This window comes from Oncorhynchus nerka, linkage group LG12 (genome assembly GCF_034236695.1).
Source record: "Oncorhynchus nerka isolate Pitt River linkage group LG12, Oner_Uvic_2.0, whole genome shotgun sequence".
In the NCBI taxonomy this organism is placed as follows: domain Eukaryota; kingdom Metazoa; phylum Chordata; class Actinopteri; order Salmoniformes; family Salmonidae; genus Oncorhynchus; species Oncorhynchus nerka.
In genome coordinates this window covers 3,259,329-3,403,507 of record NC_088407.1, presented here as the reverse complement: position 1 = coordinate 3,403,507, position 144,179 = coordinate 3,259,329, and the positions used below count along the sequence as shown (strand labels likewise).

General features: G+C 34.9%; 1 protein-coding gene and 2 long non-coding RNA genes across 5 annotated transcripts in view; 2 read left to right on the top strand and 1 right to left on the bottom strand.

Moving 5' to 3' along the window:
• The window catches only part of LOC135574206 (low affinity immunoglobulin gamma Fc region receptor III-A-like), a 196,301-nt gene extending 134,624 nt beyond the window's left edge, over positions 1 to 61,677 (top strand). The window contains exon 7 of one of the 3 annotated variants that reach the window (XM_065025130.1): positions 61,111 to 61,677. The gene's annotated coding sequence lies outside the window, so the exon portion shown is untranslated. Of the gene's footprint in view, positions 1 to 60,691 lie in introns of all 3 variants that reach the window. The other 2 variants (XM_065025131.1, XM_065025129.1) reach the window with 2 other exon arrangements.
• A 9,814-nt stretch (positions 61,678 to 71,491) lies between these two features.
• LOC135574221 (uncharacterized) lies at positions 71,492 to 141,818 on the bottom strand. Its single transcript, XR_010465245.1, has 7 exons — positions 141,798 to 141,818; positions 141,372 to 141,392; positions 92,210 to 92,230; positions 91,340 to 91,360; positions 72,784 to 72,804; positions 72,584 to 72,658; positions 71,492 to 72,478 (listed from the first exon to the last, which is right to left on the bottom strand). It is a non-coding gene; the product is annotated as an uncharacterized LOC135574221 (long non-coding RNA).
• Positions 78,713 to 89,249, top strand: LOC135574220 (uncharacterized). The gene is made up of 2 exons (XR_010465244.1): positions 78,713 to 86,881; positions 88,405 to 89,249. It is a non-coding gene; the product is annotated as an uncharacterized LOC135574220 (long non-coding RNA).
• Positions 141,819 to 144,179: the final 2,361 nt, after the last annotated feature.

Genomic DNA, 144,179 nt, shown 5'->3' with positions numbered 1-144,179 from the left:
AGGTACTGTAGTACTGTATAACACTATAACACTACAGGTACTGTAATACTGTATAACACTATAACACCACAGGTACTGTAATACTGTATAACACCACAGGTACTGTAATACTGTATAACACCATAGGTACTGTAATACTGTATAACACCACAGGTACTGTAGTACTGTATAACACTATAACACTACAGGTACTGTAATACTGTATAACACTATAACACCACAGGTACTGTAATACTGTATAACACCACAGGTACTGTAATACTGTATAACACCATAGGTACTGTAATACTGTATAACACCACAGGTACTGTAATACTGTATAACACTAACACCACAGGTACTGTAATACTGTAGAACACTATAAACCACAGGTACTGTAATACTGTATAACACTAACACCACAGGTACTATAATACAGTATAACACCACAGGTACTGTAATACTGTATAACACTAAAACTACAGGTACTGTAATACTGTATAACACTATAACACCACAGGTACTGTAATACTGTATAACACTATAACACCACAGGTACTGTAATACTGTATAACACCACAGGTACTGTAATACTGTATAACACCACAGGTACTGTAATACTGTATAACACTAACACCACAGGTACTGTAATACTGTATAACACTATAACACCACGGGTACTGTAATACTGTATAAGACTATAACACCACAGGTACTGTAATACTGTATAACACCACAGGTACTGTAATACTGTATAACACTATAACACCACAGGTACTGTAATACTGTATAACACTAACACTACAGGTACTGTAATACTGTATAACACTATAACACCACAGGTACTGTAATACTGTATAACACGATAACACCACAGGTACTGTAATACTGTATAATACTATAACACCACAGATACTGTAAAATTGTATAACACCACAGGTACAGTAGTACTGTATAACACCATAACACCACAGGTACTGTAATACTGTAAAACACTATAACAGGTACTGTAATACTGTATAACACTATAACACCACAGGTAATGTAATACTGTATAACACTATAACACCACAGGTACTGTAGTACTGTATAACACCATAACACCACAGGTACTGTAATACTGTATAACACTATACCACCACAGGTACTGTAATACTCTATAACACTATAACACCACGGGTACTGTAATACTGTATAACACTATAACACACCAGGTACTAATACTGTACACTATAACAGGTACTGTAATACTGTATAACACTATAACACCACAGGTACTGTAATACTGTATAACACCACAGGTATTGTAATACTGTATAACACTATAACACCACAGGTACTGTAATACTGTATAACACCACAGGTACTGTAATACTGTATAACACCACAGGTACTGTAATACTGTATAACACTATAACACCACAGGTACTGTAATACTGTATAACACTAACACCACAGGTACTATAATACAGTATAAAACCACAGGTACTGTAATACTGTATAACACTAACACTACAGGTACTGTAATACTGTATAACACTATAACACCACAGGTACTGTAATACTGTATAACACTATAACACCACAGGTACTGTAATACTGTATAACACCACAGGTACTATAATACTGTATAACACCACAGGTACTGTAATACTGTATAACACCACAGGTACTATAATACAGTATAACACCACAGGTACTGTAATACTGTATAACACTAACACTACAGGTACTGTAATACTGTATAACACTATAACACCACAGGCACTGTAATACTGTATAACACGATAACACCACAGGCACTGTAATACTGTATAATACTATAACACCTCATGTACTGTAATACTGTATAACACTATAACACACCAGGTACTGGTAAAGCACTATAACAGGTACTGTAATACTGTATAACACTATAACACCACAGGTACTGTAATACTGTATAACACTATAATACTGTATAACACACAGGTACTGTAATACTGTATAACACCACAGGTACTAACATAACACACAGGTACTGTAATACTGTATAACACCACAGGTACTGTAATACCACAGGTACTGTAATACTGTATAACACTAACACCACACACCACAGGTACTGTAATACTGTATAACACTAACACTACAGGTACTGTAATACTGTATAACACTATAACACCACAGGTACTGTAATACTGTATAACACTATAACACCACAGGTACTGTAATACTGTATAACACCACAGGTACTATAATACTGTATAACACCACAGGTACTGTAATACTGTATAACACTATACTATAATACAGTATAACACCACAGGTACTGTAATACTGTATAACACTAACACTACAGGTACTGTAATACTGTATAACACTATAACACCAGTCACTGTAATACTGTATAACACTATAACACCACAGGTACTGTAATACTGTATAACACTATAACACCACAGGTACTGTAATACTGTATAACACTATAACACACCAGGTACTGTAATACTGTAAAACACTATAACAGGTACTGTAATACTGTATAACACTATAACACCACAGGTACTGTAATACTGTATAACACTATAACACCACAGGTACTGTAATACTGTATAACACTATACCACCACAGGTACTGTAATACTGTATAACACTATAACACCACTGGTACTGTAATACTGTATAACACTAACACTACAGGTACTGTAATACTGTATAACACTATAACACCACAGGTACTGTAATACTGTATAACACGATAACACCACAGGTACTGTAATACTGTATAACACACCACAGATACTAACACCACAGGTATTGTAATACTGTATAACACTTTAAAACACAGGTACTGTAATACTGTATAATACTAACACTACAGGTACTGTAATACTGTATAACACTATAACACCACAGGTACTGTAATACTGTATAACACTATAACACCACAGGTACTGTAATACTGTATAATACTATAACACCACAGATACTGTAATAATGTATAACACCACAGGTACAGTAGTACTAACACTAATAAAAACACCAACAGGTACTGTAATACTGTATAACACTATAACACCACAGGTAATGTAATACTGTATAACACTATAACACCACAGGTACTGTAGTACTGTATAACACCATAACACCACAGGTACTGTAATACTGTATAACACTATACCACCACAGGTACTGTAATACTGTATAACACTATAACACCACAGGTACTGTAATACTGTATAACACTGTAACACCACAGGTACTGGTACTGTAAATACTGTTTAACACTATAACACACCAGGTACTGTAATACTGTAAAACACTAGAACAGGTACTGTAATACTGTATAACACTATAACACCACGGGTACTGTAATACTGTATAACACTATAACACACCAGGTACTGTAATACTGTAAAGCACTATAACAGGTACTGTAATACTGTATAACACTATAACACCACAGGTACTGTAATACTGTATAACACCACAGGTACTGTAATACTGTATAACACTATAACACCACAGGTACTGTAATACTGTATAACACCACAGGTACTGTAATACTGTATAACACTAACACCACAGGTACTATAATACAGTATAAAACCACAGGTACTGTAATACTGTATAACACTAACACTACAGGTACTGTAATACTGTATAACACTATAACACCACAGGTACTGTAATACTGTATAACACTATAACACCACAGGTACTGTAATACTGTATAACACCACAGGTACTATAATACATAACACCACAGGTACTGTAATACTGTATAACACTAACACCACAGGTATAAATACAGTATAACACCACAGGTACTGTAATACTGTATAACACTAACACTACAGGTACTGTAATACTGTATAACACTATAACACCACAGGCACTGTAATACTGTATAACACTATAACACCACAGGCACTGTAATACTGTATAATACTATAACACCACAGGTACTGTAATACTGTATAACACTATAACACACCAGGTACTGTAATACTGGGTACTGTAATACTGTATAACACTATAACACCACAGGTACTGTAATACTGTATAACACTATAACACACCAGGTACAGGCACTATAACAGGTACTGTAATACTGTATAACACTATAACACCACAGGTACTGTAATACTGTATAACACCACAGGTACTGTAATACTGTATAACACTATAACACCACAGGTACACAGGTACTGTAATACTGTATAACACTATAACACCACAGGTACTGTAATACTGTATAACACTAACACCACAGGTACTATAATACACCACAGGTACTGTAATACTGTATAACACTAACACTACAGGTACTGTAATACTGTATAACACTATAACACCACAGGTACTGTAATACTGTATAACACTATAACACCACAGGTACTGTAATACTGTATAACACCACAGGTACTATAATACTGTATAACACCACATGTACTGTAATACTGTATAACACTAACACCACAGGTACTATAATACAGTATAACACCACAGGTACTGTAATACTGTATAACACTAACACTACAGGTACTGTAATACTGTATAAAACTATAACACCACAGGCACTGTAATACTGTATAACACTATAACACCACAGGCACTGTAATACTGTATAACACTATAACACCACAGGTACTGTAATACTGTATAACACTATAACACACCAGGTACTGTACAAAACACTATAACAGGTACTGTAATACTGTATAACACTATAACACCACAGGTACTGTAATACTGTATAACACCACAGGTATTGTAATACTGTATAACACTATAACACCACAGGTACTGTAATACTGTATAACACCACAGGTACTGTAATACTGTATAACACCACAGGTACTGTAATACTGTATAACACCACAGGTACTGTAATACTGTATAACACTATAACACCACAGGTACTGTAATACTGTATAACACTAACACCACAGGTACTATAATACAGTATAAAACCACAGGTACTGTAATACTGTATAACACTAACACTACAGGTACTGTAATACTGTATAACACTATAACACCACAGGTACTGTAATACTGTATAACACTATAACACCACAGGTACTGTAATACTGTATAACACCACAGGTACTATAATACTGTATAACACCACAGGTACTGTAATACTGTATAACACTAACACCACAGGTACTATAATACAGTATAACACCACAGGTACTGTAATACTGTATAACACTAACACTACAGGTACTGTAATACTGTATAACACTATAACACCACAGGCACTGTAATACTGTATAACACGATAACACCACAGGTACTGTAATACTGTATAATACTATAACACCTCATGTACTGTAATACTGTATAACACTATAACACACCAGGTACTGTAATACTGTAAAACACTATAACAGGTACTGTAATACTGTATAACACTATAACACCATAGGTAATTTAGTACTGTATAACACTATAACACCACAGGTACTGTAATACTGTATAACACTATACCACCACAGGTACTGTAATACTGTATAACACTATAACACCACAGGTACTGTAATACTGTATAACACTAACACTACAGGTACTGTAATACTGTATAACACTATAACACCACAGGTACTGTAATACTGTATAACACGATAACGCCACAGGTACTGTAATACTGTATAATACTATAACACCACAGATACTGTAATACTGTATAACACCACAGGTATTGTAATACTGTATAACTCTATAAAACACCAGGTACTGTAATACTGTATAACACTAACACTACAGGTACTGTAATACTGTATAACACTATAACACCACAGGTACTGTAATACTGTATAACACGATAACACCACAGGTACTGTAATACTGTATAATACTATAACACCACAGATACTGTAATAATGTATAACACCACAGGTACAGTAGTACTGTATAACACCATAACACCACAGGTACTGTAATACTGTAAAACACTATAACAGGTACTGTAATACTGTATAACACTATAACACCACAGGTAATGTAATACTGTATAACACTATAACACCACAGGTACTGTAGTACTGTATAACACCATAACACCACAGGTACTGTAATACTGTATAACACTATACCGCCACAGGTACTGTAATACTGTATAACACTATACCACCACAGGTACTGTAATACTGTATAACACCACAGGTATTGTAATACTGTACACTATAACACCACAGGTACTTTAATACTGTATAACACCACAGGTACTGTAATACTATAACACTATAACACCACAGGTACTGTAATACTGTATAACACCACAGGTACTGTAATACTGTATAACACTATAACACCAGGTACTGTAATACTGTATAACACTAACACCACAGGTACTAAATACAGTATAAAACCACAGGTACTGTAATACTGTATAACACTAACACTACAGGTACTGTAATACTGTATAACACTATAACACCACAGGTACTGTAATACTGTATAACACTATAACACCACAGGTAATGTAATACTGTATAACACTATAACACCACAGGTACTGTAGTACTGTATAACACCATAACACCACAGGTACTGTAATACTGTATAACACTATACCGCCACAGGTACTGTAATACTGTATAACACTATACCACCACAGGTACTGTAATACTGTATAACACTGTAACACCACAGGTACTGTAATACTGTATAACACTATAACACACCAGGTACTGTAATACTGTATAACACCACAGGTACTATAATACTGTATAACACCACATGTACTGTAATACTGTATAACACTAACACCACAGGTACTATAATACAGTATAACACCACAGGTACTGTAATACTGTATAACACTAACACTACAGGTACTGTAATACTGTATAAACTATAACACCACAGGCACTGTAATACTGTATCACACTATAACACCACAGGCACTGTAATACTGTATAACACTATAACACCTCAGGTACTGTAATACTGTATAACACTATAACACACCAGGTACTGTAATACTGTAAAACACTATAACAGGTACTGTAATACTGTATAACACTATAACACCACGGGTACTGTAATACTGTATAACACTATAACACACCAGGTACTGTAATACTGTAAAGCACTATAACAGGTACTGTAATACTGTATAACACTATAACACCACAGGTACTGTAATACTGTATAACACCACAGGTATTGTAATACTGTATAACACTATAACACCACAGGTACTGTAATACTGTATAACACCACAGGTATAATACATAACACTATAACACCACAGGTACTGTAATACTGTATAACACCACAGGTACTGTAATACTGTATAACACTATAACACCACAGGTACTGTAATACTGTATAAAACCACAGGTACTGTAATACTGTATAACACTAACACTACAGGTACTGTAATACTGTATAACACTATAACACCACAGGTACTGTAATACTGTATAACACTATAACACCACAGGTACTGTAATACTGTATAACACCACAGGTACTATAATACTGTATAACACCACAGGTACTGTAATACTGTATAACACTAACACCACAGGTACTATAATACAGTATAACACCACAGGTACTGTAATACTGTATAATACTATAACACCACAGATACTGTAATAATGTATAACACCACAGGTACAGTAGTACTGTATAACACCATAACACCACAGGTACTGTAATACTGTAAAACACTATAACAGGTACTGTAATACTGTATAACACTATAACACCACAGGTAATGTAATACTGTATAACACTATAACACCACAGGTACTGTAGTACTGTATAACACCATAACACCACAGGTACTGTAATACTGTATAACACTATACCGCCACAGGTACTGTAATACTGTATAACACTATACCACCACAGGTACTGTAATACTGTATAACACCACAGGTATTGTAATACTGTATAACACTATAACACCACAGGTACTTTAATACTGTATAACACCACAGGTACTGTAATACTGTATAACACTATAACACCACAGGTACTGTAATACTGTATAACACCACAGGTACTGTAATACTGTATAACACTATAACACCACAGGTACTGTAATACTGTATAACACTAACACCACAGGTACTATAATACAGTATAAAACCACAGGTACTGTAATACTGTATAACACTAACACTACAGGTACTGTAATACTGTATAACACTATAACACCACAGGTACTGTAATACTGTATAACACTATAACACCACAGGTAATGTAATACTGTATAACACTATAACACCACAGGTACTGTAGTACTGTATAACACCATAACACCACAGGTACTGTAATACTGTATAACACTATACCGCCACAGGTACTGTAATACTGTATAACACTATACCACCACAGGTACTGTAATACTGTATAACACTGTAACACCACAGGTACTAGTACTGTATAACACCACAGGTACTGTAATACTGTATAACACTATAACACACCAGGTACTGTAATACTGTATAACACCACAGGTACTATAATACTATAACACCACATGTACTGTAATACTGTATAACACTAACACCACAGGTACTATAATACAGTATAACACCACAGGTACTGTAATACTGTATAACACTAACACTACAGGTACTGTAATACTGTATAAAACTATAACACCACAGGCACTGTAATACTGTATAACACTATAACACCACAGGCACTGTAATACTGTATAATACTATAACACCACAGGTACTGTAATACTGTATAACACTATAACACACCAGGTACTGTAATACTGTAAAACACTATAACAGGTACTGTAATACTGTATAACACTATAACACCACAGGTACTGTAATACTGTATAACACTATAACACACCAGGTACTGTAATACTGTAAAGCACTATAACAGGTACTGTAATACTGTATAACACTATAACACCACAGGTACTGTAATACTGTATAACACCACAGGTATTGTAATACTGTATAACACTATAACACCACAGGTACTGTAATACTGTATAACACCACAGGTACTGTAATACTGTATAACACTATAACACCACAGGTACTGTAATACTGTATAACACCACAGGTACTGTAATACTGTATAACACTATAACACCACAGGTACTGTAATACTGTATAAAACCACAGGTACTGTAATACTGTATAACACTAACACTACAGGTACTGTAATACTGTATAACACTATAACACCACAGGTACTGTAATACTGTATAACACTATAACACCACAGGTACTGTAATACTGTATAACACCACAGGTACTATAATACTGTATAACACCACAGGTACTGTAATACTGTATAACACCATAACACCACAGGTACTGTAATACTGTATAACACTATACCGCCACAGGTACTGTAATACTGTATAACACTATACCACCACAGGTACTGTAATACTGTATAACACTGTAACACCACAGGTACTGTAGTACTGTATAACACCACAGGTACTGTAATACTGTATAACACTATAACACACCAGGTACTGTAATACTGTAAAACACTAGAACAGGTACTGTAATAATGTATAACACTATAACACCACGGTACTGTAATACTGTATAACACTATAACAAACCAGGTACTGTAATACTGTAAACACTATAACAGGTACTGTAATACTGTATAACACTATAACACCACAGGTACTGTAATACTGTATAACACCACAGGTATTGTAATACTGTATAACACTATAACACCACAGGTACTTTAATACTGTATAACACCACAGGTACTGTAATACTGTATAACACTATAACACCACAGGTACTGTAATACTGTATAACACCACAGGTACTGTAATACTGTATAACACTATAACACCACAGGTACTGTAATACTGTATAACACTAACACCACAGGTATAATACAGTATAAAACCACAGGTACTGTAATATTGTATAACACTAACACTACAGGTACTGTAATACTGTATAACACTATAACACCACAGGTACTGTAATACTGTATAACACTATAACACCACAGGTACTGTAATACTGTATAACACCACAGGTACTATAATACTGTATAACACCACAGGTACTGTAATACTGTATAACACTAACACCACAGGTACTATAATACAGTATAACACCACAGGTACTGTAATACTGTATAACACTAAACACCACAGGCACTGTAATACTGTATAACACTATAACACCACAGGCACTGTAATACTGTATAATACTATAACACCTCATGTACTGTAATACTGTATAACACTATAACACACCAGGTACTGTAATACTGTAAAACACTATAACAGGTACTGTAATACTGTATAACACTATAACACCACAGGTACTGTAATACTGTATAACACTATAACACACCAGGTACTGTAATACTGTAAAGCACTATAACAGGTACTGTAATACTGTATAACACTATAACACCACAGGTACTGTAATACTGTATAACACCACAGGTATTGTAATACTGTATAACACTATAACACCACAGGTACTGTAATACTGTATAACACCACAGGTACTGTAATACTGTATAACACTATAACACCACAGGTACTGTAATACTGTACAACACCACAGGTACTGTAATACTGTATAACACTATAACACCACAGGTACTGTAATACTGTATAACACTAACACCACAGGTACTATAATACAGTATAAAACCACAGGTACTGTAATACTGTATAACACTAACACTACAGGTACTGTAATACTGTATAACACTATAACACCACAGGTACTGTAATACTGTATAACACTATAACACCACAGGTACTGTAATACTGTATAACACCACAGGTACTATAATACTGTATAACACCACAGGTACTGTAATACTGTATAAAACTAACACCACAGGTACTATAATACAGTATAACACCACAGGTACTGTAATACTGTATAACACTAACACTACAGGTACTGTAATACTGTATAAAACTATAACACCACAGGCACTGTAATACTGTATAACACGATAACACCACAGGCACTGTAATACTGTATAATACTATAACACCTCATGTACTGTAATACTGTATAACACTATAACACACCAGGTACTGTAATACTGTAAAACACTATAACAGGTACTGTAATACTGTATAACACTATAACACCACGGGTACTGTAATACTGTATAACACTATAACACACCAGGTACTGTAATAATGTAAAGCACTATAACAGGTACTGTAATACTGTATAACACTATAACACCACAGGTACTGTAATACTGTATAACACCACAGGTATTGTAATACTGTATAACACTATAACACCACAGGTACTGTAATACTGTATAACACCACAGGTACTGTAATACTGTATAACACTATAACACCACAGGTACTGTAATACTGTATAACACCACAGGTACTGTAATACTGTATAACACTATAACACCACGGGTACTGTAATACTGTATAACACTATAACACACCAGGTACTGTAATACTGTAAAGCACTATAACAGGTACTGTAATACTGTATAACACTATAACACCACAGGTACTGTAATACTGTATAACACCACAGGTATTGTAATACTGTATAACACTATAACACCACAGGTACTATAATACAGTATAAAACCACAGGTACTGTAATACTGTATAACACTAACACTACAGGTACTGTAATACTGTATAACACTATAACACCACAGGTACTGTAATACTGTATAACACTATAACACCACAGGTACTGTAATACTGTATAACACCACAGGTACTATAATACTGTATAACACCACAGGTACTGTAATACTGTATAACACTAACACCACAGGTACTATAATACAGTATAACACCACAGGTATTGTAATACTGTATAACACTATAACACCACAGGTACTTTAATACTGTATAACACCACAGGTACTGTAATACTGTATAACACTATAACACCACAGGTACTGTAATACTGTATAACACCACAGGTACTGTAATACTGTATAACACTATAACACCACAGGTACTGTAATACTGTATAACACTAACACCACAGGTACTATAATACAGTATAAAACCACAGGTACTGTAATACTGTATAACACTAACACTACAGGTACTGTAATACTGTATAACACTATAACACCACAGGTACTGTAATACTGTATAACACTATAACACCACAGGTAATGTAATACTGTATAACACTATAACACCACAGGTACTGTAGTACTGTATAACACCATAACACCACAGGTACTGTAATACTGTATAACACTATACCGCCACAGGTACTGTAATACTGTATAACACTATACCACCACAGGTACTGTAATACTGTATAACACTGTAACACCACAGGTACTGTAGTACTGTATAACACCACAGGTACTGTAATACTGTATAACACTATAACACACCAGGTACTGTAATACTGTATAACACCACAGGTACTATAATACTGTATAACACCACATGTACTGTAATACTGTATAACACTAACACCACAGGTACTATAATACAGTATAACACCACAGGTACTGTAATACTGTATAACACTAACACTACAGGTACTGTAATACTGTATAAAACTATAACACCACAGGCACTGTAATACTGTATAACACGATAACACCACAGGCACTGTAATACTGTATAATACTATAACACCTCATGTACTGTAATACTGTATAACACTATAACACACCAGGTACTGTAATACTGTAAAACACTATAACAGGTACTGTAATACTGTATAACACTATAACACCACGGGTACTGTAATACTGTATAACACTATAACACACCAGGTACTGTAATACTGTAAAGCACTATAACAGGTACTGTAATACTGTATAACACTATAACACCACAGGTACTGTAATACTGTATAACACCACAGGTATTGTAATACTGTATAACACTATAACACCACAGGTACTGTAATACTGTATAACACCACAGGTACTGTAATACTGTATAACACTATAACACCACAGGTACTGTAATACTGTATAACACCACAGGTACTGTAATACTGTATAACACTATAACACCACAGGTACTGTAATACTGTATAAAACCACAGGTACTGTAATACTGTATAACACTAACACTACAGGTACTGTAATACTGTATAACACTATAACACCACAGGTACTGTAATACTGTATAACACTATAACACCACAGGTACTGTAATACTGTATAACACCACAGGTACTATAATACTGTATAACACCACAGGTACTGTAATACTGTATAACACCATAACACCACAGGTACTGTAATACTGTATAACACTATACCGCCACAGGTACTGTAATACTGTATAACACTATACCACCACAGGTACTGTAATACTGTATAACACTGTAACACCACAGGTACTGTAGTACTGTATAACACCACAGGTACTGTAATACTGTATAACACTATAACACACCAGGTACTGTAATACTGTAAAACACTAGAACAGGTACTGTAATAATGTATAACACTATAACACCACGGGTACTGTAATACTGTATAACACTATAACAAACCAGGTACTGTAATACTGTAAAGCACTATAACAGGTACTGTAATACTGTATAACACTATAACACCACAGGTACTGTAATACTGTATAACACCACAGGTATTGTAATACTGTATAACACTATAACACCACAGGTACTTTAATACTGTATAACACCACAGGTACTGTAATACTGTATAACACTATAACACCACAGGTACTGTAATACTGTATAACACCACAGGTACTGTAATACTGTATAACACTATAACACCACAGGTACTGTAATACTGTATAACACTAACACCACAGGTACTATAATACAGTATAAAACCACAGGTACTGTAATATTGTATAACACTAACACTACAGGTACTGTAATACTGTATAACACTATAACACCACAGGTACTGTAATACTGTATAACACTATAACACCACAGGTACTGTAATACTGTATAACACCACAGGTACTATAATACTGTATAACACCACAGGTACTGTAATACTGTATAACACTAACACCACAGGTACTATAATACAGTATAACACCACAGGTACTGTAATACTGTATAACACTAACACCACAGGCACTGTAATACTGTATAACACGATAACACCACAGGCACTGTAATACTGTATAATACTATAACACCTCATGTACTGTAATACTGTATAACACTATAACACACCAGGTACTGTAATACTGTAAAACACTATAACAGGTACTGTAATACTGTATAACACTATAACACCACGGGTACTGTAATACTGTATAACACTATAACACACCAGGTACTGTAATACTGTAAAGCACTATAACAGGTACTGTAATACTGTATAACACTATAACACCACAGGTACTGTAATACTGTATAACACCACAGGTATTGTAATACTGTATAACACTATAACACCACAGGTACTGTAATACTGTATAACACCACAGGTACTGTAATACTGTATAACACTATAACACCACAGGTACTGTAATACTGTACAACACCACAGGTACTGTAATACTGTATAACACTATAACACCACAGGTACTGTAATACTGTATAACACTAACACCACAGGTACTATAATACAGTATAAAACCACAGGTACTGTAATACTGTATAACACTAACACTACAGGTACTGTAATACTGTATAACACTATAACACCACAGGTACTGTAATACTGTATAACACTATAACACCACAGGTACTGTAATACTGTATAACACCACAGGTACTATAATACTGTATAACACCACAGGTACTGTAATACTGTATAAAACTAACACCACAGGTACTATAATACAGTATAACACCACAGGTACTGTAATACTGTATAACACTAACACTACAGGTACTGTAATACTGTATAAAACTATAACACCACAGGCACTGTAATACTGTATAACACGATAACACCACAGGCACTGTAATACTGTATAATACTATAACACCTCATGTACTGTAATACTGTATAACACTATAACACACCAGGTACTGTAATACTGTAAAACACTATAACAGGTACTGTAATACTGTATAACACTATAACACCACGGGTACTGTAATACTGTATAACACTATAACACACCAGGTACTGTAATAATGTAAAGCACTATAACAGGTACTGTAATACTGTATAACACTATAACACCACAGGTACTGTAATACTGTATAACACCACAGGTATTGTAATACTGTATAACACTATAACACCACAGGTACTGTAATACTGTATAACACCACAGGTACTGTAATACTGTATAACACTATAACACCACAGGTACTGTAATACTGTATAACACCACAGGTACTGTAATACTGTATAACACTATAACACCACGGGTACTGTAATACTGTATAACACTATAACACACCAGGTACTGTAATACTGTAAAGCACTATAACAGGTACTGTAATACTGTATAACACTATAACACCACAGGTACTGTAATACTGTATAACACCACAGGTATTGTAATACTGTATAACACTATAACACCACAGGTACTATAATACAGTATAAAACCACAGGTACTGTAATACTGTATAACACTAACACTACAGGTACTGTAATACTGTATAACACTATAACACCACAGGTACTGTAATACTGTATAACACTATAACACCACAGGTACTGTAATACTGTATAACACCACAGGTACTATAATACTGTATAACACCACAGGTACTGTAATACTGTATAACACTAACACCACAGGTACTATAATACAGTATAACACCACAGGTACTGTAATACTGTATAACACTAACACTACAGGTACTGTAATACTGTATAACACTATAACACCACAGGCACTGTAATACTGTATAACACGATGACACCACAGGCACTGTAATACTGTATAATACTATAACACCTCATGTACTGTAATACTGTATAACACTATAACAGGTACTGTAATACTGTATAACACTATAACACCACGGGTACTGTAATACTGTATAACACTATAACACCACGGGTACTGTAATACTGTATAACACTATAACACACCAGGTACTGTAATACTGTAAAGCACTATAACAGGTACTGTAATACTGTATAACACTATAACACCACATGTACTGTAATACTGTATAACACCACAGGTATTGTAATACTGTATAACACTATAACACCACAGGTACTGTAATACTGTATAACACCACAGGTACTGTAATACTGTATAACACTATAACACCACAGGTACTGTAATACTGTATAACACCACAGGTACTGTAATACTGTATAACACTATAACACCACGGGTACTGTAATACTGTATAACACTATAACACACCAGGTACTGTAATACTGTAAAGCACTATAACAGGTACTGTAATACTGTATAACACTATAACACCACAGGTACTGTAATACTGTATAACACCACAGGTATTGTAATACTGTATAACACTATAACACCACAGGTACTATAATACAGTATAAAACCACAGGTACTGTAATACTGTATAACACTAACACTACAGGTACTGTAATACTGTATAACACTATAACACCACAGGTACTGTAATACTGTATAACACTATAACACCACAGGTACTGTAATACTGTATAACACCACAGGTACTATAATACTGTATAACACCACAGGTACTGTAATACTGTATAACACTAACACCACAGGTACTATAATACAGTATAACACCACAGGTACTGTAATACTGTATAACACTAACACTACAGGTACTGTAATACTGTATAACACTATAACACCACAGGGACTGTAATACTGTATAACACGATAACACCACAGGTACTGTAATACTGTATAATACTATAACACCTCATGTACTGTAATACTGAATAACACTATAACACACCAGGTACTGTAATACTGTAAAACACTATAACAGGTACTGTAATACTGTATAACACTATAACACCACAGGTAATGTAGTACTGTATAACACTATAACACCACAGGTACTGTAATACTGTATAACACTATACCACCACAGGTACTGTAATACTGTATAACACTATACCACCACAGGTACTGTAATACTGTATAACACTGTAACACCACAGGTACTGTAGTACTGTATAACACCACAGGTACTGTAATACTGTATAACACTATAACACCACAGGTACTGTACTACTGTATAACACTAACACTACAGGTACTGTAATACTGTATAACACTATAACACACCAGGTACTGTAATACTGTAAAACACTATAACAGGTACTGTATAACACTATAACACCACAGGTACTGTAATGCTGTATAACACCACAGATACTGTAATACTGTATAACACCACAGGTACTGTAATACTGTATAACACTATAACACCACAGGTACTGTAATACTGTATAACACCACAGGTACTGTAATACTGTATAACACTATAACACCACAGGTACTGTAATACTGTACAACACCACAGGTACTGTAATACTGTATAACACTATAACACCACAGGTACTGTAATACTGTATAACACTAACACCACAGGTACTATAATACAGTATAAAACCACAGGTACTGTAATACTGTATAACACTAACACTACAGGTACTGTAATACTGTATAACACTATAACACCACAGGTACTGTAATACTGTATAACACTATAACACCACAGGTACTGTAATACTGTATAACACCACAGGTACTATAATACTGTATAACACCACAGGTACTGTAATACTGTATAACACTAACACCACAGGTACTATAATACAGTATAACACCACAGGTACTGTAATACTGTATAACACTAACACTACAGGTACTGTAATACTGTATAAAACTATAACACCACAGGCACTGTAATACTGTATAACACGATAACACCACAGGCACTGTAATACTGTATAATACTATAACACCTCATGTACTGTAATACTGTATAACACTATAACACACCAGGTACTGTAATACTGTATAACACTATAACACCACGGGTACTGTAATACTGTATAACACTATAACACACCAGGTACTGTAATACTGTAAAGCACTATAACAGGTACTGTAATACTGTATAACACTATAACACCACAGGTACTGTAATACTGTATAACACCACAGGTATTGTAATACTGTATAACACTATAACACCACAGGTACTGTAATACTGTATAACACCACAGGTACTGTAATACTGTATAACACTATAACACCACAGGTACTGTAATACTGTATAACACCACAGGTACTGTAATACTGTATAACACTATAACACCACGGGTACTGTAATACTGTATAACACTATAACACACCAGGTACTGTAATACTGTAAAGCACTATAACAGGTACTGTAATACTGTATAACACTATAACACCACAGGTACTGTAATACTGTATAACACCACAGGTATTGTAATACTGTATAACACTATAACACCACAGGTACTATAATACAGTATAAAACCACAGGTACTGTAATACTGTATAACACTAACACTACAGGTACTGTAATACTGTATAACACTATAACACCACAGGTACTGTAATACTGTATAACACTATAACACCACAGGTACTGTAATACTGTATAACACCACAGGTACTATAATACTGTATAACACCACAGGTACTGTAATACTGTATAACACTAACACCACAGGTACTATAATACAGTATAACACCACAGGTACTGTAATACTGTATAACACTAACACTACAGGTACTGTAATACTGTATAACACTATAACACCACAGGCACTGTAATACTGTATAACACGATAACACCACAGGCACTGTAATACTGTATAATACTATAACACCTCATGTACTGTAATACTGTATAACACTATAACACACCAGGTACTGTAATACTGTAAAACACTATAACAGGTACTGTAATACTGTATAACACTATAACACCACGGGTACTGTAATACTGTATAACACTATAACACACCAGGTACTGTAATACTGTAAAGCACTATAACAGGTACTGTAATACTGTATAACACTATAACACCACAGGTACTGTAATACTGTATAACACCACAGGTATTGTAATACTGTATAACACTATAACACCACAGGTACTGTAATACTGTATAACACCACAGGTACTGTAATACTGTATAACACTATAACACCACAGGTACTGTAATACTGTATAACACCACAGGTACTGTAATACTGTATAACACTAACACTACAGGTACTGTAATACTGTATAACACTATAACACCACAGGTATTGTAATACTGTATAACACTATAACACCACAGGTACTGTAATACTGTATAACACCACAGGTACTATAATACTGTATAACACCACAGGTACTGTAATACTGTATAACACTAACACCACAGGTACTATAATACAGTATAACACCACAGGTACTGTAATACTGTATAACACTAACACTACAGGTACTGTAATACTGTATAACACTATAACACCACAGGCACTGTAATACTGTATAACACGATAACACCACAGGTACTGTAATACTGTATAATACTATAACACCTCATGTACTGTAATACTGAATAACACTATAACACACCAGGTACTGTAATACTGTAAAACACTATAACAGGTACTGTAATACTGTATAACACTATAACACCACAGGTAATGTAGTACTGTATAACACTATAACACCACAGGTACTGTAATACTGTATAACACTATACCACCACAGGTACTGTAATACTGTATAACACTATACCACCACAGGTACTGTAATACTGTATAACACTGTAACACCACAGGTACTGTAGTACTGTATAACACCACAGGTACTGTAATACTGTATAACACTATAACACCACAGGTACTGTAATACTGTATAACACTAACACTACAGGTACTGTAATACTGTATAACACTATAACACACCAGGTACTGTAATACTGTAAAACACTATAACAGGTACTGTATAACACTATAACACCACAGGTACTGTAATGCTGTATAACACCACATATACTGTAATACTGTATAACACCACAGGTGCTGTAATACTGTATAACACTATAACACCACAGGTACTGTAATACTGTATAACACCACAGGCACTGTAATACTGTATAACACTATAACACCACAGGTACTGTAATACTGTATAACACCACAGGTACTGTAATACTGTATAACACCACAGGTACTGTAATACTGTATAACACTATAACACCACAGGTACTGTAATACTGTATAACACCACAGGCACTGTAATACTGTATAACACTAACACCACAGGTACTGTAATACTGTATAACACTATAACACCACAGGTACTGTAATACTGTATAACACCACAGGTACTGTAATACTGTATAACACTATAACACCACAGGTACTGTAATACTGTATAACACTAACACCACAGGTACTATAATACAGTATAAAACCACAGGTACTGTAATACTGTATAACACTATAACACCACAGGTACTGTAATACTGTATAACACTATAACACCACAGGTACTGTAATACTGTATAACACCACAGGTACTATAATACTGTATAACACCACAGGTACTGTAATACTGTATAACACTAACACCACAGGTACTATAATACAGTATAACACCACAGGTACTGTAATACTGTATAACACTAACACCACAGGCACTGTAATACTGTATAACACGATAACACCACAGGTACTGTAATACTGTATAATACTATAACACCTCATGTACTGTAATACTGTATAACACTATAACACACCAGGTACTGTAATACTGTAAAACACTATAACAGGTACTGTAATACTGTATAACACTATAACACCACAGGTAATGTAGTACTGTATAACACTATAACACCACAGGTACTGTAATACTGTATAACACTATACCACCACAGGTACTGTAATACTGTATAACACTATACCACCACAGGTACTGTAATACTGTATAACACTGTAACACCACAGGTACTGTAGTACTGTATAACACCACAGGTACTGTAATACTGTATAACACTATAACACCACAGGTACTGTACTACTGTATAACACTAACACTACAGGTACTGTAATACCGTATAACACTATAACACACCAGGTACTGTAATACTGTAAAACACTATAACAGGTACTGTATAACACTATAACACCACAGGTACTGTAATACTGTATAACACCACAGATACTGTAATACTGTATAACACCACAGGTACTGTAATACTGTATAACACTATAACACCACAGGTACTGTAATACTGTATAACACTATAACACCACAGGTACTGTAATACTGTATAACACCACAGGTACTGTAATACTGTATAACACCACAGGTACTGTAATACTGTATAACACTATAACACCACAGGTACTGTAATACTGTATAACACCACAGGCACTGTAATACTGTATAACACTAACACCACAGGTACTGTAATACTGTATAACACTATAACACCACAGGTACTGTAATACTGTTTAACACTATCACACCACAGGTACTGTAATACTGTATAACACCACAGGTACTGTAATACTATATAACACCACAGGTACTGTAATACTGAATAACACTAACACCACAGGTACTGTAATACTGTATAACACCACAGGTACTGTAATACTGTATAACACTAACACCACAGGTACTGTAATACTGTATAACACTATAACACCACAGGTACTGTAATACTGTATAACACTATAACACCACAGGTACTGTAATACTGTATAACACCACAGGTACTGTAATACTGTATAACACTATAACACCACAGGTACTGTAATACTGTATAACACGATAACACCACAGGTACTGTAATACTGTATAATACTATAACACCACAGATACTGTAATACTGTATAACACCACAGGTACTGTAATATTGTATAACTCTATAAAACACCAGGTACTGTAATACTGTAAAACACTATAACAGGTACTGTAATACTGTATAACACTATAACACCACAGGTAATGTAATACTGTATAACACTATAACACCACATGTACTGTAGTACTGTATAACACTATAACACCACAGGTACTGTAATACTGTATAACACTATACCACCACATGTACTGTAATACTGTATAACACTATACCACCACAGGTACTGTAATACTGTATAACACTGTAACACCACAGGTACTGTAGTACTGTATAACACCACAGGTACTGTAATACTGTATAACACTATAACACACCAGGTACTGTAATACTGTAAAACACTATAACAGGTACTGTAATACTGTATAACACTATAACACCACGGGTACTGTAATACTGTATAACACTATAACACACCAGGTACTGTAATACTGTAAAACACTATAACAGGTACTGTAATACTGTATAACACTATAACACCACAGGTACTGTAATACTGTATAACACCACAGATACTGTAATACTGTATAACACCACAGGTACTGTAATACTGTATAACACTATAACACCACAGGTACTGTAATACTGTATAACACCACAGGTACTGTAATACTGTATAACACCACAGGTACTGTAATACTGTATAACACTAACACCACAGGTACTGTAATACTGTATAACACTATAACACCACAGGTACTGTAATACTGTATAACACCACAGGTACTGTAATACTGTATAACCACACAGGTACTGTAATACTGTATAACACTATAACACGACAGGTACTGTAATACTGTATAACACCACAGGTACTGTAATACTGTATAACACTATAACACCACAGGTACTGTAATACTGTATAACACCACAGGCACTGTAATACTGTATAACACTAACACCACAGGTACTGTAATACTGTATAACACCACAGGTACTGTAATACTGTATAACACCACAGGTACAATAATACAGTATAACACTAACACCACAGGTACTGTAATACTGTATAACACTATAACACCACAGGTACTGTAATACTGTATAACACCACAGGTACTGTAATACTGTATAATACTATAACACCACAGGTACTGTAATACTGTATAACACTAACACCACAGGTACTGTAATACTGTATAACACTAACACCACAGGTACTTTAATACTGTATAACACCACAGGTACTGTAATACTGTATAACACCAACACTACAGGTACTGTAATACTGTATAACACCACAGGTACTGTAATACTGTATAACACCAACACTACAGGTACTGTAATACTGTATAACACTATACCACCACAGGTACCGTAATACTGTATAACACCAACACTACAGGTACTGTAATACTGTATAACACTATAACACCACAGGTACTGTAATACTGTATAACACGATAACACCACAGGTACTGTAATACTGTATAATACTATAACACCACAGATACTGTAATACTGTATAACACCACAGGTACTGGAATCCTGTATAACACCACAGGTACTGTAATACTGTATAACACTAACACCACAGGTACTGTAATACTGTATAACACTATAACACCACAGGTACTGTAATACTGTATAACACTATAACACCACAGGTACTGTAATACTGTATAACACCACAGGTACTGCAATACTGTATAACACTATAACATCACAAGTACTGTAATACCGTATAACACTAACACCACAGGTACTATAATACAGTATAACACCACATGTACTGTAATACTGTATAACACCAACACTACAGGTACTGTAAAATTGTATAACACTATAACACCACAGGTACTGTAATACTGTATAACACGATAACACCACATGTACTGTAATACTGTATAATACTATAACACCACAGATACTGTAATACTGTATAACACCACAGGTACTGTAATACTGTATAACACTATAAAACTCCAGGTAGTGTAATACTGTATAACACTATAACACCACAGGTAATGTAATAGTGTATAACACTTTAACACCACAGGTACTGTAGTACTGTATAACACTATAACACCACAGGTACTGTAGTACTGTATAACACCACAGGTACTGTAATACTGTATAACACTATAACACACCAGGTACTGTAATACTGTAAAACACTATAACAGGTACTGTAATACTGTATAACACTATAACACCACGGGTACTGTAATACTGTATAACACTATAACACACCAGGTACTGTAATACTGTAAAACACTATGACAGGTACTGTAATACTGTATAACACTATAACACCACAGGTACTGTAATACTGTATAACACCACAGATACTGTAATACTGTATAACACTACAGGTACTTTAATACTGTATAACACTATAACACCACAGGTACTGTAATACTGTATAACACCACAGGTACTGTAATACTGTATAACACCACAGGTACTGTAATACTGTATAACACTAACACCACAGGTACTGTAATACTGTATAACACTATAACACCACAGGTACTGTAATACTGTATAACACCACAGATACTGTAATACTGTATAATACTATAACACCACAGGTACTGTAATACTGTATAACACTAACACCACAGGTACTGTAATACTGTATAACACTAACACCACAGGTACTTTAATACTGTATAACACCACAGGTACTGTAATACTGTATAACACCAACACTACAGGTACTGTAATACTGTATAACACTATAACACCACAGGTACTGTAATACTGTATAACACCACAGGTACTGTAATACTGTATAACACCAACACTACAGGTACTGTAATACTGTATAACACTATACCACCACAGGTACCGTAATACTGTATAACACCAACACTACAGGTACTGTAATACTGTATAACACTATAACACCACAGGTACTGTAATACTGTATAACACGATAACACCACAGGTACTGTAATACTGTATAATACTATAACACCACAGGTACTGTAATACTGTATAACACTAACACCACAGGTACTGTAATACTGTATAACACTATAACACCACAGGTACTGTAATACTGTATAACACTATAACACCACAGGTACTGTAATACGGTATAACACCACAGGTACTGCAATACTGTATAACACTATAACATCACAATTACTGTAATACCGTATAACACTAACACCACAGGTACTATAATACAGTATAACACCACATGTACTGTAATACTGTATAACACCAACACTACAGGTACTGTAAAATTGTATAACACTATAACACCACAGGTACTGTAATACTGTATAACACGATAACACCACATGTACTGTAATACTGTATAATACTATAACACCACAGATACTGTAATACTGTATAACACCACAGGTACTGTAATACTGTATAACACTATAAAACTCCAGGTAGTGTAATACTGTAAAACACTATAACAGGTACTGTAATACTGTATAACACTATAACACCACAGGTAATGTAATAGTGTATAACACTTTAACACCACAGGTACTGTAGTACTGTATAACACTATAACACCACAGGTACTGTAGTACTGTATAACACCACAGGTACTGTAATACTGTATAACACTATAACACACCAGGTACTGTAATACTGTAAAACACTATAACAGGTACTGTAATACTGTATAACACTATAACACCACGGGTACTGTAATACTGTATAACACTATAACACACCAGGTACTGTAATACTGTAAAACACTATAACAGGTACTGTAATACTGTATAACACTATAACACCACAGGTACTGTAATACTGTATAACACATTTACATTTACATTTAAGTCATTTAGCAGACGCTCTTATCCAGAGCGACTTACAAATTGGTGCATTCACCTTATGACCTCCAGTGGAACAGTAGTGCATCTAAATCTTTTCAGGGGAGGGGGTGAGAGGGATTACTTTATCCTATCCTAGGTATTCCTTAAAGAGGTGGGGTTTCAGGTGTCTCCGGAAGGTGGTGATTGACTGCTGTCCTGGCGTATGAGGGAGTTTGTTCCACCACCAGAGCAGCGAACAGTTTTGACTGGGCTGAGCGGAACTGTACTTCCTCAGTGGTAGGGAGGCAGGCCAGAGGTGGATGAACGCAGTGCCCTTGTTTGGGTGTAGGGCCTGATCAGAGCCTGGAGGTACTGAGGTGCCGTTCCCCTCACAGCTCCGTAGGCAAGCACCATGGTCTTGTAGCGGATGCGAAACTGGAAGCCAGTGGAGGGAGCAGGTGACGTGTTGGGAAGGTAACACCAGACGGGCTGTTCTGGATGAGTTGTAGGGGTTTAATGGCACAGGCAGGGAGCCCAGCCAACAGCGAGTTGCAGTAATCCAGACGGGAGATGACAAGTGCCTGGATTAGGACCTGCGCCGCTTCCTGTGTGAGGCAGGGTCGTACTCTGCGGATGTTGTAGAGCATGAACCTACAGGAACGGGCCACCGCCTTGATGTTAGTTGAGAACGACAGGGTGTTGTCCAGGATCACGCCAAGGTTCTTAGCGCTCTGGGAGGAGGACACAATGGAGTTGTCAACCGTGATGGCGAGATCATGGAACGGGCAGTCCTTCCCCGGGAGGAAGAGCAGCTCCGTCTTGCCGAGGTTAATACTGTATAACACTATAACACCACAGGTACTGTAATACTGTATAACACCACAGGTACTGTAATACTGTATAACACCACAGGTACTGTAATACTGTATAATACTATAACACCACAGGTACTGTAATACTGTATAACACTAACACCACAGGTACTGTAATACTGTATAACACTAACACCACAGGTACTTTAATACTGTATAACACCACAGGTACTGTAATACTGTATAACACCAACACTACAGGTACTGTAATACTGTATAACACTATAACACCACAGGTACTGTAATACTGTATAACACGATAACACCACAGGTACTGTAATACTGTATAATACTATAACACCACAGATACTGTAATACTGTATAACACCACAGGTACTGTAATCCTGTATAACACCACAGGTACTGTAATACTGTATAACACTAACACCACAGGTACTGTAATACTGTATAACACTATAACACCACAGGTACTGTAATACTGTATAACACTATAACACCACAGGTACTGTAATACTGTATAACACCACAGGTACTGTAATACTGTATAACACTATAACACCACAGGTACTGTAATACTGTATAACACCACAGGCACTGTAATACTGTATAACACTAACACCACAGGTACTGTAATACTGTATAACACTATAACACCACAGGTACTGTAATACTGTTTAACACTATCACACCACAGGTACTGTAATACTGTATAACACCACAGGTACTGTAATACTATATAACACCACAGGTACTGTAATACTGAATAACACTAACACCACAGGTACTGTAATACTGTATAACACCACAGGTACTGTAATACTGTATAACACTAACACCACAGGTACTGTAATACTGTATAACACTATAACACCACAGGTACTGTAATACTGTATAACACTATAACACCACAGGTACTGTAATACTGTATAACACCACAGGTACTGTAATACTGTATAACACTATAACACCACAGGTACTCTAATACTGTATAACACGATAACACCACAGGTACTGTAATACTGTATAATACTATAACACCACAGATACTGTAATACTGTATAACACCACAGGTACTGTAATATTGTATAACTCTATAAAACACCAGGTACTGTAATACTGTATAACACCACAGGTACTGTAATACTGTATAACACTATAACACCACAGGTACTCTAATACTGTATAACACGATAACACCACAGGTACTGTAATACTGTATAACACCACAGGTACTGTAATACTGTATAACACTATAACACCACAGGTACTCTAATACTGTATAACACGATAACACCACAGGTACTGTAATACTGTATAATACTATAACACCACAGATACTGTAATACTGTATAACACCACAGGTACTGTAATATTGTATAACTCTATAAAACACCAGGTACTGTAATACTGTAAAACACTATAACAGGTACTGTAATACTGTATAACACTATAACACCACGGGTACTGTAATACTGTATAACACTATAACACACCAGGTACTGTAGTACTGTATAACACTATAACACCACAGGTACTGTAATACTGTATAACACTATACCACCACAGGTACTGTAATACTGTATAACACTATACCACCACAGGTACTGTAATACTGTATAACACTGTAACACCACAGGTACTGTAGTACTGTATAACACCACAGGTACTGTAATACTGTATAACACTATAACACACCAGGTACTGTAATACTGTAAAACACTATAACAGGTACTGTAATACTGTATAACACTATAACACCACGGGTACTGTAATACTGTATAACACTATAACACACCAGGTACTGTAATACTGTAAAACACTATAGCAGGTACTGTAATACTGTATAACACTATAACACCACAGGTACTGTAATACTGTATAACACCACAGATACTGTAATACTGTATAACACCACAGGTACTGTAATACTGTATAACACTATAACACCACAGGTACTGTAATACTGTATAACACCACAGGTACTGTAATACTGTATAACACCACAGGTACTGTAATACTGTATAACACTAACACCACAGGTACTGTAATACTGTATAACACTATAACACCACAGGTACTGTAATACTGTATAACACCACAGGTACTGTAATACTGTATAACCACACAGGTACTGTAATACTGTATAACACTATAACACCACAGGTACTGTAATACTGTATAACACCACAGGTACTGTAATACTGTATAACACTATAACACCACAGGTACTGTACTACTGTATAACACCACAGGCACTGTAATACTGTATAACACTAACACCACAGGTACTGTAATACTGTATAACACCACAGGTACTGTAATACTGTATAACACCACAGGTACAATAATACAGTATAACACTAACACCACAGGTACTGTAATACTGTATAACACTATAACACCACAGGTACTGTAATACTGTATAACACCACAGGTACTGTAATACTGTATAATACTATAACACCACAGGTACTGTAATACTGTATAACACTAACACCACAGGTACTGTAATACTGTATAACACTAACACCACAGGTACTTTAATACTGTATAACACCACAGGTACTGTAATACTGTATAACACCAACACTACAGGTACTGTAATACTGTATAACACTATACCACCACAGGTACTGTAATACTGTATAACACCAACACTACAGGTACTGTAATACTGTATAACACTATAACACCACAGGTACTGTAATACTGTATAACACCACAGGTACAGTAATACTGTATAACACCAACACTACAGGTACTGTAATACTGTATAACACTATACCACCACAGGTACCGTAATACTGTATAACACCAACACTACAGGTACTGTAATACTGTATAACACTATAACACCACAGGTACTGTAATACTGTATAACACGATAACACCACAGGTACTGTAATACTGTATAATACTATAACACCACAGATACTGTAATACTGTATAACACCACAGGTACTGTAATCCTGTATAACACCACAGGTACTGTAATACTGTATAACACCAACACTACAGGTACTGTAATACTGTATAACACCACAGGTACTGTAATACTGTATAACACCAACACTACAGGTACTGTAATACTGTATAACACTATACCACCACAGGTACCGTAATACTGTATAACACCAACACTACAGGTACTGTAATACTGTATAACACTATAACACCACAGGTACTGTAATACTGTATAACACGATAACACCACAGGTACTGTAATACTGTATAATACTATAACACCACAGATACTGTAATACTGTATAACACCACAGGTACTGTAATCCTGTATAACACCACAGGTACTGTAATACTGTATAACACTAACACCACAGGTACTGTAATACTGTATAACACTATAACACCACAGGTACTGTAATACTGTATAACACTATAACACCACAGGTACTGTAGTACTGTATAACACCACAGGTACTGTAATACTGTATAACACTATAACACACCAGGTACTGTAATACTGTATAACACTATAACACCACGGGTACTGTAATACTGTATAACAATATAACACACCAGGTACTGTAATACTGTAAAACACTATAACAGGTACTGTAATACTGTATAACACTATAACACCACAGGTACTGTAATACTGTATAACACCACAGATACTGTAATACTGTATAACACCACAGGTACTGTAATACTGTATAACACTATAACACCACAGGTACTGTAATACTGTATAACACCACAGGTACTGTAATACTGTATAACACCACAGGTACTGTAATACTGTATAATACTATAACACCACAGGTACTGTAATACTGTATAACACTAACACCACAGGTACTGTAATACTGTATAACACTAACACCACAGGTACTGTAATACTGTATAACACCACAGGTACTGTAATACTGTATAACACCAACACTACAGGTACTGTAATACTGTATAACACTATAACACCACAGGTACTGTAATACTGTATAACACCACAGGTACTGTAATACTGTATAACACCAACACTACAGGTACTGTAATACTGTATAACACTATACCACCACAGGTACCGTAATACTGTATAACACCAACACTACAGGTACTGTAATACTGTATAACACTATAACACCACAGGTACTGTAATACTGTATAACACTAACACCACAGGTACTGTAATACTGTATAACACTATAAAACCACAGGTACTTTAATACTGTATAACACCACAGGTACTGCAATACTGTATAACACCAACACTACAGGTACTGTAATACTGTATAACACTATAACACCACATGTACTGTAATACTGTATAACACCACAGGTACAGTAATACTGTATAACACCAACACTACAGGTACTGTAATACTGTATAACACTATACCACCACAGGTACCGTAATACTGTATAACACCAACACTACAGGTACTGTAATACTGTATAACACGATAACACCACAGGTACTGTAATACTGTATAATACTATAACACCACAGATACTGTAATACTGTATAACACCACAGGTACTGTAATCCTGTATAACACCACAGGTACTGTAATACTGTATAACACTAACACCACAGGTACTGTAATACTGTATAACACCACAGGTACTGTAATACTGTATAATACTATAACACCACAGGTACTGTAATACTGTATAACACTAACACCACAGGTACTGTAATACTGTATAACACTAACACCACAGGTACTTTAATACTGTATAACACCACAGGTACTGTAATATTGTATAACACCAACACTACAGGTACTGTAATACTGTATAACACCACAGGTACTGTAATACTGTATAACACCAACACTACAGGTACTGTAATACTGTATAACACTATACACCACAGGTACCGTAATACTGTATAACACCAACACTACAGGTACTGTAATACTGTATAACACTATAACACCACAGGTACTGTAATACTGTATAACACGATAACACCACAGGTACTGTAATACTGTATAATACTATAACACCACAGGTACTTTAATACTGTATAACACCACAGGTAATGTAATATTGTATAACACCAACACTACAGGTACTGTAATACTGTATAACACCACAGGTACTGTAATACTGTATAACACCAACACTACAGGTACTGTAATACTGTATAACACTATACCACCACAGGTACCGTAATACTGTATAACACCAACACTACAGGTACTGTAATACTGTATAACACTATAACACCACAGGTACTGTAATACTGTATAACACGATAACACCACAGGTACTGTAATACTGTATAATACTATAACACCACAGATACTGTAATACTGTATAACACCACAGGTACTGTAATCCTGTATAACACCACAGGTACTGTAATACTGTATAACACTAACACCACAGGTACTGTAATACTGTATAACACTATAACACCACAGGTACTGTAATACTGTATAACACTATAACACCACAGGTACTGTAATACTGTATAACACCACAGGTACTGCAATACTGTATAACACTATAACATCACAAGTACTGTAATACCGTATAACACTAACACCACAGGTACTATAATACAGTATAACACCACATGTACTGTAATACTGTATAACACCAACACTACAGGTACTGTAAAATTGTATAACACTATAACACCACAGGTACTGTAATACTGTATAACACGATAACACCACAGTAATACTGTATAATACTATAACACCACAGATACTGTAATACTGTATAACACCACAGGTACTGTAATACTGTATAACACTATAAAACTCCAGGTAGTGTAATACTGTAAAACACTATAACAGGTACTGTAATACTGTATAACACTATAACACCACAGGTAATGTAATAGTGTATAAAACTTTAACACCACAGGTACTGTAGTACTGTATAACACTATAACACCACAGGTACTGTAGTACTGTATAACACCACAGGTACTGTAATACTGTATAACACTATAACACACCAGGTACTGTAATACTGTAAAACACTATAACAGGTACTGTAATACTGTATAACACTATAACACCACGGGTACTGTAATACTGTATAACACTATAACACACCAGGTACTGTAATACTGTAAAACACTATAACAGGTACTGTAATACTGTATAACACTATAACACCACAGGTACTGTAATACTGTATAACACCACAGATACTGTAATACTGTATAACACCACACAATACTGTATAACACTATAACACCACAGGTACTGTAATACTGTATAACACCACAGGTACTGTAATACTGTATAACACCACAGGTACTGTAATACTGTATAATACTATAACACCACAGGTACTGTAATACTGTATAACACTAACACCACAGGTACTGTAATACTGTATAACACTAACACCTCAGGTACTTTAATACTGTATAACACCACAGGTACTGTAATACTGTATAACACCACAGGTACTGTAATACTGTATAACACCAACACTACAGGTACTGTAATACTGTATAACACTATACCACCACAGGTACCGTAATACTGTATAACACCAACACTACAGGTACTGTAATACTGTATAACACTATAACACCACAGGTACTGTAATACTGTATAACACGATAACACCACAGGTACTGTAATACTGTATAATACTATAACACCACAGATACTGTAATACTGTATAACACCACAGGTACTGTAATCCTGTATAACACCACAGGTACTGTAATACTGTATAACACTAACACCACAGGTACTGTAATACTGTATAACACTATAACACCACAGGTACTGTAATACTGTATAACACTATAACACCACAGGTACTGTAGTACTGTATAACACCACAGGTACTGTAATACTGTATAACACTATAACACACCAGGTACTGTAATACTGGGTACTGTAATACTGTATAACACTATAACACCACGGGTACTGTAATACTGTATAACACTATAACACACCAGGTACTGTAATACTGTAAAACACTATAACAGGTACTGTAATACTGTATAACACTATAACACCACAGGTACTGTAATACTGTATAACACCACAGATAATGTAATACTGTATAACACCACAGGTACTGTAATACTGTATAACACTATAACACCACAGGTACTGTAATACTGTATAACACCACAGGTACTGTAATACTGTATAACACCACAGGTACTGTAATACTGTATAATACTATAACACCACAGGTACTGTAATACTGTATAACACTAACACCACAGGTACTGTAATACTGTATAACACTAACACCACAGGTACTGTAATACTGTATAACACCACAGGTACTGTAATACTGTATAACACCAACACTACAGGTACTGTAATACTGTATAACACTATAACACCACAGGTACTGTAATACTGTATAACACCACAGGTACTGTAATACTGTATAACACCAACACTACAGGTACTGTAATACTGTATAACACTATACCACCACAGGTACCGTAATACTGTATAACACCAACACTACAGGTACTGTAATACTGTATAACACTATAACACCACAGGTACTGTAATACTGTATAACACTATAACACCACAGGTACTGTAATACTGTATAACACTATAAAACCACAGGTACTTTAATACTGTATAACACCACAGGTACTGTAATACTGTATAACACCAACACTACAGGTACTGTAATACTGTATAACACTATAACACCACATGTACTGTAATACTGTATAACACCACAGGTACAGTAATACTGTATAACACCAACACTACAGGTACTGTAATACTGTATAACACTATACCACCACAGGTACCGTAATACTGTATAACACCAACACTACAGGTACTGTAATACTGTATAACACTATAACACCACAGGTACTGTAATACTGTATAACACGATAACACCACAGGTACTGTAATACTGTATAATACTATAACACCACAGATACTGTAATACTGTATAACACCACAGGTACTGTAATCCTGTATAACACCACAGGTACTGTAATACTGTATAACACTAACACCACAGGTACTGTAATACTGTATAACACCACAGGTACTGTAATACTGTATAATACTATAACACCACAGGTACTGTAATACTGTATAACACTAACACCACAGGTACTGTAATACTGTATAACACTAACACCACAGGTACTTTAATACTGTATAACACCACAGGTACTGTAATATTGTATAACACCAACACTACAGGTACTGTAATACTGTATAACACCACAGGTACTGTAATACTGTATAACACCAACACTACAGGTACTGTAATACTGTATAACACTATACCACCACAGGTACCGTAATACTGTATAACACCAACACTACAGGTACTGTAATACTGTATAACACTATAACACCACAGGTACTGTAATACTGTATAACACGATAACACCACAGGTACTGTAATACTGTATAATACTATAACACCACAGATACTGTAATACTGTATAACACCACAGGTACTGTAATCCTGTATAACACCACAGGTACTGTAATACTGTATAACACTAACACCACAGGTACTGTAATACTGTATAACACTATAACACCACAGGTACTGTAATACTGTATAACACTATAACACCACAGGTACTGTAATACTGTATAACACCACAGGTACTGCAATACTGTATAACACTATAACATCACAAGTACTGTAATACCGTATAACACTAACACCACAGGTACTATAATACAGTATAACACCACATGTACTGTAATACTGTATAACACCAACACTACAGGTACTGTAAAATTGTATAACACTATAACACCACAGGTACTGTAGTACTGTATAACACCACAGGTACTGTAATACTGTATAACACTATAACACACCAGGTACTGTAATACTGTAAAACACTATAACAGGTACTGTAATACTGTATAACACTATAACACCACGGGTACTGTAATACTGTATAACACTATAACACACCAGGTACTGTAATACTGTAAAACACTATAACAGGTACTGTAATACTGTATAACACTATAACACCACAGGTACTGTAATACTGTATAACACCACAGATACTGTAATACTGTATAACACCACAGGTACTGTAATACTGTATAACACTATAACACCACAGGTACTGTAATACTGTATAACACCACAGGTACTGTAATACTGTATAACACCACAGGTACTGTAATACTGTATAATACTATAACACCACAGGTACTGTAATACTGTATAACACTAACACCACAGGTACTGTAATACTGTATAACACTAACACCACAGGTACTTTAATACTGTATAACACCACAGGTACTGTAATACTGTATAACACTACAGGTACTGTAATACTGTATAACACCAACACTACAGGTACTGTAATACTGTATAACACTATACCACCACAGGTACCGTAATACTGTATAACACCAACACTACAGGTACTGTAATACTGTATAACACTATAACACCACAGGTACTGTAATACTGTATAACACGATAACACCACAGGTACTGTAATACTGTATAATACTATAACACCACAGATACTGTAATACTGTATAACACCACAGGTACTGTAATCCTGTATAACACCACAGGTACTGTAATACTGTATAACACTAACACCACAGGTACTGTAATACTGTATAACACTATAACACCACAGGTACTGTAATACTGTATAACACTATAACACCACAGGTACTGTAGTACTGTATAACACCACAGGTACTGTAATACTGTATAACACTATAACACACCAGGTACTGTAATACTGTAAAACACTTTAACAGGTACTGTAATACTGTATAACACTATAACACCACGGGTACTGTAATACTGTATAACACTATAACACACCAGGTACTGTAATACTGTAAAACACTATAACAGGTACTGTAATACTGTATAACACTATAACACCACAGGTACTGTAATACTGTATAACACCACAGATACTGTAATACTGTATAACACCACAGGTACTGTAATACTGTATAACACTATAACACCACAGGTACTGTAATACTGTATAACACCACAGGTACTGTAATACTGTATAACACCACAGGTACTGTAATACTGTATAATACTATAACACCACAGGTACTGTAATACTGTATAACACTAACACCACAGGTACTGTAATACTGTATAACACTAACACCACAGGTACTTTAATACTGTATAACACCACAGGTACTGTAATACTGTATAACACCAACACTACAGGTACTGTAATACTGTATAACACTATAACACCACAGGTACTGTAATACTGTATAACACCACAGGTACTGTAATACTGTATAACACCAACACTACAGGTACTGTAATACTGTATAACACTATACCACCACAGGTACCGTAATACTGTATAACACCAACACTACAGGTACTGTAATACTGTATAACACTATAACACCACAGGTACTGTAATACTGTATAACACTATAACACCACAGGTACTGTAATACTGTATAACACTATAAAACCACAGGTACTTTAATACTGTATAACACCACAGGTACTGTAATACTGTATAACACCAACACTACAGGTACTGTAATACTGTATAACAGTATAACACCACATGTACTGTAATACTGTATAACACCACAGGTACAGTAATACTGTATAACACCAACACTACAGGTACTGTAATACTGTATAACACTATACCACCACAGGTACCGTAATACTGTATAACACCAACACTACAGGTACTGTAATACTGTATAACACTATAACACCACAGGTACTGTAATACTGTATAACACGATAACACCACAGGTACTGTAATACTGTATAATACTATAACACCACAGATACTGTAATACTGTATAACACCACAGGTACTGTAATCCTGTATAACACCACAGGTACTGTAATACTGTATAACACTAACACCACAGGTACTGTAATACTGTATAACACCACAGGTACTGTAATACTGTATAACACTATAACACCACAGGTACTGTAATACTGTATAACACTAACACCACAGGTACTGTAATACTGTATAACACTAACACCACAGGTACTTTAATACTGTATAACACCACAGGTACTGTAATACTGTATAACACCAACACTACAGGTACTGTAATACTGTATAACACCACAGGTACTGTAATACTGTATAACACCAACACTACAGGTACTGTAATACTGTATAACACTATACCACCACAGGTACCGTAATACTGTATAACACCAACACTACAGGTACTGTAATACTGTATAACACTATAACACCACAGGTACTGTAATACTGTATAACACGATAACACCACAGGTACTGTAATACTGTATAATACTATAACACCACAGATACTGTAATACTGTATAACACCACAGGTACTGTAATCCTGTATAACACCACAGGTACTGTAATACTGTATAACACTAACACCACAGGTACTGTAATACTGTATAACACTATAACACCACAGGTACTGTAATACTGTATAACACTATAACACCACAGGTACTGTAATACTGTTAACACCACAGGTACTGTAATACTGTATAACACCACAGGTACTGCAATACTGTATAACACTATAACATCACAAGTACTGTAATACCGTATAACACTAACACCACAGGTACTGTAATACTGTATAACACCACAGGTACTGTAATACTGTATAACACTAACACCACAGGTACTGTAATACTGTATAACACTATAACACCACAGGTACTGTAATATTGTATAACACTATAACACCACAGGTACTGTAATACTGTATAACACCACAGGTACTGCAATACTGTATAACACTATAAAATCACAAGTACTGTAATACCGTATAACACTAACACCACAGGTACTATAATACAGTATAACACCACATGTACTGTAATACTGTATAACACCAACACTACAGGTACTGTAAAATTGTATAACACTATAACACCACAGGTACTGTAATACTGTATAACACGATAACACCACATGTACTGTAATACTGTATAATACTATAACACCACAGATACTGTAATACTGTATAACACCACAGGTACTGTAATACTGTATAACACTATAAAACTCCAGGTAGTGTAATACTGTAAAACACTATAACAGGTACTGTAATACTGTATAACACTATAACACCACAGGTAATGTAATAGTGTATAACACTTTAACACCACAGGTACTGTAGTACTGTATAACACTATAACACCACAGGTACTGTAGTACTGTATAACACCACAGGTACTGTAATACTGTATAACACTATAACACACCAGGTACTGTAATACTGTAAAACACTATAACAGGTACTATAATACTGTATAACACTATAACACCACGGGTACTGTAATACTGTATAACACTATAACACACCAGGTACTGTAATACTGTATAACACCACAGGTACTGTAATACTGTATAACACCACAGGTACTGTAATACTGTATAACACTATAACACCACAGGTACTGTAATACTGTATAACACCACAGGCACTGTAATACTGTATAACACTAACACCACAGGTACTGTAATACTGTATAACACTATAACACCACAGGTACTGTAATACTGTTTAACACTATCACACCACAGGTACTGTAATACTGTATAACACCACAGGTACTGTAATACTATATAACACCACAGGTACTGTAATACTGAATAACACTAACACCACAGGTACTGTAATACTGTATAACACCACAGGTACTGTAATACTGTATAACACTAACACCACAGGTACTGTAATACTGTATAACACTATAACACCACAGGTACTGTAATACTGTATAACACTATAACACCACAGGTACTGTAATACTGTATAACACCACAGGTACTGTAATACTGTATAACACTATAACACCACAGGTACTGTAATACTGTATAACACGATAACACCACAGGTACTGTAATACTGTATAATACTATAACACCACAGATAATGTAATACTGTATAACACCACAGGTACTTTAATATTGTATAACTCTATAAAACACCAGGTACTGTAATACTGTAAAACACTATAACAGGTACTGTAATACTGTATAACACTATAACACCACAGGTAATGTAATACTGTATAACACCACAGGTACTGTAATACTGTATAACACTAACACCACAGGTACTGTAATACTGTATAACACTATAACACCACAGGTACTGTAGTACTGTATAACACTATAACACCACAGGTACTGTAATACTGTATAACACTATACCACCACAGGTACTGTAATACTGTATAACACTATACCACCACAGGTACTGTAATACTGTATAACACTGTAACACCACAGGTACTATAATAACACCACAGGTACTGTAATACTGTATAACACTATAACACACCAGGTACTGTAATACTGTAAAACACTATAACAGGTACTGTAATACTGTATAACAGTATAACACCACAGGTACTGTAATACTGTATAACACTATAACACCACAGGTACTGTAATACTGTATAACACCACAGGTACTGTAATACTGTATAACACCACAGGTACTGTAATACTGTATAACACTAACACCACAGGTACTGTAATACTGTATAACACTATAACACCACAGGTACTGTAATACTGTATAACACCACAGGTACTGTAATACTGTACACCACAGGTACTGTAATACTGTATAACACTATAACACCACAGGTACTGTAATACTGTATAACACCACAGGTACTGTAATACTGTATAACACTATAACACCACAGGTACTGTAATACTGTATAACACTAACACCACAGGTACTGTAATACACAGGTACCACAGGTACTGTAATACTGTATAACACCACACCACAGGTAATACTGTATAACACTAACACCACAGGTACTGTAATACTGTATAACACTATAACACCACAGGTACTGTAATACTGTATAACACTATAACACCACAGGTACTGTAATACTGTATAACACTATAACACCACAGGTACTGTAATACTGTATAACACTAACACCACAGGTACTTTAATACTGTATAACTGTAAATACTGTATAACACCAACACTACAGGTACTGTAATACTGTATAACACCACAGGTACTGTAATACTGTATAACACCAACACTACAGGTACTGTAATACTGTATAACACTATAACACCACAGGTACTGTAATACTGTATAACACCAACACTACAGGTACTGTAATACTGTATAACACTATAACACCACAGGTACTGTAATACTGTATAACACGATAACACCACAGGTACTGTAATACTGTATAATACTATAACACCACAGATACTGTAATACTGTATAACACCACAGGTACTGTAATCCTGTATAACACCACAGGTACTGTAATACTGTATAACACTAACACCACAGGTACTGTAATACTGTATAACACTATAACACCACAGGTACTGTAATACTGTATAACACTATAACACCACAGGTACTGTAATACTGTATAACACCACAGGTACTGCAATACTGTATAACACTATAACATCACAAGTACTGTAATACCGTATAACACTAACACCACAGGTACTATAATACAGTATAACACCACATGTACTGTAATACTGTATAACACCAACACTACAGGTACTGTAAAATTGTATAACACTATAACACCACAGGTACTGTAATACTGTATAACACCACAGGTACTGTAATACTGTATAACACTATAAAACTCCAGGTAGTGTAATACTGTATAACACTATAACACCACAGGTAATGTAATACTGTATAACACTATAACACCACAGGTACTGTAGTACTGTATAACACTATAACACCACAGGTACTGTAGTACTGTATAACACCACAGGTACTGTAATACTGTATAACACTATAACACACCAGGTACTGTAATACTGTAAAACACTATAACAGGTACTGTAATACTGTATAACACTATAACACCACAGGTACTGTAATACTGTATAACACTATAACACACCAGGTACTGTAATACTGTAAAACACTACAGGTACTGTAATACTGTATAACACTATAACACCACAGGTACTGTAATACTGTATAACACCACAGATACTGTAATACTGTATAACACCACAGGTACTGTAATACTGTATAACACTATAACACCACAGGTACTGTAATACTGTATAACACTATAATACTGTATAACACCAGGTACTGTAATACTGTATAACACTATAACACCACAGGTACTGTAATACTGTATAACACTATAACACCACAGGTACTGTAATACTGTAAACACCACAGGTGTAATAACACTATAACACCACAGGTACTGTAATACTGTATAACACTAACACCACAGGTACTGTAATACTGTATAACACTAACACCACAGGTACTTTAATACTGTATAACACCACAGGTACTGTAATACTGTATAACACCAACACTACAGGTACTGTAATACTGTATAACACTATAACACCACAGGTACTGTATAACACCACAGGTACTGTAATACTGTATAACACCAACACTACAGGTACTGTAATACTGTATAACACTATACCACCACAGGTACCGTAATACTGTATAACACCAACACTACAGGTACTGTAATACTGTATAACACTATAACACCACAGGTACTGTAATACTGTATAACACGATAACACCACAGGTACTGTAATACTGTATAATACTATAACACCACAGATACTGTAATACTGTATAACACCACAGGTACTGTAATACTGTATAACACCACAGGTACTGTAATACTGTATAACACTAACACCACAGGTACTGTAATACTGTATAACACTATAACACCACAGGTACTGTAATACTGTATAACACTATAACACCACAGGTACTGTAATACTGTATAACACCACAGGTACTGCAATACTGTATAACACTATAACATCACAAGTACTGTAATACCGTATAACACTAACACCACAGGTACTATAATACAGTATAACACCACATGTACTGTAATACTGTATAACACCAACACTACAGGTACTGTAAAATTGTATAACACTATAACACCACAGGTACTGTAATACTGTATAACACGATAACACCACATGTACTGTAATACTGTATAATACTATAACACCACAGATACTGTAATACTGTATAACACCACAGGTACTGTAATACTGTATAACACTATAAAACTCCAGGTAGTGTAATACTGTAAAACACTATAACAGGTACTGTAATACTGTATAACACTATAACACCACAGGTAATGTAATAGTGTATAACACTTTAACACCACAGGTACTGTAGTACTGTATAACACTATAACACCACAGGTACTGTAGTACTGTATAACACCACAGGTACTGTAATACTGTATAACACTATAACACACCAGGTACTGTAATACTGTAAAACACTATAACAGGTACTGTAATACTGTATAACACTATAACACCACGGGTACTGTAATACTGTACACTATAACACACCAGGTACAGGTACTGTAATACTGTATAACACTATAACACCACAGGTACTGTAATACTGTATAACACCACAGGTACTGTAATACTGTATAACACCACAGGTACTGTAATACTGTAAAACACTATAACAGGTACTGTAATACTGTATAACACTATAACACCACAGGTACTGTAATACTGTATAACACCACAGGTACTGTAATACTGTATAACACTATAACACCACAGGTACTGTAATACTGTATAACACCACAGGTACTGTAATACTGTATAACACACAGGTACTGTAATACTGTATAACACTATAACACTGTAATACTGTATAACACTATAACACAGGTACTGTAATACTGTATAACACTATAACACACAGGTACTGTAATACCACACAGGTACTGTAATACTGTATAACACTATAACACCACAGGTACTGTAATACTGTATAACACCACAGGTACTGTAATACTGTATAACACTATAACACCACAGGTACTGTAATACTGTATAACACCACAGGTACTGTAATACTATAACACCACACACAGGTACTGTAATACTGTATAACACTATAACACCACCAATACAGGTACTGTAATACTGTATAACACTAACACTACAGGTACTGTAATACTGTATAACACTATAACACCACAGGTACTGTAATACTGTATAACACCAACACTACAGGTACTGTAATACTGTATAACACTATAACACCACAGGTACTGTAATACTGTATAACACCACCACAGGTACTGTAATACTGTATAACACTATAACACCACAGGTACTTTAATACTGTATAACACCACAGGTACTGTAATACTGTATAACACCACAGGTACTGTAATACTGTATAACACTAACACCACAGGTACTGTAATACTGTATAACACTATAACACCACAGGTACTGTAATACTGTATAACACTATAACACCACAGGTACTGTAATACTGTATAACACTATAACACAGGTACTGTAATACTGTATAACACTATAACACCACAGGTACTGTAATACTGTATAACACTATAACACCACAGGTACTGTAATACTGTATATAACACTAACACCACAGGTACTGTAATACTGTATAACACTATAACACCACAGGTACTGTAATACTGTATAACACTATACACCACAGGTACTGTAATACTGTATAACACACAGGTACTGTAATACTGTATAACACTATAACACCACAGGTACTGTAATACTGTATAACACTAACACCACAGGTACTGTAATACTGTATAACACTATAACACCACAGGTACTGTAATACTGTATAACACTATAACACCACAGGTACTGTAATACTGTATAACACCACAGGTACTGTAATACTGTATAACACTATAACACCACAGGTACTGTAATACTGTATAACACTAAACCACAGGTACTGTAATACTGTATAATACTATAACACCACAGATACTAATACTGTATAACACCACAGGTACTGTAATACTGTATAACACTATAAAACACAGGTACTGTAATACTGTAAAACACTATAACAGGTACTGTAATATAACACTATAACACCACAGGTACTGTAATACTGTATAACACTATAACACCACAGGTACTGTAGTACTGTATAACACTATAACACCACAGGTACTGTAATACTGTATAACACTATACACCACAGGTACTGTAATACTGTATAACACTAACACCACAGGTACTGTAATACTGTATAACACTGTAACACCACAGGTACTGTAATACTGTATAACACTATAACACACCAGGTACTGTAATACTGTAAAACACTATAACAGGTACTGTAATACTGTATAACACTATAACACCACAGGTACTGTAATACTGTATAACACTATAACACCAGGTACTGTAATACTGTATAACACTATAACACCACAGGTACTGTAATACTGTATAACACTATAACACCACAGGTACTGTAATACTGTATAATAACACCAACACTGTATAACACCACAGGTACTGTAATACTGTATAACACTATAACACCACAGGTACTGTATAACACCACAGGTACTGTAATACTGTATAACACCACAGGTACTGTAATACTGTATAACACTATAACACCACAGGTACTGTATAACACTATAACACCACAGGTACTGTAATACTGTATAACACCACAGGCACTGTAATACTGTATAACACTAACACCACAGGTACTGTAATACTGTATAACACCACAGGTACTGTACAGGTACTGTAATACTGTATAACACTATAACACCACAGGTACTGTAATACTGTATAACACTATAACACCACAGGTACTGTAATACTGTATAACACCACAGGTACTGTAATACTGTATAACACTATAACACCACAGGTACTGTAATACTGTATAACACTACACCACAGGTACTGTAATACTGTATAACACTAACACCACAGGTACTGTAATACTGTATAACACTAACACCACAGGTACTGTAATACTGTATAACACCACAGGTATAATACCACAGGTACAGTACTGTAATACTGTATAACACTATAACACCACACAATACTGTATAACACCACAGGTACTGTAATACTGTATAACACTATAACACCACAGGTACTGTAATACTGTATAACACCCACAGGTACTGTAATACTGTATAACACTATAACACCACAGGTACTGTAATATAACTGTACTGTAATACACTAACACTATAACACCAGGTACTGTAATACTGTATAACACTATAACACCACAGGTACTGTAATACTGTATAACACTATAACACCACAGGTACTGTAATACTGTATAACACCACAGGTACTGCAATACTGTATAACACTATAACATCACAGGTACTGTAATACTGTATAACACTAACACCACAGGTACTATAATACAGTATAACACCACATGTACTGTAATACTGTATAACACCAACACTACAGGTACTGTAAAATTGTATAACACTATAACACCACAGGTACTGTAATACTGTATAACACCACCACAGGTACTGTAATACTGTATAATACTATAACACCACAGATACTGTAATACTGTATAACACCACAGGTACTGTAATACTGTATAACACTATAAAACATCACACAATACTGTAAAACACTATAACAGGTACTGTAATACTGTATAACACTATAACACCACAGGTAATGTAATAGTGTATAACACTTTAACACCACAGGTACTGTAGTACTGTATAACACTATAACACCACAGGTACTGTAGTACTGTATAACACCACAGGTACTGTAATACTGTATAACACTATAACACACCAGGTACTGTAATACTGTAAAACACTATAACAGGTACTGTAATACTGTATAACACTATAACACCACGGGTAACACACTACACACCAGGTACTGTAATACTGTAAAACACTATAACAGGTACTGTAATACTGTATAACACTATAACACCACAGGTACTGTAATACTGTATAACACCACAGATACTGTAATACTGTATAACACCACAGGTACTGTAATACTGTATAACACTATAACACCACAGGTACTGTAATACTGTATAACACCACAGGTACTGTAATACATAACACCACAGGTACTGTAATACTGTATAACACTAACACCACAGGTACTGTAATACTGTATAACACTAACACCACAGGTATAACACCACAGGTACTGTAATACTATAACACCACAGTATAACACTATAACACCACAGGTACTGTAATACTGTATAACACCACAGGTACTAATACTGTATAACACCACACTACAGGTACTGTAATACTGTATAACACTATAACACCACAGGTACTGTAATACTGTATAACACCACAGGTACTGTAATACTGTATAACACCACACTACAGGTACTGTAATACTGTATAACACTATACACCACAGGTACTGTAATACTGTATAACACTATAACACCACAGGTACTGTAATACTGTATAACACTATAACACCACAGGTACTGTAATACTGTATAACACTATAACACCACAGGTACTGTAATACTGTATAACACTATAACACCACAGGTACTGTAATACTGTATAACACCACAGGTATAACACCACAGGTACTGTAATACTGTATAACACTAACACCACAGGTACTGTAATACTGTATAACACCACAGGTACTGCATAACACTATAACACACAGGTACTGTAATACTGTATAACACACACCACAGGTACTATAATACAGTATAACACCACATGTACTGTAATACTGTATAACACCAACACTACAGGTACTGTAAAACTGTATAACACTATAACACCACAGGTACTGTAATACTGTATAACACGTATAACACCACAGGTACTGTAATACTGTATAATAATAACACCACAGATACTGTAATACTGTATAACACCACAGGTACTGTAATACTGTATAACACTATAACACCACAGGTAGGTACTGTAAAACACTATAACAGGTAATACTGTATAACACTATAACACCACAGGTACTGTAATAGTGTATAACACTATAACACCACAGGTACTGTAGTACTGTATAACACTATAACACCACAGGTACTGTAGTACTGTATAACACCACAGGTACTGTAATACTGTATAACACTATAACACCACAGGTACTGTAATACTGTATAACACTATAACACCACAGTACTGTAATACTGTATAACACTATAACACACACAGGTACTGTAATACTGTAAAACACTATAACACTGTATACTGTATAACACTATAACACCACAGGTACTGTAATACTGTATAACACCACAGATATGTAATACTGTATAACACCAGGTACTACTGTAATACTGTATAACACTATAACACCACAGGTACTGTAATACTGTATAACACTATAACACCACAGGTACTGTAATACTGTATAACACTATAACACCACAGGTACTGTAATACTGTATAACACTAACACCACAGGTACTGTAATACTGTATAACACCACAGGTACTGTAATACTGTATAACACCAAACACTACAGGTACTGTAATACTGTATAACACTATAACACCACAGGTACTGTAATACTGTATAACACCACAGGTACTGTAATACTGTATAACACCACACTACAGGTACTGTAATACTGTATAACACTATACCACCACAGGTAAATACTGTATAACACCAACACTACAGGTACTGTAATACTGTATAACACTATAACACCACAGGTACTGTAATACTGTATAACACTAACACACAGGTACTGTAATACTGTATAACACTATAACACCACAGGTACTGTAATACTGTATAACACTACTGTAATACATAACACTACAGGTACTGTAATACTGTATAACACTATAACACCACAGGTACTGTAATACTGTATAACACCACAGGTATACACACACTACAGGTACTGTAATACTGTATAACACTATACACCACAGGTACTGTAATACTGTATAATAACACTATAACACCACAGGTACTGTAATACTGTATAACACTATAACACCACAGGTACTGTAATACTGTATAACACTATAACACCACAGATACTGTAATACTGTATAACACCACAGGTACACTATAACACCACAGGTACTGTAATACTGTATAACACTGTAATACTGCATAAAACACCACAGGTACTGTAATACTGTATAACACTATAACACCACAGGTACTGTAATACTGTATAACACTATAACACCACAGGTACTGTAATACTGTATAACACTATAACACCACAGGTACTGTATAACACCACAGGTACTGTAATACTGTATAAGGTACTGTAATACTATAACACCACAGGTACTGTAATACTGTATAACACCAACACCACAGGTACTGTAACATAACACTATAACACCACAGGTACACCAACACTGGTACTGTAATACTGTATAACACTATAACACCACAGGTACTGTAATACTGTATAACACATAACACCACAGGTACTGTAATACTGTATAACACTATAACACCACAGGTACTGTAATACTGTATAACACCACACATGTACTGTAATACTGTATAACACTATAATACTGTATAACACTAACACCACAGGTACTGTAATACTGTATAACACTATAACACCACAGGTACTGTAATACTGTATAACACTATAACACCACAGGTACTGTAATACTGTATAACACTACACCACATGTATAATACTGTAGGTACTGTAATACTGTATAACACCACAGGTACTGTAATACTGTATAACACCAACACTAAATAACACTATAACACCACAGGTACAATACAGGTACTGTAATACTGTATAACACTATAACACCACAGGTACTGTAATACTGTATAACACTATAACACCACAGGTACTGTAATACTGTATAACACTATAACACCACAGGTACTGTAATATAACACTATAACACCACAGGTACTGTAATACTGTATAACACCAACACTACAGGTACTGTAATACTGTATAACACTATAACACCACAGGTACTGTAATACTGTATAACACAGGTACAGTAATACACACACAGGTACTGTAATACTGTATAACACTATACCACCACAGGTACTGTAATACTGTATAACACCAACACTACAGGTACTGTAATACTGTATAACACTATAACACCACAGGTACTGTAATACTGTATAACACTATAACACCACAGGTACTGTAATACTGTATAATACTATAACACCACAGATACTGTAATACTGTATAACACCACAGGTACTGTAATCCTGTATAACACCACAGGTACTGTAATACTGTATAACACTATAACACCACAGGTACTGTAATACTGTATAACACTATATAACACCACAGGTACTGTAATACTGTAGGTACTGTAATACTAACACTAACACCACAGGTACTGTAATACTGTATAACACCACAGGTACTGTAATACTGTATAACACCAACACCACAGGTACTGTAATACTGTATAACACCACAGGTACTGTATAACACTATAACACCAACACTACAGGTACTGTAATACTGTATAACACTATAACACCACAGGTACTGTAATACTGTATAACACCAACACTACAGGTACTGTAATACTGTATAACACTATAACACCACAGGTACTGTAATACTGTATAACACTATAACACCACAGGTACTGTAATACTGTATAACACTATAACACCACAGGTACTGTAATACTGTATAACACTAATAACACCACAGGTACTGTAATACTGTATAACACTAACACCACAGGTACTGTAATACTGTATAACACTATAACACCACAGGTACTGTAATACTGTATAACACTATAACACCACAGGTACTGTATAACACTGTACACCACAGGTACTGTAATACTGTATAACACTAAACACTATACACCAGGTACTGTACACTAACAGGTACTGTAATACTGTATAACACTATAACACCACAGGTACTGTAATACTGTATAACACTATAACACCACAGGTACTGTAATACTGTATAACACTATAACACCACAGGTACTGTAATACTGTATAACACTAACACCACAGGTACTGTAATACTGTATAACACCAGGTAATACTGTATAACACTATAACACCACAGGTACTGTAATACTGTATAACACTATAACACCACAGGTACTGTAATACTGTATAACACTATAACACCACAGGTACTGTATAACACCACAGGTACTGTATATACTATAACACCACAGGTACTGTATAACACTATAACACCACAGGTACTGTAATACTGTATAACACCACACAGGTACTGTAATAACACTATAACACCACAGGTACTGTAATACTGTATAACACTATAACACCACAGGTACTAATACTGTATAACACCAACACCACAGGTACTGTAATACTGTATAACACTATAACACCACAGGTACTGTAATACTGTATAACACTATAACACCACAGGTACTGTAATACTGTATAACACTATACCACAGGTACTGTAGGTACTGGTACTGTACTGTATAACACTATAACACCACAGGTACTGTAATACTGTATAACACTATACACCACAGGTACTGTAATACTGTATAACACTATAACACCACAGGTACTGTACTGTATAACACTATAACACCACAGGTATAACACCACAGGTACTGTAATACTGTATAACACTATAACACCACAGGTACTGTAATACTGTATAACACTATAACACCACAGGTACTGTAATACTGTATAACACTATAACACCACAGGTACTGTAATACTGTATAACACCAACACTACAGGTACTGTAATACTGTATAACACTATAACACCACAGGTACTGTAATACTGTATAACACTATAACACCACAGGTACTGTAATACTGTATAACAACACCACAGATATAACACCACAGGTACTGTAATACTGTATAACACCACAGGTACTGTAATACTGTATAACACTATAACAATACTGTATAACACTATAACAGGTACTGTAATACTGTATAACACTATAACACCACAGGTACTGTAATACTGTATAACACTATAACACCACAGGTACTGTAATACTGTATAACACTATAACACCACAGGTACTGTAATACTGTATAACACTATAACACCACAGGTATAACACCACAGGTACTGTAATACTGTATAACACTATAACACAGGTACTGTAATACTGTATAACACTATAACACCACAGGTACTGTAATACTGTATAACACTATAACACCACAGGTACTGTAATACTGTACACTATAACACCACAGGTACTGTAATACTGTATAACACTAACACTACAGGTACTGTATAACACCACAGGTACACCACAGATGTAATACTGTATAAAAGGTACTGTAATACTGTATATACTGTATAACACTAACACTACAGGTACTGTAATACTGTATAACACTATAACACCACAGGTACTGTAATACTGTATAACACCACAGGTACTGTGATACTGTATAACACTATAACACCACAGGTACTGTAATACCGTATAACACTAACACCACAAGTACTATAATACAATATAACACCACAGGTACTGTAATACTGTATAACACTAACACTACAGGTACTGTAATACTGTATAACACGATAACACCACAGGTACTGTAATACTGTATAATACTATAACACCACAGATACTGTAATACTGTATAACACCACAGGTACTGTAATACTGTATAACACTAACACCACAGGTACTGTAATACTGTATAACACTATAACACCACAGGTACTGTAATACTGTATAACACTATACCACCACAGGTACTGTAATACTGTATAACACTGTAACACCACAGGTACTGTAATACTGTAAAACACTATAACAGGTACTGTAATACTGTATAACACTATAACACCACAGGTACTGTAATATTGTATAGCACTATAACAGGTACTGTAATACTGTATAACACTGTAACACCACAGGTACTGTAATACTGTAAAACACTATAACAGGTACTGTAATACTGTATAACACCATAACACACCAGGTACTGTAATACTGTATAACACTATAACACCACAGTCGCTGTAATACTGTATAAAACTATAACACCACAGGTACTGTAATACTGTATAACACGATAACACCACAGCCACTGTAATACTGTATAACACTATAACACCACAGGTACTGTAATACTGTATAACACTATAACACTACAGGTACTGTAATACTGTATAACACTATAACACCACAGGTACTGTAATACTGTATAACACCAACACTACAGGTACTGTAATACTGTATAACACTATAACACCACAGGTACTGTAATACTGTATAACACCACAGGTACTGTAATACTGTATAACACCAACACTACAGGTACTGTAATACTGTATAACACTATACCACCACAGGTACCGTAATACTGTATAACACCAACACTACAGGTACTGTAATACTGTATAACACTATAACACCACAGGTACTGTAATACTGTATAACACGATAACACCACAGGTACTGTAATACTGTATAATACTATAACACCACAGATACTGTAATACTGTATAACACCACAGGTACTGTAATCCTGTATAACACCACAGGTACTGTAATACTGTATAACACTAACACCACAGGTACTGTAATACTGTATAACACTATAACACCACAGGTACTGTAATACTGTATAACACTATAACACCACAGGTACTGTAATACTGTATAACACCACAGGTACTGCAATACTGTATAACACTATAACACCACAAGTACTGTAATACCGTATAACACTAACACCACAGGTACTATAATACAGTATAACACCACATGTACTGTAATACTGTATAACACCAACACTACAGGTACTGTAAAATTGTATAACACTATAACACCACAGGTACTGTAATACTGTATAACACGATAACACCACATGTACTGTAATACTGTATAATACTATAACACCACAGATACTGTAATACTGTATAACACCACAGGTACTGTAATACTGTATAACACTATAAAACTCCAGGTAGTGTAATACTGTAAAACACTATAACAGGTACTGTAATACTGTATAACACTATAACACCACAGGTAATGTAATAGTGTATAACACTTTAACACCACAGGTACTGTAGTACTGTATAACACTATAACACCACAGGTACTGTAATACTGTATAACACTATACCACCACAGGTACTGTAATACTGTATAACACTGTAACACCACAGGTACTGTAATACTGTAAAACACTATAACAGGTACTGTAATACTGTATAACACTATAACACCACAGGTACTGTAATACTGTATAACACTATAACACCACAGGTACTGTAGTACTGTATAACACTAAAACACCACAGGTACTATAATACTGTCTAACACTATAACACCACAGGTACTGTAGTACTGTATAACACTATAACACCACAGGTACTGTAATACTGTATAACACCATAACACACCAGGTACTGTAATACTGTATAACACTATAACACCACAGGTACTGTAATACTGTATAAAAATATAACACCACATGTACTGTAATACTGTATAACACCACAGGTACTGTAATACTGTATAACACTAACACTACAGGTACTGTAATACTGTATAACACTATAACACCACAGGTACTGTAATACTGTATAACACCACAGGTACTGTGATACTGTATAACACTATAACACCACAGGTACTGTAATACCGTATAACACTAACACCACAAGTACTATAATACAATATAACACCACAGGTACTGTAATACTGTATAACACTAACACTACAGGTACTGTAATACTGTATAACACTATAACACCACAGGTACTGTAATACTGTATAACACGATAACACCACAGGTACTGTAATACTGTATAATACTATAACACCACAGATACTGTAATACTGTATAACACCACAGGTACTGTAATACTGTATAACACTACCACCACAGGTACTGTAATACTGTATAACACTATAACACCACAGGTACTGTAATACTGTATAACACTATACCACCACAGGTACTGTAATACTGTATAACACTGTAACACCACAGGTACTGTAATACTGTAAAACACTATAACAGGTACTGTAATACTGTATAACACTATAACACCACAGGTACTGTAATATTGTATAGCACTATAACAAGTACTGTAATACTGTATAACACTGTAACACCACAGGTACTGTAATACTGTAAAACACTATAACAGGTACTGTAATACTGTATAACACCATAACACACCAGGTACTGTAATACTGTATAACACTATAACACCACAGTTGCTGTAATACTGTATAAAACTATAACACCACAGGTACTGTAATACTGTATAACACTAACACCACAGGTACTGTAATACTGTATAACACTATAACACCACAGGCACTGTAATACTGTATAACACTATAACACCACAGGTACTGTAATACTGTATAACACTATAACACCACAGGTACTGTAATACTGTATAACACCAACACTACAGGTACTGTAATACTGTATAACACTATAACACCACAGGTACTGTAATACTGTATAACACCACAGGTACTGTAATACTGTATAACACCAACACTACAGGTACTGTAATACTGTATAACACTATACCACCACAGGTACCGTAATACTGTATAACACCAACACTACAGGTACTGTAATACTGTATAACACTATAACACCACAGGTACTGTAATACTGTATAACACGATAACACCACAGGTACTGTAATACTGTATAATACTATAACACCACAGATACTGTAATATTGTATAACACCACAGGTACTGTAATACTGTATAACACTAACACCACAGGTACTGTAATACTGTATAACACTATAACACCACAGGTACTGTAATACTGTATAACACTAACACAACAGGTACTGTAATACTGTATAACACTATAACACCACAGGTACTGTAATACTGTATAACACTATAACACCACAGGTACTGTAATACTGTATAACACCACAGGTACTGCAATACTGTATAACACTATAACACCACAAGTACTGTAATACCGTATAACACTAACACCACAGGTACTATAATACAGTATAACACCACATGTACTGTAATACTGTATAACACCAACACTACAGGTACTGTAAAATTGTATAACACTATAACACCACAGGTACTGTAATACTGTATAACACGATAACACCACATGTACTGTAATACTGTATAATACTATAACACCACAGATACTGTAATACTGTATAACACCACAGGTACTGTAATACTGTATAACACTATAAAACTCCAGGTAGTGTAATACTGTAAAACACTATAACAGGTACTGTAATACTGTATAACACTATAACACCACAGGTAATGTAATAGTGTATAACACTTTAACACCACAGGTACTGTAGTACTGTATAACACTATAACACCACAGGTACTGTAATACTGTATAACACTATACCACCACAGGTACTGTAATACTGTAAAACACTATAACAGGTACTGTAATACTGTATAACACTATAACACCACAGGTACTGTAATACTGTATAACACTATAACACCACAGGTACTGTAGTACTGTATAACACTAAAACACCACAGGTACTATAATACTGTCTAACACTATAACACCACAGGTACTGTAGTACTGTATAACACTATAACACCACAGGTACTGTAATACTGTATAACACCATAACACACCAGGTACTGTAATACTGCATAACACTATAACACCACAGGTACTGTAATACTGTATAAAAATATAACACCACATGTACTGTAATACTGTATAACACCACAGGTACTGTAATACTGTATAACACTAACACTACAGGTACTGTAATACTGTATAACACTATAACACCACAGGTACTGTAATACTGTATAACACCACAGGTACTGTGATACTGTATAACACTATAACACCACAGGTACTGTAATACCGTATAACACTAACACCACAAGTACTATAATACAATATAACACCACAGGTACTGTAATACTGTATAACACTAACACTACAGGTACTGTAATACTGTATAACACTATAACACCACAGGTACTGTAATACTGTATAACACGATAACACCACAGGTACTGTAATACTGTATAATACTATAACACCACAGATACTGTAATACTGTATAACACCACAGGTACTGTAATACTGTATAACACTTACACCACAGGTACTGTAATACTGTAAAACACTATAACAGGTACTGTAATACTGTATAACACTATAACACCACAGGTACTGTAATATTGTATAGCACTATAACAGGTACTGTAATACTGTATAACACTGTAACACCACAGGTACTGTAATACTGTAAAACACTATAACAGGTACTGTAATACTGTATAACACTATAACACCACAGGTACTGTAATATTGTATAGCACTATAACAGGTACTGTAATACTGTATAACACTGTAACACCACAGGTACTGTAATACTGTAAAACACTATAACAGGTACTGTAATACTGTATAACACCATAACACACCAGGTACTGTAATACTGTATAACACTATAACACCACAGTTGCTGTAATACTGTATAAAACTATAACACCACAGGTACTGTAATACTGTATAACACTAACACCACAGGTACTGTAATACTGTATAACACCACAGGTACTGTAATATTGTATAACACTAACACTACAGGTACTGTAATACTGTATAACACTATAACACTACAGGTACTGTAATACTGTATAACACTATAACACCACAGGTACTGTAATACTGTATAACACTATAACACCACAGGTACTGTAATACTGTATAACAATATAACGCCACAGGTACTGTAATACTGTATAACAATATAACGCGTGAATAACATGAATGACGTAGCATGTTGTGTTTGTAATGAATGATGTAGCATGTTGTGTTTGTTATGAATGATGTAGCATGTTGTGTTTGTTATGAATGATGTAGCATGTTATGCTATGAATGATGTAGCATGTTGTGTTTGTTATGAATGATGTAGCATGTTGTGTTTGTTATGAATGATGTAGCATGTTGTGTTATGAATGATGTAGCATCTTGTGTTTGTTATGAATGATGTAGCATGTTGTGTTTGTTATGAATGATGTAGCATGTTGTGTTATGAATGATGTAACATGTTGTGTTTGTTATGAATGGTGTAGCATGTTGTGTTTGTTATGAATGATGTAGCATGTTGTGTTATGAATGATGTAGCATGTTATGCTATGAATGATGTAGCATGTTGTGTTACGAATGATGTAACATGTTGTGTTTGTTATGAATGATGTAGCATGTTGTATTTGTTATGAATGATGTAGCATGTTGTGTTATGAATGATGTAGCATGTTGTGTTTGTTATGAATGACGTAGCATGTTGTGTTTGTTATGAATGACGTAGCATGTTGTGTTTGTTATGAATGATGTAACATGTTGTGTTTGTTATGAATGATGTAGCATGTTGTATTTGTTATGAATGATGTAGCATGTTGTGTTATGAATGACGTAGCATGTTGTGTTTGTTATGAATGATGTAGCATGTTGTATTTGTTATGAATGATGTAACATGTTGTGTTTGTTATGAATGATGTAGCATGATGTATTTGTTATGAATGATGTAGCATGTTGTGTTACGAATGATGTAACATGTTGTGTTTGTTATGAATGATGTAGCATGATGTATTTGTTATGAATGATGTAGCATGTTGTGTTACGAATGATGTAACATGTTGTGTTTGTTATGAATGATGTAGCATGTTGAATTTGTTATGAATGATGTAGCATGTTGTGTTATGAATGACGTAGCATGTTGTGTTTGTTATGAATGATGTAGCATGTTGTGTTACGAATGATGTAACATGTTTGTGTTTGTTATGAATGATGTAGCATGTTGAATTTGTTATGAATGATGTAGCATGTTGTGTTATGAATGACGTAGCATGTTGTGTTTGTTATGAATGATGTAGCATGTTGTGTTATGAATGATGTAGCATGTTGTGTTATGAATGATGTAGCATGTTGTCTTATGAATGATGTAGCATGTTTTGTTATGAATGATGTAGCATGTTGTGTTATGAATGATGTAGCATGTTGTGTTTGTTATGAATGACGTAGCATGTTGTGTTTGTTATGAACATGATGCTCTGGTCTGGTGGCTGACATTTAAACAGTCTAACATGATGCTCTGGTCTGGTGGTTGACATTTAAACAGTATAACATGATGCTCTGGTCTGGTGGCTGCCATTTAAACAGTATAACATGATGCTCTGGTCTGGTGGCTGACATTTAAACAGTATAACATGATGCTCTGGTCTGGTGGCTGACATTTAAACAGTATAACATGATGCTCTGGTGGCTGACATTTAAACAGTATAACATGATGCTCTGGTCTGGTGGTTGACATTTAAACAGTATAACATGATGCTCTGGTGGCTGACATTTAAACAGTATAACATGATGCTCTGGTCTGGTGGCTGACATTTAAACAGTATAACATGATGCTCTGGTGGCTGACATTTAAACAGTATAACATGATGCTCTGGTGGCTGACATTTAAACAGTATAACATGATGCTCTGGTCTGGTGGCTGACATTTAAACAGTATAACATGATGCTCTGGTCTGGTGGCTGACATTTAAACAGTATAACATGATGCTCTGGTCTGGTGGCTGACATTTAAACAGTATAACATGATGCTCTGGTCTGGTGGCTGACATTTAAACAGTATAACATGATGCTCTGGTGGCTGACATTTAAACAGTATAACATGATGCTCTGGTCTGGTTGCTGACATTTAAACAGTATAACATGATGCTCTGGTGGCTGACATTTAAACAGTATAACATGATGCTCTGGTGGCTGACATTTAAACAGTATAACATGATGCTCTGGTGGCTGACATTTAAACAGTATAACATGATGCTCTGGTCTGGTGGCTGACATTTAAACAGTATAACATGATGCTCTGGTCTGGTGGCTGATATTTAAACAGTATAACATGATGCTCTGGTCTGGTGGCTGACATTTAAACAGTATAACATGATGCTCTGGTCTGGTGGCTGACATTTAAACAGTATAACATGATGCTCTGGTGGCTGACATTTAAACAGTATAACATGATGCTCTGGTCTGCTGGCTGATATTTAAACAGTATAACATGATGCTCTGGTCTGGTGGCTGACATTTAAACAGTATAACATGATGCTCTGGTGGCTGACATTTAAACAGTATAACATGATGCTCTGGTGGCTGACATTTAAACAGTATAACATGATGCTCTGCTCTGGTGGCTGACATTTAAACAGTATAACATGATGCTCTGCTCTGGTGGCTGACATTTAAACAGTATAACATGATGGTCTGGTCTGGTGGCTGACATTTAAACAGTATAATATGATGCTCTGGTGGCTGACATTTAAACAGTATAACATGATGCTCTGGTCTGGTGGCTGACATTTAAACAGTATAACATGATGCTCTGGTCTGGTGGCTGACATTTAAACAGTATAACATGATGCTCTGGTCTGGTGGCTGACATTTAAACAGTATAACATGATGCTCTGGTCTGGTGCCTGACATTTAAACAGTATAACATGATGCTCTGGTCTGGTGGCTGACATTTAAACAGTATAACATGATGCTCTGCTGGCTGACATTTAAACAGTATAACATGATGCTCTGGTCTGGTGGCTGACATTTAAACAGTATAACATGATGCTCTGGTCTGGTGGCTGACATTTAAACAGTATAACATGATGCTCTGGTCTGGTGGCTGACATTTAAACAGTATAACATGATGCTCTGGTCTGGTGGCTGACATTTAAACAGTATAACATGATGCTCTGGTCTAGTGGCTAACATTTAAACAGTATAACATGATGCTCTGGTCTGGTGGCTGACATTTAAACAGTATAACATGATGCTCTGGTCTGGTGGCTGACATTTAAACAGTATAACATGATGCTCTGGTCTGGTGGCTGACATTTAAACAGTATGACATGATGCTCTGGTCTGGTGGCTGACATTTAAACAGTATAACATGATGCTCTGGTGGCTGACATTTAAACAGTATAATATGATGCTCTGGTCTGGTGGCTGACATTTAAACAGTATAATATGATGCTCTGGTCTGGTGGCTGACATTTAAACAGTATAACATGATGCTCTGGTCTGGTGGCTGACATTTAAACAGTATAACATGATGCTCAAAATACCCAAAGCCATCATGCCAAATATTCTTACAACTGAAAGCATTCGTAAAAATAGAGGCTGTCTCCACCCCACACATAGACGTATCAGAGCAGTAGATCTGTGTCTGTTTGAGGTTGTAGCTGTATGTGAACAACATCACCCATTGTTAAACACCTCTGTTGCTCTGTCACACATTTCACATATATTTTTGGTCATTTAACTCTTGTCCAGAGCAACTTACAGCAGTGAGTTGATACATTATTGAACTCTTTCCTGTACTGGTCCCCTGTGGGATTTGAACCTACAACCCTGGCATTGTAAGGGCCATTCTCTACCAACTGAGCATCACGGGAAAAACACACACACACACACGGATGTATAACTGTATAGAACTACACATTAAACACTGAGACCTGTTGGGGTCTATAACTGCTCCTGTGGTGTTGGAGGTCTTCACTGTAGTAGACTGGATCAGCTCCTCTGTCCCTCACTCATCTCTCTCTCCTCTCTCTTTACCTAGTGACCCTGTTCATCAGAACGTCATGGTGTTGGAGGTCTTCACTGTAGTAGACTGGATCAGCTCCTCTGTCCCTCACTCATCTCTCTCTCCTCTCTCTTTACCTAGTGACCCTGTTCATCAGAACGTCATGGTGTTGGAGGTCTTCACTGTAGTAGACTGGATCAGCTCCTCTGTCCCCCACTCATCTCTCTCTCCTCTCTCTTTACCTAGTGACCCTGTTCATCAGAACATCATGGTGTTGGAGGTCTTCACTGTAGTAGACTGGATCAGCTCCTCTGCCCCCACTCATCTCTCTCTCCTCTCTCTTTACCTAGTGACCCTGTTCATCAGAACGTCATGGTGTTGGAGGTCTTCATTGTAGTAGACTGGATCAGCTCCTCTGTCCCTCACTCATCTCTCTCTCCTCTCTCTTTACCTAGTGACCCTGTTCATCAGAACATCATGGTGGATGGAAAAAGATGCTCTCTTCAGCAGCGGTGAATAACCACAACCCTGTCAGTCCATCTCTTTACTTCTCCTTTCTCTTATCTTCTCTCTCCCTCCTCCCCTTTTCACACCAACGGACTTATCTTTAGACGCTGCAGCCTTGACCTCCATCAACAGCATCAGCAACAGAGAGGTGTGAAGTTTCCACAACAGAGTTAGAGTTAGTTTATCATGTACTTCTCTTTAGACGCTGCAGCCTTGACCTCCAACAGTTAAACCACTGACTGGAACCACAGAGTTAGTCAGTTTATCATGAGAACATACAGACACCACTGACTGGAACCAGCTGACAGTTTCAGTTGTAAAGACTTCATTACTACTAACAGAAGGAAAGTTGTAGTGTTTTGTCCATGATGAATGATGTAAAGACTTCAATGTGTTTTATATTGTAATTGTTTATGTCCAATTGGATATTTCTGTAATGTAATTGTGTGTTTTTATCTTGAGCAACACCAGTGTATGGTTGCCAACTGACCAAATAAAGCTTCCTAGACCTCGTGGTTATACGTGTTGTATCCTGATTTAACCAGTAGATGGCAGTGCTCCATGTGTTGTATCCTGATTTAACCAGTAGATGGCCGTGCTCTATGTGTTGTATCCTGATTTGTCCACTAGATGGCAGTGCTCCATGTGTCTACTAGATGGCAGTGCTCCATGTGTCTACTAGATGGCAGTGCTCCATGTGTCTACTAGATGGCAGTGCTCCATGTGTCCACTAGATGGCAGTGCTCCATGTGTCTACTAGATGGCAGTGCTCCATGTGTTGTTTCCTGACTTGTCCACTAGATGGCAGTGCTCCATGTGTTGTTTCCTTACTTGTCCACTAGATGGCAGTGCTCCATTACATTTACATTTAAGTCATTTAGCAGACGCTCTTATCCAGAGCGACTTACAAATTGGTGCTTTCACCTTATGACATCCAGTGGAACAGCCACTTTACAATAGTGCATCTAGGGAGGGGGGTGAGAAGGATTACTTTATCCTATCCTAGGTATTCCTTAAAGAGGTGGGGTTTCAGGTGTCTCCGGAAGGTGGTGATTGACTCCATGTGTCCACTAGATGGCAGTGCTCCATGTGTCCACTAGATGGCAGTGTTCCATGTGTTGTAATGGTGTAATACTGAACACTGTGATACATCTATTATATTCCCTGGCTGCAGACATGGATGATAATTTAAATAGAAGTTGCCCCTAACCACAGATCTAGGATCAGATTACTCTACCTACAATCTGACGCCAGGCTATCAAATAACATTGTATTGGTCATATGTGCCGATTAAAACAGGTGTAGACCTTCACCGTGAAATGCTTACTTACAAGCCCCTAACCAACAATGTTAAGATAACATTTATTCAATAAACTAAAGTAAAAAATGGAATAAAATTTAACACAAAAAATTACAATAAGGAGGCCAAATAAGTGGGTGCTGGTACCGAGTCAATATGTGGGGATACAGGTTAGACCAGGTAATTTATACTGTAGGTAGGGATAAAGTGTCAACCCTACAAGTAGGCTGATTTGGAGCGACAATCTTAGCAAAAGTCCTAAAGGAACAGTAATGTATTGTATACGGGTGAGACTTAATGTCAGACTTTAGTAGATGAGGATTCCAATAAAAGAGATATTAACCATAAGGTGTTAAATATTGGAATTACTAGGCGTAAGTAGATAAGGATTCCAATAGAGAGAAATTAACATAAAGGGTTGAAGATTGGAATTATTAGGAGGGGCAGGAATTTATTATAATGGGTAGTAACCCTTCTAAACTGCTTTCTGAAGAGACGGAAGATTACCGTTATATGAATCAAAAAGATAGAAGGAACGTAGATTTCTGTCCTAAATGGGAAAAAAGGTATGGTTTTGACGGACGCGTAGATGTCGAAAAGTTAGAATCCCTTCTAAAAACAGATACAAAGGGAGCGAGATTAATGAGAATCCTAAACTGAGGGAAAACTTTGGGCATTTAAATTTGGGCTATTTTCTGTTGTCTAAATGTCGGAGTAACAAATACAATTAACTGTGAAAATGGGTATATTTGCGGAGAGTCTCAGTCAATTCCATTGTGCTAGTAGGGGAGTGGTGTGAGCGCAACAGTCTCACCAACTGTAATCCACGGTTCGGTTCCCAGCCGAGGCATTTAACTAAAATTGATCTTAGATCGTAATTGACCTATTTGCATGTTTTGCCTGAAAAATACGGTCGCCAGTGTTTGCAAAAGATATAACTGAACGGATATTTTGTAATCTAGATAGAATTGATAAAAGAAGTCATTAAAAATAATGGCGAGACAATTTCGATGTAAAACGCTATTTCGCCCAAAATGATCTGGTGGAATAATGTATTGAGATGGGAGTCGTAATTAAATAGATGTATCATAAAAGAGAGAGAGTTACCTAAAGTTAAATGGAGGGGATAATGGAGAGATACGATACAATTCCAGCCTGCCCTGACGTTATGGCTATTTATGAATCAATTGACATGAGAAGTTTAGCACAAAAACAGGGTACGTTTAAATGTTAGGGTATAGCAAATTGAGAAGTTCGGTTGGGTTTACTCTGATGATTAGAATTTAAAACTGAACTCAAACTGAACTCAATCTGAATAGGGAATATATATTTTACAAAGGCGGGCAGATTTGTGTCTATAGCCAAGCAACGGAATTGCTAGACACTCAATGGGGCTATATAGTGCAACGCTTTGGACTCTAAATTAGGTAAGAATAGTTTAATCGTAAAAAGTTGTGATTGTTTTTCTGATTATTGATTTTTGGTTAAGGTAACGCCAGTGAATTTGAACAGAAAGTAACGTATTCTAAAAACGATCTGTTTTCCGTTCTCGTTGCGGGGAACAAATGAAAAGTCTTATCTTAAAGGGACAGTGCACGGTAATCACAGTGGTTTGAGTGTATGACAGTGGGAAAAAATATTGTGGGACGACAATTCGAAGATAGAAACATAAGTTACATGAAACATCAAGAGATTTAAAACGAACGACGTGAGGGGATTATCATAATTATTAGGTTTTGTTTTTGTAGTAGACGTTTGGGTTAAGGGGATTTACACGTTCCCAGAGACAAGGCATTTTTAAGGCGTGCACTCACTAATGCTAGTCTGAGTTTGTAATTAGACAAGTGAATAACGTATTGGGAATAGAGTTGTAATTAAAATACTAAGTCAAAGACGAGACAGGTATTTAGAGCAAAATGGATTCTAAATGATAACAAAGAGACAATTATGATTTATGCCCATCGAAAAGCTTTTATAAAATTGGCGAATTTGGAGATGTTGGTTGGGGTGGTAAATTATAATTCAGGATTAGAACAGATGTGATAAATTAGGTTTGGTTAATCGAACAAGAATTATTTACAATTCATTTGAAGTCGCTACGAATTGGCAGGTTGAGCGCTTGATGATGACGTCACTAGCGAGACACTTTTGTCACCAGGGACTGGGGATAACGGAGCAAAATGTATGGCTGTTAGTGTGTGTATCGGGGTTTCGAGTAACTCTTAAGAATTTGATATAAAAATGTTTTGGTTATTTGTTTACTGGTTATGGTCAATTCTAGGGGTTGATTAAACTTGAACAGTGTGTTCTGGCGGTTTTAGATAGAACTCTTTGTTCCGGAACGGATGAGAGTTAACCAAAATAAGTAAATTAAAGGAGCCATGAGAGAATGCGAATGCATATTTATTAAATAACGGGGATTAAATTACGGATTCCTTACACTGCGAAATGTACGACATTTGCGGCAGAGAGAAAAAGTAATGCATTGGATAATAATGTTATCGGGTTAATTGTATCTAAAGGTAGCATGGTCATTTAAGTAAACATATCCGTAGACGATGTTTAACCTCTTAGAACTCCTGCTCTATACTGCCCCTGTTGGAGAAAGTGCGTACCCATAGTAAACTGAAAATATTTTTACCCAAAATTGCTAATATATGCATATAAAAATTATTATTGAATAGAAAACACTCTAAAGTTTCTAAAACCGTTTAAATTATGTCTGTATGTAAAGCAGAACTCTCAGGAGAGCCATTCTCCCAAACACTCTGTCAACAATGGAAAAGTTGGGTCTACTTTGACGTCATCGCCAACACCCTTCCCAGGCAGCTACGGATCCATGAACAGTCTCTGTCAGTTCAGCGCGATGTCTGCTTTCAAATGGCGTGTTCACTGTGAGAATCGCACGAGCCCTGCACCTTTGGCGCGTGAAATTCCTCGTGTCCCTCTCAAAACCGGGCACTCTATTGCGCGCGGCCGATTTGGAGTACGTCTTTTTCCAACATGCAGCATTCGAAGCCGGTTTGTCTGTTAGCGCTGTCCTTTGTTCTACATGCTAAAAACATCATAAAGCTCGATTTTGCACATCGTTTGACCAATCGACATATAATATGTAAATTGGAAGTTTTAATGCGCAGAGTGCTGGACCAGAAGTCATTTTTGATGCATTCCAGCTGAAGCTGTTAGCATATGCTAATACAGGGACACACAACGTGAAACCAAACGATGTATTGGGTAAGTATGACTCCTTCTACGTCTTCTGATGGAAGAACATCAAAGGTAAGGGAATATTTATGTGGTTATTTTGGGTTTCTGTGGACTCCAAACGTACTGCTAATATCTGAGCGCCGACTCATATTATAGCCTAGTGAACGATGTCTGTAACGTTAAAAATAAATGTAATACAGCGGTTGCATTAAGAAGAAGTGTATCTTTGTAAATATATGTAGAACATGTATATTTAGTCATGTTTATTGCTTGTTATCTGACGTTATCTGTCGGAGCTATCATCATTTCTCCTGACATTTGAGTAGCATGTTTTTTTTTTAAATGATGTCAACCGAGATTTATGGATATTATATAGCATATTATTGAAAAAAAATTAAATGTACTGTGTAACATGTCCTATTACTGTCATCTGATGAAGATTTTCAAAAGGTTAGTGAATTATTTATTTTTTAATCCTACTTTTAAATTTTATTTTTTCTGGGACAAAATGGCCGCCGCTTGCCTTTTATTTCGGTGGTGATCTAATATAAATATGTGCTATGTTTTCGCCGTAAAACATTTTAGAAATCTGACTTGCTGGGTAGATAAACAACTTGTTTATCTTTCATTTGAGCTATTTTACTTGTTAATGTGTGGAGGTTAAATATTTTTAGGAATATTTTTTCGCATTGTGCGTTATGCTAATGAGCTTGAGCCCTAGTCACGAACCCGCATACGGTATTGGTGGACTATGAGGTTAAAGAACCGTCAGACCTAGAGTTCCGAAACTTTAGAATCCTGTTCTAGACCTCAGGTCGATAGTGCGTGGTGAGTTACGTGGCTCTAGACGGTTCTCGGACCGAGAAACAGCTTCGTACATTTGCAATGACTTCAATTCATTTTGACCATTCCAAAAATGGCAACATTTAGAAATGTCTCAGAGACACAAGACTAGGTGCATTGCGACCGTCTCGGCCCATATAGACAGACCCCAACGTTTCTGTCCGATAGCTCATTCAAGGACCCCATAGCAATTCATAGAAAAAAGTTGATTTTCAGCACCAATTAGGGTTTTGCTCGGACACCAAATGACCGAACGAGCCGAAACTTGGGATTCGGGGTCGCCTCAACTAGGCCTACACGTAACATAAGAAATGGACCCGCAGCTAGAACGTAACTACGTGTTTTATGTTTTTTTTATGGTTTGAACCAAAGGCGTTGTGAATTTTGGGCCAGCTCTGAAGTATGTGATAGTTGGCTACTAAACGAGTTGGAAAAAGTGGGTTTAGTGTCAGTTTGTATCAGTTTGGTGTCAGAATGATATCTATTTTACTGATGGACGGTGACTTGCTGGTGACTCTTGTCCATTTGCAATATGTTTAAACAGGGAGGTACCATCACCAAAAGTGACATTCTCAAATCAACCCTAACGAGCCATTGAGATGAACCAGAATCACTGCCCAGCCATCCCGAGTTCATCGGGCCAGTCAATTTCACATTCCTGCAGGATTTTTATAGCATGACAAATTCGTGATGGTACCTGCCCATTGAACCATATTGCAAATGCACAGTGACTTTGCAAAAGTAAGAAAACATAAACAAATGGACATAATGAAATCACCTTATTTTTATTTTTGGGTTACCAGTTGCACAACAATGCACGTGCATTTGCAATATGATTCTATAGTGAAAAAACATGACCTAATGGACATTCTGAAATCAACCCTAACGAGCGATTGAGATGAACCAGAATCAATGCCCAGCCATCCCGAGTTCATCGGGCCAGTCAATTTCACATTCCTGCAGGATTTTTATAGCATGACAAATTCGTGATGGTACCTGCCCATTGAACCATATTGCAAACGCACAGTGACTTTGCAAAAGTGAGAAAACATAAACAAATGGACATGATGAAATCAACACAACGAGTGATGGAAAGGTACAACTCTCACTGCTCGGCCATCCTGTGTTCATCAGGCCAGTCAATTTTGCATTTTTGAGCATGTCAAATTTCATATGGTAAATGCCAATTGAACCATATTGCAAATGCACGTGCATTTGCAATATGATTCTATTGTGAAAAAAACATCACCAAATGGACATGATGAAATCAACACAACGAGTGATGGAAAGGAACAACTATCACTGCCCGGCCATCCCGAGTTCATCAGGCCAGTCAATTTTGCATTTCTGCAGGATTTTTGAGCATGTCAAATTTCTTATGGCATTTGGCCCCAAAAAAAGTGACTTTTGACTTCCTATGAAATCATATTGTGAAAGGACAAATCATATTCCTTATGCACAAGTAAAAAAATAAAATAAAAAAAAGATAATACAATACAACTAAAGTATGTTGATACAGTTCTTAAACGTGTGTAATTGACACAAAATTTGAAAGAATTTCGAAAAACGGTCCAGAAAGCACTTTTTTAAGGGGTGATAAGTTTTTGACCAAAAAATCATTTTTTCAAAATGTTGCTTTTGGACGTTGACTTGGGTTACATTTCCAATATGAAAAACCACGGTGGAGCGGATTCGCCACCTGTTGAATTTTTAAAGTGTTACAACTGGCAATTGCCATATGGCATTTGCAATACACTTTGCATGAATCAACGCCAAATTGGGTGGTATTGGACAATGTGTATATGGTTTGTCCGATGCCAATGACTTGCCATTCATTTTTGTCCAATACAGGGGGGTCTTCCCTTACATGCATAACCCTACTCATGCCTATCACTGATTAGCTAATATTCCTGTCCATAACATGCATAACCCTACTCGTGCCTATCACTGATTAGCTAATATTCCTGTCCCAAACATGCATAACCCTACTCGTGCCTCTCACTGATTAGCTAATATTCCTGTCCATGACATGCATAACCCTACTCGTGCCTCTCACTGATTAGCTAATATTCCTGTCCATAACATGCATAACCCTACTCGTGCCTATCACTGATTAGCTAATATTCCTGTCCATAACATGCATAACCCTACTCGTGCCTATCACTGATTAGCTAATATTCCTGTCCATAACATGCATAACCCTACTCGTGCCTCTCACTGATTAGCTAATATTCCTGTCCATAACATGCATAACCCTACTCGTGCCTCTCACTGATTAGCTAATATTCCTGTCCATAACATGCATAACCCTACTCGTGCCTATCACTGATTATCTAATATTCCTGTCCAAAGGACTTCACAAGTTAAGATGTTATCTATATATGATTAACCCATGTGCGTGTCCAGTAGCCTTCACAAGATCAGACATGGTTAAATAAAGGTGAAAAAAATAAAATAATTGTTTACATTACACATTAACTACATAGTTAGTATACATTACAAATTAAATGCATAGTTAGTGTTCACAATACACATGAAATACATAGTTATTATATACATTATATACAGTGTATATTCATTACACATTAAATACACATTTATTCTTTACATTACACATTCAATATAGTTATTGTATACATGAAATACATAGTTATTGTATATATTACATTATATATATAGTTATTGTATACATTATATATATAGTTATTGTATACATTATATATATAGTTATTGTATATATTATATTAAATACATAGTTATTGTATATATTAAATATATAGTTATTGTATACATTAAATACATAGTTATTGTATATATTATATACATAGTTATTGTATATATTAAATATATAGTTATTGTATATATTAAATATATAGTTATTGTATATATTACATTAAATACATAGTTATTGTATATATTAAATATATAGTTATTGTATATATTAAATATATAGTTATTGTATATATTACATTAAATACATAGTTATTGTATATATTAAATATATAGTTATTGTATATATTACATTAAATACATAGTTATTGTATATATTACATTATATATATAGTTATTGTATATATTACATTATATATATAGTTATTGTATATATTACATTATATATATAGTTATTGTATATATTAAATATATAGTTATTGTATATATTACATTAAATACATAGTTATTGTATACATTAAATACATAGTTATTGTATATATTACATTAAATATATAGTTATTGTATATATTAAATATATAGTTATTGTATATATTACATTAAATACATAGTTATTGTATATATTACATTATATATATAGTTATTGTATATATTACATTATATATATAGTTATTGTATATATTACATTATATATATAGTTATTGTATATATTAAATATATAGTTATTGTATATATTACATTAAATACATAGTTATTGTATACATTAAATACATAGTTATTGTATATATTACATTATATATATAGTTATTGTATATATTAAATATATAGTTATTGTATATATTACATTAAATACATAGTTATTGTATATATTAAATACATAGTTATTGTATATATTACATTAAATACATAGTTATTGTATATATTAAATATATAGTTATTGTATATATTACATTAAATATATAGTTATTGTATATGTTAAATACATAGTTATTGTATATGTTAAATACATAGTTATTGTATATATTAAATACATAGTTATTGTATATATTAAATATATAGTTATTGTATACATTAAATACATAGTTATTGTATATATTAAATATATAGTTATTGTATATATTAAATACATAGTTATTGTATACATTAAATACATAGTTATTGTATACATTACATTAAATACATAGTTATTGTATATATTACATTAAATACATAGTTATTGTATATATTACATTAAATACATAGTTATTGTATACATTAAATACATAGTTATTGTATATATTACATTAAATACATAGTTATTGTATATATTAAATATATAGTTATTGTATATATTAAATATATAGTTATTGTATATATTAAATATATAGTTATTGTATATATTAAATACATAGTTATTGTATATATTACATTAAATACATAGTTATTGTATACATTAAATACATAGTTATTGTATATATTACATTAAATACATAGTTATTGTATATATTACATTAAATACATAGTTATTGTATATATTAAATATATAGTTATTGTATATATTAAATACATAGTTATTGTATATATTACATTAAATACATAGTTATTGTATATATTAAATATATAGTTATTGTATATATTACATTAAATATATAGTTATTGTATATATTATATATATAGTTATTGTATATATTACATTACATATATAGTTATTGTATATATTATATATATAGTTATTGTATACATTACATTATATAGTTATTGTATATATTACATTAAATACATAGTTATTGTATATATTACATTATATATATAGTTATTGTATATATTACATTATATATATAGTTATTGTATATATTACATTATATATATAGTTATTGTATATATTACATTATATATATAGTTATTGTATATATTACATTATATATATAGTTATTGTATATATTACATTATATATATAGTTATTGTATATATTACATTATATATATAGTTATTGTATATATTACATTAAATATATAGTTATTGTATATATTACATTATATATATAGTTATTGTATATATTACATTATATATATAGTTATTGTATATATTACATTATATATATAGTTATTGTATATATTACATTAAATACATAGTTATTGTATATATTACATTAAATACATAGTTATTGTATATATTAAATATATAGTTATTGTATATATTACATTAAATATATAGTTATTGTATATATTACATTACATATATAGTTATTGTATATATTACATTAAATACATAGTTATTGTATATATTACATTAAATACATAGTTATTGTATATATTATATATAGTGAGAGCCTGGGGGCAGAGCAGACAAAAAGCACAAACATAAAGTCCTTCTTTGTTCTTTGAGGTTCTTTGCCTTTTAAGGGCTTTTAACCAACAGCTCCAGAAGTCTGCTCATTATAACGGCTGGAACGGAGCCAATGGAATGGCACCAAACATGGAAACCATGGAAACCACATATATACCTGATGATCTGGTACTGCTCTTTGAGGATCTCTGCCTTTTAACCAACAGCTCCAGAAGTCTGTGGATGATGTCATCGTAAATACTGTATAGAATAACCAGGAAATGGATATAAACCCATAATACAAACATGGGTAGTGAAACTAGTGTTCTATAGTGTTATAGTGTTGTATAGTGTTCTAGTGTTCTATAGTATTATAGTGGTATAGTGTTGTATAGTGTTCTATAGAATAACCAGGAAATGGATATAAACCCATAATACAGACATGGGTAGTAAAACTTCAAAAAGTAAAGAACTAACTACTGGAAGTGGATTATAGAGAACTGACTAACACGTTTATCAGATAACTTTGTCTTACCAAGATTCATATCACTCAGTTATATACTCAGAAACTCAGCTTTGTTAGGTGGGACAGGTCTCTATAGAAAGTTAGTCTCTCTATAGTAACCCTATAGCATGTAGTTATAGTCTCTCTATAGTAACTCAGCTCTATAGTTATAGTCTCTCTATAGTTATAGTCTCTATAGTTATAGTCTCTCTATAGTAACTCAGCTCTATAGTTATAGTCTCTCTATAGTAACTCAGCTCTATAGTTATAGTCTCTCTATAGTAACTCAGCTCTATAGTTATAGTCTCTCTATAGTAACCCTATAGCATGTAGTTATAGTCTCTCTATAGTAACCCTATAGCATATAGTTATAGACTCTCTATAGTAACTCAGCTCTATAGAAACTCAACTTCCACCCACAACTTCTCCAGATCATCCTTCATTCTCCATCTCAGGAGCAGGAAAAGAGTCCATCTTCATCCCTACTCTATTAAAGATAGAAAGGATGATTTAGAATGAAGCAACAACATCAGAATAAACAGACAGACTGACCAGTAATTGTAGAAACATTAGAATCATAAAGACTGATTACTTTGGGAAGGAGTCTGTGTTTCCTGTTGACCTCCTGGAGAGGTGAAGAGGGATTGGATGGTCTCTTCAGCTTTCCCTGAGGACAAGAACAGATAGTCAGAACACATATAACAGATAGATAGATAAACAAGAACAGATAGATAGAAAACATGTTGGTGAGCAACATGACAATGCAGACAAAGACATAAACACACTACTTACTCAGCTGTTCTTGTCGTTCATCTGGTGTAAAAATGAAAGAAAGATAAGTGATAATTAAATGTGATTTATTTTACCTTCACTTAACTAGGCAAGTCAGTTAAGAACAAATTCTTATTTTCAATGACGCCCTAGGAACAGTGGGTTAACTGACCTAGGAACAGTGGGTTAACTGACCTAGGAACAGTGGGTTAACTGACCTAGGAACAGTGGGTTAACTGCCTTGTTCAGGGGCAGAATGACAGTCAGTTAATGACGGCCTAGGAACAGTGGGTTAACTGACCTAGGAACAGTGGGTTAACTGACCTAGGAACAGTGGGTTAACTGACCTAGGAACAGTGGGTTAACTGCCTTGTTCAGGGGCAGAACGACAGATTATTACCTTGTCTGCTCGGGGATTCGATCACTAGTCCAACGCTCTAACCACTAGGCTACCTAATAATCATTGAATCATGAGATGTAAACACTCCATGATTAAAAGTATGTGGACACCTGCTCATTGAACATCTCATTCCAAAATCATGGGCATTAATATGGAGTTGGTCCCAATATCCTGCAATAACAGCCTCCACTACTCTGGGAAGGCTTTCCACTAGATGATGGAACATTGCTGTGGGGACTTGCTTCCATACAGCCACAAGAGAATTAGTCAGGACTCCCTCTTTCTCTCTCTTCTCTCAGAGGACCTGAGCCCTAGGACCATGCCTCAGGACAATCTGGCCTGATGACTCCTTGCTGTCTCCAGTCCACCTGGTTGTGCTGCTGCTCCAGTTTCAACTGTTCTGCCTGCGGCTATGGAACCCTGACCTGTTCACCGGAAGTGCTACCTGTCGCAGACCTGCTGGTTTCAACTCTCTAGAGACAGCAGGAACGGTAGAGATACTCCGAATGATCGGCTATGAAAAGCCATCTGACATTTACTCCTGAGGTGCTGACCTGTTGCACCCTCTACAACCACTGTGATTATTATTATTTTGACCCTGCTGGTCATCTATGAACATTTGAACATCTTGGCCATGTTCTTTTATAATCTCCACCTGGCAGAGCCAGAAGAGGACTGGCCACCCCTCATAGCCTGGTTCCTCTATAGGTTTCTTCCTAGGTTCTGGCCTTTCTAGGGAGTTTTTTCTAGCCACCGTGCTTCTACATCTGCATTGCTTGCTGTTAGGGGTTTTCGGTTGGGTTTCTATACAGCACTTTGAGATATCAGCTGATGTAAAAAGGGCTTTATAAAAACATTTGATTGATGGATTGACGCTGGGCGATTAGGTCTGGCTCGCAGTCGGTGTTCCAATTCATCCCAAAGGTGTTCGATGGGGTTGAGGTCAGGGCTCTGTGCAGGCCAGTCAAGTTCTTCCACACCGATCTCAATAAACCATTTCTGTATGTCCCCGTGCACAAAGTGAGGTCCATATTGTCATACTGAAACAGGAAAGACTTCCCCAAACTGTTGCCACAAAGTTGGAAGCACAGAATCGTCTAGAATTTCATTGTATCCTGTAAGGTTAAGATTTCCCTTCACTGGAACTAAGAGGCCTGAACCATGAAAAACAACCCCAGACCATTATTTCTTCTCCAACAAACTTTACAGTTGATACTATGCATTGGGGCAGGTAGTGTTCTCCTGGAATTCGCCAAACCCAGAATCATCTGTCAGACTGCAAGATGGTGAAGCGTGATTCATCACTCCTGAGAACTGTAGTGAGTGTTGCAACCGAGGACAGACGACTTTTACGCCCTTCAATACTTGGCGGTCCCATTCTGTGAGATTCTGTGGCCTACCACTAAACGACTGACACATTTTTGCTCCTAGATGTTTCCACTCCACAATAACAGCACTTAGACTTGACCGGGTTAGCTCTAGCAGGGCAGAAACCTGACGAACTGACTTATAGGAAAGGTGGCATCCTAAGACAGTGCCATGTTGACAGTTTGGGAGAAATTATGTACATATATGGATAAACATAAATATGGATAAACATAAATATACTGTCCTGTACAAGGGAGAGATGCATTTGCCATTCTGGTAAGGTGCATTGTCTATTGTATAGGACAGGATGCCAGAGTGGGGCCATGGGAGAGGGCCCCACGTTGGGCGCCAGGACAGCTGGACACACTAAAACTAGAGGAGACACACAATCTATTGATCCGAAATAAAGGCACACATACAAAGGAACAGATGGAGCTAACTACAGGATCAAAGCCTATAGCATAGAGGAATGTATATTATCTTTAGGTCAAAGCAAGGGTCTTGTCACCATTAGGATCTAATGGAAAGCAGATGGGGGCGTTATTGGGCTGAACAAGCAGGATGCACGGAGTAGGACAGACTCATGTATTGTGTGTGTATAAAGTCAGAGCGAGTGCTCTGAAAAAGTGTGTGTTCCGTGGACCACTACGGCTTGCGATATCTTTTTATTAAAAGCCTATTGAATTTCAGAGTTCTTGATTGCGTCATATTTGAACCAATTTTCCACGACAAACTTGGCGAGCTTTTCCAGGAGTGTCAGGGGCCGAGGCAAACAAGGGTGGCCACCCAGCTAAGGAATGGACAGGTTACTTATGAAGGACTGTACGGGTGGATATGTAGAAAACAGGAAGAACGCTGGCCTGATTGTGCGGCGTTCAACTGCAAAGAGAAATCCTATAATCTAGATTTATGTTGAGGAAGTGAATTAAGTCAATAAAGAAATTATAGGTCGTTTTTTAGGTAAAACCGAAGGGTATGCGTGAAAAATCCTATAGGATAATACCAGTTTATGTAGAGGAAGTGGATTAAGTTAGGGAATAAAATATAGGTTGTTTTTAGGTAAAAAAAACATGAATGAATGAATGAAAATAAACGAATGAATGACAATTCTTTGTGATGAATGAGCAGATTAGAAAGAAGAGGAAGAACAGGCTGTGTGTCTGTGACCAACTGGGAATGCGCAGGCCTCTCTGACAGTCAACAGTGTAATTTGAGAAAGAGAGCGCATTTAACTCTCACTGGGAAGAGGAACGAAATCGATAAATATTGGGCAAGATAAGTTATACTTAAGGATAAACCATTGACTGGATAATGAGTTAAAAGACCATTGTAAAAATGACAATAGGTGTTAAAAAGAGGTATTAAACAAGGCATGGATAGTATATAACGGATGCGAAGTAGGAAGAAATAACTTAAAAATATACAGATAAACTAAAATATGCTGGTTAAAATAAATCTAGGCGGTCTAGAATAAAGTGAGAAAACTGCATGAAAATAGAAGTCTAGAACACATATTAAAAATATCACGAGCCCCGTAAACGAAATTAAGGAACATCAAAGTAAAATCAGTTATGAGCAAAGATAAAAACACAGTGATATTTGAGGTGCTGTACTAGAATAAGACATCAAGGCTTCTGTAATATTCAGTAATACAGTTGTAGACATTATAGAATAGATTTTAATAGGAGGTATTAAGTGATGTGACTAATAAATTGTTATTTGAGAAAGTAGGGTAGATCTGCCTTGGGAAATAGTAAATAAAGTGTATAATGCGATGGGAGAAACAAACGGACTGTTTCTCCCTGGAATATAGAGATAGCGAGATTTAATAAAGCCATAGAGACGCTGAAAGAAGCGCACGTTAATTCTACCAATTCAATTTGAATATGAAGGAGCAAACCGGATAATGTAGGGTAACATTGCCCGGTAAACAGGATAAATAAAATAATGAATTGGAACGATCACATAAAACCATAACAAGAAGCTTAACCTACCAGAGTTTTAATGATAATTAACATTCTATCATCAGAAATACATTACGATGAGGGATAGATATGATTCTGCTTGCGAATGGTTTACAGAGCTATAGAAAATATCTAAGCGTAAGAAGTGTAGATCAGGGCTAACAAGTATGGGGGAAAGTGAGTATGGGACGACACTGGAGCTTGGTGCGCTGGCGGAGAATGCTGCTATACAGGAATTTACACCCTTATCAAAAGAGCAACAGCTAATCGTTCTAAGGTTAGTACGAATAGAATTTTCACCAAGCGGTGTATAGTCTCTGATTGATCAATAAGTGGTTCATAGAGAGTATAGTTTATATGTGATGAAATACGTACTAGATCACGTTTTACCTAACTTCTAGTAAGGTACCGATGTAATTTACAAAATAGCCCCACTTGGGAGTTGTTTTGCATTGAAACGGCGGTTTCAGTGGTGATAAAATGCGTGGAGAAGTTGTTATTAGCGTCAAAATACGGAAAATAAACGTATATGAAAAATCACAAACGTGGTAAAAATAGTTCGAAGAAAAGCAAATTGTAGAGTATGGGTGTTTTTTTCTAAGAGTAGGATACAGATGGCCGAGCAGGGAGGAATTGTGCGTTCTGTGCATGGCTGGAGCCTTTGTCGGGAAAAGTAAGGGGATTTTAGTATATGTAATACTATTAGCTGGCTGATTTAAAAGGTAACAGTGTGAATGTTAACGAAATGTATATTTCTTTTCCAGAAAAAAGGGGTTACATTTTCTCTGGTCAAAATGTCATTGGAGACTGTGACACTGAGGAAAACATTTAGAGATATTCGGTCACTTTAAAAGTCTTAGTATCTGGTTAAGGCTATAACTGGAGTTTCGGATAAGTGAGGCCAGCTCATGTGTATTCTTGGCCTATATGCGATAGTGGATTTCCTTTGGAAGGGTTTTTTCAATTCAGTTTCAAATTGGGTATTCAGAAGGATGGAAATGTTTTTGAAAATGTATTTAAGCTGTTTCTAAAGAAAAGAATGAAAACATTATAATGGTGTCAAATGCCCTGAACCCTAAGAATTTCCCGTGAAGACTGATCAACTTCACTAGAAATGGTTGGAACAGGTGGGATTGAATTATAAAATGATTGAGCAACACCAGTCTCTATGGTCTTAGGGTAAATACAAAAGGTGCTTTGTTCATTTTACATTTACATTTAAGTCATTTTGCAGACGCTCTTATCCAGAGCGACTTACAAACTACATAATCTGTAACTCATCTGAGAGATCGCCAGTAGAATAAGGGAGTTATCAGGGAAATGTAATGTCAGAATGCATTAATGCTTGGGCGAGACTATCACCACAACAAGTGTGTGTGAAACTCAAACCCACCCTACTGGCTGAATAGTGTGGGACAACTGTGTCTGATGACCTGTGAACTGTCTCTGGAATGATATGTGTCTGGGAGAAGAAAGACTAAAGGGGATTGGGATAATGACCTTTTATTACCAGGCCACTCATGACAGAAAAACAGAGGCAAAAGGGCGCATGGTAAAATAAATATTACTGGTACTAAAAGTTTTTAGAATAAATGTTAATTATTAAAGGGATGATGTATTGAATTGAGTAGGTCAAATTTGAGTTAAAGTAAACACTAAGGACTGTTATCCTGAATATTGGGTTGGACAATTTATAAACAACATTTAGTTGTTTTGAATATGGGAAAACTCTGGAAACTAATCCTGAGACAGGTTGATTGACAGAACTTGCAGAATATTAAATTAAAGGTTTTTTGTTTCTTTTATTTTACAAATATCATTGTAATTGGAGTAATACATTGGAATGACATAAGTAATTGAATAAAAACGTATAGTCTGTTGTGTGATAACACCCAAGGATGAAGAAGAGACCAATATGGGCGTAGAATGAAATGGATGGACGTTTTCCTCAGGTTTAATTACATTACAAATAGTGGTAATTTATTGCAAATATGCAGTTATTATAATTTACTTTACTATTTTTCTTGTTTGGTCAATTTATTTTTTGTTTTGAGGAAAATAAGTGTATATTGTTTCTGAGGAGAGACTGATATAAATTGACTTGATTTGAGAATGTTTAAGTATGTATCAAACTATGGAAGGAAATTAGGAGTAGTGACTTATGTGTTATGGGTTAGAAAAACTGTAACTACATTGGGGGCTCATATATGAAGGTTATGGTAGCGGAGGGGCGTTATTTCTAGAAACAATGTATATTAATAGACAAGATAATTCACAAAAAAGGAAGGACAGTTGGTCTTGTAAAAAATATAGGGATATAAAATATAGGGATAATTCTAAAAGTAAATAGAATATTACACATACCTAGATTATGGTAAAAGTAATAAGTAGTGGCATTTTGAACACTAGAGCAAAAGTTTAAGAAGCTTAGGACTTAGTTTTGTTAGGATTGGACATTCTTTCAACTGGAAGACACTTGACTGATTACATGTCATCCTTACAGCAGTTGCTGTAGGGACCATAATTTGGCTATCTTTATGAATATTTTTGTGGCAAGAGGCCAGGTATTTGAGACAAAATGTTGACATAGGGCGGTTATTTAAAAATTAAGATTTAGGGGTCTTGCTATAAGAAAAAGTCTGTTGTCAGGAAGTAACCCATGTGTTTTAGTGTGTATTTCCCCAGGAAAAAACAGCACATAAGAGGCCAGATGGAAGGGCATGGGCTGAATTCTGGAGACTGAGTGTACATCAAGATACACCGGGCTGGGGATATACTTCTTACAGCTCTTGCAGTGGTAAAGATCGTCATGTCTCTCTTTTGTGCGTGCATAAGTTTCACAAGAAGTAAGGACCAGCTGAATAATGGGTGAGCTTGAAAACACCATGACAGAGGACGTGAAACAAAAGAGAGAGAGAGAGAGAGAGAGAGAGAAAGACTAGATTCCACTGTAGAGATACTGGGTTGAGTTAGGGGTTACTTGTTTTATTTGTTAATGTATCATGTGAAAAAGGATAGATGTTAGGGTAGTTGTACTCTAAACAACATGTTGAAGGCTCGGAGTGAAAGCCCATTCAGTGTTGAATTACTTCAAGAATAAATAATGTTGACTGAGGTTATGCACATGCTTATCAGTTGAAACAAGCAGGATGCACGGAGTAGGATGGACTCATGTATTGTGTGTGTATAAAGTCAGAGCGAGTGCTCTGAAAAAGTGTGAGTTCCACGGACCACTCCGGCTTGCGATATCTTTTTATTTAAAGCCTAATGAATTTCACAGAGTTCTTGATTGCGTCATATTTGAACCAATTTTCCACGACAACAGTCACTGAGCTCTTCAGAAAGGCGATTCGACCAACAACATTATTGATTAGAACCATTTATTCTAATACTATTATGTTATGGTATGAAAAGTAAAAGTTATTGGTTAAGCTGTTACTGAAAATGTAAGCAGAATGAATGAATTGTCTGGGCCTCTTGGGCAGTTAACGGGAGGAGCGAGGTTATGGCTTGTCCTACAGATAAGAAATGTCTGGAAGACGTTCCAGGCCTGATGAACAATGGGCCCTTGTGAGAATCGGAGAGAGGGGGGATAAACTGATGATGTCATGTTCAGTTTATAACCTGTGGAAAAATGTGTATGCTTCAGTACTCTCTGGAATTAAACGCTCTTTACCTGGCTTTTAAGACTGGTCTCGATCTACTTCATGCATAATTAATGAACTTACAATTCATTAATGAATTAGAAATGAGTGCTAATTGATTTTGGCAATTAAAGCATAAAGGAATTTAGAATTCCTCTATCAATTTGGTCCTTCGATGTGCCGGATCTAAATAACGCTCACTGTGCCTGAAGATAATACGCTGAAAATCGTGCAGGGACGAGTTTTTGACTCGTTTTACTAAAGACCTGACCTCTGAATTGAGGTTAAAATTGAAACAGGCCTGCGTATTATCACAGAGGACAGGGAGGGTGACTAGATTCAAACGAACAATGTTTTCCCAGCCGGCAGCAGGTAAAGTAGCCTTTATTCTCGAGTCTGGGGGATTTGAGCTCTTTAATTGATGTTCTGAAATTTTCAGAAATCATCAATAATGGGGGCCTTGCTATTCCCACAGGGTATGTATGACCATCATACACTGGGTTTTGTATAACCGATATACACTGAAGCAGGTTCGAAAATAACCTGTGGTAATGTGCACTACCGAAAATAAACTAAAACTTAGTCATGAGTGGCACACCAGCCCGAGATTAAGAAGGGATATTAAATAGGTACTGGGAGATAGGACGGTGAGTTTGTACAAATACTGGGCGTAGAGAGACGGCAAGCGCAAGATAACTGGATTGGTCATTTGAATAGTGGCAGTATTGATCACCGTTCCGATCCAACTAATACTACGGAAAATATCCAAATAAGGAGGAGAGGGAACTTAAATGAGATAAAAGCCATATTGTTTAGACATGACAGTTCCAGGCGAGAGGGAAGTTTAACAAATAGTGGCGTGAGATAACGATTATTAGCGTTCTTTAAAAGCCCTCTGACACAACCGGAAAATACTAGGGCTTTACAAACCCTGGGCTTATGGTTGTAAGGTTAGACCTAATGTTTGTTTCAAAAGTCAAAGCTATTGGTAAGATTTCCATAAAAGAGCTAAACTTAAATCATGAGAAACGCACCCGACCGAGATGGAAAATACATACTGATTATTTTTAAAGGGACACACACATAGGCAAGCAGAATAGTAACTAGAAGTAACTAAGTAACGGTAAATTACAAATTTATAGAATTGCACGCACATAGAATTTAAAATGATATAGAAAGGCATAGATAAGTGTTTAAAGACCATAGCTACTAGTAACGGCAAGGATTAAGAATGGGGAGAAATGCCTCGAAAAGAAGTTGTCTAGATGTCGGAGTAACAAATACAGATAACTGTGAAAATGGGTATATTTGCGGAGAGTCTCAGTCAATTCCATTGTACTAGTGGGGGAGTGGTGAGCGCGACAGTCTCACCAACGGTAATCCACGGTTCGGTTCCCGTTTAACTAAAATTGATTTTAGATCGTAATTGACCTATTTGCATGTTTTGCCTGAAAAATACGGTCGCCAGTGTTTGCAAAAGATATAACTGAACGGATATTATGTGTTCTAGATAGAATTGATAAAAGAAGTCATTAAAAATAATGGCGAGACAATTTCTATGTAAAACGCTATTTCGCCCAAAATGATCTGGTGGAATGTATTGAGATAGGAGTCGTAATTAAATAGATGTATCATAAAAGAGAGAGAGTTACCTAAAGTTAAATGGAGGAGATAACGGAGAGATACAATACTATTCCAGCCTGCCTGGACGTTATGGCTATTTAGGAATCATTTGACATGAGAAGTTAAACACAAAAACATGGTACGTTTAATGTTAGGGTATAGTAAATTGAGAAGTTCGGTTGGGTTTACTCTGATGATTAGAATTTAAAACTGAACTCAAACTGAACTCAATCTGAATAGGGAATATATATTTTACAAAGGCGGGCAGATTTGTGTCTATAGCCAAGCAACGGAATTGCTAGACACTCAATGGGGCTATATAGTGCAACGCTTTGGGCTATAAATTAGGTAAGAATAGTTTAATCGTAAGAAGTTGTGATTGTTTTTCTGATTATTGATCTTTGGTTAAGGTAACACCAGTGAATTTGAACAAAAAGTAACGTATTCTAAAAATGATCTGATTTCCGTTCTCGTTGCGGGGAACAAATGAAAAGTCTTATCTTAAAGGGACAGTGCACAGTAATCACAGTGGTTTGAGTGTATGACAGTGGGAAAAAATATTGTGGGACGACAATTCGAAGAGAGAAAAATAAGTTACATGATACATCAAGAGATTTAAAACGAACAACGTGAAGGGATCATAAGAATTATTGGGTATTGTTGTAGGAGTAAATGTTTTGGTTAACCTCTTCAGTCGACCCTCTACTTTTTTGAACATTCTGTTAAAAATCGCGCAACATTTCAGCGCCCTGCTACTCATGCCAGGAATATAGTATATGCATTTGCTTAGTCTGTGTGGATAGAAAACACTCAGACGTTTAAAAAACTGGTTAAATCACTGCTGTGGCTTTACCAGAACGGCATTTACATCGAAAAGCACAGGAAAAACTGATCACTGAAAATGGGGAAAATATATCCATGCGCTACTTGAACCCATTGATAAACGTGAACCACAATTAATTGACTGAGGTTGCAGTACCTACAGCTTCCACAGGGTGTCTAGAGTCTTGTCATTTCCCTTCGAGTTTTTTCTTGGTCAAACACATACAGGACACCGTATCTAATCCGGTCTAGGACCGGATATTTTCGTTGAGTTTCTAGCCGGACATTTTTCCAGACGGACAGCTAATGATCTTTACATCGCCTCCTGATGGATTTTATCACTTATTAACGTTTACTAATACCTAAAGTTGCATTACAAACGTATTTCGAAGTGTTTTGTGAAAGTTTATCGTCGACTTTTTGAATTTTAAAAAATGACGTTACGTTTTGAAACTATGTTTTTTTCGTTTATCACACAGTCTACATATAACGATATCTAGGCTTTATATGGACCGATTTAATCGAAATAAAGACCCAAATAGTGTTTATGGGACATCTAGGAGTGCCAACAAAGAAGATGGTGAAAGGTAATGAATGTTTTCTATTTTATTGTGCGGTTTGTGTAACGCCGAAATGCTAATTTTTGTTTACATCCCCTGTGGGTCTTTTGGGGTGTTGCATGCTATCAGATAATAGCTTCTCATGCTTTCGCCGAAAAGCATTTTAAAAATCTGACTTGTTGCCTGGATTCACAACGAGTGTAGCTTTAATTCGATACCCTGCATGTGTATTTTAATGAACTTTTGAGTTTTAACTAATACTATTAGCATTTAGCGTAGCGCATTTGCATTTCCAGAGCTCTAGTTGGGACGCAAGCGTCCCGAGTAGAAGCAACAGGTTAAGGGGATTTCCCTGTTCCCAGAGACAAGGCATTTTTAAGGCGAGCACTCACTAATGCTGGTCTGACTTTGTAATTAGACAAGTGAATAACGTATTGGGAATAGAGTTGTAATTAAAATACTAAGTCAAAGACGAGACAGGTATTTAGAGCAAAATGGATTCTAAATGATAACAAAGAGACCATTATGATTTATGCCCATCGAAAAGCTTTTATAAAATTGGCGAATTTAGAGATGTTGGTTGGGGTGGTAAATTATAATTCAGGATTTGAACAGATGTGAAAAATTAGGTTTGGTTAATCGAACAAGAATTATTGACAATTCATTTGAAGTCGCTACGAATTGGCAGGTTGAGCGCTTGATGATGACGTCACTAGCGAGACACTTTTGTCACCAGGGACTGGGGATAACGGAGCAAAATGTATGGCTGTTAGTGTGTGTATCGGGGTTTCGAGTAACTCTTAAGAATTTGATATAAAAATGTTTTGTTTACTGGTTATGGTCAATTTTAGGGTTTGATTTAACTTAGTTGAACAGTGTGTTCTGGCGGTTTTAGATAGAACTCTTTGTTCCGGAACGGATAAGAGTTACCCAAGATAAGTAAATTAAAGGAGCCATGAGAGAATGCGAATGCATATTTATTAAATATCGGGGATTAAATTACGGATTCCTTACACTGTGAAATGTACGACATTTGCGGCAGAGAGAAAAAGTAATGCATTGGATAATAATGTTATCGGGTTAATTGTATCTAAAGGTAGCATGGTCATTTAAGTAAACATATCCGTAGACGATGTTTAAAACTTATGATTAATGATTTGAGTCAAAGGGGAATTATCATTAGGTTTTAGTTATAGTTCACTTATTGAGTTTCTGATTCGAGGTAGCATTAGTGAATGATAGTTAGGGGTGTGGTGGCTCACTTTTAGAGGCCTCCTGGGATTATAATTTTGGGGGAGAGAGCAGCTTTAAACAACCAAATTGAAAAAGGTCTGCAAATTATATATATATATAAAACAACTGTTAGAATGATTTGTTTTAGTGCAAGGAGATTTTAAAGAGGCACGCTCACATATGGAACCTTATGAGGTGTTTTTTTTATGGGTTTGAATTATACAGGTGACTATTTCTATTGTAAGGATAAAGGGATCTTTATGTCTAATATGGTATGGCCTTTTGACCTTATCATGACTGGCTTCTGAGGTCTGATCAGCCTCAGAGGGGAGAGTCATTTGTATAATGAATGGGGTCATATTGAGTTACTAGTTTTAAGGTAAATTCATTATAAATGAAGCAGTTTTGGTTGAGGGTTTAGAATTACTGTTTGAACCGCAAATGAGAAAGTGGTTCAGGATTCTGTCTTATAACATTAGCTGTGAAGTTTTTTTGAATGGGCTATTAGGGAGTTGGTATTGTAACAGAGAGAAAGTCATATTCATCATTGAGAATAAATAGGGGAAGAGAACATATTTTGAGCCAACAGGGCAGGGAAGGAATTGAGGTATTTTTGTTTGATTTTAACACCCGTGTACAGGAGTGTCAAAAGACGGGGGACATTACCTGTGTAATGGGGGAGGGTGTCCGTATGGGGATTACATGATAACCAACTTGGGACAGTTCTGGGACTGGAGAAGAGGATATCCTTATGGCATAGGGAATCCCACAAAGGTGGATAGGTTTTCCATGATATGGGGGAAACCTGGGAGTACTGTTGAACTTTGTAAAGGTGATGAAATCCTACTAACCATCAAAACTATTAAGCTCTCTGATGCAGGCACTTACACCCCCGGACTACAAAGGACCGGGACAGACACGGTGGGTGTGTTTTCTATTAAGGTACTGCCAAAACCAGAGGTCTCACACGAACCAGGGCCGGACACACTCCTCTACCACCCATGGACCGAACCTGCCACCACTGTGCTAAAAATCCCATTCAGGTAATTAATGTTAGACTATTCAGCTATTGATCAATTAGGCACGGAGACTGGTTTTGATGGTAGGGACAAATTGTGGCTGTCTTATACAGAATAGACTTGCTTAGGATATGCTTCTTACTAGTCAGGGGGGAGTCTGCAAGATGTTCGGCGAACAATGTTGTACGTATATCCCTAATAACACCAGTCCAGATGGTAGTATATCTAAGGGCCTTAATGGGCTTGATGCACTATCTGCTGAGATGAGGACCATGGCGGGGGTAGAGGAGTCTGACTGTCCACCTGGTTGGGAGCCTGGTTTGGTAAGTATACTGGTATGGTGGTTACTGGATTTCTGACCCTAAGTCTTGTATTATTTGTTATTGATGTGATGTGCTGCTTGCATCATACCGTGTTTTAAGAAGTCTGTTACAGATGTGGTGAGGGCTTCAGGCATGATGCCTTTGCTTGATGCTCCAGTTGGAGAGGCTGAGGTGAAGCATGCTTTGAGGGGAGGATAAGACTGACTGAGGATGACCCATGTATGTTTGTTCTCCCTGTCGTGAAGGGTGGCATGGTGCCCACCTGGTGCAGGATAAGAATAGCTGAGAGGACCAGATGGGTTATAAGAATGCTTTGTTCTGCTTTACTCTGTTTTACAGGACCAAAGTTTTATTCCACACTTTGCAACACATTAAATCCATGTTATTGTCAGATAGAATACTGAGGGTCCCCAAGGAGAGGGCTTGTTAGTGTAGGAAGGATTTTTAATATGGTTAGCATTTATTAGATTATACGTTTTTAAATAGTATTATATTTAACAGGAATATAGGACATCTATGAGGAGTTAGGATTATTGTTAGGATTAAGATAGATTGATTAAGGAATTTGGAGAAAAGCCGCTCATAGACATGTTTTTTTTCTAAACGAGGGTCCATGGGTTTGGATGGAGCCAAACAGTGAGACATTTAGTTCAAATTTGGAAAACATGAGAAACATAGCTTTAGGCAGACAGAGGAGCCCTCCCCCGCACTGCAGAGACCTTGAAGGTTGGAGAGCAGAGAAGGTTTTAGAAGGGGGGCCAGGACGAGCAAAGATAACATAGTGAGTAGATAAGTTACTGAGTGGAGACAAAAGTGAGAATTGGACATGTGGAAAATGAAAGGGACACTCCTAAATGGAATTTCAGATATAAGGATAATTCACTAAATCTTATCTAAGTCATTGTATAAGAATAAGGCAAGGTTGTTACCTGGGCAGAGCCAGGTAACAAAAGGGGGATGGGTAAATAGTGTTCTAGAATAGGATGTGACCTACGGGATAATTAACTAATAAAAAAAAAATTGTTAATTGGTTTGACAAATAAGAAACTGTTTTATTAACCAAACCTGTATGTCCAAGAGTTTATGCACTACAGGTGAACTACAGGTGAAGACACTCAATCCAGTCCCGTGGGCCACCCGGATTCATATCGCACTGCGGGGGGGTAAGATACATAATACACTGTCGAACAAATAAACAGTGTTCGGGAGGAGAACTGGAATTAACAGAATTCCGGGGGCCATCTCTCGAATGAAGTAACCCTCCCTGTCCTGTCACCCCTGTTTTTGTTCATAGAAGTGAAGATGTATCTGGCTCTTGCTAAGTGATGTGTTCTCGGGGAAAGGGTGGGGTTTCACATGGAAGCTGTTCGTCTGAGCTGTCTTATCGTGGGTGACGTATTCCTGATACAGCACGCCCTACTAGATATGCGGAGAGTGGTCATTTGACCCATGGTTTAGACGGTGAGGATTTTGTTCCAAAATAGAAGAGATATCAGTGCAGGTTCCCATATTGATCGTGGACACAGGTCATAGCTCACACTGAAAGGGATGGCTACGTAAACCCATACACTCAATGTGGGATCAGGTGGAGTATAGTAAGGGTTGGCGTTTTGGACTGTGTTCCCGAGCAAAGGAAGTATTGTATAAAGGTGCGGTCAATACTCAGGACCTCGGGTTATGGTATGTGGGCTTCGACCAGTTAAGTTATAGAGGTGGAGACTGGGTTTGGGGAGTCCAACTTATGGTTGGAATGGATTCAATATACGGCCAGATCAGTGGCTAAAGAAGAATGTTATGCCTGTGCGAACGCTAAACCCCAGTTAACAACTATCCCTTTCCCACTGAACGGAATTAATTCCCCTAAGGGAATGGCATGTATGGTAAAGCTGTTCATGAAAGCAGGAATGACAGATAATGACAGTTGTATTGATTTGCACTATTTATATCCCCAGGAACCAAGTTAGTACAGAGAATATGACCACTGACGAGACCATGTCTGAATTGACAGGCTGGTTGAACTCTGGGGATTTCAATAAAATAAAATGGGCCAGTGTCGCCATCTGGTGGTTGTGCGGGGGAATGAGTTTGTTATCAGTATTGCCGACTGATTGGACTGGTTAGGAATGCCTTTTACACTCATACAACACCAAGACATGAAGTTAGCCAAACGAGAGAGAAGAGATGCTCCATCTGGGTCTTTTGGCGAAAGAGTATATATTGATAACATTGGGGTTCCACGAGGTGTGCCGGATGAGTTCAAGGCAAGAAATCAGATACTAGCAGGATTAGAGTGGTCTACTCTCAATAAGAATGTAGACTGGATTAATTATAGTTACCAGAAGGGTTATTAAAGGGTTTGTAGAACAGACTGAAGCAATCAGCTGGAAGACCTGACAGAATAGAAATGCATTAGATAAAAGGAGGAAGTGGGCGTGGTAATCAGGACCGTGTCTTACATCCCAGGTAGCACGGCTCCGGACGAATCAGTGCCCGAAGCCTCAGCTGGTTTGACCACCCTGGCTCACGCGTTGGCAGAAACTCTGGGGTGGATACTTCTCTGAACTAAATTGGGTAGACAGTATTTATGGAAAAATGTGGTGTTATGGGCCACCTTAACCGGTGTGACTGTGTTAGTCTTGTACGTACGTGGTTGATTGCGTGTATGTATGAAAGTTATTGTTTCCAGGACTCTGGAGAGATCAATGACACTACAGATGGTGCGTTATGGGCCGATTCCAGGTTCTGACCCATGGAGGACTGAAGGCATGTCTACAGAGGAAGTGGACGAATCTGGATCTGTCATTTGTGGGGAATATATGTTTGATGAGAATAGTGTTGAAATGAAGGGGAATTAGATTGTAATTTGTTTCAATGATTAAACTGTTTTTTAATAAAGATTGTAAAAAGAGAAAAAAAAATCCTGAAAGAGGAGTTATGATTCTGATGTAGGTTTAAAAACAGTTGGAGTTAAGGTGGGATTGATTGATGAAATGTGAAGAGTTGGATAAACATTTATAATTGATTTGTTGATTATGTGTCTATTCATATGATAATCTGATAAACCTCTATAAAAAGGTTAGTTAAGTTTGTTTATACTTTCATTTTTTATGATTAAATAAAACTAGATGTAGAATTGAATGTAGAATATTTGATCAAAGGGAGGATTGTTAGAGGAAATTATAGTTTAGATGATTAATCATGTATACATTAATGATTAGAACCATTTATTCTAATACTATTATGTTATGGTATGAAAAGTAAAAGTTATTGGTTAAGCTGTTACTGAAAATGTAAGCAGAATGAATTAATTGTCTGGGCCTCTTGGCAAGTTAACGGGAGGAGTGAGGTTATGGCTTGTCCTACAGATAAGAAATGTCTGGAAGACGTTCCAGGCCTGATGAACAATGGGCCCTTGTGAGAATCGGAGAGAGGGGGGATAAACTGATGATGTCATGTTCAGTTTATAACCTGTGGAAAAATGTGTATGCTTCAGTACTCTCTGGAATTAAACGCTCTTTACCTGGCTTTTAAGACTGGTCTCGATCTACTTCATGCATAATTAATGAACTTACAATTCATTAATGAATTAGAAATGAGTGCTAATGGATTTTGGCAATTAAAGCATAAAGGAATTTAGAATTCCTCTATCAATAAAGTCAGAGCGAGTGCTCTGAAAAAGTGTGTGTTCCACGGACCACTCCGGCTTGCGATATCTTTTTATTTAAAGCCTAATGAATTTCACAGAGTTCTTGATTGCGTCATATTTGAACCAATTTTCCACGACAACAGTCACTGAGCTCTTCAGAAAGGCGATTCGACCAACAATGTTTGTCTATGGAGATTGCATGGCTGGGTGCTTGATTTTATACACCTGTCAGCCACAGGTGTGGCTGAAATATAATCTACTAATTTAAAGAGTTGTCAACATACTTTGTATATATAGTCTGGTTAATCAGTGTAACATATAGTGTAGTTATTCAGTGTAATATATAGTGTAGATAATCAGTGTAATATATAGTGTAGCTAATCAGTGTAATAAATAGTGTAGTTAATCAGTGTAACATATAGTGTACTATTAATCAGTGTAACATATAGTGTACTATATAGTGTAGTTAATCAGTGTAATATATAGTGTAGTTAATCAGTGTAATATATATTGTAGTTACCCAGTGTAATATATAGTGTAGTTACCCAGTGTAATATATAGTGTACTTCATAGTACGCCCCCCCCCCGCATGCGGGTTCCTGACTACAGCCTCAAGCTCATTACCATAACGCAACGTTAGCGATTTCTAAAAATCGCAAATGAAATGAAATAAATATGCCTGCTCTCAAGCTTATCCTTTTCTTAACAATCCTGTCATCTCAGATTTTCAAAATATGCTTTTGAACCAGAGAAAATCAATCATTTGTGTAAGTGTTGATAGCTAGCTTAGCATTTAGCGTTAGCATTTAGCACGCAACATATTCACAAAAACCAGCAAAGGAATCAAATAAAATAATTTACCTTTGAAGAACTTCAGATGTTTCAATGAGGAGACTCTCAGTTACATAGCAGATGTCCAGTTTTTCCTGAAAGATTCTTTGTGTAGGACACATCGTTCCGTTTTGTTACTATGCATTTGGCTACCGAAACTAACCGAAAATTCAGTCACCTACACGTCGAACTTTTTTCCGAATTAACTCCATAATATCGACTGAAACATGGCAAACGTTGTTTGAATCAATCCTCAAGGTGTTTTGTCATATATCTCTTCATTGAAATGCCGTTCCTGGATGCATGCTTTGTCCTCAGAATCGCATGGAAAAATACCAGTAGCTGAGTTTTGCGCACCAAATTCCACGCAGGACACCGTGCGGACACTTGGCAATTGTAGTCTCTTATGGTCAATCTTCCAATGATATGCCTACAAATACGTCACAATGCTGCAGACACCTTGGGGAAAACGATAGAAAGGGTCCGTTCATTCCTGTCGCATTCACAGCCATATAAGTAGCTTCTGAAATCCTGTTCATTTCCTGGTTGCTGAAACATCTTGGTTTTGCCTGAAGGTTTTGTTCTAAGGCACTCACAGTGAAAATCTTTGCAGTTCTGGAAACGTCAGAGTGTTTTCTTTCCAAAGATATCAATTCCATGCATAGTCGAGCATCTTTTCGTGACAAAATATTGCGCTTAAAACGGGCACGTCTTTTTATCCAAAAATGAAATACTGCCCCTAGAGTCTTAACAGGTTATTAACCAGTGTAATATATAGTGTAGTTAATCAGTGTAATATATAGTGTAGTTAATCAGTGTAATATATAGTGTAACATATAGTGTAGTTAACCAGTGTAATATATAGTGTAGTTAATCAGTGTAATATATAGTGTAATATATAGTGTAGTTAATCAGTGTAATATATAGTATAGTTAATCAGTGTAATATATAGTGTAGTTAACCAGTGTAATATATAGTGTAGTTAACCAGTGTAATATATAGTGTAGTTAACCAGTGTAATATATAGTGTAGTTAATCAGTGTAATATATAGTGTAGTTAACCAGTGTAACATATAGTGTATATATCTTTAAAACAAAGTGTTTTCACTTAAATCAATGAAATACATGCAGTTGTGCAACTCACCCCTCTCTCTTGTGACCTTGTCTGTGGACAGAAGATAAAACATGATGTATTATGGGTACTAGAACATGAAGACAGGTACATACACAGACAGACAGGAACATAGACAAACAGACAGGCACACAGACAGACAGACAGACAGACAGACAGACAGACAGACAGACAGACAGACAGACAGATATAGAGGAACAGAGACAGACAGACAGGAACATAGACAGACAGACAGGAACATAGACAGAAAGACAGGAACATAGACAGACAGGAACACAGACAGACAGATATACAGGAACACAGACAGACAGGAACACAGACAGAAAGACAGGAACATAGACAGACAGGAACACAGACAGACAGATATACAGGAACATAGACAGACAGACAGGAACATAGACAGACAGACAGGAACACAGACAGACAGAGAGACAGACAGAGAGACAGACAGACAGGAACACAGACAGACAGACAGGAACTAAAACAGGCAGACAGACAGACAGGAACACAGACAGACAGACAGGAACACAGACAGACAGACAGACAGACAGGAACACAGACAGACAGATAGACAGACAGGAACACAGACAGACAGATAGACAGACAGACAGACAGACAGACAGACAGACAGACAGACAGGAACATATACAGACAGGAACATATACAGACAGGAACATATACAGACAGGAACATAGAAGGACTGAAAGACAGGAACACAGACAGACAGACAGACAGACAGACAGACAGACAGACAGACAGTAAGACAGGTACATAAACAGGCAGACAGACAGGAACACAGACAGACAGACAGACAGACAGACATGAACATATACAGACAGACAGGAAGATAGACAGGAACATAGACAGACACACACTACTTACTCAGCTCTCCTTGTAGTCCAGCTGGTGTAAAAATGAAATAAAGATAGTGAGATAGTGACAATTAAATAATCATTGAATCAAGAGATATATACACTACATGATTAAAAGTATGTGGACACCTGCTCATTGAACATCTCATTCCAAAATCATGGGCATTAATATGGAGTTGGTCCCCCTTTGCTGCTATAACAGCCTCAAATATTCTGGGAAGGCTTTCCACTAGATGATGGAACATTTCTGTGGGGACTTGCTTCCATTCAGCCACAAGAGCATTAGTGAGGTTTCCCTCTCTCTCTTCTCTCAGAGGACCTGAGCCCTAGGACCATGCCTCAGGACAATCTGGCCTGATGACTCCTTGCTGTCCCCAGTCCACCTGGTAGTGCTGCTGCTCCAGTTTCAACTGTTTTGCCTGCGGCAATGGAAGCCTGACCTGTTCACCGGACGTGTTACCTGTCCCAGACCTGCTGGTTTCAACTGTCTAGAGACAGCAGGAGCGGTAGAGATACTCTGAATGATCGGCTATGAAAAGCCAACTGACATTTACTCCTGAGGTGCTGACCTGTTGCACCCTCTACAACCACTGTGATTATTATTATTTGACCCTGCTGGTCATCTATGAACATTTGAACATCTTGGCCATGTTATGTCATAATCTCCACCTGGCACAGCCAGTAGAGGACTGGTCACCCCTCAGAACCTGATTCCTCTCTACCCAGTACAGCCAGTAGAGGACTGGTCACCCCTCAGAGCCTGGTTCCTCTGGTCTACCCAGTACAGCCAGTAGAGTACTGGTCACCCCTCAGAGTCTGGTTCCTCTGTCCTACCAAGTACAATCAGTAGAGGACTGGTCACCCCTCAGAGCCTGGTTCCTCTCTACCCAGTACAGTCAGTAGAGGACTGGTCACCCCTCAGAGCCTGGTTCCTCTCTACCCAGTAAAGCCAGTAGAGGACTGGTCATCCCTCAGAGCCTGGGTCCTCTGGTCTACCAAGTACAGCCAGTAGAGGACTGGTCACCCCTCAGAGCCTGGGTCCTCTGGTTTACCCAGTACAGCCAGTAGAGGACTGGTCACCCCTCAGAGCCTGGTTCCTCTCTAGGTATCTTCCTAGGTTCCTGCCTTTCTAGGGAGTTTTTCCTAGCCACCGTGCTTCAACAGTTGCATTGCTTGCTGTTAGGGGTTTTAGGCTGGGTTTCTTTACAGCACTTTGTGACATCGGCTGATGTAAAAAGGGCTTCATAAATACATTTGATCGATCGATTGATGCTGGGCGATTAGGCCTGGCTCGCAGTCGGCATTCCAATTCTTCCCAAAGGTGTTCGATGGGGTTGAGGTCAGGGCTCTGTGCAGGCCAGTCAAGTTCTTCCACATTGAACTCAAGAAAGCATTTTAGTATGGACCTCGCTTTGTGCACAGGGACATTGCCATACTAAAACAGTGAAGGGCCTTCCCCAAACTGTTTCCACAAAGTTGGAAGCACAGAATCGTCTAGAATGTCATTGTATCCTGTAAGGTTAAGATTTCTCTTCACTGGAACTAAGGGGGCTAGCACGAACCATGAAAAACAGCCCCAGACCATTATCCCTCCTCCACCAAACTTTACAGATGGCACTATGCATTGGGGAAGGTAGTGTTCTCCTGGCATCCGCCAAACCCAGAATCATCTGTCAGACTGCCAGATGGTGAAGTGTGATTCATCACTCCTTAGAACGTATTTCCACTAGTCCAGAGTCCAATGGCGGTGAGCTTTACACCAATTCAGTCGGCGCTTGGCATTGAGCATGGTGAACTTAGGCTTGTGTGCGGCTGCTCGGCCATGGAAACCCATGTCATGAAGCTCCAGACAAACAGTTATTGTGTTGACGTTCCTTCCAGAGGCAGTTTGGAACTCAGTAGTGAGTGTTGCAACCGAGGAAAGGAGATTTTTACACACTTCAATACTTGGCGGTCCCATTCTGTGAGCTTCTGTGGCCTACCACTAAACGACTGAAACATTTTTTCTCCTAGATGTTTCCACTCCACAATAACAGCACTTACACTTGACCGGAGCAGCTCTAGCAGGGCAGAAACTTGACAAACTGACTTGATGGAAAGGTGGCATCCTAAGACAGGGCCACGTTGAAAGTCACTGAGCTCTTCAGAAAGGCCATTCTACTGACAATGTTTGTCTATGGAGATTGCATGGCGGTGTGCTTGATTTTATACACCTGTCAGCAATGGGTGTTGCTGAAATAGAATCTACTGATTTAAAGAGTTGTCCACATACTTTTGTATATATAGTGTAGTTAATCAGTGTAATATATAGTGTATTTAACCAGTGTAATATATAGTGTAGTTAACCAGTGTAATATATAGTGTAGTTAACCAGTGTAATATATAGTGTAATATATAGTGTAGTTAATCAGTGTAATATATAGTGTAGTTAACCAGTGTAATATATAGTGTAGTTAACCACTGTAATATATAGTGTAGTTAACCAGTGTAATATATAGTGTAATATATAGTGTAGTTAATCAGTGTAATATATAGTGTAGTTAATCAGTGTAATATATAGTGTAATATATAGTGTAGTTAACCAGTGTAATATATAGTGTAGTTAACCAGTGTAATATATAGTGTAGTTAATCAGTGTAATATATAGTGTAGTTAATCAGTGTAATATATAGTGTAACATATAGTGTAGTTAACCAGTGTAATATATAGTGTAGTTAATCAGTGTAATATATAGTGTAATATATAGTGTAGTTAACCAGTGTAATATATAGTGTAGTTAACCAGTGTAATATATAGTGTAGTTAACCAGTGTAATATATAGTGTAATATATAGTGTAGTTAACCAGTATAATATATAGTGTAGTTAACCAGTGTAATATATAGTGTGGTTAATATATAGTGTAGTTAACCAGTGTAATATATAGTGTAGTTAATCAGTGTAATATATAGTGTAGTTAACCAGTGTAATATATAGTGTAGTTAACCAGTGTAATATATAGTGTAGTTAACCAGTATAATATATAGTGTAGTTAACCAGTGTAATATATAGTGTGGTTAATATATAGTGTAGTTAACCAGTGTAATATATAGTGTAGTTAACCAGTGTAATATATAGTGTAGTTAAACAGTGTAATATATAGTGTAGTTAACCAGTGTAATATATAGTGTAATATATAGTGTAGTTAACCAGTGTAATATATAGTGTAGTTAACCAGTGTAATATATAGTGTAGTTAACCAGTGTAATATATAGTGTAGTTAACCAGTGTAATATATAGTGTAGTTAATCAGTGTAATATATAGTGTAACATATAGTGTAGTTAACCAGTGTAATATATAGTGTAGTTAACCAGTGTAATATATAGTGTAACATATAGTGTAGTTAACCAGTGTAATATATAGTGTAGTTAACCAGTGTAATATATAGTGTAATATATAGTGTAGTTAACCAGTGTAATATATAGTGTAGTTAACCAGTGTAATATATAGTGTAATATATAGTGTAGTTAACCAGTGTAATATATAGTGTAGTTAATCAGTGTAATATATAGTGTAGTTAACCAGTGTAATATATAGTATAGTTAACCAGTGTAATATATAGTGAAGTTAACCAGTGTAATATATAGTGTAGTTAACCAGTGTAATATATAGTGTAGTTAACCAGTGTAATATATAGTGTAGTTAATCAGTGTAATATATAGTGTAACATATAGTGTAGTTAACCAGTGTAATATACCAGTGTAATATATAGTGTAGTTAACCAGTGTAATATATAGTGTTAGTTAATCAGTGTAATATATAGTGTAATATATAGTGTAGTTAACCAGTGTAATATATAGTGTAGTGTAGTTAACCAGTGTAATATATAGTGTAGTTAATCAGTGTAATATATAGTGTAACATATAGTGTAGTTAACCAGTGTAATATATAGTGTAGTTAACCAGTGTAATATATAGTGTAGTTAACCAGTGTAATATATAGTGTAGTTAACCAGTGTAATATATAGTGTAGTTAATCAGTGTAATATATAGTGTAACATATAGTGTAGTTAATCAGTGTAATATATAGTGTAGTTAACCAGTGTAATATATAGTGTAGTTAACCAGTGTAATATATAGTGTAGTTAACCAGTGTAATATATAGTGTAGTTAACCAGTGTAATATATAGTGTAGTTAACCAGTGTAATATATAGTGTAATATATAGTGTAGTTAACCAGTGTAATATATAGTGTAACATATAGTGAAGTTAACCAGTGTAATATATAGTGTAGTTAACCAGTGTAATATATAGTGTAGTTAACCAGTGTAATATATAGTGTAGTTAACCAGTGTAATATATAGTGTAGTTAATCAGTGTAATATATAGTGTAACATATAGTGTAGTTAACCAGTGTAATATATAGTGTAATATATAGTGTAGTTAACCAGTGTAATATATAGTGTAGTTAACCAGTGTAATATATAGTGTAGTTAATCAGTGTAATATATAGTGTAACATATAGTGTAGTTAACCAGTGTAATATATAGTGTAGTTAACCAGTGTAATATATAGTGTAGTTAACCAGTGTAATATATAGTGTAGTTAACCAGTGTAATATATAGTGTAGTTAATCAGTGTAATATATAGTGTAGTTAATCAGTATAATATATAGTGTAGTTAATATATAGTGTAGTTAACCAGTGTAATATATAGTGTAGTTAATCAGTGTAATATATAGTGTATTTAACCAGTGTAAAATATAGTGTAACATATAGTGAAGTTAACCAGTGTAATATATAGTGTAGTTAACCAGTGTAATATATAGTGTAGTTAACCAGTGTAATATATAGTGTAGTTAATCAGTGTAATATATAGTGTAACATATAGTGTAGTTAACCAGTGTGATGGCACTATGCATTGGGGAAGGTAGTGTTCTCCTGGCATCCGCCAAACCCAGAATCATCTGTCAGACTGCCAGATGGTGAAGTGTGATTCATCACTCCTTAGAACGTATTTCCACTAGTCCAGAGTCCAATGGCGGTGAGCTTTACACCAATTCAGTCGGCGCTTGGCATTGAGCATGGTGAACTTAGGCTTGTGTGCGGCTGCTCGGCCATGGAAACCCATGTCATGAAGCTCCAGACAAACAGTTATTGTGTTGACGTTCCTTCCAGAGGCAGTTTGGAACTCAGTAGTGAGTGTTGCAACCGAGGAAAGGAGATTTTTACACACTTCAATACTTGGCGGTCCCATTCTGTGAGCTTCTGTGGCCTACCACTAAACGACTGAAACATTTTTTCTCCTAGATGTTTCCACTCCACAATAACAGCACTTACACTTGACCGGAGCAGCTCTAGCAGGGCAGAAACTTGACAAACTGACTTGATGGAAAGGTGGCATCCTAAGACAGGGCCACGTTGAAAGTCACTGAGCTCTTCAGAAAGGCCATTCTACTGACAATGTTTGTCTATGGAGATTGCATGGCGGTGTGCTTGATTTTATACACCTGTCAGCAACGGGTGTTGCTGAAATAGAATCTACTGATTTAAAGAGTTGTCCACATACTTTTGTATATATAGTGTAGTTAATCAGTGTAATATATAGTGTATTTAACCAGTGTAATATATAGTGTAGTTAACCAGTGTAATATATAGTGTAGTTAACCAGTGTAATATATAGTGTAATATATAGTGTAGTTAATCAGTGTAATATATAGTGTAGTTAACCAGTGTAATATATAGTGTAGTTAACCAGTGTAATATATAGTGTAGTTAACCAGTGTAATATATAGTGTAATATATAGTGTAGTTAACCAGTGTAATATATAGTGTAGTTAATCAGTGTAATATATAGTGTAGTTAATCAGTGTAATATATAGTGTAACATATAGTGTAGTTAACCAGTGTAATATATAGTGTAGTTAATCAGTGTAATATATAGTGTAATATATAGTGTAGTTAACCAGTGTAATATATAGTGTAGTTAACCAGTGTAATATATAGTGTAGTTAACCAGTGTAATATATAGTGTAATATATAGTGTAGTTAACCAGTATAATATATAGTGTAGTTAACCAGTGTAATATATAGTGTAGTTAATATATAGTGTAGTTAACCAGTGTAATATATAGTGTAGTTAATCAGTGTAATATATAGTGTATTTAACCAGTGTAAAATATAGTGTAACATATAGTGAAGTTAACCAGTGTAATATATAGTGTAGTTAACCAGTGTAATATATAGTGTAGTTAACCAGTGTAAAATATAGTGTAACATATAGTGAAGTTAACCAGTGTAATATATAGTGTAGTTAACCAGTGTAATATATAGTGTAGTTAACCAGTGTAATATATAGTGTAGTTAATCAGTGTAATATATAGTGTAACATATAGTGTAGTTAACCAGTGTAATATATAGTGTAATATATAGTGTAGTTAACCAGTGTAATATATAGTGTAGTTAATCAGTGTAACATATAGTGTAGTTAACCAGTGTAATATATAGTGTAGTTAATCAGTGTAGTATATAGTGTAATATATAGTGTAGTTAACCAGTGTAACATATAGTGTAGTTAACCAGTGTAATATATAGTGTAGTTAATCAGTGTAATATATAGTGTAATATATAGTGTAGTTAACCAGTGTAATATATAGTGTAGTTAATCAGTGTAATATATAGTGTAGTTAACCAGTGTAATATATAGTGTAGTTAACCAGTGTAATATATAGTGTAGTTAACCAGTGTAATATATAGTGTAGTTAACCAGTGTAATATATAGTGTAATATATAGTGTAGATAACCAGTGTAATATATAGTGTAGTTAACCAGTGTAATATATAGTGTAGTTAACCAGTGTAATATATAGTGTAGTTAACCAGTGTAATATATAGTGTAGTTAATCAGTGTAATATATAGTGTAACATATAGTGTAGTTAACCAGTGTAATATATAGTGTAGTTAACCAGTGTAATATATAGTGTAGTTAACCAGTGTAATATATAGTGTAACATATAGTGTAGTTAACCAGTGTAATATATAGTGTAGTTAACCAGTGTAATATATAGTGTAATATATAGTGTAGTTAACCAGTGTAATATATAGTGTAGTTAACCAGTGTAATATATAGTGTAATATATAGTGTAGTTAACCAGTGTAATATATAGTGTAGTTAATCAGTGTAATATATAGTGTAGTTAACCAGTGTAATATATAGTATAGTTAACCAGTGTAATATATAGTGAAGTTAACCAGTGTAATATATAGTGTAGTTAACCAGTGTAATATATAGTGTAGTTAATCAGTGTAATATATAGTGTAACATATAGTGTAGTTAACCAGTGTAATATATAGTGTAATATATAGTGTAGTTAACCAGTGTAATATATAGTGTAGTTAATCAGTGTAATATATAGTGTAACATATAGTGTAGTTAACCAGTGTAATATATAGTGTAGTTAATCAGTGTAATATATAGTGTAATATATAGTGTAGTTAACCAGTGTAATATATAGTGTAGTTAACCAGTGTAATATATAGTGTAGTTAATCAGTGTAATATATAGTGTAACATATAGTGTAGTTAACCAGTGTAATATATAGTGTAGTTAACCAGAGTAATATATAGTGTAGTTAACCAGTGTAATATATAGTGTAGTTAACCAGTGTAAAATATAGTGTAGTTAATCAGTGTAATATATAGTGTAACATATAGTGTAGTTAACCAGTGTAATATATAGTGTAGTTAATCAGTGTAATATATAGTGTAACATATAGTGTAGTTAACCAGTGTAATATATAGTGTAGTTAATCAGTGTAATATATAGTGTAACATATAGTGTAGTTAATCAGTGTAATATATAGTGTAGTTAACCAGTGTAATATATAGTGTAGTTAACCAGTGTAATATATAGTGTAGTTAACCAGTGTAATATATAGTGTAGTTAACCAGTGTAATATATAGTGTAATATATAGTGTAGTTAACCAGTGTAATATATAGTGTAGTTAATCAGTGTAATATATAGTGTAATATATAGTGTAGTTAACCAGTGTAATATATAGTGTAGTTAATCCGTGTAATATATAGTGTAGTTAACCAGTGTAATATATAGTGTAGTTAACCAGTGTAATATATAGTGTAGTTAACCAGTGTAATATATAGTGTAGTTAACCAGTGTAATATATAGTGTAATATATAGTGTAGTTAACCAGTGTAATATATAGTGTAGTTAACCAGTGTAATATATAGTGTAGTTAACCAGTGTAATATATAGTGTAGTTAACCAGTGTAATATATAGTGTAGTTAACCAGTGTAATATATAGTGTAGTTAATCAGTGTAATATATAGTGTAACATATAGTGTAGTTAACCAGTGTAATATATAGTGTAGTTAACCAGTGTAATATATAGTGTAGTTAACCAGTGTAATATATAGTGTAACATATAGTGTAGTTAACCAGTGTAATATATAGTGTAGTTAACCAGTGTAATATATAGTGTAATATATAGTGTAGTTAACCAGTGTAATATATAGTGTAGTTAACCAGTGTAATATATAGTGTAATATATAGTGTAGTTAACCAGTGTAATATATAGTGTAGTTAATCAGTGTAATATATAGTGTAGTTAACCAGTGTAATATATAGTATAGTTAACCAGTGTAATATATAGTGTAGTTAACCAGTGTAATATATAGTGTAGTTAACCAGTGTAATATATAGTGTAGTTAATCAGTGTAATATATAGTGTAACATATAGTGTAGTTAACCAGTGTAATATATAGTGTAGTTAACCAGTGTAATATATAGTGTAGTTAATATATAGTGTAGTTAACCAGTGTAATATATAGTGTAGTTAATCAGTGTAATATATAGTGTATTTAACCAGTGTAAAATATAGTGTAACATATAGTGAAGTTAACCAGTGTAATATATAGTGTAGTTAACCAGTGTAATATATAGTGTAGTTAACCAGTGTAAAATATAGTGTAACATATAGTGAAGTTAACCAGTGTAATATATAGTGTAGTTAACCAGTGTAATATATAGTGTAGTTAACCAGTGTAATATATAGTGTAGTTAATCAGTGTAATATATAGTGTAACATATAGTGTAGTTAACCAGTGTAATATATAGTGTAATATATAGTGTAGTTAACCAGTGTAATATATAGTGTAGTTAATCAGTGTAACATATAGTGTAGTTAACCAGTGTAATATATAGTGTAGTTAATCAGTGTAGTATATAGTGTAATATATAGTGTAGTTAACCAGTGTAACATATAGTGTAGTTAACCAGTGTAATATATAGTGTAGTTAATCAGTGTAATATATAGTGTAATATATAGTGTAGTTAACCAGTGTAATATATAGTGTAGTTAATCAGTGTAATATATAGTGTAGTTAACCAGTGTAATATATAGTGTAGTTAACCAGTGTAATATATAGTGTAGTTAACCAGTGTAATATATAGTGTAGTTAACCAGTGTAATATATAGTGTAATATATAGTGTAGATAACCAGTGTAATATATAGTGTAGTTAACCAGTGTAATATATAGTGTAGTTAACCAGTGTAATATATAGTGTAGTTAACCAGTGTAATATATAGTGTAGTTAATCAGTGTAATATATAGTGTAACATATAGTGTAGTTAACCAGTGTAATATATAGTGTAGTTAACCAGTGTAATATATAGTGTAGTTAACCAGTGTAATATATAGTGTAACATATAGTGTAGTTAACCAGTGTAATATATAGTGTAGTTAACCAGTGTAATATATAGTGTAATATATAGTGTAGTTAACCAGTGTAATATATAGTGTAGTTAACCAGTGTAATATATAGTGTAATATATAGTGTAGTTAACCAGTGTAATATATAGTGTAGTTAATCAGTGTAATATATAGTGTAGTTAACCAGTGTAATATATAGTATAGTTAACCAGTGTAATATATAGTGAAGTTAACCAGTGTAATATATAGTGTAGTTAACCAGTGTAATATATAGTGTAGTTAATCAGTGTAATATATAGTGTAACATATAGTGTAGTTAACCAGTGTAATATATAGTGTAATATATAGTGTAGTTAACCAGTGTAATATATAGTGTAGTTAATCAGTGTAATATATAGTGTAACATATAGTGTAGTTAACCAGTGTAATATATAGTGTAGTTAATCAGTGTAATATATAGTGTAATATATAGTGTAGTTAACCAGTGTAATATATAGTGTAGTTAACCAGTGTAATATATAGTGTAGTTAATCAGTGTAATATATAGTGTAACATATAGTGTAGTTAACCAGTGTAATATATAGTGTAGTTAACCAGAGTAATATATAGTGTAGTTAACCAGTGTAATATATAGTGTAGTTAACCAGTGTAAAATATAGTGTAGTTAATCAGTGTAATATATAGTGTAACATATAGTGTAGTTAACCAGTGTAATATATAGTGTAGTTAATCAGTGTAATATATAGTGTAACATATAGTGTAGTTAACCAGTGTAATATATAGTGTAGTTAATCAGTGTAATATATAGTGTAACATATAGTGTAGTTAATCAGTGTAATATATAGTGTAGTTAACCAGTGTAATATATAGTGTAGTTAACCAGTGTAATATATAGTGTAGTTAACCAGTGTAATATATAGTGTAGTTAACCAGTGTAATATATAGTGTAATATATAGTGTAGTTAACCAGTGTAATATATAGTGTAGTTAATCAGTGTAATATATAGTGTAATATATAGTGTAGTTAACCAGTGTAATATATAGTGTAGTTAATCCGTGTAATATATAGTGTAGTTAACCAGTGTAATATATAGTGTAGTTAACCAGTGTAATATATAGTGTAGTTAACCAGTGTAATATATAGTGTAGTTAACCAGTGTAATATATAGTGTAATATATAGTGTAGTTAACCAGTGTAATATATAGTGTAGTTAACCAGTGTAATATATAGTGTAGTTAACCAGTGTAATATATAGTGTAGTTAACCAGTGTAATATATAGTGTAGTTAACCAGTGTAATATATAGTGTAGTTAATCAGTGTAATATATAGTGTAACATATAGTGTAGTTAACCAGTGTAATATATAGTGTAGTTAACCAGTGTAATATATAGTGTAGTTAACCAGTGTAATATATAGTGTAACATATAGTGTAGTTAACCAGTGTAATATATAGTGTAGTTAACCAGTGTAATATATAGTGTAATATATAGTGTAGTTAACCAGTGTAATATATAGTGTAGTTAACCAGTGTAATATATAGTGTAATATATAGTGTAGTTAACCAGTGTAATATATAGTGTAGTTAATCAGTGTAATATATAGTGTAGTTAACCAGTGTAATATATAGTATAGTTAACCAGTGTAATATATAGTGTAGTTAACCAGTGTAATATATAGTGTAGTTAACCAGTGTAATATATAGTGTAGTTAATCAGTGTAATATATAGTGTAACATATAGTGTAGTTAACCAGTGTAATATATAGTGTAATATATAGTGTAGTTAACCAGTGTAATATATAGTGTAGTTAATCAGTGTAATATATAGTGTAACATATAGTGTAGTTAACCAGTGTAATATATAGTGTAGTTAATCAGTGTAATATATAGTGTAATATATAGTGTAGTTAACCAGTGTAATATATAGTGTAGTTAACCAGTGTAATATATAGTGTAGTTAATCAGTGTAATATATAGTGTAACATATAGTGTAGTTAACCAGTGTAATATATAGTGTAGTTAACCAGAGTAATATATAGTGTAGTTAACCAGTGTAATATATAGTGTAGTTAACCAGTGTAATATATAGTGTAGTTAATCAGTGTAATATATAGTGTAACATATAGTGTAGTTAACCAGTGTAATATATAGTGTAGTTAATCAGTGTAATATATAGTGTAACATATAGTGTAGTTAACCAGTGTAATATATAGTGTAGTTAATCAGTGTAATATATAGTGTAACATATAGTGTAGTTAATCAGTGTAATATATAGTGTAGTTAACCAGTGTAATATATAGTGTAGTTAACCAGTGTAATATATAGTGTAGTTAACCAGTGTAATATATAGTGTAGTTAACCAGTGTAATATATAGTGTAATATATAGTGTAGTTAACCAGTGTAATATATAGTGTAACATATAGTGAAGTTAACCAGTGTAATATATAGTGTAGTTAACCAGTGTAATATATAGTGTAGTTAACCAGTGTAATATATAGTGTAGTTAATCAGTGTAATATATAGTGTAACATATAGTGTAGTTAACCAGTGTAATATATAGTGTAATATATAGTGTAGTTAACCAGTGTAATATATAGTGTAGTTAACCAGTGTAATATATAGTGTAGTTAATCAGTGTAATATATAGTGTAACATATAGTGTAGTTAACCAGTGTAATATATAGTGTAGTTAACCAGTGTAATATATAGTGTAATATATAGTGTAGTTAACCAGTGTAATATATAGTGTAACATATAGTGAAGTTAACCAGTGTAATATATAGTGTAGTTAACCAGTGTAATATATAGTGTAGTTAACCAGTGTAATATATAGTGTAGTTAACCAGTGTAATATATAGTGTAGTTAATCAGTGTAATATATAGTGTAACATATAGTGTAGTTAACCAGTGTAATATATAGTGTAATATATAGTGTAGTTAACCAGTGTAATATATAGTGTAGTTAACCAGTGTAATATATAGTGTAGTTAATCAGTGTAATATATAGTGTAACATATAGTGTAGTTAACCAGTGTAATATATAGTGTAGTTAACCAGTGTAATATATAGTGTAATATATAGTGTAGTTAACCAGTGTAATATATAGTGTAGTTAACCAGTGTAATATATAGTGTAGTTAATCAGTGTAATATATAGTGTAGTTAATCAGTATAATATATAGTGTAGTTAATATATAGTGTAGTTAACCAGTGTAATATATAGTGTAGTTAATCAGTGTAATATATAGTGTAATATATAGTGTAGTTAACCAGTGTAATATATAGTGTAGTTAATCAGTGTAATATATAGTGTAGTTAACCAGTGTAATATATAGTGTAGTTAACCAGTGTAATATATAGTGTAGTTAACCAGTGTAATATATAGTGTAGTTAACCAGTGTAATATATAGTGTAATATATAGTGTAGTTAACCAGTGTAATATATAGTGTAGTTAACCAGTGTAATATATAGTGTAGTTAACCAGTGTAATATATAGTGTAGTTAACCAGTGTAATATATAGTGTAGTTAATCAGTGTAATATATAGTGTAACATATAGTGTAGTTAACCAGTGTAATATATAGTGTAGTTAACCAGTGTAATATATAGTGTAGTTAACCAGTGTAATATATAGTGTAACATATAGTGTAGTTAACCAGTGTAATATATAGTGTAGTTAACCAGTGTAATATATAGTGTAATATATAGTGTAGTTAACCAGTGTAATATATAGTGTAGTTAACCAGTGTAATATATAGTGTAATATATAGTGTAGTTAACCAGTGTAATATATAGTGTAGTTAATCAGTGTAATATATAGTGTAGTTAACCAGTGTAATATATAGTATAGTTAACCAGTGTAATATATAGTGTAGTTAACCAGTGTAATATATAGTGTAGTTAACCAGTGTAATATATAGTGTAGTTAACCAGTGTAATATATAGTGTAATATATAGTGTAGTTAACCAGTGTAATATATAGTGTAACATATAGTGAAGTTAACCAGTGTAATATATAGTGTAGTTAACCAGTGTAATATATAGTGTAGTTAACCAGTGTAATATATAGTGTAGTTAACCAGTGTAATATATAGTGTAGTTAATCAGTGTAATATATAGTGTAACATATAGTGTAGTTAACCAGTGTAATATATAGTGTAATATATAGTGTAGTTAACCAGTGTAATATATAGTGTAGTTAACCAGTGTAATATATAGTGTAGTTAATCAGTGTAATATATAGTGTAACATATAGTGTAGTTAACCAGTGTAATATATAGTGTAGTTAACCAGTGTAATATATAGTGTAATATATAGTGTAGTTAACCAGTGTAATATATAGTGTAACATATAGTGAAGTTAACCAGTGTAATATATAGTGTAGTTAACCAGTGTAATATATAGTGTAGTTAACCAGTGTAATATATAGTGTAGTTAACCAGTGTAATATATAGTGTAGTTAATCAGTGTAATATATAGTGTAACATATAGTGTAGTTAACCAGTGTAATATATAGTGTAATATATAGTGTAGTTAACCAGTGTAATATATAGTGTAGTTAACCAGTGTAATATATAGTGTAGTTAATCAGTGTAATATATAGTGTAACATATAGTGTAGTTAACCAGTGTAATATATAGTGTAGTTAACCAGTGTAATATATAGTGTAATATATAGTGTAGTTAACCAGTGTAATATATAGTGTAGTTAACCAGTGTAATATATAGTGTAGTTAATCAGTGTAATATATAGTGTAGTTAATCAGTATAATATATAGTGTAGTTAATATATAGTGTAGTTAACCAGTGTAATATATAGTGTAGTTAATCAGTGTAATATATAGTGTAATATATAGTGTAGTTAACCAGTGTAATATATAGTGTAGTTAATCAGTGTAATATATAGTGTAGTTAACCAGTGTAATATATAGTGTAGTTAACCAGTGTAATATATAGTGTAGTTAACCAGTGTAATATATAGTGTAGTTAACCAGTGTAATATATAGTGTAATATATAGTGTAGTTAACCAGTGTAATATATAGTGTAGTTAACCAGTGTAATATATAGTGTAGTTAACCAGTGTAATATATAGTGTAGTTAACCAGTGTAATATATAGTGTAGTTAATCAGTGTAATATATAGTGTAACATATAGTGTAGTTAACCAGTGTAATATATAGTGTAGTTAACCAGTGTAATATATAGTGTAGTTAACCAGTGTAATATATAGTGTAACATATAGTGTAGTTAACCAGTGTAATATATAGTGTAGTTAACCAGTGTAATATATAGTGTAATATATAGTGTAGTTAACCAGTGTAATATATAGTGTAGTTAACCAGTGTAATATATAGTGTAATATATAGTGTAGTTAACCAGTGTAATATATAGTGTAGTTAATCAGTGTAATATATAGTGTAGTTAACCAGTGTAATATATAGTATAGTTAACCAGTGTAATATATAGTGTAGTTAACCAGTGTAATATATAGTGTAGTTAACCAGTGTAATATATAGTGTAGTTAATCAGTGTAATATATAGTGTAACATATAGTGTAGTTAACCAGTGTAATATATAGTGTAATATATAGTGTAGTTAACCAGTGTAATATATAGTGTAGTTAATCAGTGTAATATATAGTGTAACATATAGTGTAGTTAACCAGTGTAATATATAGTGTAGTTAATCAGTGTAATATATAGTGTAATATATAGTGTAGTTAACCAGTGTAATATATAGTGTAGTTAACCAGTGTAATATATAGTGTAGTTAATCAGTGTAATATATAGTGTAACATATAGTGTAGTTAACCAGTGTAATATATAGTGTAGTTAACCAGAGTAATATATAGTGTAGTTAACCAGTGTAATATATAGTGTAGTTAACCAGTGTAATATATAGTGTAGTTAATCAGTGTAATATATAGTGTAACATATAGTGTAGTTAACCAGTGTAATATATAGTGTAGTTAATCAGTGTAATATATAGTGTAATATATAGTGTAGTTAACCAGTGTAATATATAGTGTAGTTAACCAGTGTAATATATAGTGTAATATATAGTGTAGTTAACCAGTGTAATATATAGTGTAGTTAATCAGTGTAATATATAGTGTAGTTAACCAGTGTAATATATAGTATAGTTAACCAGTGTAATATATAGTGAAGTTAACCAGTGTAATATATAGTGTAGTTAACCAGTGTAATATATAGTGTAGTTAACCAGTGTAATATATAGTGTAGTTAATCAGTGTAATATATAGTGTAACATATAGTGTAGTTAACCAGTGTAATATATAGTGTAGTTAACCAGTGTAATATATAGTGTAACATATAGTGTAGTTAACCAGTGTAATATATAGTGTAGTTAACCAGTGTAATATATAGTGTAATATATAGTGTAGTTAACCAGTGTAATATATAGTGTAGTTAACCAGTGTAATATATAGTGTAATATATAGTGTAGTTAACCAGTGTAATATATAGTGTAGTTAATCAGTGTAATATATAGTGTAATATATAGTGTAGTTAACCAGTGTAATATATAGTGTAGTTAACCAGTGTAATATATAGTGTAGTTAATCAGTGTAATATATAGTGTAACATATAGTGTAGTTAACCAGTGTAATATATAGTGTAGTTAACCAGAGTAATATATAGTGTAGTTAACCAGTGTAATATATAGTGTAGTTAACCAGTGTAATATATAGTGTAGTTAATCAGTGTAATATATAGTGTAACATATAGTGTAGTTAACCAGTGTAATATATAGTGTAGTTAATCAGTGTAATATATAGTGTAATATATAGTGTAGTTAACCAGTGTAATATATAGTGTAGTTAACCAGTGTAATATATAGTGTAATATATAGTGTAGTTAACCAGTGTAATATATAGTGTAGTTAATCAGTGTAATATATAGTGTAGTTAACCAGTGTAATATATAGTATAGTTAACCAGTGTAATATATAGTGAAGTTAACCAGTGTAATATATAGTGTAGTTAACCAGTGTAATATATAGTGTAGTTAACCAGTGTAATATATAGTGTAGTTAATCAGTGTAATATATAGTGTAACATATAGTGTAGTTAACCAGTGTAATATATAGTGTAGTTAACCAGTGTAATATATAGTGTAACATATAGTGTAGTTAACCAGTGTAATATATAGTGTAGTTAACCAGTGTAATATATAGTGTAATATATAGTGTAGTTAACCAGTGTAATATATAGTGTAGTTAACCAGTGTAATATATAGTGTAATATATAGTGTAGTTAACCAGTGTAATATATAGTGTAGTTAATCAGTGTAATATATAGTGTAGTTAACCAGTGTAATATATAGTATAGTTAACCAGTGTAATATATAGTGAAGTTAACCAGTGTAATATATAGTGTAGTTAACCAGTGTAATATATAGTGTAGTTAACCAGTGTAATATATAGTGTAGTTAACCAGTGTAATATATAGTGTAGTTAACCAGTGTAATATATAGTGTAGTTAATCAGTGTAATATATAGTGTAGCATATAGTGTAGTTAACCAGTGTAATATATAGTGTAGTTAACCAGAGTAATATATAGTGTAGTTAACCAGTGTAATATATAGTGTAGTTAACCAGTGTAATATATAGTGTAGTTAATCAGTGTAATATATAGTGTAACATATAGTGTAGTTAACCAGTGTAATATATAGTGTAGTTAATCAGTGTAATATATAGTGTAATATATAGTGTAGTTAACCAGTGTAATATATAGTGTAGTTAACCAGTGTAATATATAGTGTAATATATAGTGTAGTTAACCAGTGTAATATATAGTGTAGTTAATCAGTGTAATATATAGTGTAGTTAACCAGTGTAATATATAGTATAGTTAACCAGTGTAATATATAGTGAAGTTAACCAGTGTAATATATAGTGTAGTTAACCAGTGTAATATATAGTGTAGTTAACCAGTGTAATATATAGTGTAGTTAATCAGTGTAATATATAGTGTAACATATAGTGTAGTTAACCAGTGTAATATATAGTGTAGTTAACCAGTGTAATATATAGTGTAACATATAGTGTAGTTAACCAGTGTAATATATAGTGTAGTTAACCAGTGTAATATATAGTGTAATATATAGTGTAGTTAACCAGTGTAATATATAGTGTAGTTAACCAGTGTAATATATAGTGTAATATATAGTGTAGTTAACCAGTGTAATATATAGTGTAGTTAATCAGTGTAATATATAGTGTAATATATAGTGTAGTTAACCAGTGTAATATATAGTGTAGTTAACCAGTGTAATATATAGTGTAGTTAACCAGTGTAATATATAGTGTAGTTAATCAGTGTAATATATAGTGTAACATATAGTGTAGTTAACCAGTGTAATATATAGTGTAGTTAACCAGTGTAATATATAGTGTAGTTAACCAGTGTAATATATAGTGTAACATATAGTGTAGTTAACCAGTGTAATATATAGTGTAGTTAACCAGTGTAATATATAGTGTAATATATAGTGTAGTTAACCAGTGTAATATATAGTGTAGTTAACCAGTGTAATATATAGTGTAATATATAGTGTAGTTAACCAGTGTAATATATAGTGTAGTTAATCAGTGTAATATATAGTGTAGTTAACCAGTGTAATATATAGTATAGTTAACCAGTGTAATATATAGTGAAGTTAACCAGTGTAATATATAGTGTAGTTAACCAGTGTAATATATAGTGTAGTTAACCAGTGTAATATATAGTGTAGTTAATCAGTGTAATATATAGTGTAACATATAGTGTAGTTAACCAGTGTAATATATAGTGTAGTTAACCAGTGTAATATATAGTGTAACATATAGTGTAGTTAACCAGTGTAATATATAGTGTAGTTAACCAGTGTAATATATAGTGTAATATATAGTGTAGTTAACCAGTGTAATATATAGTGTAGTTAACCAGTGTAATATATAGTGTAATATATAGTGTAGTTAACCAGTGTAATATATAGTGTAGTTAATCAGTGTAATATATAGTGTAGTTAACCAGTGTAATATATAGTGTAGTTAACCAGTGTAATATATAGTGTAGTTAACCAGTGTAATATATAGTGTAGTTAACCAGTGTAATATATAGTGTAATATATAGTGTAGTTAACCAGTGTAATATATAGTGTAGTTAACCAGTGTAATATATAGTGTAGTTAACCAGTGTAATATATAGTGTAGTTAACCAGTGTAATATATAGTGTAGTTAATCAGTGTAATATATAGTGTAACATATAGTGTAGTTAACCAGTGTAATATATAGTGTAGTTAACCAGTGTAATATATAGTGTAGTTAACCAGTGTAATATATAGTGTAGTTAACATAATATATAGTGTAACATATAGTGTAGTTAACCAGTGTAATATATAGTGTAGTTAACCAGTGTAATATATAGTGTAATATATAGTGTAGTTAACCAGTGTAATATATAGTGTAGTTAACCAGTGTAATATATAGTGTAATATATAGTGTAGTTAACCAGTGTAATATATAGTGTAGTTAATCAGTGTAATATATAGTGTAGTTAACCAGTGTAATATATAGTATAGTTAACCAGTGTAATATATAGTGTAGTTAACCAGTGTAATATATAGTGTAGTTAACCAGTGTAATATATAGTGTAGTTAATCAGTGTAATATATAGTGTAACATATAGTGTAGTTAACCAGTGTAATATATAGTGTAATATATAGTGTAGTTAACCAGTGTAATATATAGTGTAGTTAATCAGTGTAATATATAGTGTAACATATAGTGTAGTTAACCAGTGTAATATATAGTGTAGTTAATCAGTGTAATATATAGTGTAATATATAGTGTAGTTAACCAGTGTAATATATAGTGTAGTTAACCAGTGTAATATATAGTGTAGTTAATCAGTGTAATATATAGTGTAACATATAGTGTAGTTAACCAGTGTAATATATAGTGTAGTTAACCAGAGTAATATATAGTGTAGTTAACCAGTGTAATATATAGTGTAGTTAACCAGTGTAATATATAGTGTAGTTAATCAGTGTAATATATAGTGTAACATATAGTGTAGTTAACCAGTGTAATATATAGTGTAGTTAATCAGTGTAATATATAGTGTAATATATAGTGTAGTTAACCAGTGTAATATATAGTGTAGTTAACCAGTGTAATATATAGTGTAATATATAGTGTAGTTAACCAGTGTAATATATAGTGTAGTTAATCAGTGTAATATATAGTGTAGTTAACCAGTGTAATATATAGTATAGTTAACCAGTGTAATATATAGTGAAGTTAACCAGTGTAATATATAGTGTAGTTAACCAGTGTAATATATAGTGTAGTTAACCAGTGTAATATATAGTGTAGTTAATCAGTGTAATATATAGTGTAACATATAGTGTAGTTAACCAGTGTAATATATAGTGTAGTTAACCAGTGTAATATATAGTGTAACATATAGTGTAGTTAACCAGTGTAATATATAGTGTAGTTAACCAGTGTAATATATAGTGTAATATATAGTGTAGTTAACCAGTGTAATATATAGTGTAGTTAACCAGTGTAATATATAGTGTAATATATAGTGTAGTTAACCAGTGTAATATATAGTGTAGTTAATCAGTGTAATATATAGTGTAATATATAGTGTAGTTAACCAGTGTAATATATAGTGTAGTTAACCAGTGTAATATATAGTGTAGTTAATCAGTGTAATATATAGTGTAACATATAGTGTAGTTAACCAGTGTAATATATAGTGTAGTTAACCAGAGTAATATATAGTGTAGTTAACCAGTGTAATATATAGTGTAGTTAACCAGTGTAATATATAGTGTAGTTAATCAGTGTAATATATAGTGTAACATATAGTGTAGTTAACCAGTGTAATATATAGTGTAGTTAATCAGTGTAATATATAGTGTAATATATAGTGTAGTTAACCAGTGTAATATATAGTGTAGTTAACCAGTGTAATATATAGTGTAATATATAGTGTAGTTAACCAGTGTAATATATAGTGTAGTTAATCAGTGTAATATATAGTGTAGTTAACCAGTGTAATATATAGTATAGTTAACCAGTGTAATATATAGTCAAGTTAACCAGTGTAATATATAGTGTAGTTAACCAGTGTAATATATAGTGTAGTTAACCAGTGTAATATATAGTGTAGTTAATCAGTGTAATATATAGTGTAACATATAGTGTAGTTAACCAGTGTAATATATAGTGTAGTTAACCAGTGTAATATATAGTGTAACATATAGTGTAGTTAACCAGTGTAATATATAGTGTAGTTAACCAGTGTAATATATAGTGTAATATATAGTGTAGTTAACCAGTGTAATATATAGTGTAGTTAACCAGTGTAATATATAGTGTAATATATAGTGTAGTTAACCAGTGTAATATATAGTGTAGTTAATCAGTGTAATATATAGTGTAGTTAACCAGAGTAATATATAGTGTAGTTAACCAGTGTAATATATAGTGTAGTTAACCAGTGTAATATATAGTGTAGTTAATCAGTGTAATATATAGTGTAACATATAGTGTAGTTAACCAGTGTAATATATAGTGTAGTTAATCAGTGTAATATATAGTGTAATATATAGTGTAGTTAACCAGTGTAATATATAGTGTAGTTAACCAGTGTAATATATAGTGTAATATATAGTGTAGTTAACCAGTGTAATATATAGTGTAGTTAATCAGTGTAATATATAGTGTAGTTAACCAGTGTAATATATAGTATAGTTAACCAGTGTAATATATAGTGAAGTTAACCAGTGTAATATATAGTGTAGTTAACCAGTGTAATATATAGTGTAGTTAACCAGTGTAATATATAGTGTAGTTAATCAGTGTAATATATAGTGTAACATATAGTGTAGTTAACCAGTGTAATATATAGTGTAGTTAACCAGTGTAATATATAGTGTAACATATAGTGTAGTTAACCAGTGTAATATATAGTGTAGTTAACCAGTGTAATATATAGTGTAATATATAGTGTAGTTAACCAGTGTAATATATAGTGTAGTTAACCAGTGTAATATATAGTGTAATATATAGTGTAGTTAACCAGTGTAATATATAGTGTAGTTAATCAGTGTAATATATAGTGTAGTTAACCAGTGTAATATATAGTATAGTTAACCAGTGTAATATATAGTGAAGTTAACCAGTGTAATATATAGTGTAGTTAACCAGTGTAATATATAGTGTAGTTAACCAGTGTAATATATAGTGTAGTTAACCAGTGTAATATATAGTGTAGTTAACCAGTGTAATATATAGTGTAGTTAATCAGTGTAATATATAGTGTAACATATAGTGTAGTTAACCAGTGTAATATATAGTGTAGTTAACCAGTGTAATATATAGTGTAGTTAACCAGTGTAATATATAGTGTAACATATAGTGTAGTTAACCAGTGTAATATATAGTGTAGTTAACCAGTGTAATATATAGTGTAATATATAGTGTAGTTAACCAGTGTAATATATAGTGTAGTTAACCAGTGTAATATATAGTGTAATATATAGTGTAGTTAACCAGTGTAATATATAGTGTAGTTAATCAGTGTAATATATAGTATAGTTAACCAGTGTAATATATAGTGAAGTTAACCAGTGTAATATATAGTGTAGTTAACCAGTGTAATATATAGTGTAGTTAACCAGTGTAATATATAGTGTAGTTAATCAGTGTAATATATAGTGTAACATATAGTGTAGTTAACCAGTGTAATATATAGTGTAGTTAACCAGTGTAATATATAGTGTAACATATAGTGTAGTTAACCAGTGTAATATATAGTGTAGTTAACCAGTGTAATATATAGTGTAATATATAGTGTAGTTAACCAGTGTAATATATAGTGTAGTTAACCAGTGTAATATATAGTGTAATATATAGTGTAGTTAACCAGTGTAATATATAGTGTAGTTAATCAGTGTAATATATAGTGTAGTTAACCAGTGTAATATATAGTGTAGTTAACCAGTGTAATATATAGTGTAGTTAACCAGTGTAATATATAGTGTAGTTAACCAGTGTAATATATAGTGTAATATATAGTGTAGTTAACCAGTGTAATATATAGTGTAGTTAACCAGTGTAATATATAGTGTAGTTAACCAGTGTAATATATAGTGTAGTTAACCAGTGTAATATATAGTGTAGTTAATCAGTGTAATATATAGTGTAACATATAGTGTAGTTAACCAGTGTAATATATAGTGTAGTTAACCAGTGTAATATATAGTGTAGTTAACCAGTGTAATATATAGTGTAACATATAGTGTAGTTAACCAGTGTAATATATAGTGTAGTTAACCAGTGTAATATATAGTGTAATATATAGTGTAGTTAACCAGTGTAATATATAGTGTAGTTAACCAGTGTAATATATAGTGTAATATATAGTGTAGTTAACCAGTGTAATATATAGTGTAGTTAATCAGTGTAATATATAGTGTAGTTAACCAGTGTAATATATAGTATAGTTAACCAGTGTAATATATAGTGTAGTTAACCAGTGTAATATATAGTGTAGTTAACCAGTGTAATATATAGTGTAACATATAGTGTAGTTAACCAGTGTAATATATAGTGTAATATATAGTGTAGTTAACCAGTGTAATATATAGTGTAGTTAATCAGTGTAATATATAGTGTAACATATAGTGTAGTTAACCAGTGTAATATATAGTGTAGTTAATCAGTGTAATATATAGTGTAATATATAGTGTAGTTAACCAGTGTAATATATAGTGTAGTTAACCAGTGTAATATATAGTGTAGTTAATCAGTGTAATATATAGTGTAACATATAGTGTAGTTAACCAGTGTAATATATAGTGTAGTTAACCAGAGTAATATATAGTGTAGTTAACCAGTGTAATATATAGTGTAGTTAACCAGTGTAATATATAGTGTAGTTAATCAGTGTAATATATAGTGTAACATATAGTGTAGTTAACCAGTGTAATATATAGTGTAGTTAATCAGTGTAATATATAGTGTAATATATAGTGTAGTTAACCAGTGTAATATATAGTGTAGTTAACCAGTGTAATATATAGTGTAATATATAGTGTAGTTAACCAGTGTAATATATAGTGTAGTTAATCAGTGTAATATATAGTGTAGTTAACCAGTGTAATATATAGTATAGTTAACCAGTGTAATATATAGTGAAGTTAACCAGTGTAATATATAGTGTAGTTAACCAGTGTAATATATAGTGTAGTTAACCAGTGTAATATATAGTGTAGTTAATCAGTGTAATATATAGTGTAACATATAGTGTAGTTAACCAGTGTAATATATAGTGTAGTTAACCAGTGTAATATATAGTGTAACATATAGTGTAGTTAACCAGTGTAATATATAGTGTAGTTAACCAGTGTAATATATAGTGTAATATATAGTGTAGTTAACCAGTGTAATATATAGTGTAGTTAACCAGTGTAATATATAGTGTAATATATAGTGTAGTTAACCAGTGTAATATATAGTGTAGTTAATCAGTGTAATATATAGTGTAGTTAACCAGTGTAATATATAGTGTAGTTAACCAGTGTAATATATAGTGTAGTTAACCAGTGTAATATATAGTGTAGTTAACCAGTGTAATATATAGTGTAATATATAGTGTAGTTAACCAGTGTAATATATAGTGTAGTTAACCAGTGTAATATATAGTGTAGTTAACCAGTGTAATATATAGTGTAGTTAACCAGTGTAATATATAGTGTAGTTAATCAGTGTAATATATAGTGTAACATATAGTGTAGTTAACCAGTGTAATATATAGTGTAGTTAACCAGTGTAATATATAGTGTAGTTAACCAGTGTAATATATAGTGTAACATATAGTGTAGTTAACCAGTGTAATATATAGTGTAGTTAACCAGTGTAATATATAGTGTAATATATAGTGTAGTTAACCAGTGTAATATATAGTGTAGTTAACCAGTGTAATATATAGTGTAATATATAGTGTAGTTAACCAGTGTAATATATAGTGTAGTTAATCAGTGTAATATATAGTGTAGTTAACCAGTGTAATATATAGTATAGTTAACCAGTGTAATATATAGTGTAGTTAACCAGTGTAATATATAGTGTAGTTAACCAGTGTAATATATAGTGTAGTTAATCAGTGTAATATATAGTGTAACATATAGTGTAGTTAACCAGTGTAATATATAGTGTAATATATAGTGTAGTTAACCAGTGTAATATATAGTGTAGTTAATCAGTGTAATATATAGTGTAACATATAGTGTAGTTAACCAGTGTAATATATAGTGTAGTTAATCAGTGTAATATATAGTGTAATATATAGTGTAGTTAACCAGTGTAATATATAGTGTAGTTAACCAGTGTAATATATAGTGTAGTTAATCAGTGTAATATATAGTGTAACATATAGTGTAGTTAACCAGTGTAATATATAGTGTAGTTAACCAGAGTAATATATAGTGTAGTTAACCAGTGTAATATATAGTGTAGTTAACCAGTGTAATATATAGTGTAGTTAATCAGTGTAATATATAGTGTAACATATAGTGTAGTTAACCAGTGTAATATATAGTGTAGTTAATCAGTGTAATATATAGTGTAATATATAGTGTAGTTAACCAGTGTAATATATAGTGTAGTTAACCAGTGTAATATATAGTGTAATATATAGTGTAGTTAACCAGTGTAATATATAGTGTAGTTAATCAGTGTAATATATAGTGTAGTTAACCAGTGTAATATATAGTATAGTTAACCAGTGTAATATATAGTGAAGTTAACCAGTGTAATATATAGTGTAGTTAACCAGTGTAATATATAGTGTAGTTAACCAGTGTAATATATAGTGTAGTTAATCAGTGTAATATATAGTGTAACATATAGTGTAGTTAACCAGTGTAATATATAGTGTAGTTAACCAGTGTAATATATAGTGTAACATATAGTGTAGTTAACCAGTGTAATATATAGTGTAGTTAACCAGTGTAATATATAGTGTAATATATAGTGTAGTTAACCAGTGTAATATATAGTGTAGTTAACCAGTGTAATATATAGTGTAATATATAGTGTAGTTAACCAGTGTAATATATAGTGTAGTTAATCAGTGTAATATATAGTGTAATATATAGTGTAGTTAACCAGTGTAATATATAGTGTAGTTAACCAGTGTAATATATAGTGTAGTTAATCAGTGTAATATATAGTGTAACATATAGTGTAGTTAACCAGTGTAATATATAGTGTAGTTAACCAGAGTAATATATAGTGTAGTTAACCAGTGTAATATATAGTGTAGTTAACCAGTGTAATATATAGTGTAGTTAATCAGTGTAATATATAGTGTAACATATAGTGTAGTTAACCAGTGTAATATATAGTGTAGTTAATCAGTGTAATATATAGTGTAATATATAGTGTAGTTAACCAGTGTAATATATAGTGTAGTTAACCAGTGTAATATATAGTGTAATATATAGTGTAGTTAACCAGTGTAATATATAGTGTAGTTAATCAGTGTAATATATAGTGTAGTTAACCAGTGTAATATATAGTATAGTTAACCAGTGTAATATATAGTCAAGTTAACCAGTGTAATATATAGTGTAGTTAACCAGTGTAATATATAGTGTAGTTAACCAGTGTAATATATAGTGTAGTTAATCAGTGTAATATATAGTGTAACATATAGTGTAGTTAACCAGTGTAATATATAGTGTAGTTAACCAGTGTAATATATAGTGTAACATATAGTGTAGTTAACCAGTGTAATATATAGTGTAGTTAACCAGTGTAATATATAGTGTAATATATAGTGTAGTTAACCAGTGTAATATATAGTGTAGTTAACCAGTGTAATATATAGTGTAATATATAGTGTAGTTAACCAGTGTAATATATAGTGTAGTTAATCAGTGTAATATATAGTGTAGTTAACCAGTGTAATATATAGTATAGTTAACCAGTGTAATATATAGTGAAGTTAACCAGTGTAATATATAGTGTAGTTAACCAGTGTAATATATAGTGTAGTTAACCAGTGTAATATATAGTGTAGTTAACCAGTGTAATATATAGTGTAGTTAACCAGTGTAATATATAGTGTAGTTAATCAGTGTAATATATAGTGTAACATATAGTGTAGTTAACCAGTGTAATATATAGTGTAGTTAACCAGAGTAATATATAGTGTAGTTAACCAGTGTAATATATAGTGTAGTTAACCAGTGTAATATATAGTGTAGTTAATCAGTGTAATATATAGTGTAACATATAGTGTAGTTAACCAGTGTAATATATAGTGTAGTTAATCAGTGTAATATATAGTGTAATATATAGTGTAGTTAACCAGTGTAATATATAGTGTAGTTAACCAGTGTAATATATAGTGTAATATATAGTGTAGTTAACCAGTGTAATATATAGTGTAGTTAATCAGTGTAATATATAGTGTAGTTAACCAGTGTAATATATAGTATAGTTAACCAGTGTAATATATAGTGAAGTTAACCAGTGTAATATATAGTGTAGTTAACCAGTGTAATATATAGTGTAGTTAACCAGTGTAATATATAGTGTAGTTAATCAGTGTAATATATAGTGTAACATATAGTGTAGTTAACCAGTGTAATATATAGTGTAGTTAACCAGTGTAATATATAGTGTAACATATAGTGTAGTTAACCAGTGTAATATATAGTGTAGTTAACCAGTGTAATATATAGTGTAATATATAGTGTAGTTAACCAGTGTAATATATAGTGTAGTTAACCAGTGTAATATATAGTGTAATATATAGTGTAGTTAACCAGTGTAATATATAGTGTAGTTAATCAGTGTAATATATAGTGTAGTTAACCAGTGTAATATATAGTATAGTTAACCAGTGTAATATATAGTGAAGTTAACCAGTGTAATATATAGTGTAGTTAACCAGTGTAATATATAGTGTAGTTAACCAGTGTAATATATAGTGTAGTTAACCAGTGTAATATATAGTGTAGTTAACCAGTGTAATATATAGTGTAGTTAATCAGTGTAATATATAGTGTAACATATAGTGTAGTTAACCAGTGTAATATATAGTGTAGTTAACCAGTGTAATATATAGTGTAGTTAACCAGTGTAATATATAGTGTAACATATAGTGTAGTTAACCAGTGTAATATATAGTGTAGTTAACCAGTGTAATATATAGTGTAATATATAGTGTAGTTAACCAGTGTAATATATAGTGTAGTTAACCAGTGTAATATATAGTGTAATATATAGTGTAGTTAACCAGTGTAATATATAGTGTAGTTAATCAGTGTAATATATAGTGTAGTTAACCAGTGTAATATATAGTATAGTTAACCAGTGTAATATATAGTGAAGTTAACCAGTGTAATATATAGTGTAGTTAACCAGTGTAATATATAGTGTAGTTAACCAGTGTAATATATAGTGTAGTTAATCAGTGTAATATATAGTGTAACATATAGTGTAGTTAACCAGTGTAATATATAGTGTAGTTAACCAGTGTAATATATAGTGTAACATATAGTGTAGTTAACCAGTGTAATATATAGTGTAGTTAACCAGTGTAATATATAGTGTAATATATAGTGTAGTTAACCAGTGTAATATATAGTGTAGTTAACCAGTGTAATATATAGTGTAATATATAGTGTAGTTAACCAGTGTAATATATAGTGTAGTTAATCAGTGTAATATATAGTGTAGTTAACCAGTGTAATATATAGTATAGTTAACCAGTGTAATATATAGTGAAGTTAACCAGTGTAATATATAGTGTAGTTAACCAGTGTAATATATAGTGTAGTTAATCAGTGTAATATATAGTGTAACATATAGTGTAGTTAACCAGTGTAATATATAGTGTAATATATAGTGTAGTTAACCAGTGTAATATATAGTGTAGTTAATCAGTGTAATATATAGTGTAACATATAGTGTAGTTAACCAGTGTAATATATAGTGTAGTTAATCAGTGTAATATATAGTGTAGTTAACCAGTGTAATATATAGTGTAGTTAACCAGTGTAATATATAGTGTAGTTAATCAGTGTAATATATAGTGTAACATATAGTGTAGTTAACCAGTGTAATATATAGTGTAGTTAACCAGTGTAATATATAGTGTAGTTAACCAGTGTAATATATAGTGTAGTTAACCAGTGTAATATATAGTGTAGTTAATCAGTGTAATATATAGTGTAACATATAGTGTAGTTAACCAGTGTAATATATAGTGTAGTTAATCAGTGTAATATATAGTGTAACATATAGTGTAGTTAACCAGTGTAATATATAGTGTAGTTAATCAGTGTAATATATAGTGTAACATATAGTGTAGTTAATCAGTGTAATATATAGTGTAGTTAACATAGTCATCAACGCAGCCTCTGCCAGCTAGCCTACTTCAGCAGTACTGTATCATTTTAATCATTTTAGTCAATAAGATTCTTGCTACGTAAGCTTAACTTCCTGAACACTCGAGACGTGTAGTCCACTTGTCATTCCAATCTCCTTTGCATTAGCGTAGCCTCTTGTGTAGCCTGTCAACTATGTGTCTGTCTATCCCTGTTCTCTCCTCTCTGCACAGACCATACAAACGCTCCACACCGCGTGGCCGCGGCCACCTAATCTGGTGGTCCCAGCGCGCACGACCCACGTGGAGTTCCAGGTCTCCGGTAGCCTCTGGAACTGCCGATCTGCGGCCAACAAGGCAGAGTTCATCTCAGCCTATGTCTCCCTCCAGTCCCTCGACTTCTTGGCACTGACGGAAACATGGATCACCACAGACAACACTGCTACTCCTACTGCTCTCTCTTCGTCTGCCCACGTGTTCTCGCACACCCCGAGAGCTTCTGGTCAGCGGGGTGGTGGCACCGGGATCCTCATCTCTCCCAAGTGGTCATTCTCTCTTTCTCCCCTTACGCATCTGTCTATCGCCTCCTTTGAATTCCATGCTGTCACAGTTACCAGCCCTTTCAAGCTTAACATCCTTATCATTTATCGCCCTCCAGGTTCCCTCGGAGAGTTCATCAATGAGCTTGATGCCTTGATAAGCTCCTTTCCTGAGGACGGCTCACCTCTCACAGTTCTGGGCGACTTTAACCTCCCCACGCCTACCTTTGACTCATTCCTCTCTGCCTCCTTCTTTCCACTCCTCTCCTCTTTTGACCTCACCCTCTCACCTTCCCCCCTACTCACAAGGCAGGAAATACGCTCGACCTCATCTTTACTAGATGCTGTTCTTCCACTAACCTCGTTGCAACTCCCTCCAAGTCTCCGACCACTACCTTGTATCCTTTTCCCTCTCGCTCTCATCCAACACTTCCCACACTGCCCCTACTCGGATGGTATCGCACCGTCCCAACCTTCGCTCTCTCTCCCCCGCTACTCTCTCCTCTTCCATCCTATCATCTCTTCCCTCTGCTCAAACCTTCTCCAACCTATCTCCTGATTCTGCCTCCTCAACCCTCCTCTCCTCCCTTTCTGCATCCTTTGACTCTCTATGTCCCCTATCCTCCAGGCCGGCTCGGTCCTCCCCTCCCGCTCCGTGGCTCGACGACTCATTGCGAGCTCACAGAACAGGGCTCCGGGCAGCCGAGCGGAAATGGAGGAAAACTTCGCCTCCCAGTGCGGACCTGACATCTTTTCACTCCCTCCTCTCTACATTTTCCTCTTCTCTCTCTGCTGCTAAAGCCACTTTCTACCACTCTAAATTCCAAGCATCTGCCTCTAACCCTAGGAAGCTCTTTGCAACCTTCTCCTCCCTCCTGAATCCTCCTCCCCCTCCCCCCCCTCCTCCCTCTCTGCAGATGACTTCGTCAACCATTTTGAAAAGAAGGTCGACGACATCCGATCCTCGTTTGCTAAGTCAAACGACACCGCTGGTTCTGCTCACACTGCCCTACCCTGTGCTCTGACCTCTTTCTCCCCTCTCTCTCCAGATGAAATCTAGCGTCTTGTGACGGCCGGCCGCCCAACAACCTGCCCGCTTGACCCTATCCCCTCCTCTCTTCTCCAGACCATTTCCGGAGACCTTCTCCCTTACCTCACCTCGCTCATCAACTCATCCCTGACCGCTGGCTACGTCCCCTCCGTCTTCAAGAGAGCGAGAGTTGCACCCCTTCTGAAAAAACCTACACTCGATCCCTCCGATGTCAACAACTACAGACCAGTATCCCTTCTTTCTTTTCTCTCCAAAACTCTTGAACGTGCCGTCCTTGGCCAGCTCTCCCGCTATCTCTCTCAGAATGACCTTCTTGATCCAAATCAGTCAGGTTTCAAGACTAGTCATTCAACTGAGACTGCTCTTCTCTGTATCACGGAGGCGCTCCGCACTGCTAAAGCTAACTCTCTCTCCTCTGCTCTCATCCTTCTAGACCTATCGGCTGCCTTCGATACTGTGAACCATCAGATCCTCCTCTCCACCCTCTCCGAGTTGGGCATCTCCGGCGCGGCCCACGCTTGGTTGCGTCCTACCTGACAGGTCGCTCCTACCAGGTGGCGTGGCGAGAATCCGTCTCCACACCACGTGCTCTCACCACTGGTGTCCCCCAGGGCTCTGTTCTAGGCCCTCTCCTATTCTCGCTATACACCAAGTCACTTGGCTCTGTCATAACCTCACATGGTCTCTCCTATCATTGCTATGCAGACGACACACAATTAATCTTCTCCTTTCCCCCTTCTGATGACCAGGTGGCGAATCGCATCTCTGCATGTCTGGCAGACATATCCGTGTGGATGACGGATCACCACCTCAAGCTGAACCTCGGCAAGACGGAGCTGCTCTTCCTCCCGGGGAAGGACTGCCCGTTCCATGATCTCGCCATCACGGTTGACAACTCCATTGTGTCCTCCTCCCAGAGCGCTAAGAACCTTGGCGTGATCCTGGACAACACCCTGTCGTTCTCAACTAACATCAAGGCGGTGGCCCGTTCCTGTAGGTTCATGCTCTACAACATCCGCAGAGTACGACCCTGCCTCACACAGGAAGCGGCGCAGGTCCTAATCCAGGCACTTGTCATCTCCCGTCTGGATTACTGCAACTCGCTGTTGGCTGGGCTCCCTGCCTGTGCCATTAAACCCCTACAACTCATCTAGAACGCCGCAGCCCGTCTGGTGTTCAACCTTCCCAAGTTCTCTCACGTCACCCCGCTCCTCCGCTCCCTCCACTGGCTTCCAGTTGAAGCTCGCATCCGCTACAAGACCATGGTGCTTGCCTACGGAGCTGTGAGGGGAACGGCACCTCAGTACCTCCAGGCTCTGATCAGGCCCTACACCCAAACAAGGGCACTGCGTTCATCCACCTCTGGCCTGCTCGCCTCCCTACCACTGAGGAAGTACAGTTCCCGCTCAGCCCAGTCAAAACTGTTCGCTGCTCTGGCCCCCCAATGGTGGAACAAACTCCCTCACGACGCCAGGACAGCGGAGTCAATCACCACCTTCCGGAGACACCTGAAACCCCACCTCTTTAAGGAATACCTAGGATAGGATAAAGTAATCCCTCTCACCCCCCCTCCCCCTTAAAAGATTTAGATGCACTACTGTTCCACTGGATGTCATAAGGTGAATGCACCAATTTGTAAGTCGCTCTGGATAAGAGCGTCTGCTAAATGACTTAAATGTAAAATGTAAATGTAACCAGTGTAATATATAGTGTAGTTAACCAGTGTAATATATAGTGTAGTTAACCAGTGTAATATATAGTGTAGTTAACCAGTGTAATATATAGTGTAATATATAGTGTAGTTAACCAGTGTAATATATAGTGTAACATATAGTGAAGTTAACCAGTGTAATATATAGTGTAGTTAACCAGTGTAATATATAGTGTAGTTAACCAGTGTAATATATAGTGTAGTTAATCAGTGTAATATATAGTGTAACATATAGTGTAGTTAACCAGTGTAATATATAGTGTAATATATAGTGTAGTTAACCAGTGTAATATATAGTGTAGTTAACCAGTGTAATATATAGTGTAGTTAATCAGTGTAATATATAGTGTAACATATAGTGTAGTTAACCAGTGTAATATATAGTGTAGTTAACCAGTGTAATATATAGTGTAATATATAGTGTAGTTAACCAGTGTAATATATAGTGTAGTTAACCAGTGTAATATATAGTGTAACATATAGTGTAGTTAATCAGTGTAATATATAGTGTAATATATAGTGTAGTTAACCAGTGTAATATATAGTGTAGTTAATCAGTGTAATATATAGTGTAACATATAGTGTAGTTAACCAGTGTAATATATAGTGTAGTTAACCAGTGTAATATATAGTGTAACATATAGTGTAGTTAACCAGTGTAATATATAGTGTAGTTAACCATTGTAATATATAGTGTAGTTAACCGTGTAATATATAGTATAGTTAATCAGTGTAATATATAGTGTAGTTAACCAGTGTAATATATAGTATAGTTAACCAGTGTAATATATAGTGTAGTTAACCAGTGTAATATATAGTGTAATATATAGTATAGTTAATCAGTGTAATATATAGAGTAGTTAACCAGTGTAATATATAGTGTAGTTAACCAGTGTAATATATAGTGTAGTTAACCAGGGTAATATATAGTGTAGTTAACCAGTGTAATATATAGTGTAGTTAACCAGTGTAATATATAGTGTAACATATAGTGTAGTTAACCAGTGTAATATATAGTGTAGTTAACCAGTGTAATATATAGTGTAGTTAACCAGTGTAATATATAGTGTAACATATAGTGAAGTTAACCAGTGTAATATATAGTGTAGTTAATCAGTGTAATATATAGTGTAATATATAGTGTAGTTAACCAGTGTAATATATAGTGTAGTTAACCAGTGTAATATATAGTGTAGTTAATCAGTGTAATATATAGTGTAACATATAGTGTAGTTAACCAGTGTAATATATAGTGTAGTTAACCAGTGTAATATATAGTGTAGTTAACCAGTGTAATATATAGTGTAGTTAACCAGTGTAATATATAGTGTAGTTAATCAGTGTAATATATAGTGTAACATATAGTGTAGTTAACCAGTGTAATATATAGTGTAGTTAATCAGTGTAATATATAGTGTAACATATAGTGTAGTTAACCAGTGTAATATATAGTGTAGTTAATCAGTGTAATATATAGTGTAACATATAGTGTAGTTAATCAGTGTAATATATAGTGTAGTTAACATAGTCATCAACGCAGCCTCTGCCAGCTAGCCTACTTCAGCAGTACTGTATCATTTTAATCATTTTAGTCAATAAGATTCTTGCTACGTAAGCTTAACTTCCTGAACACTCGAGACGTGTAGTCCACTTGTCATTCTAATCTCCTTTGCATTAGCGTAGCCTCTTGTGTAGCCTGTCAACTATGTGTCTGTCTATCCCTGTTCTCTCCTCTCTGCACAGACCATACAAACGCTCCACACCGCGTGGCCGCGGCCACCCTAATCTGGTGGTCCCAGCGCGCACGACCCACGTGGAGTTCCAGGTCTCCGGTAGCCTCTGGAACTGCCGATCTGCGGCCAACAAGGCAGAGTTCATCTCAGCCTATGTCTCCCTCCAGTCCCTCGACTTCTTGGCACTGACGGAAACATGGATCACCACAGACAACACTGCTACTCCTACTGCTCTCTCTTCGTCTGCCCACGTGTTCTCGCACACCCCGAGAGCTTCTGGTCAGCGGGGTGGTGGCACCGGGATCCTCATCTCTCCCAAGTGGTCATTCTCTCTTTCTCCCCTTACCCATCTGTCTATCGCCTCCTTTGAATTCCATGCTGTCACAGTTACCAGCCCTTTCAAGCTTAACATCCTTATCATTTATCGCCCTCCAGGTTCCCTCGGAGAGTTCATCAATGAGCTTGATGCCTTGATAAGCTCCTTTCCTGAGGACGGCTCACCTCTCACAGTTCTGGGCGACTTTAACCTCCCCACGCCTACCTTTGACTCATTCCTCTCTGCCTCCTTCTTTCCACTCCTCTCCTCTTTTGACTTCACCCTCTCACCTTCCCCCTACTCACAAGGCAGGAAATACGCTCGACCTCATCTTTACTAGATGCTGTTCTTCCACTAACCTCGTTGCAACTCCTCCAAGTCTCCGACCACTACCTTGTATCCTTTTCCCTCTCGCTCTCATCCAACACTTCCCACACTGCCCCTACTCGGATGGTATCGCGCCGTCCCAACCTTCGCTCTCTCTCCCCGCTACTCTCTCCTCTTCCATCCTATCATCTCTTCCCTCTGCTCAAACCTTCTCCAACCTATCTCCTGATTCTGCCTCCTCAACCCTCCTCTCCTCCCTTTCTGCATCCTTTGACTCTCTATGTCCCCTATCCTCCAGGCCGGCTCGGTCCTCCCCTCCCGCTCCGTGGCTCGACGACTCATTGCGAGCTCACAGAACAGGGCTCCGGGCAGCCGAGCGGAAATGGAGGAAAACTCGCCTCCCTGCGGACCTGACATCTTTTCACTCCCTCCTCTCTACATTTTCCTCTTCTCTCTCTGCTGCTAAAGCCACTTTCTACCACTCTAAATTCCAAGCATCTGCCTCTAACCCTAGGAAGCTCTTTGCAACCTTCTCCTCCCTCCTGAATCCTCCTCCCCCTCCCCCCTCCTCCCTCTCTGCAGATGACTTCGTCAACCATTTTGAAAAGAAGGTCGACGACATCCGATCCTCGTTTGCTAAGTCAAACGACACCGCTGGTTCTGCTCACACTGCCCTACCCTGTGCTCTGACCTCTTTCTCCCTCTCTCTCCAGATGAAATCTCGCGTCTTGTGACGGCCGGCCGCCCAACAACCTGCCCGCTTGACCCTATCCCCTCCTCTCTTCTCCAGACCATTTCCGGAGACCTTCTCCCTTACCTCACCTCGCTCATCAACTCATCCCTGACCGCTGGCTACGTCCCTCCGTCTTCAAGAGAGCGAGAGTTGCACCCCTTCTGAAAAAACCTACACTCGATCCCTCCGATGTCAACAACTACAGACCAGTATCCCTTCTTTCTTTTCTCTCCAAAACTCTTGAACGTGCCGTCCTTGGCCAGCTCTCCCGCTATCTCTCTCAGAATGACCTTCTTGATCCAAATCAGTCAGGTTTCAAGACTAGTCATTCAACTGAGACTGCTCTTCTCTGTATCACGGAGGCGCTCCGCACTGCTAAAGCTAACTCTCTCTCCTCTGCTCTCATCCTTCTAGACCTATCGGCTGCCTTCGATACTGTGAACCATCAGATCCTCCTCTCCACCCTCTCCGAGTTGGGCATCTCCGGCGCGGCCCACGCTTGGATTGCGTCCTACCTGACAGGTCGCTCCTACCAGGTGGCGTGGCGAGAATCCGTCTCCACACCACGTGCTCTCACCACTGGTGTCCCCCAGGGCTCTGTTCTAGGCCCTCTCCTATTCTCGCTATACACCAAGTCACTTGGCTCTGTCATAACCTCACATGGTCTCTCCTATCATTGCTATGCAGACGACACACAATTAATCTTCTCCTTTCCCCCTTCTGATGACCAGGTGGCGAATCGCATCTCTGCATGTCTGGCAGACATATCCGTGTGGATGACGGATCACCACCTCAAGCTGAACCTCGGCAAGACGGAGCTGCTCTTCCTCCCGGGGAAGGACTGCCCGTTCCATGATCTCGCCATCACGGTTGACAACTCCATTGTGTCCTCCTCCCAGAGCGCTAAGAACCTTGGCGTGATCCTGGACAACACCCTGTCGTTCTCAACTAACATCAAGGCGGTGGCCCGTTCCTGTAGGTTCATGCTCTACAACATCCGCAGAGTACGACCCTGCCTCACACAGGAAGCGGCGCAGGTCCTAATCCAGGCACTTGTCATCTCCCGTCTGGATTACTGCAACTCGCTGTTGGCTGGGCTCCCTGCCTGTGCCATTAAACCCCTACAACTCATCCAGAACGCCGCAGCACGTCTGGTGTTCAACCTTCCCAAGTTCTCTCACGTCACCCGCTCCTCCGCTCCCTCCACTGGCTTCCAGTTGAAGCTCGCATCCGCTACAAGACCATGGTGCTTGCCTACGGAGCTGTGAGGGGAACGGCACCTCAGTACCTCCAGGCTCTGATCAGGCCCTACACCCAAACAAGGGCACTGCGTTCATCCACCTCTGGCCTGCTCGCCTCCCTACCACTGAGGAAGTACAGTTCCCGCTCAGCCCAGTCAAAACTGTTCGCTGCTCTGGCCCCCAATGGTGGAACAAACTCCCTCACGACGCCAGGACAGCGGAGTCAATCACCACCTTCCGGAGACACCTGAAACCCCACCTCTTTAAGGAATACCTAGGATAGGATAAAGTAATCCCTCTCACCCCCCCTCCCCCTTAAAAGATTTAGATGCACTACTGTTCCACTGGATGTCATAAGGTGAATGCACCAATTTGTAAGTCGCTCTGGATAAGAGCGTCTGCTAAATGACTTAAATGTAAAATGTAAATGTAACCAGTGTAATATATAGTGTAGTTAACCAGTGTAATATATAGTGTAGTTAACCAGTGTAATATATAGTGTAATATATAGTGTAGTTAACCAGTGTAATATATAGTGTAACATATAGTGAAGTTAACCAGTGTAATATATAGTGTAGTTAACCAGTGTAATATATAGTGTAGTTAACCAGTGTAATATATAGTGTAGTTAACCAGTGTAATATATAGTGTAGTTAATCAGTGTAATATATAGTGTAACATATAGTGTAGTTAACCAGTGTAATATATAGTGTAATATATAGTGTAGTTAACCAGTGTAATATATAGTGTAGTTAACCAGTGTAATATATAGTGTAGTTAATCAGTGTAATATATAGTGTAACATATAGTGTAGTTAACCAGTGTAATATATAGTGTAGTTAACCAGTGTAATATATAGTGTAATATATAGTGTAGTTAACCAGTGTAATATATAGTGTAGTTAACCAGTGTAATATATAGTGTAACATATAGTGTAGTTAATCAGTGTAATATATAGTGTAATATATAGTGTAGTTAACCAGTGTAATATATAGTGTTATATATAGTGTAGTTAACCAGTGTAATATATAGTGTAGTTAATCAGTGTAATATATAGTGTAACATATAGTGTAGTTAACCAGTGTAATATATAGTGTAGTTAACCAGTGTAATATATAGTGTAACATATAGTGTAGTTAACCAGTGTAATATATAGTGTAGTTAACCAGTGTAATATATAGTGTAGTTAACCAGTGTAATATATAGTATAGTTAATCAGTGTAATATATAGTGTAGTTAACCAGTGTAATATATAGTATAGTTAACCAGTGTAATATATAGTGTAGTTAACCAGTGTAATATATAGTGTAATATATAGTATAGTTAATCAGTGTAATATATAGTGTAGTTAACCAGTGTAATATATAGTGTAGTTAACCAGTGTAATATATAGTGTAGTTAACCAGGGTAATATATAGTGTAGTTAACCAGTGTAATATATAGTGTAGTTAACCAGTGTAATATATAGTGTAACATATAGTGTAGTTAACCAGTGTAATATATAGTGTAGTTAACCAGTGTAATATATAGTGTAACATATAGTGAAGTTAACCAGTGTAATATATAGTGTAGTTAACCAGTGTAATATATAGTGTAGTTAACCAGTGTAATATACAGTGTAGTTAACCAGTGTAATATATAGTGTAGTTAATCAGTGTAATATATAGTGTAACATATAGTGTAGTTAACCAGTGTAATATATAGTGTAATATATAGTGTAGTTAACCAGTGTAATATATAGTGTAGTTAATCAGTGTAATATATAGTGTAATATATAGTGTAGTTAACCAGTGTAATATATAGTGTAGTTAACCAGTGTAATATATAGTGTAGTTAATCAGTGTAATATATAGTGTAACATATAGTGTAGTTAACCAGTGTAATATATAGTGTAGTTAACCAGTGTAATATATAGTGTATTTAACCAGTGTAAAATATAGTGTAACATATAGTGAAGTTAACCAGTGTAATATATAGTGTAGTTAACCAGTGTAATATATAGTGTAGTTAACCAGTGTAATATATAGTGTAGTTAATCAGTGTAATATATAGTGTAACATATAGTGTAGTTAACCAGTGTAATATATAGTGTAATATATAGTGTAGTTAACCAGTGTAATATATAGTGTAGTTAATCAGTGTAACATATAGTGTAGTTAACCAGTGTAATATATAGTGTAGTTAATCAGTGTAATATATAGTGTAATATATAGTGTAGTTAACCAGTGTAACATATAGTGTAGTTAACCAGTGTAATATATAGTGTAGTTAATCAGTGTAATATATAGTGTAATATATAGTGTAGTTAACCAGTGTAATATATAGTGTAGTTAATCAGTGTAATATATAGTGTAGTTAACCAGTGTAATATATAGTGTAGTTAACAAGTGTAATATATAGTGTAGTTAACCAGTGTAATATATAGTGTAATATATAGTGTAGTTAACCAGTGTAATATATAGTGTAGTTAACCAGTGTAATATATAGTGTAGTTAACCAGTGTAATATATAGTGTAGTTAACCAGTGTAATATATAGTGTAGTTAATCAGTGTAATATATAGTGTAACATATAGTGTAGTTAACCAGTGTAATATATAGTGTAGTTAACCAGTGTAATATATAGTGTAACATATAGTGTAGTTAACCAGTGTAATATATAGTGTAGTTAACCAGTGTAATATATAGTGTAATATATAGTGTAGTTAACCAGTGTAATATATAGTGTAGTTAACCAGTGTAATATATAGTGTAATATATAGTGTAGTTAACCAGTGTAATATATAGTGTAGTTAATCAGTGTAATATATAGTGTAGTTAACCAGTGTAATATATAGTATAGTTAACCAGTGTAATATATAGTGAAGTTAACCAGTGTAATATATAGTGTAGTTAACCAGTGTAATATATAGTGTAGTTAACCAGTGTAATATATAGTGTAGTTAATCAGTGTAATATATAGTGTAACATATAGTGTAGTTAACCAGTGTAATATATAGTGTAATATATAGTGTAGTTAACCAGTGTAATATATAGTGTAGTTAATCAGTGTAATATATAGTGTAACATATAGTGTAGTTAACCAGTGTAATATATAGTGTAGTTAATCAGTGTAATATATAGTGTAATATATAGTGTAGTTAACCAGTGTAATATATAGTGTAGTTAACCAGTGTAATATATAGTGTAGTTAATCAGTGTATTATATATTGTAACATATAGTGTAGTTAACCAGTGTAATATATAGTGTAGTTAACCAGTGTAATATATAGTGTAGTTAACCAGTGTAATATATAGTGTAGTTAACCAGTGTAATATATAGTGTAGTTAACCAGTGTAATATATAGTGTAATATATAGTGTAGTTAACCAGTGTAATATATAGTGTAACATATAGTGAAGTTAACCAGTGTAATATATAGTGTAGTTAACCAGTGTAATATATAGTGTAGTTAACCAGTGTAATATATAGTGTAGTTAACCAGTGTAATATATAGTGTAGTTAATCAGTGTAATATATAGTGTAACATATAGTGTAGTTAACCAGTGTAATATATAGTGTAATATATAGTGTAGTTAACCAGTGTAATATATAGTGTAGTTAACCAGTGTAATATATAGTGTAGTTAATCAGTGTAATATATATTGTAACATATAGTGTAGTTAACCAGTGTAATATATAGTGTAACATATAGTGAAGTTAACCAGTGTAATATATAGTGTAGTTAACCAGTGTAATATATAGTGTAGTTAACCAGTGTAATATATAGTGTAGTTAACCAGTGTAATATATAGTGTAGTTAATCAGTGTAATATATAGTGTAACATATAGTGTAGTTAACCAGTGTAATATATAGTGTAATATATAGTGTAGTTAACCAGTGTAATATATAGTGTATTTAACCAGTGTAATATATAGTGTAGTTAATCAGTGTAATATATAGTGTAACATATAGTGTAGTTAACCAGTGTAATATATAGTGTAGTTAACCAGTGTAATATATAGTGTAATATATAGTGTAGTTAACCAGTGTAATATATAGTGTAGTTAACCAGTGTAATATATAGTGTAACATATAGTGTAGTTAATCAGTGTAATATATAGTGTAATATATAGTGTAGTTAACCAGTGTAATATATAGTGTAATATATAGTGTAGTTAACCAGTGTAATATATAGTGTAGTTAATCAGTGTAATATATAGTGTAACATATAGTGTAGTTAACCAATGTAATATATAGTGTAGTTAACCAGTGTAATATATAGTGTAACATATAGTGTAGTTAACCAGTGTAATATATAGTGTAGTTAACCAGTGTAATATATAGTGTAGTTAACCAGTGTAATATATAGTATAGTTAATCAGTGTAATATATAGTGTAGTTAACCAGTGTAATATATAGTATAGTTAACCAGTGTAATATATAGTGTAGTTAACCAGTGTAATATATAGTGTAATATATAGTATAGTTAATCAGTGTAATATATAGTGTAGTTAACCAGTGTAATATATAGTGTAGTTAACCAGTGTAATATATAGTGTAGTTAACCAGGGTAATATATAGTGTAGTTAACCAGTGTAATATATAGTGTAGTTAACCAGTGTAATATATAGTGTAACATATAGTGTAGTTAACCAGTGTAATATATAGTGTAGTTAACCAGTGTAATATATAGTGTAACATATAGTGAAGTTAACCAGTGTAATATATAGTGTAGTTAACCAGTGTAATATATAGTGTAGTTAACCAGTGTAATATATAGTGTAGTTAACCAGTGTAATATATAGTGTAGTTAATCAGTGTAATATATAGTGTAACATATAGTGTAGTTAACCAGTGTAATATATAGTGTAATATATAGTGTAGTTAACCAGTGTAATATATAGTGTAGTTAATCAGTGTAATATATAGTGTAATATATAGTGTAGTTAACCAGTGTAATATATAGTGTAGTTAACCAGTGTAATATATAGTGTAGTTAATCAGTGTAATATATAGTGTAACATATAGTGTAGTTAACCAGTGTAATATATAGTGTAGTTAACCAGTGTAATATATAGTGTATTTAACCAGTGTAAAATATAGTGTAACATATAGTGAAGTTAACCAGTGTAATATATAGTGTAGTTAACCAGTGTAATATATAGTGTAGTTAACCAGTGTAATATATAGTGTAGTTAATCAGTGTAATATATAGTGTAACATATAGTGTAGTTAACCAGTGTAATATATAGTGTAATATATAGTGTAGTTAACCAGTGTAATATATAGTGTAGTTAATCAGTGTAACATATAGTGTAGTTAACCAGTGTAATATATAGTGTAGTTAATCAGTGTAATATATAGTGTAATATATAGTGTAGTTAACCAGTGTAACATATAGTGTAGTTAACCAGTGTAATATATAGTGTAGTTAATCAGTGTAATATATAGTGTAATATATAGTGTAGTTAACCAGTGTAATATATAGTGTAGTTAATCAGTGTAATATATAGTGTAGTTAACCAGTGTAATATATAGTGTAGTTAACCAGTGTAATATATAGTGTAGTTAACCAGTGTAATATATAGTGTAATATATAGTGTAGTTAACCAGTGTAATATATAGTGTAGTTAACCAGTGTAATATATAGTGTAGTTAACCAGTGTAATATATAGTGTAGTTAACCAGTGTAATATATAGTGTAGTTAATCAGTGTAATATATAGTGTAACATATAGTGTAGTTAACCAGTGTAATATATAGTGTAGTTAACCAGTGTAATATATAGTGTAACATATAGTGTAGTTAACCAGTGTAATATATAGTGTAGTTAACCAGTGTAATATATAGTGTAATATATAGTGTAGTTAACCAGTGTAATATATAGTGTAGTTAACCAGTGTAATATATAGTGTAATATATAGTGTAGTTAACCAGTGTAATATATAGTGTAGTTAATCAGTGTAATATATAGTGTAGTTAACCAGTGTAATATATAGTATAGTTAACCAGTGTAATATATAGTGAAGTTAACCAGTGTAATATATAGTGTAGTTAACCAGTGTAATATATAGTGTAGTTAACCAGTGTAATATATAGTGTAGTTAATCAGTGTAATATATAGTGTAACATATAGTGTAGTTAACCAGTGTAATATATAGTGTAATATATAGTGTAGTTAACCAGTGTAATATATAGTGTAGTTAATCAGTGTAATATATAGTGTAACATATAGTGTAGTTAACCAGTGTAATATATAGTGTAGTTAATCAGTGTAATATATAGTGTAATATATAGTGTAGTTAACCAGTGAAATATATAGTGTAGTTAACCAGTGTAATATATAGTGTAGTTAATCAGTGTAATATATATTGTAACATATAGTGTAGTTAACCAGTGTAATATATAGTGTAGTTAACCAGTGTAATATATAGTGTAGTTAACCAGTGTAATATATAGTGTAGTTAATCAGTGTAATATATAGTGTAACATATAGTGTAGTTAACCAGTGTAATATATAGTGTAGTTAATCAGTGTAATATATAGTGTAACATATAGTGTAGTTAACCAGTGTAATATATAGTGTAATATATAGTGTAGTTAACCAGTGTAATATATAGTGTAGTTAATCAGTGTAATATATAGTGTAACATATAGTGTAGTTAACCAGTGTAATATATAGTGTAATATATAGTGTAGTTAACCAGTGTAATATATAGTGTAGTTAACCAGTGTAATATATAGTGCAGTTAATCAGTGTAATATATAGTGTAACATATAGTGTAGTTAACCAGTGTAATATATAGTGTAACATATAGTGTAGTTAACCAGTGTAATATATAGTGTAGTTAATCAGTGTAATATATAGTGTAACATATAGTGTAGTTAACCAGTGTAATATATAGTGTAATATATAGTGTAGTTAACCAGTGTAATATATAGTGTAGTTAACCAGTGTAATATATAGTGTAGTTAATCAGTGTAATATATAGTGTAACATATAGTGTAGTTAACCAGTGTAATATATAGTGTAGTTAACCAGTGTAATATATAGTGTAATATATAGTGTAGTTAACCAGTGTAATATATAGTGTAACATATAGTGTAGTTAATCAGTGTAATATATAGTGTAATATATAGTGTAGTTAACCAGTGAAATATATAGTGTAGTTAACCAGTGTAATATATAGTGTAGTTAATCAGTGTAATATATAGTGTAACATATAGTGTAGTTAATCAGTGTAATATATAGTGTAGTTAACCAGTGTAATATATAGTGTAGTTAACCAGTGTAATATATAGTGTAGTTAACCAGTGTAATATATAGTGTAGTTAACCAGTGTAATATATAGTGTAATATATAGTGTAGTTAACCAGTGTAATATATAGTGTAACATATAGTGAAGTTAACCAGTGTAATATATAGTGTAGTTAACCAGTGTAATATATAGTGTAGTTAACCAGTGTAATATATAGTGTAGTTAACCAGTGTAATATATAGTGTAGTTAATCAGTGTAATATATAGTGTAACATATAGTGTAGTTAACCAGTGTAATATATAGTGTAATATATAGTGTAGTTAACCAGTGTAATATATAGTGTAGTTAACCAGTGTAATATATAGTGTAACATATAGTGTAGTTAATCAGTGTAATATATAGTGTAATATATAGTGTAGTTAACCAGTGTAATATATAGTGTAGTTAACCAGTGTAATATATAGTGTAGTTAATCAGTGTAATATATAGTGTAACATATAGTGTAGTTAACCAGTGTAATATATAGTGTAGTTAACCAGTGTAATATATAGTGTAACATATAGTGTAGTTAACCAGTGTAATATATAGTGTAGTTAACCAGTGTAATATATAGTGTAGTTAACCAGTGTAATATATAGTATAGTTAATCAGTGTAATATATAGTGTAGTTAACCAGTGTAATATATAGTATAGTTAACCAGTGTAATATATAGTGTAGTTAACCAGTGTAATATATAGTGTAATATATAGTATAGTTAATCAGTGTAATATATAGTGTAGTTAACCAGTGTAATATATAGTGTAGTTAACCAGTGTAATATATAGTGTAACATATAGTGTAGTTAACCAGTGTAATATATAGTGTAGTTAACCAGTGTAATATATAGTGTAGTTAACCAGTGTAATATATAGTGTAACATATAGTGAAGTTAACCAGTGTAATATATAGTGTAGTTAACCAGTGTAATATATAGTGTAGTTAACCAGTGTAATATATAGTGTAGTTAACCAGTGTAATATATAGTGTAGTTAATCAGTGTAATATATAGTGTAACATATAGTGTAGTTAACCAGTGTAATATATAGTGTAGTTAACCAGTGTAATATATAGTGTAATATATAGTGTAGTTAACCAGTGTAATATATAGTGTAGTTAACCAGTGTAATATATAGTGTAACATATAGTGTAGTTAATCAGTGTAATATATAGTGTAGTTAATCAGTGTAATATATAGTGTAACATATAGTGTAGTTAACCAGTGTAATATATAGTGTAATATATAGTGTAGTTAACCAGTGTAATATATAGTGTAGTTAACCAGTGTAATATATAGTGTAGTTAATCAGTGTAATATATAGTGTAACATATAGTGTAGTTAACCAGTGTAATATATAGTGTAGTTAACCAGTGTAATATATAGTGTAACATATAGTGTAGTTAACCAGTGTAATATATAGTGTAGTTAACCAGTGTAATATATAGTGTAGTTAACCAGTGTAATATATAGTATAGTTAATCAGTGTAATATATAGTGTAGTTAACCAGTGTAATATATAGTATAGTTAACCAGTGTAATATATAGTGTAGTTAACCAGTGTAATATATAGTGTAATATATAGTATAGTTAATCAGTGTAATATATAGTGTAGTTAACCAGTGTAATATATAGTGTAGTTAACCAGTGTAATATATAGTGTAGTTAACCAGGGTAATATATAGTGTAGTTAACCAGTGTAATATATAGTGTAGTTAACCAGTGTAATATATAGTGTAACATATAGTGTAGTTAACCAGTGTAATATATAGTGTAGTTAACCAGTGTAATATATAGTGTAGTTAACCAGTGTAATATATAGTGTAACATATAGTGAAGTTAACCAGTGTAATATATAGTGTAGTTAACCAGTGTAATATATAGTGTAGTTAACCAGTGTAATATATAGTGTAGTTAACCAGTGTAATATATAGTGTAGTTAATCAGTGTAATATATAGTGTAACATATAGTGTAGTTAACCAGTGTAATATATAGTGTAATATATAGTGTAGTTAACCAGTGTAATATATAGTGTAGTTAATCAGTGTAATATATAGTGTAATATATAGTGTAGTTAACCAGTGTAATATATAGTGTAGTTAATCAGTGTAATATATAGTGTAGTTAATCAGTGTAATATATAGTGTAACATATAGTGTAGTTAACCAGTGTAATATATAGTGTAGTTAACCAGTGTAATATATAGTGTAGTTAACCAGTGTAATATATAGTGTAATATATAGTATAGTTAATCAGTGTAATATATAGTGTAGTTAACCAGTGTAATATATAGTGTAGTTAACCAGTGTAATATATAGTGTAATATATAGTATAGTTAATCAGTGTAATATATAGTGTAGTTAACCAGTGTAATATATAGTGTAGTTAACCAGTGTAATATATAGTGTAGTTAACCAGTGTAATATATAGTGTAGTTAACCAGTGTAATATATAGTGTAGTTAATCAGTGTAATATATAGTGTAGTTAACCAGTGTAATATATAGTGTAGTTAACCAGTGTAATATATAGTGTAGTTAACCAGTGTAACATATAGTGTAGTTAATCAGTGTAATATATAGTGTAGTTAACCAGTGTAATATATAGTGTAGTTAACCAGTGTAATATATAGTGTAGTTAACCAGTGTCACGTTCTGTCCATCGTTCGTATGTGTTTTCCTTGTTTTAGTGTTGGTCAGGACGTGAGCTGGGTGGGCATTCTATGTAGTGTGTCGGGTTTGTCTATTTCTATGTTTGGCCTGATATGGTTCTCAATCAGAGGCAGGTGTTAGTCATTGTCTCTGATTGGGAACCATATTTAGGTAGCCTGTTTTGTGTTGGGTTTTGTGGGTGATTGTTCCTGTCTCTGTGTTTGCACCAGATAGGACTGTTTAGGTTTTCACGTTTCTTGTTTTGTATAGTCTGTTCATGTATAGTCGTCTTTATTAAAAACATGAATAACCACCACGCTGCATTTTGGTCAGCCTCTCTTTCACCAGAAGAAAACCCTTACAGAATCACCCACCAACCAAGGACCAAGCGGCATGGTAAACAGAGGCAGCAGCAACAGCAGCAGCAGGAGAAGCGACAGGTGCAGCAGGAGCAACAGCAGCAGCAGCAGGAGAAGCAATAGAGGCAGCAGCAGCAGTGGGAGAGGCTGCACTATTTGGATAAATGGACTTGGGAGGAGATCCTTGACGGAAAAGGACCCTGGGCAGAGCCATGGATGGAATTGGAGCTGTCGGCGAAGCAGAGTGCTGAGTCTGAGAGTGTGGAGGATGTATTGGACAGAGTAGAAAGAAAGCTGTTGGCTTGGCATAGTATGCACGGCAAACCAGTGCCAGCACCACGCATCAGGCCTACAGTGCGTCCCGCCTGTCCAGCGCTGCCGGAGCCTTCCTCCTCTCCAGCGCAGCCAGAGTCTCCCGCCTGTCCGGCGCTGTCAGAGCTACTGCCCCTCATGCCAGAGGCGCCAAAGCCCCTCATTCCAGAGGCACCAGTGCTCCTCAGTCCAGCGCTGCCAGAGCCTTTTTCTCCAGTCTGCCCAGCGCCGTCTGAGCTACCCGTCTGCCCAGCGCCGTCTGAGCTACCCGTCTGCCCAGCGCCGTCTGAGCTACCAGTCTGCCCAGTGCCGCCAGTCTGCCCACAGCCGTCTGAGCTACCCGTGTGCCCAGCGCCGCCAGCGCCGCCAGTCTGCCCAGCGCCGCCAGTCTGCCCAGCGCCGCCAGTGCCGCCAGTCTGCCCAGCGCCGCCAGTGCCGCCAGTCTGCCCAGCGCCGCCAGTGCCGCCAGTCTGCCCAGTGCCGCCAGTGCCGCCAGTGCCGCCAGTCTGCCCAGCGCCGCCAGTCTGCCCAGCGCCGCCAGTCTGCCCAGATCCGCCAGTCTGCCATGATCCGCCAGTCTGCCATGATCCGCCAGTCTGCCAGGCTCTGTCAGATCTGCCAGTCGGCCAGGATCTGCCAGTCAGCCAGGATCCGCCAGTCTGCCAGGATCCGCCAGTCTGCCAGAACTGCCAGTCGGCCAGGATCTGCCAGTCGGCCAGGATCTGCCAGTCAGCCAGGATCAGTTAGATCCGCCATTCAGCCAGGATCCGCCAGTCTGCCAGGATCAGTTAGATCCGCCATTCAGCCAGGATCCGCCAGTCAGCCAGGATCCGCCAGTCAGCCAGGATCCGCCAGTCAGCCAGGATCCGCCAGTCAGCCAGGATCCGCCAGAAGTGCCAGTCAGCCAGGATCTGCCGGAACCACCAGCCAGCCAGGATCTGGTAGATCCATCAACCTGCCTGAGCTTCCTCTCACTCCCGAGCTTCCTCTCACTCCCGAGCTTCCTCACTCCCGAGCTTCCCCTCGGTCCCGAGCTTCCCCTCGGTCCCGAGCTTCCCCTCGGTCCTGAGCTACCTCAGTCCAGTGGGGCCCGTTGTTAGGTTTCCTAGGCCAAGGTTAGTGGCGAGGGTCGCCACTCAAGGGACACTACGGAGGTGGACTAAGACAATTATGGAGTGGGGTCCACGTCCAGCGCCAGAGCCGCCACCGTGGACAGATGCCCACCCAGACCCTCCCCTATAGGATTAGGTTGTGCGTTCGGAGTCCGCACCTTGGGGGGGGGATTCTGTCACGTTCTGTCCATCGTTCGTATGTGTTTTCCTTGTTTTAGTGTTGGTCAGGACGTGATCTGGGTGGGCATTCTATGTTGTGTGTCTGGTTTGTCTATTTCTATGTTTGGCCTGATATGGTTCTCAATCAGAGGCAGGTGTTAGTCATTGTCTCTGATTGGGAACCATATTTAGGTAGCCTGTTTTGTGTTGGGTTTTGTGGGTGATTGTTCCTGTCTCTGTGTTTGCACCAGATAGGACTGTTTAGGTTTTCACTTTTCTTGTTTTGTATAGTCTGTTCATGTATAGTCGTCTTTATTAAAAACATGAATAACCACCACGCTGCATTTTGGTCCGCCTCTCTTTCACCAAAAGAAAACCCTTACAACCAGTGTAATATATAGTGTAGTTAGCCAGTGTAATATATAGTGTAGTTAACCTGTGTAATATAGAGTGTAGATATTTTTTAAGGAAAGTGTTTTCACTTAAATAAATGAAATACATGTAGTTGTGGAAGCACAGACTTACCGTTCTCTTTTCTGAGCAGCTCTGTAGACAGAAGATAAAACATGATGTATTATGGGTACTAGAACATGAAGACAGACTACATCCTCTATTCTGACCTCCTCTGTACACAGTAGGTAAAACATGATGTATTATGGGTACCAGAACATGAAGACAGACTACATCCTCTCTATTCTGACCTCCTCTGTAGACAGTAGATAAAACATGATGTATTATGGGTACTAGAACATGAAGACAGACTACATCCTCTCTATTCTGACCTCCTCTGTAGACAGAAGATAAAACATGATGTATTATGGGTACTAGAATCCTCTCTATTCTGACCTTTTCACTTAAATAATAATTGAATCATGAGAATCATACCGTATATATTTTCAAGGAAAGTGTTTTCACTTAAATCAATGATATACATGCAGTTGTGCAACTCACCCTTCTCCATTTTGACGTTTTCTGAAGACAGAGCAGATAAAATATGATGTATTATGGTTACTAGAACATGAAGACAGGTACATAGACAGACGGACACAGACAGATACACAGGAACACAGACAGACAGACAGACAGACAGACACAGACAGACAGATACACAGGAACATAGACATACAGACAGACAGACAGGAACATAGACAGACAGGAACATAGACAGACAGATATTCAGGAACACAGACAGACGGACAAGAACACAGACAGAAAGACAGACAGACAGATACACAGGAACATAGACAGACAGACAGACAGACAGACAGACAGACAGACAGACAGACAGGAACACAGACAGACAGATATAGAGGAACAGAGACAGACAGGAACACAGACAGACAGACAGGAACATAGACAGACAGACAGGAACATAGACAGACAGACAGACAGATATACAGGAACACAGACAGACAGGAACACAGACAGAAAGACAGGAACATAGACAGACAGGAACACAGACAGACAGATATACAGGAACATAGACAGACAGACAGGAACATAGACAGACAGACAGGAACACAGACTGACAGAGAGACAGACAGAGAGACAGACAGACAGGAACACAGACAGACAGACAGACAGACAGACAGACAGACAGACAGACAGACAGACAGACAGACAGACAGACAGACAGACAGACAGACAGACAGGAACATATACAGACAGGAACATAGAAGGACTGAAAGACAGGAACACAGACAGACAGACAGACAGACAGACAGACAGACAGACAGACAGTAAGACAGGTACATAAACAGGCAGACAGACAGACAGACAGACAGACAGACAGACAGACAGACAGACAGGAACATATACAGACACACAGGAACATAGACAGGAACATAGACAGACACACACTACTTACTCAGCTCTCCTTGTAGTCCAGCTGGTGTAAAAATGAAATAAAGATAGTGACAATTAAATAATCATTGAATCAAGAGATATATACACTACATGATTAAAAGTATGTGGACACCTGCTCATTGAACATCTCATTCCTAAAATCGTGGGCATGAATAGGGAGTTGGTCCCCCTTTGCTGCTATAACAGCCTCCTCTATTGTGGGAAGGCTTTCCACTAGATGATGGAACATTGCTGTGGGGACTTGCTTCCATTCAGCCACAAGAGCATTAGTCAGGACTCCCTCTCTCTCTCTCTTCTCTCAGAGGACCTGAGCCCTAGGACCATGCCTCAGGACAATCTGGCCTGATGACTCCTTGCTGTCCCCAGTCCACCTGATAGTGCTGCTGCTCCAGTTTCAACTGTTCTGCCTGCGGCTTTGGAAGCCTGACCTGTTCACCGGACGTGCTACCTGTCCCAGACCTGCTGGTTTCAACTCTCTAGAGACAACAGGAGAGGTGGAAATACTCTCAATGATCGGCTATGAAAAGCCAACTTTACTCCTGAGGTGCTGAGCTGTTGCACCCTCTACAACCACTGGGATTATTACTATTATTTGACCCTGCTGGTCATCTATGAACATTTGAACATCAGATAAAACATGATGTATTATGGGTACTAGAACATGAAGACAGACTACATCCTCTCTATTCTGACCTCCTCTGTAGACAGTAGATAAAACATGATGTATTATGGGTACTAGAACATGAAGACAGACTACATCCTCTCTATTCTGACCTCCTCTGTAGACAGTAGATAAAACATGATGTATTATGGGTACTAGAACATGAAGACAGACTACATCCTCTCTATTCTGACCTCCTCTGTAGACAGTAGATAAAACATGATGTATTATGGGTACTAGAACATGAAGACAGACTACATCCTCTCTATTCTGACCTCCTCTGTAGACAGAAGATAAAACATGATGTATTATGGGTACTAGAACATGAAGACAGACTACATCCTCTCTATTCTGACCTCCTCTGTAGACAGAAGATAAAACATGATGTATTAGGGGTACTAGAATCCTCTCTATTCTGACCTTTTCACTTAAATAATAATTGAATCATGAGAATCATACCGTATATATTTTCAAGGAAAGTGTTTTCACTTAAATCAATGAAACACATGCAGTTGTGCAACTCACCCTTCTCCATTTTGACCTTGTCTGTAGACAGAAGATAAAACATGATGTATTATGGGTACTAGAACATGAAGACAGAGACAGAGAGCGAGACTGGGACAGACAGACAGAGACAGACAGACAGACACACACTACTTACTCAGCTCTCCTTGTAGTCCATCTGGTGTAAAAATGAAATAAAGATAGTGAGATAGTGAAAATTAAATAATCATTGAATCATGAGATTTATACACTACATGACCAAAAGTATGTGGACACCTGCTCATTGAACATCTCATTCCAAA